Source organism: Oncorhynchus mykiss, chromosome 7, assembly GCF_013265735.2.
Source record: "Oncorhynchus mykiss isolate Arlee chromosome 7, USDA_OmykA_1.1, whole genome shotgun sequence".
Lineage (NCBI taxonomy): Eukaryota > Metazoa > Chordata > Actinopteri > Salmoniformes > Salmonidae > Oncorhynchus > Oncorhynchus mykiss.
Genome location: NC_048571.1, coordinates 44103296 through 44214906, shown reverse-complemented (window position 1 = coordinate 44214906; position 111611 = coordinate 44103296). Strand labels below are relative to the sequence as shown.

General features: G+C 43.2%; 4 protein-coding genes and 1 long non-coding RNA gene across 12 annotated transcripts; 4 read left to right on the top strand and 1 right to left on the bottom strand.

The window, feature by feature from the left end:
• Positions 1–30702: 30702 nt before the first annotated feature.
• On the top strand, positions 30703–36476 carry LOC110527840 (migration and invasion inhibitory protein). 2 transcript variants are annotated; one of them, XM_036983312.1, is made up of 9 exons: positions 30703–31571; positions 31809–31915; positions 32613–32715; positions 32828–32939; positions 33100–33179; positions 33302–33428; positions 33584–33680; positions 33888–34025; positions 34165–36476. In XM_036983312.1, the coding sequence occupies exons 1-9, from the start codon at positions 31253–31255 to the stop codon at positions 34297–34299; spliced, it is 1218 nt and encodes a 405-aa protein (XP_036839207.1). In that variant the 5' UTR covers positions 30703–31252; the 3' UTR covers positions 34300–36476. The 2 variants fall into 2 exon arrangements, with proteins under 2 accessions (XP_036839207.1, XP_021465061.1); XM_021609386.2 differs by having other exon boundaries at positions 30713–31571; positions 31695–31915.
• A 365-nt stretch (positions 36477–36841) lies between these two features.
• Positions 36842–50651, bottom strand: LOC110527839. Its single transcript, XR_002474166.2, has 4 exons — positions 50342–50651; positions 46466–46599; positions 37440–37511; positions 36842–37237 (listed from the first exon to the last, which is right to left on the bottom strand). It is a non-coding gene; the product is annotated as an uncharacterized LOC110527839 (long non-coding RNA).
• Positions 38816–51536, top strand: si:dkeyp-61b2.1 (tumor necrosis factor receptor superfamily member 21). Of its 3 annotated transcripts, XM_021609383.2 has the most exons (10): positions 38816–41523; positions 42910–42955; positions 44909–45013; positions 45205–45385; positions 45626–45846; positions 46000–46239; positions 46460–46615; positions 46813–46832; positions 47040–47223; positions 48337–51536. In XM_021609383.2, exons 1-10 carry the CDS (start codon positions 41464–41466, stop codon positions 48564–48566), a joined length of 1443 nt encoding a protein of 480 aa, XP_021465058.1. In that variant the 5' UTR covers positions 38816–41463; the 3' UTR covers positions 48567–51536. The 3 variants fall into 3 exon arrangements, with proteins under 3 accessions (XP_021465058.1, XP_021465057.1, XP_021465056.1); XM_021609382.2 differs by having other exon boundaries at positions 45626–46239; positions 47058–47223; XM_021609381.2 differs by having other exon boundaries at positions 45626–46239.
• Positions 50474–57849, top strand: tnfrsf1b (tumor necrosis factor receptor superfamily, member 1B). Its single transcript, XM_021609384.2, has 9 exons — positions 50474–50638; positions 54847–54952; positions 55126–55251; positions 55338–55493; positions 55647–55740; positions 55874–56163; positions 56287–56352; positions 56461–56522; positions 56627–57849. Exons 1-9 carry the CDS (start codon positions 50561–50563, stop codon positions 57038–57040), a joined length of 1392 nt encoding a protein of 463 aa, XP_021465059.2. The 5' UTR covers positions 50474–50560; the 3' UTR covers positions 57041–57849.
• Positions 57850–68939: 11090 nt separating this feature from the next.
• Positions 68940–111073, top strand: LOC110527835 (E3 ubiquitin-protein ligase TRIM62). Of its 5 annotated transcripts, none has more exons than XM_036983310.1 (7): positions 68940–69150; positions 70162–70703; positions 101909–102004; positions 106669–106994; positions 108216–108331; positions 110365–110732; positions 110813–111073. In XM_036983310.1, exons 2-7 carry the CDS (start codon positions 70296–70298, stop codon positions 110999–111001), a joined length of 1503 nt encoding a protein of 500 aa, XP_036839205.1. In that variant the 5' UTR covers positions 68940–69150; positions 70162–70295; the 3' UTR covers positions 111002–111073. The 5 variants fall into 5 exon arrangements, with proteins under 5 accessions (XP_036839205.1, XP_036839204.1, XP_021465054.1 ...); XM_036983309.1 differs by having other exon boundaries at positions 68941–69279; XM_036983311.1 differs by having other exon boundaries at positions 68952–69279; positions 106669–106925.
• Positions 111074–111611: the final 538 nt, after the last annotated feature.

Sequence of the window (111611 nt, the reverse complement as noted above, 5' to 3'; positions counted from 1 at the left end):
GTGCGGCTGGCTTCCGGGTTGGATGCGCGCTGTGTTAAGAAGCAGTGCGGCTTGGTTGGGTTGTGTATCGGAGGACGCATGACTTTCAACCTTCGTCTCTCCCGAGCCTGTACGTGAGTTGTAGCGTTGAGACAAGATAGTAGCTACTACAACAATTTGGATACCACGAAATTGGGGAGAAAAAGGGGTAAAAAAAAAGAAAATAAGAATGCACATTCAAAAGCACATGAATCTTTTGTCTTGCCCATTCACAATCCCTGTCTCAAATTATTTCAAGGCTAAAAAATCCTTCTTTAACCTGTCTCCTCCCCTTCATCTACACAGATTGAAGTGGATTTAACAAGTGACATCAATAAGGGATCATAGCTTTCACCTGGATTCACCTGGTCAGTCTATGCCATGGAAAGAGCGGGTTTTCTTAATTTTTTTGTACACTCAGTGTATGTCGCCATTTGAGTGTAATCCATTAAAACCTTCTATAGTCTAAGCCGGGGGAGGGAGGTTTCTACTAAGCTAATATATGGAATTATTTTAAGAATAACAGATTCATAGATGGAAAAATACATAGTAAAAAAATTCAATCAAAATGAAGTTTGTTTTGAATTCTGTCCGATATCTGAGAGATATAAGAAAGATCAGGACATGTATACATATTTCTTACACATATTTAACCCCTTTGTTTAGGCACAGAACTACATCCATATGTACTTCCCTTGTTTTGTAGGTTAAACTGTTTTTGGACGCTACAGATGTTTTCGTGAGAAGACCGATTTTCAGGGTTGTCTTATGGTCGGACAAACACCGCTGTAGCTTGGTCACCTTCCACCGCAGATACAGAAGGCCGCCATTGGGGGATGCTGTGGATTGAGACGCAGCCCATGCAAAAATAATACGTAGAGGAAATGGACTCAAGATGATTTAACCCCCCACCCCCTTTCAGGAAATGTCCCGCAAAATCGTTCCATTGTCCCACATTTGGGCTTTTTAGATGTGGTCATCCTAATTCCACTGGTGGAAACAGTGCTACTGCAACATATTAACAACATCTTTTCACATGTGAGGAGAATAACATTATTTCAACCCCACATGTGAATCTGCAATTCAGTTTTTTTACATGTGAAACTGCAAATTTGTTTTTCACATGTTATTGTTTTTCACATGTTATTGTTTTTCACATGTTATTGTTTTTCACATGTTATTGTTTTTCACATGTTATTGTTTTTCACATGTTATTGTTTTTCACATGTTATTGTTTTTCACATGTGAACTTGCAATTCCACATGTAAAAGTTAGATTTTATTTTTTATTTTACATGTGAAACGACAACTGGATTATAATTAATGGACATTTTTTATAGGGGCTGATAAAATGTTCAATAGGGGAAAACAAATCTGAAATGTTTTAATGGTAATGACGAGGTATAGAAGATTTTTTAAACCTTGAATGCAATGTCGAATACAAGTTTGCGTGCAGGAAAATTTCTGCAACAATAGGATGATCAAATTAAGATACGGCATCTGTATTCTCCACAAATGTAAAAAGGAGGTGTTATAATGTGAACTCTAAATTGATACATGTGAAAATATGGTTTCAGGTGTGAAATTTAAGCTCAACGTGTGAAACAGCTATTTCACATGTGAAAAAGTGATTTTCATATGTAAAACTGCAACTTTGACGTCCCGTACAAAATAAATACGTCAAAGTTGCAGTTTTACATATGAAAATCACTTTTTCACATGTGAAATAGCTGTTTCACATGTTGAGCTTAAATTTCACACCTGAAACCATATAAGAGAGAGTTGAAGGGAGAGGAGGGGTAGAGGTAGAGATGGTAGAAGGCTGCCAGTGAGATAGTGACAGTGATAATAAGAAATCATGAGGAGAAGAAGACTTTTGTTATGGAGGGAGAGAGAGTGGCGAGAGAGAGGCAGAGGAGGGTATAGGAGGATCGCAGTAGGCATCAGTTTCCTCAGTGTTTCATTTTCTTACAAAAGTTTCTATTGAAGGATCCCGCCCAGCTGCTGAGTGAATCAGTGAAAAGGACAAAGGGACTCTGAGAGAGGGGAAGCTGGCTGGAAGAGCAACTGGAGAAAAGCATGGGCTTACAGGAATCTGTGGAGGGAGTGTATGGAATGTAATATTGACTCTTTAGTGTCCCAGGCCGTATGAGCAGTTTAAAACAATGCTCTCCAGCCCAAGGGAGGGCACTGCTGCTTGGGGGAAGTTAGTTAGCTGCTGCCTGGTCCCGCTGTTCGCTGAGACATGACCCTGCCCTGGTGTCAGATTGAAATGGCATGGCGCCCAGGCTCATTATCAGGCTGATTAAACCACAATAATGAATTGATATTAGATAGAGAGTGGGAACCACTTTGGCCAGCTAACATCCGTTTCTCTGTCCATCTGTCCATGACGGTTTGGTGTTGCTGATAAAACAAGTTATGAAAACAGATCATGTTGAGAACAGTGTATAAATTTAGCAGTGGACAATCTTTATCACGCAAACTAGAACTAGAGGTTAATTACCAGATGAAAGGCCAAAATAGATTTTTCATACGTACTGTGGCAATCAAGGAAATACAGACTGGATATGGCTGGGGGAATATGCGACACGTTATTATGCTTAATTCCATGTAAAAATATGTTTATTTTTTTGCATATCTTAAGCATACCTCTTGAGCTGTCTGTATCCTTGTGACTGATGGTAATTTTTCAAGAAACTAAATATGCTTCTCTGCATCTGCTGAAATCTGGGTAAAAGATTGAAAGGAATGTTAGTCTTATTCATTTCATTTAGTAATTGCTTGCTTTTCTAAAGGCTACCAACCTTGTCAGCATGCCAGCTAAGATAGTTAGACAAGCTAGCTTCTCTAACTTGATTGATATCCTCAAATGGCTTATTGGTCACTAGTTATGAGGTTGGGAGATTGGGAACCTATCTGGGCTAGCTAAAACCAACTTCATAAAATTGCTAGGTGGCTAGTAGTGTTACAAAGAAACAACAACAAAATAGGACAGGACAAATCTGAGAGGGCACGTGCCCCTCTTCTCCCTATGGGCATGACACCTCTGATGCAACAGACAGACCAGAGGAACAAAATATATGGGATATCACTAATATTTCCATTCCATTCCATTAGAAAGGGGTCCTTGTGCCAAATATTCCATCGTTAGGCCCCGAGCCTGGGAAATCAAGACTTGCAAATGAGCTCACAATTCTGGAATCATTTAGTTGGAGGGAATGTGTTCCTATAACTCAGAAATCATTCAACATAACCATCGATAGCTACATGAATAAATAAACTCAAACTCTCAGATGAATGATAATATGCTCTGTGTGCATTCGAGAATGTATTGGAAGATGTTGGTTTCTTTTTGCTGAGATTTTGTCAACGCTCTTGGTTTCAGGTTAAGGGGGAAAGAAGGGGCCAGGAGTTGCAGGAGCCCCGTGTAAGCATCCCCATTTCCTGACTTCATAAGTACATACAGTAACTCAGTTAAACAATACAGTGTACATTTGTGTCACTGCTATTTTAATAGGGAGGACCATTGACAGCTGGTGATGGACAGTAGTTCCAGGTATAATGTCTGGCTGTTTGGCACGCCCACAACACATTTGAATAGTTCATTGAATTGAAGTGTTCATGGAGTCGTGGCCTTTGTTTTTCAGTAGCCAACTTGCAGCTTCTTGATATGTACTATATTATATATTGGTAGTTGTTTTAGGGTTTACCAGACATGGCTTGTCATGCTCATTATTCCTTATATGGCTGATTGTCTGATGTTCTCTGTCCTCCACCTGTATATGGAGCAGAGACTGCTCCCAGTGCTTGGCAAAAGCGTGTCTCATTGCAGGAGTTCAAATTCAATCATTATAGATTTATTTGCTCTGTAAAGTGTATAAGGCAGTGTATGTTTGTGCTCGCTCAGGCCATAAGTTAATACTTCCCTGTCTCGATTATTAGAAGCTTTGAAAAACTAGCTTTGAAAGCTTTTTAATTAGGCTATTGGGAATGAACTCAACTCGTGCTTTTGCATGAGTTTGTTAAATTCTCAATTCTCAAATGCGGACAGTTCTCTGTGGGGAAAAAGGAAATATAGGGTCACCTGGGTGATAGTATTAATTGCAGTTGTTGTTTTTACCAAGAACATACTGGACATTTATGAGCCTCTTTATTATAACAAATGAAAATGATTCATTTTTTTTTCAAATGTCCTCCATTCTGCACATGTATTATAACTGTTATTTTCATCAAGGTCTCTTCCTATTATAATAACATGGTAACAAAAATGCTTGTATTTTTTTATTGAATATTCCATTTCATTTCCTGGAATTGTTTTGTTTCTTGCTGGAACACATATTTCCTAAGCCTATTGTGGCAGACCAGGGTGTTTGGTCAAGACGTTTACACAGATCGGACACGGACAGAATTGTATTAGCTCGGTTTCAAGGGTGTTTATTTAAATAATAAACTAAAAGGAAATAATAGGCCTCCTTCAGGAGGTCTCCTCCGGGATACTGTCTTCTGGGCTCCGGGATCTTGCTGTATCCTGTTGGGAACAAAACCGAGCTCCCTCCGTTATCTCTGGTACTGAGCACGACTATACAGGAGTGAACTCTCTTCTCCAGTCCCCACTCCCGTGTGCTGCCCTTCTGGCAGCTTTATGAGACTCGTCCAGCTGGTGAGCAATCAGCCCCTTGATTACTCACAAACCACAATAAGCCCCAATTAGTCCTGGCCGGAGAGCCCGTCGAGACCTGGCACGTCCGTCTGTCACCAGGCCTTGACGAGTCTCCCCCTGGTGGCTAACCTGAGGGGGCTGTCGTCAGTGTGACGTATGTCTCCCTTCTCGATAGGGCATCCGTGTTCCCATGCTTCGCCCCTGACCTGTGCACAACAGAAAAATAGAAGCGTTGAAGAACCACCTGGTGACCTGACTGTTTGTGTCCCTGGTCTGGATGGCCAGGGGAGCATGGTCTGTGACCAGGGTGAAGTGGGTGCCCAACAGGTAATACTTGAAAGTGTCTAGCGCCCACTTCACCGCTAGACACTCTTTCTCGACAATCAAGTTTTGTTTTTCTCTGGGTATCAGCATTCGGCTTATGTACATGCTGGTTTGCTCCTCCCCATCATGTACCTGGGACAGGACGTCCCTAGTACCGTGTCCCATGCGTTCGTCTGGACCAACATTGGTACCTGGTAATCGGGCGTTACGAGAATCAGATGGGAGCATGGTGCTTCCTTCAGGCGCCTGAATGCCGCTTCGGTCTCACCCGTCCATTTCACTGTTTTCGGGAGGCGAACCCTGGATAGATCGGTAAAGGGGGAGGCTATTGCCGAAAAGTTGGGGATAAACCGGCTGTAGTTCCTGCCAGTTCCAGGAAGACTTGACCTGTGTCTTGGTGCATGGAACGGGCCAGTCACATACCGTGTGGGCTTTCCTCTCTTTCCGTTCCCCCATCCGATCAAATACCCCAGGTACTCCACCTCCTCGAACACTAACTTGCATTTCTTGGGGTTCGCTGTCAACCCGGCTTGCCTGAGCGTGTCAGATGCTCTTCCCAACATTGGCTGTGGATGATGATATAATCCACATAGGCCGCTGTGTACTGTTGATGGGGTCTTAAGACTCAGTCCGTCAGATGTGGGAACGTGGGCGGGCTCCGTGGAGACCGAATGGGAGCACCCGGTACTTATAATAGCCGTCTGGGATCTTCTCCCGGGAGGAGGCTGCCAACGATACCTGCCAATATCCTTTGGTCAGGTTGAGCGTGCTGATGTACCGGGCCTTTCCCAATTGGTCGATGAGCTTGTCCATCCTCGGCATGGTGTAGGTGTCGAACAAAGAGATGTCGTTCACACCATAGAAGTCATAACAGAAGCACAGGCTACCGTCCTGGTTTGGGCACCAACATGATGGGGCTGCACCAGGCGCTGTGGGACTCTTCGATGACGCCCATCCTCAGCATAGCCTCCACTTCCTGTTTCACAGCCTTCCATGGGGCCTTGGGATCCAATATGGCCTCTTTTGTACATGGTGTTCAATGAGGGTCATGTGGCCTGGCTTCTCAGAGAACACTGCAGTGTTTCGATTGACGAGCTACCAGAGCGTTTGCTTCTGGGCCATGTCAAGGTCCTCATTGCTCAGTACCACCACTGGTACCATTGGCATCCTAGGTCCCGACCATAACACGGCCAAGGCTGTCCTCTCGTGCCACCTCTTCAATAGGTTCACATGGTAAATCTGTGGTAAATCTGTGGTTTCTGTCATTGATGGGCGCGACACAAAAAAACGCAGAAATAAAAATATAATTCATGCCTTACCTTTGACGAGCTTCTTTTGTTGGCACTCCAATACGTCCCATAAACATCACAAATGGTCCTTTTGATCGATTAATTCTGTTGATATATATCCAAAATGTCCATTTATTTGGCGCGTTGGATCCAGAAAAACACTGGTTCCAACTTGCGCAACGTGACTACAGAATATCTCAAAAGTTACCTGTAAACTTTGCCAAAACATTTCAAACTACTTTTGTAATACAACTTTAGGTATTTTTTTACGTAAATAATCGATCAAATTGATCTGTGTTCAATACAGGAGGAAAACAAAATGTAGCTAGCTTTCTGGTCATGCGCCTCTATCTAACAGTACACTTGAAGTTACCCTCGTTCAAGATGGCCGTACTTCTTCATTACACAAAGGAAAAACCTCACCAATTTCTAAAGAATGGTGACATCCAGTGTGGTAGGAACTGCAAGAAGGTCCCTTAGAAATCTGGATTCCCAATAAAAACCCATTGAAAAGAGAGTGACCTAAAAAAATGAGAATCTGAATGGTTTGTCCTCGGGGTTTCGCATGCTAAATAAGTTCTGTTATACTCACAGACATGATTCAAAAAGTTTTAGAAACTTCAGAGTGTTTTCTAACCAAATCTACTAATAACATGCATATCTTATCTTCTGGGGATGAGTAGCAGGCAGTTGAATTTGGGCATGCATTTCATCCGGACGTGAAAATACTGCCCCCTGTCACCAAGAAGTTAAGACCAGCACCTTGTCTCCCACCTGGATTTCTCAGAGCTGGGTTCCCCGATTGTAGACCTGGGCCTTCTCCATATGTTCATTCGCTCCCTCATCATCTCCACATGTTCTACCACACTGCGTAAGGGGGTTGGTTGTGCTTCCCACACCTCCGTAGCGAGGTCCAGTAGTACGTGTGGCCTCCTCCTGTAGAGCAGTTCGAAAGGGGAAAACCCGGTGGATGACTGGGCACTTCTCGGACCGAGAACATAAGGTGGGGTAGTAGCTGGTCCCAGTTCTTCCCGTCCTGCTCGTGGACTTTCCGCAGCATTTGTTTGAGCGTTTTGTTGAACCACTCGATGAGCCCATCGGTCTGCGGGTGAAAGACGGAGGTCCGGATCTGCTTAATCTGTAGGAGAGCACACAAATCTTTCATTAGTCGGGACATAAACTCGGTACCTTGGTCGGTCAAGATCTTGTTCGGGATGCCCACCAGGAAAAAGACGTGGAACAGCTCCTGGGTGATTCCCTTGGAGAAAGCCGCCCGTAGGGGAATGGCCTCAGGATACCGGGCGGCATAATCTACTATTACCAGGATGTACCGTTGTCCTCGTTCCATTTTTACCAGGGGTCCTACTATGTCCATGGCGATGCAATTCAAAGGGCACCCCGATGATCGGTAGGGGGACCAGTGGGTTTCGGAAGTGTGCTTTAGGGGCAGTGATTTGACACTCTGGGCAGCTGCCACGGCCCTCCTCATCCCGGGCAAGTGGAACTGGTTAGCGAGCCATTCCCGGATCTTCTACATTGCAAGGTGCACCCCCAACAGATGGGTGTGGGCCAGCTGAAGAACGGTTTCCACATACCGTCGGGGCAGCGACAGTACCTCTCGAAGTTCCCCCTGTTGGCGTCACACCTGATACAAAATGTTATTCTTGATTTGGATATGGGGGTCTCGCAGTCAACCCCAGAAGTAGCTGGCTATCCACCACTATCACTTGGGCTGCAGCGGCTTTCAAGTTTGGATCCTTCCACTGGGAAGTCCTGAACTGTCCCCTCAGTTGGCCCATAGTGGGCATCTTGGCTGGTCCCTCAAAATCAATGAGGGGGAGGTTGGGCTCCTCCTCCAGTTGTTCACCAAGGGGGTCTGGTTCCGGCGCCCCCTCAGACTCTGACTCTGGACCCGTAGATATGGGTTAGTCAACCGCTTGCTTCCGGGCCGCGCAGGCGACAGGTTGTCCTCGCTCTCGTCTACCGCCAGCTCTCTGTCCGGTTTCCTCAGCTCATGCCTCCACAGTGCCATGAACAGTGGACAATCTGGTCCCATGAGGAGGGGTATCGGCAACTCCGGTATGGCACCCACCATCATCTGGCAGCTCCCTTGTGGCGTCACAATGTTGGCCTGTACGGTCGGATACTGCTCGGTGTCACTGTGGACACAGGAAACGGACATCTCCCCACCGCATTTGGTCCCCTGGGTCAGCAGGCTCATGACGATGAGCGTAACCACATTCTCTGAGTCCAATAAAGCTTCAGTGCCATGTTTGTCGACTTTCATCGGGACCATGGGTGCCGGTGTTTTGTGGTGCACCCAACAAGAGGTGATGTAGTTCACAGTGTGACCCATCTCGCCTCCGGGGCTCGCTGATGGCATCGACTCCTCTCGAGCCGGGCAATTCCATGCAAGGTGCAACACTCAAAGCATCTCCTTTGGTCTCCATCTACCAGGGGTCATTGGCTACGGGTCGGCTCTCCCCCAGCCGTCTCTCTGCGGCCCTTTGGCCCCGCTGACAGTTGGTTCGGGGTATACGGCGGTGGGGGTGTCCTTCTGTTCCCTCAGACGGGTCCACGAATCGGCTCGGCTCCCCTTCAACAGGGCCTCTATGTTGTGATGTGTCTCCACTGCTCCCAGAAGGTCCTCCAAGGTCTGGGACGCAAGTAGACTCGCTGTCATCGTCATGTTGTGGGGTAACTCCCGTAAGAAGCTATGATGGAGAGGTTGGATATGTCGGTTAGGAGCCATACCCTGGTGATGTGCAGTAGGTCGCTTATCTGGTCACTTATCTGGGCTCCCTCCAGCAGAGGGAGCCATCGCCGCGTGATGTAGACTTCGAGTCTCCCCCTGGTGGCTAACCTGAGGTACTCCACACTGTGAAAATGGTTGTAGTTAGCAGTTGCTGATTTCCCATTGTCTGCGATTTATTAATACATCCCTGCAGAATTAATACATCCCTGCAGAAAGGATTATTGCTCTCTGAATGTCCCCAGCTAACACACCATATATGAGTTTATCATTGCATAACTTTAGAATAAGCATTGTTTTAGATGTGAATCTCATTTAGTCATGCTGTCACTAAGATACCATCCCACATCAAAGAAAATTCATTCAATCCAATGGCTTTTCAAACACTGTCTCTGTAGGTCGGGTCTGGGTTTGTTAGCTTTCCCTACAGACTGGCTGTTAGGGTCGTAGTAGGCTGTAGATTAATGAGCTGATGTTCCCTCCTGATGTTCTGGCTCTGCTGTGACTAACCACAATGTTCTCCCTGTACATGTTTACTGCCTGGTTGTCTAACGCTTCCTATTTTTATTTATCCATTTTTTATTGAACCTTTATTTCACAAGGCAAGTCAGATAAGAACAAATTCTTATTTACAATAACGGCCTACCAAAAGGCAAAAGGCATCCTGCGAGGACAGGGGCTGGGATTAAAAATAGATTCATTAATTATAAATGTAGGACAAAACACACATCACGACAAGAGAGACAACACAACACTACATAAAGAGCGACCTAAGACAACAACATAGCAAGACAGCAACACATGACAACACTGCATGGTAGCAACATGACATGATAACAACATGGTAGCAGCACAACATGGTAGCAGCACAAAACATGGTACAAATATTATTTGACACAGACAACAACACAAAGGGCAAGAAGGTACAGACAACAATACATCACGCAAAGCAGCCACAACTGTCAGTAAGAGTGTCCATGGTTGAGTCTTTGAATGAAGAGATTGAGATAAAACTGTCCAGCATGAGTGTTTGTTGCAGCTCGTTCCAGTCGTAAGCTGCAGGGAACTGAAAAGACGAGCGACCCAGGGATGTGTGTGCTTTCGGGACCTTTAACAGAATGTGACTGGCAGAACGGGTGTTGTATGTGGAGGATGAGGGCTGCAGTAGATATCTCAGATAGGGGGAGTGAGGCCTAAGAGGGTTTTATAAATAAGCATCAACCAGTGGGTCTTGCGACAGTTATACAGAGATTACTAGTTTACAGAGGAGTATAGAGTGCAGTGATGTGTCCTATAAGGAGCATTGAAAAAAGCGATGAAACAAGATAGTAACTAACTAATTGGATACCACGAAATTGTGGAGAAAAGGGGGTCAAATTAAAATTTAAATAAATAAAAAAAATGGCAGCACAACATTGTGCATTGTTCCTTGTTGTTCCTTGTGTAGAATCAAGGAAACCAATGGTGACATCATTGAGGACCTTTAAGGTTGCAGTGAGATACCCATAACCGGTGCGGAAACCAGATTGCATACCAGAGAGAATACTATAGACATCAAGAAAGCCAGTCAGTTGATTATTGACAAGTTTTTTTGATAAACAGGGCAAAATAGAAATAGGCCTATAACAATTAGGATCAGCTTGATATAGAACAAACCGTGGCTGCCTTCCAAGCAATGGGAACCTCCCCAGAAACGAAAGACCGGGGGCAGCAATCTTAAAGAAGAAAGGGTCTGAACCATCTGACCCAGATGTTTTTTTGGGGTCAAGTTTCAGGAGCTGTCACGGATCCCTCTGGAACTTTCATGCGCACACCTGGCCCCTATTCCCACGGATTGTACTTGTATATATGTGCCCTTTGTTCACCATGGTGGGGTTGGTTATTGTTACAATGTCCGTTGGTGTGTGTGTGAGTACCCGTGCTGTGTGTTTTGGGAGTTCGTGCCCTTGTGGATTGCACAGATGATTACAGGTCTCGTCCCATGTGTTAATCATTGTGCGAGTGTGTTATTTATTCGAGGTACTCCTCGCTCTTTTGTTTGGGTTTCAATCCTGTGCTTTTGTTTTGTGTTTGTTTGGTCTTCGTCCCCGTGCCTTTACACGGCACGCCGTAATTTGGGCTAAATTAAAAAAACTATTACGCATACCTGCGCCTGTCTCCTGATCCTTCTTGCCAAAGTGACAGGAGCTCCTTTAGCACCTCGGACTCAATGATTGCCTGCAGGGAGAAACTTTGTTACGGGGCAGGTGAAAAAAGGGAGAAGCATCGGGGATAGTCGAATTAGAAGGGGTGGGAGATGAGGAAACGTTGGACGGACAAGGAGGCATGGCTGAGTCAAATAGGAATCCTGACTTAATGAATTGGTGATTAAAGAACTCAGCCATGTGCTTCTTGTCAGTAACAACCACATCCTCAACTTTAAGGGACATGGGCAGCTGTGAGAAGGAGGGTTTATTTTCCAGGTCTTTAACCATTTTCCAGAACTTCTTAGGGTTAGACCCCAAGACACAGGGCTCTGCAGGTTTGTCAACTCACATTACATTAACATTTGCATTTTAGTTATTTAGCAGAAGCTCTTATCCAGGTAGCTGTCACTTACAGTTAGTACATTCATCTTAAGATAGCTAGGTGAGAACTGCATATCACATCATAGTAAGTACCTTTTTCCTCAATAAAGTAGTTATCAGCAAAGTTTTAGGCAAGATAGACTCTTGTAACAGGTCCTGGTCAAGACATCTCTCCAGGCCCACTATGAACTGATATGATTTCTCCTCCTCATCTTGGTCTCTCCAGGCTTTCTCAACAGTTCTCTCCTGGTTATGATTTACTTAATTATTGAGTATCTGTATGGGTTGTTGTACATTAGTATACATTGCCTGTTGCCTGTTAGGTTGTCTTTCCTTTTATACAAGCTATCTGAGCACTGAGCAGTCTTTAATGCCTCTCTCACTGAGGAGAAACCCATAACTACTTTATCACCAGCAATTTGTGAATACCAAGAATTGTCCTCATGAGGGGCATTGAGTAGCAAGGATAATGTTTGGCTAAGTGTGACTGTGCTTGTATGTGTGCTTGCGTGTGCATGTGTGTGTTTGTATGTGTGTGTGTGTGTGTGTGTGTGTGTGTGTGTGTGTGTGTGTGTGTGTGTGTGTGTGTGTGTGTGTGTGTGTGTGTGTGTGTGTGTGTGTGTGTGTGTGTGTGTGTGTGTGCGTGTATAACGTTTTTGTATTTGCCTGTGCTCTGCAAGCATTTCTGTTTCTGTGTGTCTTTTGTATTCGAGTGGAGAAAACTGCTATAACTATGCCTTTAAACAGAATCCAGGGGGTCAGCTGATGAATAAAAAGAAGAGTGCTTGAGTGTTCTTTTGCAATATCAATGAGGTAATTGCTTTTTTATTAATCTGTGTATGATGTGTCAGAGAAATTATAAGATTAAGTTCGGTTTTGTGTACCATTATGCCGTCATTCGTCCTCAGGGGGACATTGAGAGATGACGAGAGTCCCTGTCCCAAGGTCAACCTCAAGTCAAATTTTAATTTGTCACATGCACTGAAAACTCTTTACTGTGAAATGCTTACTTATGAGCCCTTTCCCAACAATGCAAAGTTAATAAGTAAGAAAAAAAAAAGAAAAGGATATGTACAGGGACTACCAGTACCGAGTCAATGTGCTGGGGTACGAGGTAGTTGAGGTGATTGAGGTAATACAGTGGGGCAAAAAAAGTATTTAGTGAGCCACCAATTGTGCAAGTTCTCCCACTTAAAAAGATGAGAGAGGCCTTTAATTTTCATCATAGGCACACTTCAACTATGACAGACAAAATGAGAAAACAAATTCCAGAAAATCACATTGTAGGTTTTTTAATGAATTTATTTGCAAATTATGGTGGAAAATAAGTATTTGGTCAATAACAAAAGTTTATCTCAATACTTTGTTATATACCCTTTGTTGGCAATGACAGAGGTCAAATGTTTTCTGTAAGTCTTCACAAGGTTTTCACACACTGTTGCTGGTATTTTGGCCCATTCCTCCATGCAGATCTCCTCTAGAGCAGTGATGTTTTGGGGCTGTTGCTGGGCAACACGGACTTTCAACTCCCTCCAAAGATTTTCTATGGGGTTGAGATCTGGAGACTGGCTAGGCCACTCCAGGACCTTGAAATGCTTCTTACGAAGCCACTCCTTCGTTGCCCGGGCGGTGTGTTTGGGATCATTGTCATGCTGAAAGACCCAGCCACGTTTCATCTTCAATGCCCTTGCTGATGGAAGGAGGTTTTCACTTAAAATCTCACGATACATGGCCCCATTCATTCTTTCCTTTACACGGATCAGTCGTTCTGGTCCCTTTGCAGAAAAACAGCCCCAAAGCATGGTGTTTCCACCCCCATGCTTCACAGTAGGTATGGTGTTCTTTGGATGCAACTCAGCATTCTTTGTCCTCCAAACACGACGAGTTGAGTTTTTGCCAAAAAGTTATATTTTCATCTGACCATACGACATTCTTCCAATCTTCTTCTGGATCATCCAAATGCTCTCTAGCAAACTTCAGACGGACCTGGACATGTACTGGCTCAAGCAGGGCACACGTCTGGCACTGCAGGATTTGAGTCCCTGGCGGCGTAGTGTGTTACTGATGGTAGGCTTTGTTACTTTGGTCACAGATCTCTGTAGGTCATTCACTAGGTCCCCCCGTGTGGTTCTGGGATTTTTGTTCTTGTGATCATTTTGAACCCACGGGGTGAGATCTTGCGTGGAGCCCCAGATTGAGGGAGATTATTAGTGGCCTTGTATGTTTTCCATTTCCTAATAATTGCTCCCACAGTTGATTTCTTCAAACCAAGATGCTTACCTATTGCAGATTCAGTCTTCCCAGCCTGGTGCAGGTCTACAATTTTGTTTCTGGTGTCCTTTGACAGCTAATTTGGTCTTGGCCATAGTGGAGTTTGGAGTGTGACTGTTTGAGGTTGTGGACAGGTGTCTTTTATACTGATAACAAGTTCAAACAGGTGCCATTAATACAGGTAACGAGTGGAGGACAGAGGAGCCTCTTAAAGAAGAAGTTACAGTTCTGTGAGAGCCAGAAATCTTGCTTGTTTGTAGGTGACCAAATATGTATTTTCCACCATAATTTGCAAATAAATTCATAAAAAATCCTACAATGTGATTTTCTGTTTTTTTTTTCCTCATTTTGTCTGTCATAGTTGACGTGTACCTATGATGAAAATTACAGGCCTCTCTCTTCTTTTTAAGTGGGAGAACTTGCACAATTGGTGGCTGACTAAATACTTTTTTGCCCCACTGTATGTACATGTAGGTAGGGATAAAAGTGACTAGTCAATCAGGACAGATAATGAACAGTGGCAGCAGTATATGTGAAGAGTGTGTGTGTGTGTGTGTGTGTGTGTGTGTGTGTGTGTGTGTGTGTGTGTGTGTGTGTGTGTGTGTGTGTTGGAGTGTGCATAGAGCTAGTGAAAATAAAACAGGGGGTCAATCCATGTAGTCAGGGTAGCCATTTGATTAACTGTTCAGCAGTCTAATGGCTTGGGGGTAAGAGCTGTTCAGGATCCTTTTGGTTCCAGACTTGGTGCTGTAGCAGAGGTAACAGTCTATGACTTGGGTAGCTGGAGTCTTTGACAACACCATACATAGTTCCCACAAAGCTCATCACTCAGCTAATGATCCTGGGATTAAACACCTCTGCAACTGGATCCTGGACCTCCTGAAGGCCTTCCCCAGGTGTTGAGAGTAGGCAACAACACATCCGCCACGCTGACCCTCAACACGGGGCCTTCCTCTGACACTGCCTGGTATAGAGGTCCTGGATGGCAGGGAGTCCGGCCCCAGTGATGTATTGGGCCGTACGCCCTATCCTTTGGAACAACTTGCGGTTGGATGCCAAGCATTTTCCATACCATGCAGCCAGTCAAAATGCTGTCAATGATGCAGCTGTATAACTTTTTGAAAATTTGAGGGCCCATGCCAAATCTTTACAGCCTCCTGAGGAGGAAGAGACATTGTCGGGCCCTCTTCGTGACTGTATTGGTGTGTTTGGACCATGATAGATCCTTATGATGTGGACACAGGAACTTGAAGCTCTCGACCCACTCCACTACAGCCCTGTCGATGTGAATGGGGGCGTGCTTGACCCTCTGTCTCTTGTTGTCCACGATCAAATTCTTCATCTTGCTGACGTTGAGGGAGAGGCTGTTGTACTGGCACCACACTGCCAGGTCTCTGACCTCACCCCTATAGGCTGTCTCATCGTCATGGCGTTGGAGTTGTGCACGGCCACGAAGTCGTGGGTGAACAGGGAATATAGGAGGGGACTAAGCACTCACCCCTGAGGGGACCCCGTGTTGAGGGTCAGCGTGGCGGATGTGTTGTTGCCTACCCTCAACACCTGGGGACGGCCTGTCAGGCGGTCCAGGATCCAGTTGCAGAGGGAGGTGTTTAATCCCAGGATCATTAGCTGAGTGATGAGCTTTGTGGGCACTATGGTGTTGAACGCTGAGCTATAGTCAATAAACAGCATTCTCACGTAGGTGTTCCTTTTGACCAGGTGGGAAAGGACAGTGTGGAGTGCAATAGAGATTGCGTCATCTGTGGATCTGTTGGGGCGGTATGCAAATTGGAGTGGGTCAAGGCTGTCGTGTTGATGTGAGCCAAAAGCATTTCATGGTTACCTTCTTGGGCACAATACACTTGCCAGCTGGTCAGTGCATGCTCTGAGTACACGTCCTGGTAATCCGTCTGAATGTCAACCTGTTTAAAGGTCTTACTCACATCGGCTTCGGAGAGCGTGATCACACAGTCGTCCGGTATAGCTGGTGCGCTCATGCATGGTTCAGTATTGCTCGCCTCGAAGCGAGCATAAAAGGAATTTAGCTTGTCTGGTAGGCTCACGTCACTAGGCAGCTCACGGCTGGGTTTCCCTTTGTAATCCATTATAGTATGTAAACCCTACCACAACCGACAAGCGTCAGAGCAAGTGTAGTAGGAATCGATCTTAGTCCTGTATTCACTCTTTGCCTGTTTAAAACCTGTCTAGGACACATGTTCCGCTGATGGAACCCCCCCACATTCTGCTGAAAAGGTTGCGCAGAACATATTTACTTTTTTATTTTTTATATTTCACTTTCACAAGTCCAATACAGCAAATGAAAGATAAACATCTTGTTAATCTACCCATCGTGTCCGATTTTTAAAATGTTTTACAGCGAAAACACAACATATATTTATGTTAGATCAAATCCACCAAATCCAAAAAAACACAGCCATTTTTCCCAGCCAAAGATAGAGTCAGAAAACGCAGAATTAGAGATAAAATGAATCACTAACCTTTGATAATCTTAATCAGATGACACTCATTTGGCATCATGTTACACAATACATTTATGTTTTGTTCGATAATATGCATATTTATATCCACAAATATCGGTTTACATTGACGCCATGTTCAAAAATGCCTCCAAAATATCCGGAGTAATTACAGAGAGTCAGATAACAGAAATACTCATCATAAACTTTGATGAAAGATACATGTTTTACATATAATTAAAGATACACTGGTTGTTAATGCAACCGCTGTGTCAGGTTTTTTTTAAACGTTACGAAAAAAGCATACCATGCAATAATCTGAGACGGCGCTCAGAAGTAAATATATTTCTCCGCCATGTTGGAGTCAACAGAAATATGAAATTACATCATAAATATTCCCTTACCTTTGGTGATCTTTCATCAGAATGCAGTGCAAGGAGTCCTAGTTCCACAATAAATCCTTGTTTTGTTCCATAATGTCCATTACTAGTGTCCAATTAGCTGCATTCGCTAGCACGTTTAGCTCACATGCCCAAAAGCTGGCGCTGGTCCAGGCGAACTCGGACAAAAACTTAAAAAAGATATATTCCAGGTCGAATAAACTGGTCAAACTAAGTAGAGAATTAATCTTCAGTATGTTATTTTCATATATACCCAATAAAGTTTCAACCGGAGCATTCGTTTTTGTCTACAGAGTCATGGATCGCAGGCGATATCAACAAAAAATTGCGCAACCAGGAAATGGCATTCTGCCAGGCCAGTAACTCATTCCCCTCCCATTCGGTCAAACATCACACTAGAGCAGGGGTGTCAAAGTCAAATGGACGGAGGGCCAAATAAAAAAATCAGCTACAAGACGAGGGCCGGACTGTTCGAATGTTCATTGAAAAATTTTTAAATGACGCATATAGTCTAGTGAACCTAATTGAACCTACTGAAAACCTAACAAATATATTACAATATGATCAGATAAATAAAGCAATATTTTCTTATGGCTCTGTCAGTAATCTTTAATTTTCAACAGACACAAAAGACAAATTTCCTTTATATAAATATCCCCATAACATGAACATTAAATGAAAGAAACCGGTATTCAAGGCACCATCAGTAGACTATATTTTCTATTTTAGCAAAAGTGGGCTAAATTTACTTCAAAGAAAAAACAATAATAGCAATTTTCTATCATCCACTCAACTGAAATATTTTTAAAATATAATTGGATTGAAATACAAAAAAATAAAGTGCAAAAATCTATTAATCAAAAACAACACTTTGTTTAAGGAGAAGTAACATGCAGTGAAAACAAATATTAAATTTTAACTTTTAAACTTGAACTGAGTAAAAACTCTAAATATGTGATTGCACAGTAATGTTCACTTGTTTGAGGTTGAGGGTGATACTTGGTGGTGTCCCATCTTTTCCACAAGTTCATCAATGTTCGGGGTAAGGCTCTGAGCTGAAGAAATCCTCAGAATTGAGTGGAGGTGTTCAGCAGTAAGTCGACTTCTGTGTGATGTTTTGTTCAGGTTCATCAAAGAAAACAGTTGTTCACACAGGTATGTGCTGCCAAACATAGACAACGTTTGAGCAGCCTGGATGCGCAGCTGGGGCATTGTGCCGGGGAGGAAACGGGCGAACTCCGCAGCACCCACTGCCGCATATTTTGCCCTCAGTGCATCATTGCATTGGAGGTCAATCAACTCCATTTGGAGGTTTGGTGGTGAGCTTTCCACGTCAACAGCAAATGGGTTACCGAGCAGTTCCAACCTGCTTTTTTGTGCTTCAAAGTCAGCAAATCGGCGTCGAAAGTCAGCGGCAAGCATACCTATTTTATCAGCCAACTGTGTGCTCGGGAACGCACTGGTAGAGAGCTTCTCTTTCATGGTCTGGCAGCTGGGAAAGTGGCTCAAATTTTCTTTCCGCATCTGCGTCTCCCACAGAGTCAGTTTGGTTTTAAATGCCTTCACTGTACTGTACATATCAGAGATGACACGATCCCGACCCTGCAGCTGCAAGTTTATTGCATTCAGATGACTCGTAATGTCACACAGAAAAGCCATTTCACACAGAAACATTTCGTCTCGGAGTTGTGTTGTGTCTTTCCCTTTGCTGTCCAAGAACAGACAAATCTCCTCACGAAGCTCGAAACATCTTTGAAGCACCTTTCCCTGGCTTAGCCATCGCACCTCTGTGTGATAAGGCAAATCACCATGCTCCGTTTCTAACTCCGTCAGAAATGCCTTGAACTGGCGGTGATTCAAACCTTTGGCTCTGATAAAGTTAACTGTGCGCGTGATGATGCTCATTACATGCTCCATTTTCAAGGCTTTACCGCACAACGCTTCCTGGTGTATGATACAATGATAAGCTGTCAGCTCACCTGTCGCGTTTTCCTCTTGCATCTTTTCCCGTATCTTCGCCACCAGTCCGCTCCTGTGTCCACACATCGCAGGTGCTCCGTCGGTTGTCAAACCCACGAGTTTTTCCCAAGGCAGCTCCATCTCATTTACACATCTTGACACCTCTTCATACAAATCATGCCCCGTAGTTGTGCCATGCATAGGACGTAAAGCCAAAAACTCCTCTGTCACGCTTAGGTTGGAGTCCACTCCGCGGATGAAAATTGACAACTGGGCAATGTCAGAAATGTCGGTGCTCTCATCCACAGCCAAGGAATATGCAATAAAATCTTTTCCCTTTTTCACAAGCTGCTCTTTTAGATTGATGGACAACTGGTCTACTCTCTCGGCAATGGTGTTTCTGCTCAGACTCACATTTAAAAAGAGTTGCCTTTTTTCTGGGCAAACTTCGTCACAAACTTTAATCATGCAGTTTTTGATGAAATCCCCCTCCGTAAATGGCCGGGCTGATTTAGCGATCTCTTCTGCCAAAATAAAACTGGCCTTTTGTAGCCTTTGTTCCATGTCCATATTCTTGTTTTTGTCCGCGTGTTTCGTTTCATAATGTCGTCTCAGATTATACTCTTTCAGTACCGCCACACTTTCTCCACACAGAAGACACACAGGTTTTCCAGCTACCTTCGTGAACATATACTCCGACTCCCACCTTGTTTGAAACCCCCGGTTCTCAGTATCCACCTTCCGTTTTGCCATTTTTGATGGGTATCTGAAAGTTAATTTTACTGTGATGCTGACGACTGCTGTGCCAATAAATATTGAAATGAAGCAGCCTACTGCTCGGTGCGTCACCTTTGCATTGTGGGAAATGTAGTATTGGTGCGTGTAAAAGATCTGCGGGCTGCCGGCTTGCTGCGGGCCGGTTCTAATAATAAATCAAGATCATCCCAGGGGCCGTAAAAAACCTTCTTGCGGGCCGGATGTGGCCCGCGGGCCTTGACTCTGACATATGTGCACTAGAGGCTTCATTCCAAGTTCTACTGACTGCTGACATCTAGTGGAAGGCGTAGGAAGTGTGAACAGATCCATATCTTATTAGGGTGTGAAAAGGCGATGACTTCAAATTCGACCAGCATCAGAATTTCCACTTCCTGTTTGGAAGATTGCCTGCCCTATGAGTTCTGTTATACTCACATACATAATTCAAACAGTTTTAGAAACTTCAGAGTGTTTTCTATCCAATAGTGATAATAATATGCATATTTTAGCATCTAGGAGAGAGTAGGATGCAGTTCACCATGGGCACGCAATTCATCCAAAGTGAAAATGCTGCCCCTATCCCTAACAGGTTCGTCGGAGGGCATAGCGGGATTTATTATGAACCTCCGAATTACTGTCCCACTCATTAAAAACCGCAGCTCTAGCGTTAGCTCAGTGCAGATGTTGCCTGTAATCCATGGCTTCTGGTTGGGATATCTACGTACGGTCACTGTAGGGAAAGTGTTGTCAATGCATTTATTAATGAAGCCGGTGACTGATGTGGTGAACTCCTCAATGTCATCGGATGATTCCCGGAACATATTGCAGTCTGTGCTAGCGAAACACGACATCCTAATCAGACACCTGTTTATATATCCTAGATAGGTGCCCCACTAGCGCCATCTCTGGGTTGCTCACTGCGCTGAGGCTAGGAAACACTGTCACCACCGATAAATCTACGTTAATCAAGAATTTCAATAAGCACTTTCCTACGGCCTGGTCGTGCTTTCCGCCTGGCTACCCCTACCCTGGCCAACAGCTCTGCACCCCCCGCAGCAACCTGCCCAAGCCCCCCGCGCTTCACCTAAATCCAGATAGCGGATGTTCTGAAAGAGCTGCAATATCTGGACCCCTACAAATCAGCTGGGCTAGACAATCTGGACCCTCTCTTTCTAAAACTTGTTTTAGAACACACCTAAAATTGTTGTAACACCAAAATTGTTGTAACCCCTATTACTAGCCTGTTCAACCTCTCTTTCGTATCGTCTGAGATCCCTAAAGATTGGAAAGCTGCCACGGTCATCCCCCTCTTCAAAGCGGGAGACACTCTAGACCCAAACTGTTACAGACCTGTATCCATCCTGCCCTGCCTTTCTAAAGTTTTGTAGACATGTGTGCAAATTTTGTTCATATCCTTTGCTAGTTAGTGAGTTATTAGCCCAGTTATAGATCATTTGTAGTCAGCAATAGGGGAGTGATTGCTTACAAGAGCACAAAACGTCTGCATTACTAGCCTTCTTTGAAAAGCAAGTCAAGTAAAGTGCTTTTGTTTGTCTGAAAGGGGCGGTATTGTATTTTGAGAAGACTTGAATATGCTAAGTAGCCAGCAGAGAGAGATTAGCATAATGTGTCTGATTCTCTGTAATAATGGTATGGGAATAATAATGCATTTTATCTTGTAAAGTGGTTTCATGCATCAAACAACACAACAACCATTTCAGTCACCTTCTTGTCGGAAGGACAAATTGATAAACAGGTTAATGTCAAGCCCTGCATGTTGTTTTTTAAAAGTCTTATGGAATGCAGGCCCACATTGAACACCACATTGGCTGAAACTGTAGATTGAATGATAGAACAGCTATTTCCATGTTAAAATGTTATGGATGCATTTTCTCCATTGTTTCTGATGGTAGGCCACTCTGGTAGATCTACATTATGATCAAATAGCCACAGTAGCCTAATTGACCACTGTCAAAACTGTAACTTAAATCGACTGCAGTCTCAGTGTTCACAATAAACACTCGCTGGAAGTTGCACAGACTTTTCACAACATTCAAGTTTGCGCTCAGCAAACCTGAAATTTGCTTAGTGCCTGAACATTGTTCATATATTTACACCTGTTGTGACATATATTGCATTATTTTATGTCTGGTTATGACACCCACATAAGAGTGTCAAAACCCACATTCATTCAAATGTATTTTTTCCCATGTTAAGACGTTTCCTTTCGTTTGAAAGTGTATTTCTTAAGTTATTGTTGTAATTCATTATTTACAGTCATGTTTTTTTTTGTCATATTTAAAAAAACGTTATGACACTGTCATGAAGCACTGTCATGAAGCACTGTTATGAAGCATTATGACCATCATAATCATAGAAGCCAGATTGGCCTATCATGTCCATGCCATTATGTCAGTCATCTGTCAAAAAAAGAGTGTCTTGTCCTGCTCCTGAAATCTGCTCCTGCATTCATCCCAGTGATCAGCAACAGAGCATTGAGGTAGGTGCATGTCTTACCTACATTATGTATGCAATACAATGATACTTTTATATGGTCAATTTCAGAAAATGTTATATAACATTAACATACTGTAGACAAGTATGCTATGGTGTAATATAATGTTTTGTCTTGTGTGGTAGGTTTTTGGGTTTTGTCAACTCTTATGTAGGTGTCATATCCAGCCATAAAATAATGCAATATATGTCACAACAGGTCTAAATGTATGTGTCCTGACAGTGTTATGACCATATTATGACATGGTTATGATAAGTTATGTTATGATAAGTTACGTCAGCTGTGATGACATATTATGACATGGCTAGGACCGTGTCATAAATGGGTGACCGTGTCATGACATGGTTATGTCCGTGTCATAATGTGTTATGGCAATGGGTGTCAAGTAAAGTGTTTCGCATCTCGCTCTATAACAGGTGCACAACATAAAAGATACACAAAATCACCAGGGTGAAATCTCAGAGGTAAATGCTGTGCTGGAAGGATCCACAATACAAGTAGCTAAAGAGGGCTTGCAGATCCTTGTTATTCCAGAAAAGGAAAGCTGTTAGCATGGAAAGGTGATAGCATCTCCTAAGATGCTATCACCTTCCTTTTCTGAGATACCAAGGAGCTAGAATGAATATGCACAAATTAGCACTCCATTCCTGGAAAACTTTTGGTAGCGCCGGCACACCTAAATACCAGCTAAAGAGTGCAACCTTGCCATGGTTCTGTTTTTCTCATTGTGTTCTTACCATTCTTTGACACTCAGGGCTCTATAGGGTGATGGATCAAAGCTAGTACCTGGATGTTTATGTAGGAAGGCAAAACAATATTCCTCCCATCCTGGAAAGGCTGATCATTTATAGTAGATCCCCTCAGTTGATTAGAAGCATTTTTATTGTGTCATGGATAACGAGAACTCAAAGAACATGTGTTCCTGCAACCTAGGAAGGATGCTGTTTTGCCTTGTACTGTATACCGCGACACTGTAAAGGCATACAGCCTAAAGACATACAGCCTTTAGTTTTTTTGATTGTTTAATGCGTCTGTGTGTGTGCATCCTGTGCTGCTGCTGAATAGTAGAGTATCTGCAAACCTCTCTTGGACCATGCGTCTCTGCATACCTTCTCTTGGACCCTGTCTCTTACCCAGTGTGATCTCTCCTGCTGTCCTGTCCATCAGAGCGTGGCAGCTAGGACAACCCCCTCCCTGTGCTAGACCTAATCCTCCTTATCTTAATGGCATCGCCCTGCTAAAAGCAGCTTGGCGGGAACAATCGACCTTCTGTGTCTCTTTATCAGCACAGCCACCTCCCCCTTCAATACCTCACTGCCACCTGCTGTGACAGGTATCCCCTCTCAGCCTGATCCTATCAGCCAACCTGACCCTTCACTGTCCATCGCTATCTCCTGCTGGGACTATGTTGTTCTGTGTGTTTACTGCTTATCAAACATAATTTCAAATAAGGAATATAAGAGATGTCAGCCAGTAGAGGTAGCCCCTGGACACATTTTTTTAATAGACCCATCCAGACACATTAGGTGACTTGATGTAAACTGAGTGTACAAAACAGTGTATATTTACTTTGGCTTTGGTTTGTTTTTCTTTGCATGTACTCTACTTCAACTGGTCTCCGTAGTCCCACTATGACGCCTACAGCTCCGCAGCAGGGGAGCACACCGAGGATTTCAGATCAGAGGAAATTTTAAAAAGTGTGGTAAAGCCATGGTTCGCATCTGGTAAAGAAGGACCCACAGTATTTTTAAACCGTGTAAAACTATGATGAGATCAATACATTCAGTGACTCCAGGTGGGATTTGAATGTAGCTGTAACATGGTTGGAGCACTTAGCTCAGCCTCAGCATGAACACAGTGTCCTGTTTTTTTGTTGCCAGAACACTTCTTGTGAAATATATTTCCCTTTGTTATTGACTTTTACAGTTCCTTCATATCTGAAAGAGTCATTTAAAGTCACATATTGCCCCCTACAGGGTATGAAATGGATAACATTCCAGATGTAAAAATGATATTCTTTGTTTCACCTTTTACTCTTTTAGTTCACCAAAAAAGCTCCCAGAGCTCTGGTCTCATTGAGTATTGACTGAATTGCTTTACATGTATCCTATGATTACCACTGTCAAATGAACCAGGGCTTTTACAGTAATGAAGGTTGCCATTTATTCTAAATTCTAAGAATGATATGTTTGTAAATCTTGTGTAATTCCCTATTTTGTTGTTGTTGTTGTTGTTGTGATGTCCGTGACCAGTGGTTAATGGACGATGAGGCGTTCCGGGCAACAAGCAGTAATTGCCTGGAGCACAACAGTGATTACAGGGACACATTGGAGTATATGACTTCATAACTGGCACCATTTAATGATTATGTGGTGCAACTCACAGTACTGTGGTCAGCTAATCACACTAGACTGGCTGGTACACATCTCAATGCAAACGAGCCGTGACTGGAAAACAGAGTAGCAGCTCGCCCACACAGCTCAGCACCATTCAAAACGAGAGCATTCATATCATTATGACTGTGATCCTCTGCCACCGGCAGTGCCATGATTAGTGTCACCACGGATGGACAGGTTTAATTGAAGATAAACTAATCTCCTCCTGTCAGTAAGCAGTGGATGAATACTCACAAATTTCTCAGCTTTTACAAGCACAGATTGTCCTTTTAGGATGGCACAATGAAAAACATTACAATGACATTGTCTAAAGTTTTCAGAAACTATGAATGAAAATGTTAATTATATTAAACAGTCATTGTACATTTAAGTGATACTACCCTCGAAGCCGGTGTTTGGAGGATATATTGGCATTGGTGTTGTTAGGCAGGTTTTTTTTTTTTTTACCTCTTTTGTATCTCTTGCTTGCTAGCTAGCCAACTACGGCTAACTTGCGCTCACGTCAAACAATGCATCCAGAAAAATAACAGTAGCTGCATTTGTTGAAGCTGTTTTCTATTGACATTTATTTGGACGCATCCATAACAATGAGATAATGAGACGCTATTTTGCCTGGCATAGAAAATATGTTGTTCAGAGGAGCTATCCAACGCCACAGCTAACACAATCACTTCAAACTGAATATGAAAATACTGCAAACTAGCAGCACTTCGTTTCGTTTCACCTTTTTCAATTTGTATATATCCATAAAAATGATGCCAGCTGATTCATGATTTCGACTGGCTGAGAAACGCTGCGTCTCGTCCCGACTCCTGACAAGTTCATTACTATGGTACAGCAGGAGATCGAATTTGAATATTGAAACAATGTTGCAAATGTCGGAGAAACAGACAGCAACGTTTACACAAATCTCCGCTGTTGAAACTAAATGTTAGTCTAAAAGAAATGTGAGATAGAGAGGAAGATCACATTTATATATTGTCTGGCTAGGCTGATGAGACAGTGGACCAAGCAGGCAGATGGAACATAGTAAATATGCAGTTTAACGTCATAGATTTACCCGGTGGTAATTTGTGGCATAGACACCTGCTGGAATACCGTTTTTAACCGATCAGCATTCAGGATTAGACCCACTGATTGTATATAACATGTTACAGACAATCTGTAGGGGGATAATATAATTGACTGGGGCATCATGTGTTATGTCACTCCTTGTCATTTTAATTACATATGGAATCCTAACTTCCTGACAGATCACATAGGTTTAAAAAACTAAATGTGTATTATATTATTTGATTACATTCTCAGACCTAATGCTGCGTTAATTTTCAAGTGGGGAGGTGGTAATTACCAGTGAAGTGAAGTCGTAAATCCCAATTGGATGCATTCGTGTGTTTGAACTCACCGAGAAACGCAGATTGGCTAATGGTCAACACACTGCATCAACCATAAACTAAGTAACTATTACAGCGATCACGCTTGTAAACAAATTATAGCGTTCAAAAACCATATTAATAGATAGCTTTATATAAAATGTTTTGTTGTTGCATGACTGTCGAAAAGGCTGTTATAGAGGTAATTTCCTTAGTAGGTGATGTCAGAGACTACTAGCATGTTGGAAAAATCGGAGCTCAGGGATGATATACGAGTTCAATTAAATTCAATTGACTTTATTGACTTGGCAAGTTCATTATTACTTACATTGTCAAAGTATACATATAGAAAAATAAAATATATACACGATTTAAATATATACGAGTTTATATACGAGTTTCCCACTTGCTACCAGTTGGGGGGCGTTCCCAGTCGTGAGTGATTAATACAACCTTCCCACCTGGGGCCTGTTGCACAAAACTAGGATAAGGGATTAAGCCAGGATATCTTGGTGATCCTGGCTCAATTGATCCGTAATCCGGTTGCACTAAAGATGGATAGGGGGCAGGAGGATATGTTATGGTATAAATTACCATGGAGATTTATTCTGTGGAGCTAGCCTGCTCCAGACCAGGCTAAATTCCAGGATCTATTTAATCTCATCCCTAATGTCAGTCAGCAGTCACCACAAATGGAAACCAATAGTTATTTCACTGCTCACTATACATTGTTATCACATATAACTAGACCCACTGTTATTTAAACGTTTGTGATCATTAATTTCAATGATTTTGGATAAAAAATGATTTTTAGATGATGTTGCTATCATTAGATAATTTACAGTTTCCCATAGACTATAAGGCTATATATAAAATGCTAGAATATTAGGGCCACAGAGGGGAAAAAAACACAAGTCATAATATTGTAACCAGTTGTTTTAAAGGAGGACAGTTGTTAAAATGACAGATGTGGGGCATTTCGTGAAATTGTACTTCAGTATGGTTTCATAAACAAAGACATGCTGATGTGCCAGAATATTAAGTATCACATTGTCATAAGTATCAAAACTGTAAAAACAATATGTAGCTTTTCTGCAGAAAGAACCAGCCTCATAAATTTATGACTTTATCCTTTTTCTTCAGTGTGGCCCTAGTACTCTGTCATATAAACAAATACACATTCCATATGAATATAAAAACACAATGTGTAACATTATGTTCCTTTATTGAATAAGGACAAAACAAAGCAGGTAAACCATCAGCTCCTTTCAAAACTGAAGTCACAGTGACTCTACAAGATGGAAAGCACAGAATCTAAGCATATTATACAAAATGATACATATACAGACCTTTGAATGTGTATAACACACCCTGCATGTCTGCACACTAAAATAAATGCAGGACAAATCCATACACATCAACTGAACAGACAAATGAATGGATGCAGTAGCCTCCCTGCAGCCTTGTATTACACACAGTATACCGCACAAACATCATAAGAGGCCAAATTCGTCAAAAAACGAACCCAAAAAAACCCAAATTCCTCTGCCACCGCAGGACATATTTAACCAAAATTGAAAGCACACATACTAACTAAAATAATTCAACACATATTGGTCCCTCAGCAGCCGACCACTGTCGTCATCAGGGAAGATTGCCGGATTGTCCCAGTCCATGGCTGGTGGCACTCTGGGGGCCCTCTCCTTCCTCAGGCAGGCCACATTGTGGAGGACAGCACAAGCCACAGTAATATCACATGCCCTAACAGGGCTGACCCTTAATTTGTGAAGGCAGTGAAAGCGTGCCTTCAGGAGGCCAAAGGTCATTTCAACTCTGGCCCTGGTCCTGGCATGGGCATGGTTGTAGGCCTGCTGTGCTTCCTGGGGGTCTGTGAAAGGTGTCAGGAGAAAAGGCTGGCAGCCATACCCCCTGTCTCCCAGCAACACAGAGAATTCACCTGTCAACACAAAATCTCATCATTACTACCTCATAAACACAGTGATATTCTTGACACAGCCATGATGGTTATAAATAGGGGTTGTGTGGCTTACCTTGTGATAGGCACTGATAGATTTCAGAGGCCCGAAAGATTCTGGAGTCATGGACTGAGCCAGGCCATTTTGCCACAACATTGCTGATCACACAGTCAGCATTGCAGACCATCTGAAATCATAAGATGAGGAATATTACACCAATCAATGCACATCACTGGCAATGCAGAGTGTTCGTCAATGGACAATATCAAAAAGTTATGTTCACCTGAACATTAATGCTGTGAAAGGATTTCCTATTCACAAAATCAGCCTCATGGGCACCTGAGGGGGCTTTTATCCTTATGTGTGTGCAGTCCACTGCACCAATGACATTGGGGAAACCTGTCACACAAAGTAATGAGTATCCTACTATGTGTTAACAGTTGTCCTGTAATTTGTAGATCCTCTTACCTGCAATCCTATAGAACTCCTCTTTGATGTCACAGAGTCTTCTGTGGCCAGGGAAGGAGATGAAGACATCTGCTAATGCTTTGATAGCCAGACACACACTCCTTATTGTGCGGCAAATTGTGGCCTTGTTCAGCTGTTCTGCATCCCCCACTGAGTACAGGAAGGCTCCACTAGCAAAAAAGCGCAAGGCCACACAAACCATTTGCTCCACACTCAGTGCATGGCTCCGTGCAGTGCGGTGCTTAATCCTGGGACCCAGTAGTCTGCATAGATACCTGATGCCATCTGCAGAAAACCTGTATCTTTCATATAGATGGTCATCAGGGAAGGCCAGTGGGTCCAACCGGTCCCTGAAGACCCTTTCTCACCTGAAGGCTCTCCTCAGCACAAGTGCTTCTTCATCCACCACATCTCGCACGAATGGGCATGCCATTGTCAGAGCAGAAAGGAACACACAATTTTGGGCCTTCATATAGGCTAGTGGCCACACCTGGTGCTGGGGGGGGTGGGCAAAAGAGGGCGATGCCTTATAACGATGACGTGGTTGTACTGATTGCTGGGAAAATAAAAAAAACCTTAGAAAGATGCCACCGTCCTGTGTGCTCACAATAAGAGCTCATATGTCATGGCTCACTTGACTTTACGAGAATATACCTAATTTTTATTTTGAGCTGTGTCATCTTCTTGGAGCTGGGGGAGGAAAGAAAAATAATGATTAATACATTTGTGTTACAGTTAGCATACAGTGTACATTGAAGGCATATCTCACCTCCCTCTCAAGTTTTTTTATTTCAAGGTCCAGTTTCCTAATTGTCCTCTTTTTTTATTTCGAACTCCAGTGCAAGATTTTCCATCTTTTTCTTCTTGTACTGAATGTCTATGTCTGCCAGTTCTATTTGGCACCGGAGGTGGTTGCCATACAACTTTCTGATAGCTTGTGAGCTCTGTGAACACAATACAATTAGCGCAGCTGGAATTTGGCAGGATGTGGTGTCCTTTTATTAATACGCACTATGTTGCCAGGCTGGTTTTCCCACTGTATAGCATCTGGGTCCTGTAAAAGAAATTAGATTTTTTGATTTTGATGAGGACTCCTCACCATTGTAGAGTAAATAGTACTTTCACAGTCTTAACATGATACCTCATGCCTTCTGGAATCCAGAGAGATGGTCTCCTCCTCATCATCGTCTCCATCATGTGCTGTTGCTGCTGCACTGGGGCCTTCACCCTATCACATTTAATCGGATTCATATTGAAGCTAGTAGACAAGACATGCCAGGCCTACAGTATGCCTTTGATGGAGTACTCACTGGATCAGCATCGTCTGGTGCTTGTGCTGGTGGCTCTAACAGGAACACAGTGCTGCCAGACACTGCAAGGCAATAGGTAAACCAAAGTCAGACAGTCCAAATTGATTCAATATGAATGTGGTTGTATCCCATGTAGAGATGGAAGGACATACCTTGAATGAAGTCTCTTTCCCCCCAGGGATCCCCTCTAAGACGGGCCTGCCTTTATTTAGCTCCAAGGCCATGTCCTCTGCTGGGGTAAGGTCAGCCTTTGGTGACCCACCACCCGTGCCTTGTCTGTGGGTATTCTTTTTCACTGCTAAAACAGTACAGACAATGTGTGAGCAGGCACCTTCTGGGTACAATATATGCTTGTGCTTTGTTAAATATTAGTCAGGGACCATACCATTCTGCAGAATGTTCTTGTATTTGATTTTGACCTGCTGCCATGTCCGTTTTGGCCCGTTCATGTTTAATCTACACACACACACACACACACACACACACACACACACACACACTTAATGGAGTCACACTGCAAAAAATTACTTGGTATTTTTGTCTTGTTTTCAGTAAAAATATCAAATTTTATCATAGCTTTATACAGTGTGATGGAGTTACTTTACACAATTTCACTCATATCTGCAGTGCATTTCAATAAAAAAAAATTAACCGTTTCATAATTACAGTACAACTGCATTTTTGGAGATGTGAATTAAATATTTGAATTGTAATTGTGATGTTTCAGCGGAGCGGTGAGTGTGTAATTGTGCACTACTTACGCATTCAGGCGGTCTGCAATACTTTGCCACGCTTTTTCTCTTTGCTTTATCACTGTGGCGGTGTTGCCTTTCTTCTTAATTATATCTTTTACCTCCTCGTATGCCTCCATGAGGATTTGTGCTTCCGACGGGGAAAAGTACGCGGCTCTAGTTGCCATGGTAAATCAGTTAATCTGTGATCTGTGGCGGGGTCTATTTGAGTGAGCCGTGAGCGCGCACCTATCCAGGATTGGTTTCACCTGGCTTAATGAATCCGTGTCTGCTCATCCTGGCTTGGTCTTTGTGCAACCAATTAAGCCTGGACGCACATGTTTTGGCTTCATTGAGCTCAGCTGAGTCATTTATCCCGGATGTCTTAATTCTACTTTTGTGCAACAGGCCCCTGGTCATGAATGCAGAATTAGACCTAATCTTCAAACCACAGAACCAGTTTGCATCACAATAGTGTCTCCTTTCTCCTGAAGTGTACACTCGTTCACTACTTTCCACAGTAGCATGGAGGGAGTTTCCACAATATTTATTGTACCAGTATTTCCTATCAAATCAGTGATGGGAAGTGCTCAAATTGACACTTTGGGAGTAGGTAGAGATAATTGGGACGTAAAACAGTTGTTTTCTTCAGTACTGTGTGTTTGTTTCTTTAAAACGGTTGCGTGTTGCATTATGGGTGAGGTGACTAACATCACATTAGCCAATCAAATGGTTTGTATGCTGATACGTTGTTATGGAGTTAAAGTCAAACTGAAAACATAGAAGACTGATCAAACTTGGATTATGTTTGTTTATAAATTATTGAACATATATGATATATTTTAAAACTTGTATGAAATAGCCAGCGAATTTTCAAAAAATATGTGTCTTCTGAATTGGCCAAGACTGGCTCTTTGCTCTTAACGTAAGATTGCTTTTGGTCTAGCTAGCTACATTAGCTAAGTAGCTAGATATCTAACGTTAGCCAGCCCTCTGTTCAGTAGCGAATGGCCTCGCCCGAACGGTTGAGTGCATTGCGAGAGCGCAACAAATACTTGTTGATGCAATTGAGGCACCAAACCAAAAGTTTGTTGACTATCACCGGCAGCAAAGGAAGCTTGGAGAATGATTCAAAACGGACAGTACAAAACAACACAACGAAAAAGCCAGGTCAGAATAAAGAAAAAAGTCCCCATACAGAGAACATGGTGACCCTGATAGATGGTGACTTAGGCACTGCTAGGTCTGCTCTCAGCAAACCTACTGTACAGTTCAAGGAGAGAGACGACACGGAAACACAGACAACAGCACCACTGAGAACTGAAGGTAGGTAACCTTAACAAGCTAGATATGCCAATGAAATGCAAAGGCTGCTGACAGACTAATATTGGCATATCAGTCACACAATAAGATTTCCATAGAAATAATGCTGAACCCATTTTTCCTCAGGTGAGGCAGTGGAATCTGTGAATGTCACCCTCTGTCAGACCTCTACACCATACCTTGTCACGGGAACCAAGCTTAAACCAGGCCAAGCTACAGAACACTCTACTGTTTACACAGGATTTCTTCAAGACCAAGGCAAAGGCCGTCCTGCAACTCTTGTCAGATCACTGGATATTAGGAGGCCCTATACCAGTCCTATTTACTATAATCAGGAGAATGAACAGGTGAGCAAAGTAAAAAGGGAGAAGGGAAATGTTGTTATTACACAAGTGGTGTAAGGACAGTTCTGTTAAAAAAAAGTTGTTACTGTAGTAATTACCCTATTACTACCATAGATAATATATAAAGAAAGGTTACTATACACGGGTATATCATCTCCAACTAGATGGCACTGTATTATCAAAGCGAGGCAGTTCAACCACAGATAGAACAATGAGCCAGATGTTTACCAGAATTATAGCATCCTGTTGGCATTTCCACTCACCACCAAATATGGTGATGAGAGGAAGCCTAGTGGCCGGCTGTGGGAGAAGATGGATGCCGACAAAATTAAAATGTTACAAACAGTTTTAAAAGTTTTTAAAAATTGCTTCGTTTAGAAGGAATGCAAGTGAAAATGTAGTTATTGCATATTTCACAGAGTAGGCATTCCCTAACAGAAGAATGCAATATATATGCTAGAACGCGCCAATAGGATCAAACTAGCTCGTGCTTGGCTCTGCCCACCTCCTTGTTCAGCCCATTATGATTAATTTCCTCCCATTGGAAACGACAGGCTGTGGCCCATCTTGGGTTAGTTATAAAAAATATTTGTTACAACTGCTTGATCTACCATTGCACTCACTGCTGTGTTTTTATTGAGCAACACATTTCACCTTTAATAGTCTCATTAAAAATGTTGCCCTCTGCTTGTGTCCATAGAGGGAGGTGGGTAAATTCACATTCCAATCCTCTGGACTGGAGCAAACATCAGCCTCCGACAGACAGCGTCTGCAGCCTTTACTGGGCTATGACTGGATAGCAGGTATGCCAAGAAATGAGTTCTATACAGAAATTAAGCTAACCCAACCAGTTTATTGTGGTAGCAGCCAAAATGTTACTCTATATGAAATTGATACTGTTTTCTCCTCCCGTAGGGATTGTGGATGCAGAAAACTCCTTGACAGAGCACTCGGAGCAGTTTTTCAGTGATCTGCGCACTTTCCGACAGGTCAACAGAGATGAGTGTGTCCACAGCCAACAAGCAGGGCAAGTGCATTCACTTAATGTAATATATTTTTTCTTGAGCTGTGAATCGGATTTGGGTATAGAGTATTTTTAACCAAAAGTTCAGACTGTAAGAGGGCTATTACTGAAATAGATAATAATTCTTATTTAATGAATGACTGTTGATTTACCCTCCTCACAGATTATCTGAAGAGGACCTTTCACCCCCACCATTGTCAATAGAGAAGGAAGACCAACAGCACACCATGGACACTCACCAGTGTATGAGAAACCATAGCAAGCTTTTGGATTAGACCTACATAATGTCACTATTGCTTACTGAAGAAGAGACCCTGAATACTATACTGTACTGTCTGATTCGGTTTCTCCTTGTTGTTGTCTAGGTACGTTCTGTTACAGGATCAACAGCCGACTGTTCCCAACCCCGTTGGATTCTCAGGAGTCGTGCCCTGTGTGTAAGAAGCCCAAATACAAAATCCCCCACACTGCGGCTGAGCCAGCCTTTATCAGGTGAGACCACTCATCCGCCTGGTGCCACTTTTCATCTCACTCATCCTCAAATTCTACTGAAGTGAAGTCCATTACAAACCAGGATGGTGTTTTATTACCATCCCGTTATAACACTTGTCCTCGTCATAAAGAATATGCTTTTGTTTCTGTCCCAGGGTCAGCATCCCGCGCTCCACACTGTTGCCAGCATACAAGTACAAAGCCCATCGGAGGTGTAGCTTCGACCCCTCCGACAGCCTGGGTCTACCATCGGTGAGTGTGGCATGTTAATAAGAGAAGACTACATCTCTCCACACAATGTGGTTTTGACATTGAAACACACTCCTCAATCATTTGAATTATACTGTTCTGTTATCATCTTGCTCATTCTCATTGCTTATCCGGCCCATAGTTCGCCCAAAAACTTTAAGGTTTTAGTTGTAGTTGTATCACAAGCCTTTGATTTGATGTTCCCTACAGCACTGTCTGTCAGGCTGGTCTAACACAGTCCCCAGCACTGGGCCCCAGCTCAGCAGCCTGGATCTGAGGAGCTCTGTGGACACGAAGGCGGCAAGCTGTGGCGTCCTCTCTGCACAGCCACAGTCTAAGAAGTTTCTGGTGAGCCATTGCAAGATGAAAGAAAACATATCACAGGTCTTGGTGGCCATTGCAAAGATGTCTGTGTCTTAACATGTGTTTGTTTGGCATACTGGTATGTGTGGATCTGGTTGATTGGTTTTCTGTTTTTTTTCCTCAGGATTTCTCAGTGTCCAGAGTGTCTGGCAGTCAGCGTTCTGACCAGCTGCTTGACGTGTCTCGTTTGGCCCGCTACCGTTTCCAGCGCCTGCCTGCCAACAGCAAACCACACAGCCCGTCCTACCCTGTGTTCTGACAACCTAACAGCACTATAAAACCTGTGTAGTATTATGATTTCATCTTTTTACATGAATGAAATCTTTAATAATGATGACGAATTAACCCTCAGCAGTTTTAACGTAGAATTATCATTGTGCCTATTGAATCATTAATGTATCGTAATTTTCTATCATACAGTTATATAATGTGTTAAGTGCTTGATTTTCTTTTTGATGAGGTACAGATTTTATTAAAGGTGCAATATGCAGAACTCGCTCCGCCATTTCCTGGTTGCTAAAATTCTAATAGTTTATGTGATAAAACAAGCAATTTATAGTGTAGATAATCATTTCACAGCGGTTTAAAGGGTTTGGTTATTTAAAATATATTGTATTTTCAGCTGTTTGAATCTGGTGTACAAACCCGAAAGTAAAAGATACAAGAACGGGAAGCATAGAACACACTGCAACTTTTAAGATTGGTACCGAGATAATACGATGTAATTTGCTTAAATAGTATTACCATCAATTTACTTAATTTCCATTGTTAGGGTCGATAAATGAAATTAGATTTCACCTTGTTCTTTTTTTATGAATGCATGTTGATGTCTTTAGGGATTTGTGGTGGTGATGATTGTGATGATTTCTGGGGCTTCAGAGGGACAAATAGCGAACATTAGTGTATGTGTTGTGCATACCTTAGAAACAATTTGACTTGACTCATAAAATTTATAAATTGACAGACGGGAATAAGACGGGAATAAGATTGAATAATCTTAAAAAGAAAACCTTGCGCCTTTCCTTGAACTGTTCCTAGGCCGTCATTGTAAATAAGAATTTGTTCTTAACTGACTTGCCTAGTTAAATTAAAAATAAATTACAAATCAGACATGATTGCATAGACCGAAGCTATGGAGGTAGGGGTTTGCCTTTTATCACAAAATTGGATAAGGAATTATGTTTTAAAATCAACATTAAGGTATTTTTTGTTGTTAAGATATTCAAGTCTATATCAGAGAAGTGTTTTTGTTGATGCAGCCAGCCTCTAGTGCTGTTATTTCGTCACCACCTACAGGTAACTGTCAATATAAAGGAAACACCAACATAGTGTCTTACATGCTGACCGCTAGGGCCACCACGAGCCGCCAGAACAGCCTCAATGTGTCTTGGCATAGATTCTACAAGTCTTTTTTATTATTTATTCAATTGGAGGGATTTGAAACTATTCTTCCACAATAAATTCTATAATTCGTTTTTTTGTTGATGGAAAACGCTGTCTCAGAGAAGCGTATCGGCCCGGGACTCGTTGGACAGCGCGAATTTGGCGTGGGAGGCTGTGAAAAAGTTAAACGTTTCCCAACTTTATCCACCAGCGGCGACCGCTAGGCGATGACCAATCATATCGAGTGGTTCCCATGGCGAATTAGAGGCTATGCGACCCAAGCTGGATACTTTCTTCAGCAACGTATCCAGCTTGAAGGAATTATAACGCCATAACGAATCACGTAAAAGAAAAATACAGTTGAGAGGAATATGTTAGTTAATATTAGAGACAAACGATTATGTATATTTTTTGGTCATAAAGTCAATTTACGAAAATCGCTATTTATCAAACTAGCTGACTAGCTAACATTAGCCAGCTTTATGGGTGTTGTAACATGAGTTTGAAATTGTAATTCTGTTTGTTTAATGTTTTAGGGACTCATGAAACAACCAGCAAACCACGCTGTCGTCTTGTGAAACAGTGGATGTAAAGAATGTAGCTGGCTAAAACATTTACCTCAAATTGAATGTTTAATTTTGTAAGCTTGCCTTGCTGATGTTTGCCATTCAATGCATCTGAACTAAAGTAGCTAGCTAACTATTTTCTTGCTTATTGTGCAGTGGAGAATAAAAATACCTGTATGCCTGTGGATGTGTAGCTAGCTATGTAGCCGATCTGTGTATGGACTCTAAAACGTTTGGTATACATGTTAGTTCAGAACCTAGCTATGAACCTCAGTTATCATAGACAGTTGTATCAACTTCAGAACAGTCTGAATGACATTAATGAAGCCTATGGATTGAGTAGAATGTAATATAACTTTGTGCCAACGATGAAAGGCGTATATACATGTAGTTTTAACCATGCATGAGATCCCCACATTGTAGCCTGTAAATGTAATCTATTCACTGATCATGTACTCTAGATTGGCAAATAAAGGTGCAGTTCAGGTATGTCTGTGAGATTCTTTTTCAGTCATATACCAGGAGTATCAAATTCCAGTCTTTGAATGATGCTGTGTCTGCATGTATGTATTACAATTATACACTTCAACAGTGTTTACCAATCCTGGTCCTGGGACATCAATGGTTGCACATTGTAACTATGCAATAGACTAGAAACATGATTTAACTAGTTAAAGGCTGATTTGTAATTCATATATATACATAAATATAATTTTAAAAACAGTACACTACACTTCCCATTCATCATGTAAATTCTCTAAAAACTTAAATTTCATTCCTCTGCATTGATCTGATAAACACAGGATAGGTGTAGTATTTCATCAAATGGAAGGAGTTCATTTCAACCAGTAGAGAATGTGAAACGCTTTATTGAAAGAAGTTCATTATCCAAGGGTTATAAATACCTTATGCATTATAAATATTATAATTGTAATATATTGTAAATACAAGTGCAATCTGTACTTCAAAGCACATCTGGTGTGCATTATAAAAACAGGAAGAAAGAGGGGGAGGCGAGAGAGGTGTAAAAGACAGAAAGGGAAAGAGGTAAGAACAGAGGAGCAATGAAGACAGCATATGATTAATGAATCACAGTGCTACCCTAATATTCTCTCAGTTCATCACAATTACATAATAGAGTTTCTAGCGGTGTCTCCTAACCAGCCTTGGGCTCCCAGTGGGCCCGAAGGTTATCTTAAGAGTGGGTTAGGTGGCGACGTTGGCATCCTCTTTCATCTCAAAACATACCTGCAGACAAGAGACAGATGGCGAGAGATAGAACAAAAAAAAACAAGGTTTAAACATGCTAACACTGTCAGTCATCATAATCATCAGCAGGTGAAATGCAAAACTGACCTTGGATCATTAATTCTGGGACTACTACATCTCTATTTCAATATAAAGCATCTCTTTAATAATACTTCCTGTTGACCCAACCAAGTGACCTCACCTCTGATCATGCTGTGCCCTCTATGTAGCCAGTTCAGCTGCGGGAGGGGTTCACCAACACCTCTGATATAATCTAGAGGATTTAGGGAGAAAGGGATGAAGTGAAGGAGAGAGACTGTTATTGTGGAAATAATGTAGTTGAAGAGACAGTGTTCCAACAGGAATCTGTGTGTGTGACCTCACCTGGTGTCCACACTAAGCACAGACAGGAGGACAAACAATATAGGGTAGTTATAAAATCATGTGTCTTACTATTCTCCATTATTGGCCCTCTTGCCTATTTGAAGGTGGAAGGAGCCACAGTTATACACCTGAGCCTGCTTACTGCACAACACAATCCATCAATCAGATTGATACATGAGTGTGTAGGTGTGGGTTACAGGGTGTCTAATTGTTCTACATTTTTGTCAATATGGGTGACTTAAAATAGCCTGTTTTGTTTTTGTACAGACGTCACACCCTTACCTAAACAACAATCTCACCTGAGAAGTAGAAATCAAAGGGAGAGAAACTGGGGATTGAATAACTGCAGTTGACATAGCTAAGTACAGTGGGGCAAAAAAGTATTTAGTCAACCACCAATTGTGCAAGTTCTCCCACTTAAAAAGATGAGAGAGGCCTGTAATTTTCATCATAGGTACACTTCAACTATGACAGACAAAATGAGAAAAGAAAATCCAGAAAATCACATTGTAGGATTTTTTATGCATTTATTTGCAAATTATGGTCGAAAATAAGTATTTGGTCACCTACAAACAAGCAAGATTTCTGGCTCTCACAGACCTGTGACTTCTTCTTTAAGAGGCTCCTCTGTCCTCCACTCGTTACCTGTATTAATGGCACCTGTTTGAACTTGTTATCAGTATAAAAGACACCTGTCCACAACCTCAAACAGTCACACTCCAAACTCCACTATGGGCAAGACCAAAGAGCTGTCAAAGGACACCAGAAACAGAATTGTAGACCTGCACCAGGCTGGGAAGACTGAATATGCAATAGGTAAGCAGCTTGGTTTGAAGAAATCAACTGTGGGAGCAATTATTAGGAAATTGAAGACATACAAGACCACTGATAATCTCCCTCGATCTGGGGCGCAAGATCTCACCCCGTTTTATTTAACAAATATTGACATGTGATGGGGTTGAGACTAGGGTGACAGGAATGAATACTGTAACAGGGTTGAAGAGACATCAGTTTCGATTTAAACAAGTTGAGTTTACTATCATACTACCTCCAAGATTTACCCCAAAACATTGCATTTCATTGTATGCAACCATGTAATAAGGACATTAGATATATTTAGAATACTCTGGGTTTTATTAACCAACTGCAGTGAATATCGAAACAAATAAAAACCCATTAGGCACTAGGATACTTAATAACATTCAACAGGTTTCATCAGAAAAGTTCAACGTGTCAGCAAACTGTAGGAACATTTTCCAAGGGCATTTAGAATGCTAGAACAGCTGTAGCTACAGCGCTAGTGTCAGCATGACTATCCTTCTCAGGAGAACCTTATTCATTCATGGGTTTCTTCCTGAGAGTCTGGCTCACACATCTCTCTCAACCTCCACTTGGTGGGATGTCACACGCCGTGGGGGTGGAATCATCTCAAGGACTTCATCAAACTGATACCAGTGGATGTCATCTCGAGGAGGCCAGAAAAATCGGTTTGGTGCATACATGCACCATGCATACATTTCACTTGTACACTCATTTCATCCGTGCCGAGGATGATGCCTGGATAAAGGTCAGCATCATATTCCACTACACACCACTGTCCAAGAAGACCTGGATTTCCCCACTGGATTTCATCCACGTTGTGGATTTTCCTCATTGGCTGGCTGTTCTGGAGCAGCCAGTACCTTCTGCCTGAAACTGAAGTGCTGTTTGTTAAAACATGTACAGTTTAGGTCCTTTGTTGAACAAAGGCAGCTGACATCACGAGATATCAGCTCACCAGGAGAAAGGGTGATGACATGGTGTATTCTCATGGTGGAAGGCACAGCTTTTATCGGGCTTGGCATCATCTCCATCCCACGTTCAACATCGGTACTCTTCACAAAGAACACTTGCCCTGACCTTGAAGATCCTGGCTGTGGGGACTGCTCTGGAACATGATCTGGACTTTGTGGAGGAGTGGTCAAGTTCCTCAGTGCTCCTTTCCTCTCCTTGCTTCTTTTGTATGCAGCTCTCCACTGTTTCCGCTGCTGACGCTGGTATCTCTCATTGAAATCACTTCCTTCATCCAAAAGCTATACTATGGTTTGACCAGACCGGGTTATGTGTTGTGAAGCTAGCCACATAAAGGAATAGCCACAATAGTGGAATTTGCGGTTCGCCTTTAAAATAAAAGTCCCTCTTTGAAAGTGATGCAGAAGGTTAAAATTGGTGAAATCATGCCATGTTTAGACTTGATATTGTTAAACATGGTTGGAGTGTTGGAATGTGGCGCAATGAAATGGGGTATCAGTCTACTCGGTGACACCAAGAGAACACAACTGTGCGTAGTTTAAGGAAATATTAGCGTCGTAGCTCTTATTGCGGGACTTTGACTGTGGGAAATCACCTCCCCAGTCAGCCTATTGTGCGTATTGAGATTCATATTGCACTATACAGCCTTACCTAACGATTGGGGATCAATGAAATGGGGTATCGGCCTTCTCAGTACCTAAGTGCTTTTTTCCCAAAGTCCTCCTCAAGAGTTATCAGGCTCCAAAACATCCACGTTGAATTGTTTTTCCTCTGGAATAGTGTTCAATACACATGGTAGGTTGACTGGTACAATAACTGTGGCTCAATTCACAGTGGTTTCAGAGTCCTGCAATAAGAGCTATGACGCTAAGGTTTTCTTGGTGTCACTGAGTAGACTGATACCCCATGTCATTGATCTACTAATCCATCGGTTTAGGCTGTATAGTGAAATATGTATGACACCAATGCAATTCTAAAGTCTAATACATCCAGTGTGATTTCAACAGATTTGTCAAATTAACTAATTATTGTCTTTTGTTGAATTTATATAAGAACATTCCAACCTCGTTTGCATAATCTATTCCATCATTGAATGATTCCACTATTTGTATTATTTGCATGACTTTCATTGAGACTTTTATTTTGAAGACAAACCGTAAATTCCACGATTGTGGCTAATCCTTATTGTGGCTAGCTTCACATAGATGGGTCCGACCACCATTAATCAAATAATAACTGTTTTATAAATATTTTAGACGATGACACTTAGCTAGATAGTTAGCTAGCTAACTATAGCTACCGAAACAGATTGTCGTTTTGCTATGTTTTTGAGGACGAACTTTGTTTTCCTCCATCAGCTAGCTAGCTAGCTTTTTTACCACCAGCACTTTACCAGCGTCATTATTATGTGACGTACAGTTTAAATTCGGGTCCTGATTGGTCCCAATAAGGATTAGCCACAATAGTGGAATTTGCGGTTTGTCTTCAAAATAAAATATCTCAAACAGCGTTCTCTAATGAACCTTCTATGCACCTTTAAGACCGCTCTTTCAAAGTCACCGAGATCTCTTCTAGCCATGGTAGCCAAAATAGTGGGCAACTGGGCATTTTTATACAATTTCCCATTACCAGGGTTTTGTTAAGAAGGGATACAGCTTTTGTCGAAATGTACTTTTCATACCAGGTTTAGGAGAATTTATGCAGTAGGTTAGGATAATTGGGTTAAGGTTAGCGAAAATGCAAAAAACAACTTTTGACAACAACTGTATCCATCTAGACATGATGACCAATGACCATTTATGTTACATACGTCTGTCCACAAGAGATTACCAAAGGCGGAAGTGGCCAACAAGCGCGCTATATTTATCTGCTTCTTTATTGGACAACCCACTGATGACGTACCCCGCTAAACTCGAACATCAACAAAACTTCCGCTGCATATTTTAGCACCTTGACCAGAGATTCAACCAGGCATGGTAATTGAACTAACTGTATTCTGCTGGTTTCTTTTGAAAGACTACATTTAACAGATAACTTCTCTATGGTGCGAAATGGATTATCAACGCCATATTACCTCACGTCCTTTGAGAATACTTTGCCTTTTTAATCTGGTAAGTAGGCCTACTGTATGTTTTACAGATGTTATTGGGTTTAGTTTAGGTACTGTGATTTAACTGTGATTTTTTTTTAAAATGAGGATGATGATGACAAGAGACGTAGATAATTAACATAATTATGATGACCTATTTATGATTATTGAAGAGATGATGATGGTGGTTGATTATGATATTATGCGAATGTAATTATGATTGTTGCTATTGCTGTTATTATTTGTGCTAATGATACATATTTTATACTTGTAATTACAGTAGTCTATCATATTTTATGTTATATATTGCAATATAAAATATTTTCTAAACTGATAGGTGTAGCCTACTTTTCAGATATGAAAGATGAAAATTAACAAGTGAACATAAAACAATTACAAGTTAGGGCACTGCTCTTACAGAAACTGAAACCTTTTTTTTTTTATCGTGAGCCTGCCTGCAATTTGTCCTACACTGCCAGTAAATGTAGTCATTCTAGTATTGTGCAGAGTTTTATAGAGCAGTTAATTCACTGAAATCAAGAATGCTCTCAACATTTTTGTTAACATCAGGGGATTAGTTTATTGTATGTTAATTATTAGTTTATAGATTTAGATAGCTTGTGAATCTATAATTAACAGCTGAAATTGTGATTGTTATTTTGGTGCTTACCAACTAGTGAACTAGAGAAGATTTATGACAGAACCATTATTGATATGGCCTATTGCTGTTTTTATTGCCAGTACAGCCAAAATAAACTCAGTTTGTGTCAACATAAACATGAGTGTGTGTGAAGCAGACCTTTTAACCTAGTTTGTACTAGTTTTTCTTTGTGTAGGTGTTTTATCAGGTTGTTCTTGGTACATTCTGTGACAGTCACTTTTTTTCTGAACTGTGTGAGTTTTGCCACCAGGAAGCATTGCTGTGGGAAATAGAGGTGCTAAGGGTGCAGCACCCTCTAAAAAATCTGAATTGAACAAAAAATATTAAATTAAAAATAAATTTAAAAAATCCACAAATGTAGTGCACCGGGACTTCTGTATTAGCAGACCAATATAGCCATCTGTAGGGCAGACAACCCCCCCCCCCCCTCCCCTTCCTGTGGCTATGCCAGGAAGTGTAGGTGTAGTGTAGATAACTAACTCCGTAGGTTATGGCCATGGCATTTCCATGTTGCAAGGTTTATCATCTGTTTACTGGCAGAGTCATCTCGGTTTACCTTGAGCGTAATTTTGTCAGACATTCATAGTCTGTCCATGAGAGATTACTGCCAGAGGGCTGAGGGAAAGTAACTCTTCTACATCATGACTGGACTTCACTCTGGGAACTGGAATATTCTGTTGTTGCAAAAATAAAATAATGATTCCTCTAATGATCATGGTTCTCTCTCTCTCTGTCTATCTCTCCCAGGTATCCTCTGTATTGTTGTCCAGCTGTCCTCAAATCTGTGACCCAGGTAAAGCCATCAGTTTATCCCCCTGAACTAGATAGTAAAAGTGGGGTAAAAGATTACACCTGTCTCAGTGTTACAAGGTGTATTTACTTCTTGCTTTCATCCAGCAATTCCACTCATTTTGCCATGTGGTGGAGAGAAAAAGTAGCAGTTTTGCAATTCTACACATTTTGCCATAGGGTGGATGCAGTTTTTAATATGATAACTGATAATCAATGGGCCCCACCCAGGTCGGTAATTCGACCATGCTTACTACAAGTTTAGATATCTGACCTCTAGATTAATTTAACAATCTATTATTTTTTTGCAGGCATGGGCTAATTGAGTGAATGCTGATGCACAACCAAATGTCAAAACTGTACCTTGTGTATTCTATTACTGAGTCGTCGTCGTCCCCCCCCCCCATCCCTGATCAGCCAGTTGCCCATCCCTGATCTAGTGATTGATCATTAATTCTAAACTGTCAGAAACTGGCACTCTGGAGCCTGTGATGAAACCTCATGGCACAGGAAGTAGCTGAGAACATGCAGTATATCGTTTTCTGTGGAATGTGATATTGGTAGATAAGGAAGCCATCGATGACCTTTGTGATGACTGAACAGTCTGTCTGTCACATCATTTGGAATAGATTTTGGGAGATGCCCTTTATTTGCAAGCCACAAATGCTGCTTGTTCCTGTTTTGACCCACTGACATGCAAATAAATGACAGATACAGTCAGCTCTCTGTGTCCGTGTGAAGGAGATACTGCTGTCACAACAAAATACATTTCCATCCACAGTCGTTATGCAGGTGAAGTCATACATTATTTTTTTTAAAGCATGATAGCTGTGATGGAAACAGGACATTTAGGTATATTTAAAAAAAAAAAATGCTGACAGATAATTTATTCATTCGACATGGTCGGATCTTGTGAGAAATGTATTATGTGAGAAATGGCGGTGGAAACTCCTTTATGGGTAAATATTGATAAAATGCCCATCATCGAAGTAAACTTGGATTCACGCGATGATATGGTGTGTGGTCCTCCCACTACGACTCGGGGAAACATGCAGTTTATTAGGCTACAGATGAAATAAGTTACGATGAACTTCACAGGATGGTGAAAGTGCCCAGTGATCTTGATGCTCCTTTCCAATAAATATCAAGGGTCTTATTCTGGTGATGTGATTGATGCTTGACTGCCGTTTTGACAAATTAAAATACATTTAACCATAATAATATAATCATGAAGACTAGCCTACCTGCAGTGTATCTGCGAGCTGTTGGCTAGAGCGAACGACCCAGAGTAGGCACGTTTACTATTTAACGCAACAGTTTTTGTGTCTATCGGTCCAGTTGAAAATGCGATGGAAACACATTGAACTTTTAGATTTTTTTCAGTAAATGAAAACTTAAGCTAAAAAGTCAATTTTGTGTGCACTATGTCATCAGACACGGATTTTTATCCACAACAAGTCTGTTTGGTGGAAACACACCACTGACGGAAAAATGTGCATATTTTCTTCATGCGGATTCTAGAATATTTGCATGAAAATCTGTCGCCTATTGGATGGAAACCTCATTGGATGGAAACCTAGCTGCTCATTTTAAGTACTTCCACTTCAACTTCATTTTTTGTCATCTCGTCCTACCACAACATTTCTTTGACACCGTCCGTGAAAAGACGTGCCGTGCCACTGGCATCATACATATTATATAGTATGCTATCGTGAGTGACTATCTTTAAAGTTTGGTCAGTCTACTGTAATGGCAGGCAACTCTCCACATTCAGAACAGTCTTTGAGGAATAATTTATCTTCCATTCCACGGCTCCTAACTTCTGTGAACCCATGGTACATACATACTAAAGGGACTGTAAATGCACTGAAAGTGAAAAAGAAAGAGTCAGAGACGGAACAAGTGTGTCATCAGGATGTTGATACCTATGTGAACACCTGTCTTTTGTCCTTTGCAGAATTCATTATTGACAAGTGTGAGTGTGTCCGTTGTCCCGATGGCTACTACTTGTACATGCAGAACGGCCTTCCGAAGTGTGACCGCTGCAGCGACGCCTGCTCAGGTAACTTTTACACTTAGGCATTTACATTGTGGTCTTTCATTCCTCTACACTAAACGTCATACCCATCATTAATTATTTACCTCAAGGAAATACAACATGTACATTGGTAACAATAGTTTAATATAAAATGCCATCATTATTTTTTACATGAGTTCATTTGTGTGTTTGCGTGTCTTTGTTTGCGGGCAAAGTTGACCAGCACTTGACGCAGGTGAAAGAATGCGGCCGGGACTCAAACCGCGAGTGCCACTGTGACAGTGGCTTTTTCTGTGAAATCGCTGCCCAGTATACCTGCAGGAGGTGTAAGCCGTGCTCGCCCGGAACCTTCTCTAACAAACCAAACCTAACCATGTCCTGCAAACCCCACACAGAGTAAGTCCACAGTTATACAGCCCTGGTGCTGAGCTGATTCAGACATTCTCTGCCTACCATAAAGACTTGACCTGTTAAACTGTATCTCCCTCTAGTGGATTAATGAGTCATTTGAAGCAAACAATTGTACACACGGCCTACTTTTACAGTAAATTCAATTATTATACCTACTAGTATCCAACACTGCACTTTCTCATTTAGATAAACCACCTCACAAGTTCTCTCCTGGCTTCTCCCCAGTTGTGGCCATAAGGGAATGACTATGGTGACAGAGGGCACTGCTACTCAGGATCGTTTATGTGCCCAGACCTCCCCTAACTCTCCTACAACCACTGCGCCTCCAACTGTCCACAGCTCAGAGATAGGCTTTCATTCTTCTACCTACAGTGGAGTCAGCACCACCCGAAAACCCCTCATCATAGCATCCCCATCTGGCCTGGTGGGGTCTACATCTCCTGATGGTATGGCTCTTATGAGAGCTTTCTCTCACTTGAGTGAATCCAAGCATTTCCTGCTCTGTCCACTGGAGGGCTTTAATAACATGCTTCACCAGTCCAGCTCTAGAGGTTTCATTGTCCTGCCATTTAATCACACTCATTCTCTGTTTATTCCAGCCTTTCCCATAGCCACAATTGACACATCTGCAGACCCTTCACCAGCCTTACTCACCAGGCCTTCTTTGTCCCAAGCCCATAGCGAGCCCTCTACCTCCCTCCCAACTAGGAAACAAGTCACTGAACACAGCTCCTTTGACCCCAACACAAAGCTCACCACCAGGAGAAACCCCAGCAAGGTGGACAGTAACACCTCACCTGCAGAGTCTGCCTCTGTACCTCTTACCACAGATGACAATGGTATGCTTCTCAGAAGACTAGAGTATCCCATCTCTCCATTTCTACTAGATTATTCATTCTTTCAGAAATACATTTGTAGTTAGTATAGGCTCTTAAAGGGTCTGTTATATTCAGTAAAAGTAACATAACACTGACAGGTTCAGCATTTCAGGCTTCCTGCTCCTGTCTCTCTGCCTCTCCATAACACTGATGAAGCACCTTTTCCCTCTGCTCATCCCAGACTCACCTCATCTCCCAGCAACAGATACTGGACCGAGCCCTTCCACTCTCCCATGGCTGCTGCTGATAGGTGGGCTACTAGGGGTTGTCGTGCTGCTGGTTGTTTACTTTGTCCGTTGTAAGGAGAGGTCACTGAAGTCCCTAGACAAGTGGAAAGGTGAGCGAGTAAAGTGGTTAGATAACACAAACAAGTTATGCAGTGATGCATCAGATTATATGCCATGTTTCCCTTTCTATAAAACACAGTAAATAAATACACTTACAATAATTATAGGGAGACAGTGAAACATTGTGGTGTATACATGCATATACAATATGCATTTTGATTTCTTGATTTCTTTTATATTCCTTTAGGTCCAGTATTTGGTATAAATGTGAGTACAGTACTAATTCTCTATTTGCATAAAGTATGTATCGAACTTCTGTAGTGTTGCTAGAAGAATAAACGCTGACTTCTCAAAAGTCAAATGGGTCACTGTGTGAGAATGTGTCTCTACCTTTAGGATGAGCAGATTTGTAAGGAAGGTTTAAGAGGGAGCTATAATGTGTGGGAGAGCTATCATTGTCCTGCTGCCCTATAGACGGCTTCCTATATACAGGCCCAGCCACCACAGGAGAGTTGCCCATACACGGAGGCCCAGCATCTTCTGGGGTGTGAGACTGGGGGAAATCCTAGACAGGATGGTGCAGGGTGGCTACCTCCAGGGGTCATGAAGCAGGTCACAGTGGACCACTCTGGTGGAGAGAACATTAGCAACACAGTGGGTAGGTGTAGTGCATCGCTCTGCGCTAGTACTGATATTACTACACTGTTTTGATATCATATTGTTACACTGTATCTTATGTTTGCGTGCCGTGTAGCCACATTTGGACAGGCATATTTCCTCTAGCGTGTCTGAAAACTAGGGGGCTAAAGGTCCGGAGAAACTCGGGTCTGGAAACATTTTGTTCTTCGGCAAGGAAGTTTGTTTAATCTCACTTGCGTCCGAGTTCATATTTCCCTTTCCAGTTGTTTTGTTTGGCTGTGAGTTGAGACATACTTCTTCTAGTTTAAACTTCCTGTTCAAATATCACTGCCAAGACACAGTGGTACCAGTGCAGTGCTGCAGTGTATAAAGCATGGTCAGAGGTCACACAGAAATAGAATAATGTATAGACTCTTTTCCAGTACATGACACACTGACGTCACGCACTGACGCGCAACTCTTTAAGAAAGCCATTGCCATCTGCGCCCATTAAACACAGCCTAAATTTACTTTTTTATTACTTCTAAACAAAATACCTTTTTGGGGTTCTCATACCCTTACAATGATGTTTTAATTCTTGCATGAACAGTCGCTTAGATTATATTTGGTTGTGATCTTTGCAAAATAACTATTTTGGATGCAGCAGCTGTTAGCTATAATGCTAACGCTCATTAATATAGGCTGTAGCAAAAGCTAGCCATAGAGCCATTTTATTGGTTGAAGTTTAAGTGTTTTTTTTAAGTATAATGCAGTTGATTTGTGATGATGACACAAACATTATATTAAGCAGGACATTCATACGAGCCTTAAAATCCAATTATAATCCAAAAGTAGTGTGAAATGCACTAATAAGCAATATGTAAATAGAGGCTTTTTTTGCTGGCGTTCTATAAGAACTCCCCCTTGTTATGCCACCAACTTGCGCGCATTGCCCTCAATGTTTGTAAACACAGAAAGGGGTCTATAAGCTGCTGAATGAGGCCAGCTTTTCACTTCTTCTCTGTACATTTATTACAGTACTAAGTTCACCAGGTTTTATATCAGCATTTACTGTGCATAACAGATAGGAATGTATGTGTCACCTGTTTCAATAGTTTAATTGACTAATGTTTGTGCTTGGTGTTTGATTCAGGGTCCATTTACATCTACTCTCCGGGGACGGTTGTCCTGGGATACAACAAGTCGGAGAGGAAGGTGGATCAAGTCAAGAGTGGGGTAGAGGGCTGTCCCCTCACCAGAACACCCCAGCAGGAGTCCTCCTGCCCCCTCCCTGAGGGCCCTGCTCTGGGGCCAGAGAGAATGAGTACACAGGAGGAGACCTGCAAAGAGCTGAGATACCCCATCCCGGCCACCAGCAACTGAGAACTAGAAAAAAATTGAAATTAAGGATTAACTATGGAAAAAGCCTGAGGAGGAGCAACTTCATTCAATATCAACTATCATCTCTAGGGGAAGAATGCAGGCAGATTATTATTTGCTACTGTAAAGAATGTTAGACTGGATGGCTTCCTTCTGTACAAGGATTGCCAAAGCCACTGGGGTCCCTCATGGGTCTTCTATTATGAAAGAGTGACAGTTTGTTCCAACTGTATGTAATAGTCTTAGCACGGTTTCAAATTCACTGTAAGTCACTGTTGTGACAGCAGTGCTGAGACAGTTTGTGAGAGCAATGCATGGTCTGTTTGATATGGGGTGTCAACACTGTGAGTCGGAGTTTCCCATCATAGGGTACATGTACACAATGGCGCCAGATAGTGTGAGAGTTTACGTGTATCAACCACAGAAACAGTGAAGACAAGAAATTCATATGAGGTGGGAAGTAACCTATATAACAAGTAGGGTTTGGCGTGTGAAGAGCTTACAATTTCCATTGTAAAGTAATACAGGGATTGTCTGGACAATTTAAACTCAAACATAGCCATGTTCACTGGTTATAACCTTTGTTCTGTGAATTTATGATCAAGACATTGCTATGTACAGTAGCCTGCAGAACGAAGACAGAAGAAAGATGATTTTATAACAGACAATAGCAATCTGTTCCAGTCTATTCCTTGACATAAATGTACACAAATGAACAAACTATTTCAAGTCATCTCTTTATGGTGAAACCACTTATGTAGTTGACTATGACTATGGGCAGCCAATCACTGTCTGTTAATCATGCGGACTGTACAGAACAATTGTAATATTTAGTCTGTTTGACAAACGCATGTGACGTAGGCTATGCCATAGCATGAGCTGTTTGATTACCCCAATTTTTCTTTTATCCTTCTGAAATTGTAGAACTTTTTCAAGCAAGTATTTACCGACAAAACACACCGTTTACGATGATTTCTGTGTTAGTATGGAGGAATGAAAAATGGTCTCTCTTTTTGTATAGTAGTGGTGCTGAAAATGGTGACTCAACATTTTGTGGTTAACATACCAAATTTCGCACAGATGTAGATGTACGGTGCCTTCGAAAAGTATTCAGGCCCCTTGACTTTTTCCCACTTTTTGTAACGTTACAGCCTCCCTCTAAAACATGATATAAAAAAAATCCTCAGCACTCTACACACAATACCCCATAATGACAAAGTGAAAACAGGTTTTTAGAAATTTCTGCAAATGTAGGGGTTATTCGGCTGTCCGCATAAGATAACCATGTTTGGTTCCATGTAGAACCCTTTACCCCCAACATGGGACCCAAAAGGGTTCTTTCTACCTGGAACCAAAAAGTGTTTTACCTGGATCCAAAAAGGGTTCTTCAAAGGGTTATCCTATGGGGACAGCCGAATAACCTTTTTAGGTTCTAGATGGCACCTTTTTTTCCCGAATAGGGTAGTCCATAGCGTTCTAAAGTTCGAGCTAAAAGTCTGATGGCACCAGTTGCCATATCGCCTATAACTCAATCGCCAATTTCTCAGCCTCTGAGTATCACAGAAACACAAGATTTTGAATGAATAACATAAACATGTTAATGACAAGATCCTATGGCTGAAATGGATCAAAACATGGAAAAGCATGCAAAAATGTATATTTTAAACATAAGATTTGACTATACATGTGTTAACATTCTTAACATTTGTATTGTGTTGTGTTACAAAAGGTTAATGAAAGAAAGTATTACTGCTTGACACTGCCTCTGCAATCATTACCAGTTTGGGTACAGTACATCTGGACTTCTTGAGGAAATTGAAATCGAAGGTTACTGCAGTGCAAAGACGCCCTCAGTTTCCTCAGCTAGTCAGCAGTTCAAGGAAACGCGCACTTTTGTTCCAGGTTGTAATTCGAGTGTTCTTCTGTCGGCTAACTATACGGTTTCAGTATGGACTTTTTCGCAATATCTTAAAGGGTCAATAATAGTTCAATCAATCATGATACTGAGGACTGTAAGTGGCGTTCTTACAGTAAGGATTTTTCTAGCAATCATGGTGCAGCCTGTTGAGAACATGGTAAGTGTCCTTCAGACGTGAATGTTGTGTGACGCGACCATGACAACGATAAACAGGTCGGTGTAACTGGTGCAGCCTGACCAATGTTTAGCTGAATGGGATACTCTACAGTGTTGTATGATCATCAGATGAGATCACCAGTCTGATTTTAAATAGCGAATCATTAATAATTGATTGTTAACTCTTATCTAGGTCTATGAATTGTGTTTGTGCGAGAGAATGTTGTGTTGTCTTGGATTTTTCAACTTAATTTGTCAAGGTATTGTGACATAGAATATATGTTTAAAATACATAGGATTTAAAAAAAAGTTAACATAAACTGTTGTTTTGCGAGTGAAATTGAAGGATTATGTTATCATTGTGACCAATTTTCAACATCGAGAAACCATATAAAATATGTTGAATTTGTACCTTTGAAACCAAGTCAGATCTTCAACATTATATCCACTGTCAGAAAAAACGAAAGTCTAGGCAGCTACTACCGGAGAGTTGTCTAACAGGTATTAATTTGATCTCCCATCCATGGTTTTAACCAAGCCCAGCACTGCTTAGCTTTGTTGCTTGTCGCTGACTACTACGTGTACCAATGTCATATCATGAGAATAAGTATTGAGAGATCTGCTGAAATGGATAACGAAATATATTCACTGTTGCTATCAAAGTCATTCCCGAAAGGTTGGTTTAACCGAGCAAATTAAATGTAACCATACTTTATGTCATATCATCAATTATACTCTTTAGGCCTATATAGCATTTGCAAAGTCATCTACATTGTTCTTGTCTATGAATGTTCTGTATTATGTCATGTCTCATGTTTTGTGTGGACACCAGGAAGATTAGCTGCCTTTGGCAACTGCTAATGTGGATCCTAATAAAATACCCCAAAATACCAAAAAAACAGCAATTGTTTCAATTCAACCCAAGGTTCAACTAAAAATAGACAATACATATCGGCCTAGGATTTCAAGCTTTGGTTGATTTCAAATGTAATCTTCAAGTTAATCATTCATTTGTTGAATTCACATCTCCATCTCAACCTAAAATCTAAGTTAAAGAATAGGAATATATCAAACTGGATTTAAAGTTTGAGTAGATTAGATTTAGTCCTATTGTTTAATTTCAATTTTTGTTTGACATAGAGATCTAACATATCAATTATTAATTTGTAGACAAACTGGATAGTAAATTAGGTTTGGTTGTCAACGTAACCAATTATCAGATGTATCTTCTGCTTGGATAGTTCAATCTGTGCGATTTACTTAATTTGGCTTTAATTCCAGTTTGTCTACAAATTAATAATTCATATGTTGCATTCACGTCTCCATCTCAACCAAAACTCACATTTAAAGAATAGGATTAAATCAGATCAAATCAAACTTTAAATGCACTTTAAATCAAGTTGGATCTTGGTTGAGATGAAGACGTGAATCTCCTTCAAATGTTGATATTTGGTTGTGTTGAGAACCAAACACAATGAGCAATACAGTAAATATCCTATTAACTTGAAACAGATATAGGATCTTAATTTTATCACTATTTTCAAATAAAATTTTATGAGTCACATGCGCTGAATACAACAGTGAAATGCTTACTTACGAGCCCCCAACATCCTTTTAAAAAAAGGATAAGAATAAGAGATAAAAGTAACAAGTAATTAAAGAGCAGCTGTAAAAAATAACAATATATATAGGGGGCTACAGATGTGAGTACTACGGGTCTGTAGTCATTTAGGCTGAGAATTGTCCTGCACGGCAGGAAATGCAAACTGAGGGGGCTGAGCACACACCCCTGAGGGGCCCCTGTGTTGAGAATCAGCGTGGCGGATGTGTTGTTACTTACCCTTACCACCTGGGGGCAGCCCGTCAGGAAGTCCAGAATCCAGTTGCAGAGGGAGGTGTTTAGTCCCAGAGTTCTTAGCTCATTGATGAGCTTTGAGGGCACTATGGTGTTGAACGCTGAGCTGTAGTCAATGAATAGCATTCTCACATGGGTGTTCCTTTTGTGCAGGTGGGAAAGGGCAGTGTGGAGTGCAATAGATATGGTATCATCTGTGGGTCTGTTGGGGCGGTATGCAAATTGGAGTAGGTCTAGTGTTTCTGGGATGATGGTGTTGATGTGAGCCATGATCAGCCTTTCAAATCACTTCATGGCTACAGACGTGAGTACTACGGGTCGGTAGTCATTTAGGCTGAGAATTGTCCTGCACAGCAGGAAAGGCAAATTTCTAATGTATTTGATGTTTAAAAAGGCTGTAATTTAGACTTTAAAAAAATCAGACTTTCCCTCACGAAATGTTTTTTCTCATTAATTATAATCCACATAGTAATTCACATTTCCTCTTGCTGCAGGATCCCGCTGTAGCAAACAAGCTCAAAATAAGATCCTACGCCTGTATGTTGGATTCACATCTCTAACTAAATAGAATAGGTGAATAGAATTAAGCCAGTGGCTCAGATGAAACTATCCAACCATTAGATATCCTTTAAAATGTAGTCAACCAAACACAAATCAAAATTACTTTTGCAATACACGAAATAGCCTAAAGTTAAGGCAATTTTACAAACTAGGTCTAACAGTATTTATTTCAGTTTAGAATGTGTAACACATCCTTTGCCACATTTGGAGGTTAGCCCACTGTATTCTAACTATAAATGTCCTCTTATGTCATCATAGGAAGTGTTTATGTTCAAGATAGCAGGGCAAAGGTAACAGGTCTGCCAAGTTGCTATAATAAATCTGTGCACAATCTCGAACAGCAGTGATCATTTGTACATTTAATGTAGCCTAATCTCAACTGCAATCCAGGTCATTTGGTTGTGCTATTAGATCAAGCACAGTGATAATAACACATTAAATGATTGTACAATTACAAAATATCGGACATGTTATTCCCATTTGAACTTTGTTGTGCTTTTAAATGGTGGCCAGCGGGTTGTTTCTTAGTAGTAGGGCACCAGGACAGGGGGTTGAATGAAGTATGTCAACCTGTTACAAGAGGAATCAGGATGCTTCTGAAAGTATACATAAGACAATGGCATGCTATGTAAAGCATGGCAAAGGGGCTATGCACCAAATTTGGCATAGCACCAGATGTAATGATCTTCTATGGCCTATCAATACCACACATACTAGCCTTATGACTTATAAATGATTTGTATAGTATTTTTTGTAGCACCTTCACTTCCTCCAACATTTGACAGATATCTGTATTGGTTTCGGGATGACATGATTTCAAATTGGATAACCTATGGTCTGGTCTGTATAGTATGTTTGTAGCATTAATATTTCGTTTTTTCAGCAATGGATTAATTGTTTGTTTGGAAAAAATATATTACACAGAGCACCTAGGTGCAAAAGCATTTAATTCATTATTAATTTCACCATCAAAAGAAACTGACGTTTTTGTAAAGCTCAATATTTCATTTTCACTCTTAATTCGAGTGTTCCACAAAACCAAACACATCAAATCAGGAAAACGCCTGATTCAGTTTTCTGATTTGATATGTTTGTTTTGGATGGCTGCCATAAAGGAAAAGGAAATGCCTGTCAGAAGAGGCATTCTGTCCCATTGTACAAAAGGCTACAAGAGAGGACGATGGTGAGAGGCCTTGGCAGCGGCATATCTTTGTTATTCAGACATCATAGCCAGTCCTTGACAACTTATTGGAAATCTCTCCGATCTCCTCACCCACTTCCTGTCAAACACGAGACAGACAGATCGTTTACATTTTTTTACCGTCTGTACATTGTGTCTTGTGTCTACTGGCAAACAATTACTATACCACAAATGTGTCAGTGTATATTCCCCAGTCCCCGACAGATATAATAGAAAATGTCTTCTTTTTTTGCTGACACAATACCCAACCCTCAGGTTCTACACTCTTAGAAAAAAAGGTGCTATCTAGAACCTAAAACGGTTATTCGGCTGCCCCCATAAGAGAACCCTTTGAAGTACCCTTCTTGGTTTCAGGTAGAACCCTTTTGGGTTCCATGTTAAAACCTTTACACAGAGGGATCTACATGGAACCTAAAATAGCTCTATCTGGAACCAAAAAGGGTTCTCCTATGGGGATAGCCCGAAGAACCCTTTTGGAACCCTTTTTTCTAAGAGTGTACTAGAAGTTTAAATAGAAGGCTCTTGGTGGGGCATGTTACTCATCATTCCTCCTCCTGATCAGGTGCACTTCATGGTCCCCTTGTCCCTACAGGTGTACACTCTGCCATACACACCAGACTCGGACGGATCCTGCCGCAACAAAACAGCTGAATACTATAACCCAGATGTAAACCTGTGCTGCAGCAAGTGTACTTCTGGTAAGGTGTGGTCCTGAATACTAATGAAACTGAGAAGAGAGGACATCCTTAGAATCTTAGCACTAGATATGATCACTTCAAACATTACAATACTTTTACAGCACTCGGTAGGTTCTGTAAAATGTACGTGTACTGAGATGATTACTGTAAATTATACATGTATATCATTACAGGGACACGCCGGAAAGTTGTATGCAGCTCTACCTCAGACACGGCGTGTGAACCATGTCCTAGTGACCAGTACAGCGGGACCTTTAATTACTTCCCAAAATGCTTCAGATGTCCCAAGTGTTCAGCAGGTGGGTGGGTTATATTATTCCAGTGACTCAGCTGCATTGATACGTGTGTCGTCTTTAACGAGCATTTGATTCCTTTATGCGTGAAGACAAAGGCCTGAAGTATGTCCAGAAGTGCTCCAGCACCACCAAGACCCAGTGTGCGTGCCAGACTGGGATGTACTGCATACTGGACCAACACCCGGACTGTAAGGAGTGTTCCAGTTATACATACTGCAAGCCTGGTCATGGGGTCTCTGTAGAAGGTACCACAGCTGGACAGGAGGCTTGTAGGACACCATTTCTAACTGATTCCACGTGTTTCTGTCCTCGTCAAATATTATATTGGAAGTTTGAATGCAACTGTTCACTGTAAGAGTATGAGTAAACGTTTTTGTGTGTTGTGGTGTATGTTTCAGGGACAGCAGAGTCGGATGTGGAATGTGCATCATGCCCCAATGGAACCTTCTCTGACCAGCACTCCTACACCCAGATCTGTCAGCACCACACAGAGTGAGTGACTCACGCATTCATGCATAACACGAACGCATGCAAGCACGCACACACACAGACACGCACACACACAGCAATTATTTGGACTGTCAGCATTGGTGTTAACAAGGGGACTGTGACACTGTCTCCTCAGTTGTGTGTCTCAGGGGAGGGACGTACAGACTTACGGTACAGCCACCACCGATGCGGTGTGTGGACCGAAGGTAAATGGACGACTGGTCTCCATCCTCCAAACCACCACACCTCCAAGCCCACCGACCACAATGCCACCCTCTGTTGAAGAGCATACCACATCAAGTCTACAGAGCATGGATATGTCTACAGTACCAACCACCCTGGGCTCAAAGCTGACATCTAGTCCCTCTGATCCACTGGTCATCGCTCCAATGGAAGAAAAATCACCAGGCGTCGACCTTTGGATAGGTAAATACAGGCAGCTATATAGTCCACCTGTCAGAGACCACTCTCGTGGTTTGAACATTTCTCCACCGTCGTCTCTCGTATACTTACACCGCTTTGTTGTACCCCCGCTCTTGTATCTTTCAGTTGTAGGTGCTATCGGAGGTGTTATGTTCCTGCTGCTGATCATAGGCACTATCATTTACAAGAAAGGTAACGCTTTAGAGTTAAACACTTGATTGTAATAGCCCTTTAATTGATTGCAAACATGGCTATGAAAATGACAACATTTTACTGTAAGTTTACTATGTTCTCTTACAGCCTTCACGAAGTTCATACGTGTATCTTCTACAGAAGATATAAATGGAAAGGAGGCCATTAAAGTGAGTTTTTTTTGTTGCCATTTAACCGTAGTAAAGCATGTTGTAGGCAAGAACATTTCAACAGCTTCAATATTTTATCTCTCTCTCTCTCTATATGTATATAGTGTCTGCTGGGGAAAGGAGACTGCAGTAATGTCGGTCAGGCAGAGACCCAGCAGGATGCTGTTAAGACCTGGTCAGGCTCTGGGTGCTCCAACAGCCTGGAGGGCCTGTCAATATGCCCCGTCCAGTCCACCCTTCCACAGCCCAGCATCCTGGCCAGCACCCCCCAGCCCAGCCCCCAATCCACCAGCCCTCTGGCATCTGTCCCCCTAGTTAATGTCAACATCACTGTTACCTACCCTGTGAACATAGGAAATGAGTTATGCTCCAGACCTACCAGCACCCAGATAGACTCACCACAAGCCGACCCCGAGACCCCTTTATCAAGGGAGGAGGAGGTGTATGTGAACATGCCACAGCGAGAGAGTTGCAAAGAGGCACTTACACAAGTACAGGAGTTTGGAAATGATGTATGAGGACTGGAGGCATATGGAGGAGGATCAGGCAATAGATTGTGTTTTAGTGATGTTTTTTTCACTGTGACTGTTGTCTCTGTTGTTATATGGTTGCTACTTGAAGTACTGGTGGTGACTTTGTGTTGGTAGAGAGAGACAGAATGACTGTTCATGTGCCTCAGGTAGGATTTCCCAAACTTTGCACGTTTTGCATAAGTTATACCCAGGGAGGGTACCCGAGTTTGGGAAACCCTGGTATATACCCTGATATAATGTGCTGTCTGTGCTGGAAAGTCTTGAACACCTGATTTAGATTGTCATTAACTGTTTGAAGAATTATTGATAAGTGAATGATGTAGGCAATTACTGTGAATGTTGTTGTAAGTATACTGTAGATGTTACACGGCTCAAGGTATCCCAAAATCTTTTATCATAAGTAGGCAATAACCTTTCCTACACATGCCATACTTTTGGGGGAATTCATTATGGCCTGTGCCATATGAGAATATTTCATTTGTATTCTTATGAGGGAAGAGCATGCCTATACTTTCCAGAGTAAGGGTTCTTTGTCTCTTTTTTTAATCAAACTGAAATGGTAGACTAAATGAAACTGCTTTGTTTCTTTTGTTTTTTGGCCTACACCTGTTGAATCGTGTGCTTTCTCTCTGTAAATAAGCAGCAACTGACTGGTAACAGATCATGAGTAATACATTCTCAACATCAGCTCAATAAGAAGTTAAGAATGATGGATGAGACATTTTTGTATGAAGGGTATTGTTTTTCTGTAATACTATCACCACCTACTGGTGGAACAAATATATATATATATATATATATATATATATATATATATATATATATATATATATATTTTATTTTTTTACAGTTTATGCACATAATATGATTTAGTATTATCCAGCAACTATATTTGGATTATTAGAGTGGCCTACAGTAAAAAAAATAATTAAAAAGTAATAAAAAGGTTGAAAAAGTTGATTGATGCTCCAATAGGTACACACAGCAAAGTGATGTTTTCAACAAAGTACGGAAGCAAACTTTCCCCATTGAAAGCAGTGTAGCCAAGCCTGATTTCAAGCATTAAGGACACACATTTTTTTTTGGGGGGGGGGGGGGGGGGGATTATATATACTGTGCATGTCATAGTCCCCAGTCAACTCCATTACACTCAAAAGTTACTTAAACCAGTGAATGCTAACGATGGCTAGCTATGCTAGCTATTCTACCAGTCTGTCTTAATGAGTGTTAGCATGCTAATAGCACACCATGTACACAGAAATGTATTTTTTAAGGGGTATGCAGTAGGTTGATAACTATGTCACCAAAGTATGTTGTATCATCAGACATGTCAAATAACATTCCCAGCTAATGAGAAAACAGTCATGGCATTTCATTTAAGAGAATGAACAAGATTTAACAAGGTAACCTTGGGGCTAATTTGAATGGGCAACAACAGCAGATTGAGGGATTTTTACATCTGTACCTCAGTACGACCCACGTGACCGCAGTCAACATCCCTCCGTGAGGGACTGTCCCTTAGATCCCCTTCCCTTCCTTATTGTATTATATGCGTTGTTAATAAAAACTTTAAACAGCAGTTTTAATATTTATTTTGAAATCCCGTTCCCCCATTCATGTTCTACCAGCAGTATAAACTTTGATCGTTTCAGGTTAGAAATAGTCAAAATCAAAGCCAAGTACCGCACTGAAATAAGATCACACATCTTTCTATGCGATCACATAGCTAGCAACATAGCCCACACGAGAAACATTTGAAACATTTTTTTGACATATCAATCTAATATCCAGGTAACTGCCCAAATAAAGGAAACACTTGAGTAAATAAGGGATACAAAGTATATTGAAAGCAGGTGCTTCCACACAGGTGTGGTTCCCGACTTAATTAACCAATTAAAACATCCCATCATGTATAAAAATGCCCAGGTGACCATTATTTTGGCTACCATGGCTAGAGGTAAGGATCTCAGTGACTGAAAGAGGGCTCTCAAAGGAGCATAGGGGCTTTAAAGGCTGTGTGTGTGTGTGTGTGTGTGTGTGTGTGTGTGTGTGTGTGTGTGTGTGTGTGTGTGTGTGTGTGCGCGCACACGTGCGCGCGCACGTGCGTGTGTGTCTCTCTCAGTCACCGAATCTCAACCAAATTGAACACTTGAGGGAGATTCTGGAGTTGTTATGTGTCTCCTCCGTAGGGAGACCGGGCAAAGGGAGGAGACGACAGGACTTAGAAAACTGATCCACAACGACCAGGATCGTGATGATGCCCAGGAACGGAGGAAGATCAGTCAGGAAGTCCACCGACAGGTGTGACCAAGGCCGCTATGGAACAGGGAGGGGTTGCAACTTCCCTCTGGGCAGGTGCCTAGGAGCCTTGCACTGAGCGCACACCGAACACGAGGAGACATAAACCCTCACGTCCTTAGCTAAAGTGGACCACCAGTACTTCCCCCTAAGGCTTCGCACCGTCCAATTGATACCCGGATGACCAGAGGAAGGTAACGTGTGAGCCCACCGAATCAACCTGTCTCGAACACCAAGCGGGACGTACTTCCGTCCAGCCGGACACTGAGGTGGAGTGACCGAGATGCCCGCTCGATGTCCGTGTCCACTTCCCACACCACCGGAGCCACCAGACAAGAGGCCGGACGTATGGGAGTGGGATCAATGGACCGCCCCTCTGTATCATACAGATGGGACAGTGAGTCTGCCTTAGCGTTCTGGGAACCTGGTCTATACGATATTGTAAATCTGAATAGGGTGAAAAACATAGCCCACCTTGCCTGGCAAGGGTTCAGTCTCCTCGCCGCCCGGATGTACTCCAGATTACAGCGGTCAGTCCAGATGAGGAAAGGGTGTTGAGCCCCCTCAAGCCAATGTCTCCACACCTTTAGAGCTTTTACAACAGCCAGCAGCACCCGGTCCCCCAAGTCATAGTTTCGCTCCGCCGGGCTGAGCTTCCTCAAAAAGAAAGCCCAGGGGCAGAGCTTCAGTGGCGCACCCGAGCGCTGTGAGAGCACGGCTCCAATCCCAGCCTCGGATGCGTCCACCTCCACCATGAATGCCAAAGAGGGATTCGGAGGGGCCAACAGGGGAGCCTCGGTAAACAGAGTCCTCAAGCGACAAAACGCTCTGTCCGCCTCAGCCGACCACCGCAGACGCACCGGTCCCCCCTTCAGCAGTGAGGTAATGGGAGCAGCCACCTGCCCAAAACCCCGGATAAACCTCTGGTAGTAATTGTCCAAGCCTAAAAACAGCTGCACCTCCTTTACCATGACAGTCGTGAAGCAGGCACAACAAAACCTATTCCCCCTCAGGAGACTGAAAAGATTTGGCATGGGTCCTCAGATCCTCAAAAGGTTCTACAGCTGCAGTGCCTGGTATGGCAACTGCTTGTTCTCTGACCGCAAGGCACTACAGAGGGTAGTGCAAACAGCCCAGTACATCACTGGGGTCAAGTTTCCTGCCATCCAGGACCTCTATACCAGGCGGTGTCAGAGGAAGGCCCTGAAAATTGTGAAAGACTCTAGCCACCCTAGTCATAGACTGTTCTCTCTGCTACCACACGGCAAGCAGTACCTGAGCGCCAAGTCTAGGTCCAAGAGGCTTCTAAACAGCTTCTACCCCCAAACCATAAGACTCCTGAACATCTCGTCAAATGGCTACCCAGACTATTCACATTGCCCCATCTCCCTCTCTCTACACCACTGCCACTCTCTGTTGTCATCTAGGTATAGTCACTTTAATTAACTCTACCTATATGTACATACTACCTCAACTAACTGGTGCCCAGCACCTTGACACTGTACCAGCAGCCCTCTGTATATGTTGTTATTTTTTACTTCTCCTCTTTAATTACTTGTTGCTTTTATCTCTTATTCTTATCCAATTTTTAAAAAACTGCACTGTCGGCTAGATAAGTATTTCAGTGTAAAGTCTACACCTTTTGCATGTGACTAATGACATTTGATTTGATTTGAAGACAATGACAAAAACTATTTTCCTGACTTGCTTTTCAAAGATGTCTAGAAATGTACACGTTTTGTGCTCTTGCAGGAAGCAATCACTCCCCTGTTGCTGACTGTAAATTCTCTATAACTGAGCTAATGACTCACTAACTAGCAACGGATATGAACAAAATGTGCACACGTGGCTACATGCAGCTCTTGCTTTGATCTCAAAACAAGCGCATCTACCCACGACCACAGCTATAAACACAGTCCAAGTTCAAAGTAAATGCATAGATCCATATATGGCAATGGTCTATTTGCATATAGGCCTACTGCACCGCTGATTGGTTATGTGGCAACGGTCTGTGTAGAGTACAGGCTGAGTCTTGTGCAATCGAATCGAGCTCAGATGCGTTCTGCCTACAACAAAATCGCTTGCATAGTTCGTTTTGTTTCGGTATGTGGCATTGAAAGTGGCTAATATTGCGTTGATCAGTGGCAACCCCTCATTCAGGCCAGGTGGGGCAGAGCTTTTCTGAATAAGGCAGCTCCAAAATGCAGGTGTTTCAGCCAAGCTCAGTGCTTTCTGTGGTGGTGGGGTAGCCAGCGGAAAATACGGAGTGTAGTGTTGGTAATGTTCTCTAGTTGCGCCGTGATTGGCTCAGTGTTCTGTCGCTCATCTACAAAATCTACGGGGAGAGCTCGAAAATTCAAGCCCCTTGGGTGCTGCCATTGAGTTACATTAGAAGCGCCCATCCAAGAAGGCTCAAGGTCACACATAATATTACGCCAAATCACGTTATATAGCTTGGACTGATCAAGTCGACATCATACTTTCAAAATCTTACCTATCAAGCTAGACAAGCAGTCATCATCATGAATCACGTCAACAATCTACTGGCTAATCCTTTTCAATCCTTGTCATATGAAGAGAAATTATAGATAAACCGTATCGGTGGTCATCGGCCATAAACATTAAACAACATGTTGGAAATCACAAATTCAACAATGAGTGGTTTGGGAGGAATCAGTGGCTAACTGCAAGCGTTGCAAAGCAAACTAGCTTGCTATTCAGCCTTTTTGTTTTATCTTTATTTAACTACACAAGTCAGTTAAGAACAAATTCTTATTTACAAAGACGGCTTAACCCGGACAACACTAGGCCAAATGTGCTCCGCCCTATGGGACTCCCAATCACAGCCGGTTGTGATTCAACCTGGAATCGAAGCAGGGTCTGTAGTGACGCCTCTAACATAGAGTGGCGCAGCCTTAGACCGCTGCGCCACTCTGGAGCCCATTTAAGTGGGTGTGTGGTCCAAGTCTGGGTTTGGGTCTCTTTTTCAAGCTTAAAAGGATAAATATTCAACACCATGGGCCAGAAAAGTTTGAATACATTGGCCATACTGTCAATCCGCGTTCATAACAACTGGAAACTCGAATCGGGGAAATGTCAGACTTCAGTGAGTTGAAGACAACTGGGAGCCCAGGCCTCTTTCTAGAGCTCAAACCTGAAGAACACTGATGTCATGATTCAACCTTGTTTTTTCCAGAGTTCCCAGTTGTTTTTAAAACACCAAAAATCCAAAGAATGCCAGACTTTGATGAAAAAGTTTCATGACAAAATTTGCCCACAAGAAGGATCGCCACACCATCTTCCTGTTCAAATGTGATTTGATTGGATTGGATTTGAAGTGAGTCCAAAAATGTATTGTATGCTGCTGCATAAATGATGTAATATACCAGGTAGATACAGTGCCTTGCGAAAGTATTTGGCCCCCTTGAACTTTGCAACCTTTTGCCACATTTCAGGCTTCAAACATAAAGATATAAAACTGTATTTTTTTGTGAAGAATCAACAACAAGTGGGACACAATCATGAAGTGGAATGACATTTATTGGATATTTCAAACTTTTTTAACAAATCAAAAACTGAAAAATTGGGCGTGCAAAATTATTCAGCCCCCTTAAGTTAATACTTTGTAGCGCCACCTTTTGCTGCGATTACAGCTGTAAGTCGCTTGGGGTATGTCTCTATCAGTTTTGCACATCGAGAGACTGACATTTTTTCCCATTCCTCCTTGCAAAACAGTTCGAGCTCAGTGAGGTTGGATGGAGAGCATTTGTGAACAGCAGTTTTCAGTTAATTCCACAGATTCTCGATTGGATTCAGGTCTGGACTTTGACTTGGCCATTCTAACACCTGGATATGTTTATTTTTGAACCATTCCATTGTAGATTTTGCTTTATGTTTTGGATCATTGTCTTGTTAGAAGACAAATCTCCGTCCCAGTCTCAGGTCTTTTGCAGACTCCATCAGGTTTTCTTCCAGAATGGTCCTGTATTTGGCTCCATCCATCTTCCCATCAATTTGAACCATCTTCCCTGTCCCTGCTGAAGAAAAGCAGGCCCAAACCATGATGCTGCCACCACCATGTTTGACAGTGGGGATGGTGTGTTCAGGTTGATGAGCTGTGTTGCTTTTACGCCAAACATAACATTTTGCATTGTTGCCAAAAAGTTCAATTTTGGTTTCATCTGACCAGAGCACCTTCTTCCACATGTTTGGTGTGTCTCCCAGGTGGCTTGTGGCAAACTTTAAACAACACTTTTTATGGATATCTTTAAGAAATGGCTTTCTTCTTGCCACTCTTCCATAAAGGCCAGATTTGTGCAATATACGACTGATTGTTGTCCTATGGACAGAGTCTCCCACCTCAGCTGTAGATCTCTGCAGTTCATCCAGAGTGATCATGGGCCTCTTGGTTGCATCTCTGATCAGTCTTCTCCTTGTATGAGCTGAAAGTTTAGAGGGATGGCCAGGTCTTGGTAGATTTGCAGTGGTCTGATACTCCTTCCATTTCAATATTATCGCTTGCACAGTGCTCCTTGGGATGTTTAAAGCTTGGGAAATCTTTTTGTATCCAAATACGGCTTTAAACTTCTTCACAACAGTATCTCGGACCTGCCTGGTGTGTTCCTTGTTCTTCATGATGCTCTCTGCGCTTTTAACGGACCTCTGAGACTATCACAGTGCAGGTGCATTTATACGGAGACTTGATTACACACAGGTGGATTGTATTTATCATCATTAGTCATTTAGGTCAACATTGGATCATTCAGAGATCCTCACTGAAATTCTGGAGAGAGTTTGCTGCACTGAAAGTAAAGGGGCTGAATAATTTTGCACGCCCAATTTTTCAGTTTTTGATTTGTTAAAAAAGTTTTAAATATCCAATAAATGTCGTTCCACTTCATGATTGTGTCCCACTTGTTGTTGATTCTTCACAAAAAAATACAGTTTTATATCTTTATGTTTGAAGCCTGAAATGTGGCAAAAGGTAGCAAAGTTCAAGGGGGCCAAATACTTTCGCAAGGCACTGTATGTATACCGTAGCTAAGAAGGTAATACTAAGTTTATGTTGTGTAGTAAGCTGTTAGTAGCCCATGTGCCTCATCCTAATAATTTGGTCCCTTTCCCCCTCATAACTTAGCCTACTGTTCTGACTTGGTGGTGCACATGTAGCCTATAGCCTGTTTTAGATAAATGTAATCATTGAATATTGTAAGAGCTTTCATTGTCTGCTTATTGTATGGCCCCTTAATTTATCTTACAGTTTTGACTCAGTATACAGGGAGAATACTGTAAGAATGGCCCATGTTCTGCATTCTGTCACTGTACATTTCAAAAGTGCTGAACAAATAGTTATATTGACTACGTCCTTCCTAACTTGCTCATTAATATCTTAATCAAAGTGATTTGCTCGTTGTCCTTTTATGCCAGAGTTTGTACATCTCAATTGTCAATAAAAACCACATTTGTTTAAACAAGTCAGCCATATCAGCTATGCTTTTTAAAAGGCAGTAAATGAGGCTGAATTAACTGTTTTGCTGCCAGACAAGGCTCCGCTGATAGCCAGGTGTGTTGCTGGTAAGGATTCACTCCATGGTGCTGAAAAGAAAGCTCTGCTGTTGGGACAGCTTGATGTAGGTCCTAACAGTTTGTGGGAACCGTTTGTCACAGTTATAGTGCAATTCAAGTATTGTTTAGTGTTGTGTTGTGGCTTTGCTTGCATTTTTTGTTTTTTTTGCCCTACCAGGATTTACATGCTAAAATCGCCACTGCATGCTTCTCTCCCTGGGCTGATAATTCTTCTGTGCTCTGTGCAGCAGGCAGCAGTCCCGGGGAGCTGAGCAGAAGGACTACTGCGCGCCAGTGCACATGCACAGCTTAGAAGGAACATTGCTTAAGTGTCAATGTCAGTTGGATTTTCATAGCCATGCATGTATAGGTCGAAACAGCAGGTCTGCGGGAAAGAAAGAAAGACTCCAAACAATGCAGGCAGAGCAGAACTAGGACTATACCAAAATCCAGAAAAGAGATGTTCAATTCTACAACCACCTAAAATGAAGTGTTGCCCACACACTCCACCACAAAGCCCTCACCTACAGAGAGATGAACCTAGAGAAGAGTCCCCTCAGCCAGCTGGTTCTGCGTCTCCGTTCACAAACACAGAGCCCATAGATCCCCAAATTAGACCCAACCAAATTATGAGAAAGCAAAACTATTTGACACATTGGAAAGAATCAACCAAAAAATTGAGCAAATTGGAATGCCATCTGGCCCTAAACAAAGAGAGTACACAGTGGCAGAATACCTGAGCACTGTGACTAACCCCAAATTAAGAAAATCCTTGACTATGTACAGACTCGGTGAGCATAGGCTTGCTACTGAGAGAGGCCGCCATAGGCTGAAGTTTGAAAGAGAAAATAAATAAACATAAATAAATATAGGTTGTATTTCCAATGTTGTTTGTGCTCCACTGGTTAATTTTTTCTCATGGCAACGGGCCACAAATCTTGCTGCTGTGATGGCACACTGTGGTATTTCACCTAATAGATATGGGAATTATATCAATGTTTGATTTGTTTTCAAATTCTTTGGGGGTCTGTATGATCTGCGGGAAATATAGGTCTCTAATGTGGTCATATATTTGGCAGGAGGTTATGAGGAGGCTGGTGGGAGGAGCTATAGGAGAACGGGCTCATTGTAATGGATGGAATGGAATCAATGGAATGGTATCGAACACACGTTTGACTCTGTTCCATTATTGATATTACAGGCATTACAACGAGCCCATCCTACAATAGCTCCTCCCACCAGCCGCCTTTGATACATTTATATTCTAGACTCTGACATCGCTCGTTGTGATCTTTGTTCATTTCTTTTTTTTAACTTTTTGGATAATGTGTGTATTGTTTTGTATTACTGGACTGTTGGAGCTAGAAACACAAGCATTTTGCTGCACTTGCGTTAACATCTGCAATCTATGTACATAATCACTTATGATTTATAACACACAATTAACAACAATAAATAACGTGTATGTGAATAAGCAACCACAGATTGAACAAAAACTTTTGATGTGGCAGTGTGACACCCATAGTTCGCACAGGTGGAGGAGTTGATTTCTTTTTCTGGACAGGGGAACCCAAAGAGGGTCGGTTTGTTAAATTAATGTTTTTATTTCTTTACCCCTTTTTCTCCCCAATTTCATGACATCCAATTGGTAGTTACAGTCTTGTCTCATTGCTGCAACTATTGTACAGACTCGGGAGAGGCAAAGGTCAAGAGCCATGCAACCTCCTAAACACAACCCAACCAAGCTGCACTGCTTCTTGACACAATGCCCACTTAACCCGGAAGCCAGCTGCACCAATGTGTCGGAGGAAACACTGTGCACCTGGCGACAGTGTCAGCATGCACAGGAGTTGCTAGTGCTCGATGGGACAAGGACATCCCTGCCAGCCAAACCCTCCCCTAACCTGGTCGATGCTGGGCCAATTGTGTACAGCCCCATGGGTCTCCCGGTCGCAGCCGGCTGTGACAGAGCCTGGACTCAAACCCAGAATCTCTAGTGGAACAGCTAACACTGCAATGCAGTGCCTTAGACCACTGCGCCACTTGGGAGGCCCGTTAAGTTAATGTTGAAGTGAACCTAGTGAGAAGCCGATGTTTTGCAGCAGCCATATGGCTCTGAAGAGGAATCATGGAACAAGAACAGGAATATTGGGACAGGGACACAGAAACATGGATTCCTGTGGAGGAATGGAGGTGGAAATAGAGGAAGAGGAGGTTGGATTTGAATCTGAGGAAGATAGTGATAAAAATGTAGATGGGGTGTCGAAGAAGACTGGTGTCAAGCGCCAACAGAGTGAGCCATGATCCAGACTGAGTTCTGGAGGAGAAATGGAAGTGAATGAGTGCGAATTAATAAGTGAGGTGTAAGGTGTGGTGAAGAGATTGGAACCAACGCTTTGCATCGTTGGACATGATAAAAAATTGTCTTGGAGAAACTGGACCTTTGCCTTTTGGTGGATCCATTTGTGGTTTCAGGGTAGGTGGAAAAGGAGTTAAGTACTGTTGAATCAGTGAAGGTAATCTGTAGTGGACTGGTGATATTTGTTTGTTTTTTCTTCTGACCAGAGGGAGCAGGTGCTCCATGTCATGCAATTTGGGTCAAGATCTGTTTCGTGCTTTGCACTTAGGAACAAGGCACCATTGAAAGGAGTGATGGGGTAGCGTTTAGTGAGGTGGGGCAATTGAAGTTGGAGATTCCTGGTGTTTGCGATGCCTGCCATTTGGTGCTGTCACTGTCAGTCCTTTTGAGATTTGAGTCAGAGTCTCTACCCGACAAAGTCATTTTAGGATATATCTGTTATCCTGTTAGAGTTTTTGTGCCAAATCCACTGCGCTGTTTCAGGTGCAACGTTTATGGTCATGTCGCAGCAGTGTGTAGGAGGGAGATTCCAAGATGTGGGAAGAGTGCAGGAGTTTATGGGACAGAGGACTGTGTCATTTCGGTGGATAAAGTTGTGTGTGTCAACTGTAGGGGTGCCCTTGCTGCTGGGGATCAGAAGTGTTTGGTGCGAGAGACGCAGGTTGAAGTGACCAGAGTCAGAGTAGTGCAGAAGGTATCGTATGCTGAGGCAGTGAAGAAAGTAGAGGAGGATAGGTCAAGAGTGAGGAATCCTGAGAGGATCCCAGTGAGTAGGAGATTTGTGTCAGCACAGAGGGATAGGCCATAGAGTGTTTTGAACTTCAGTAAGGTCATAGCAATATCAACTACACCGAAGAAAGGGAAACATAAATCACAGAAAATAGATGTTGTGGTGGCACCAGGAGAAAAGTATTCGGGTATACAAGATTTGACTTCAGAAGAGTTACAGGGTGTGTTTAGTGGGGGTGTTCCATCATCCCAGGCCGTTGGCATGGTGAAGGAGCAAATAGGGTCAAAGTGGTGGAATGGGGTAGTGGGCTTTTTAAATGAGTGTAAGTGGCAGCTGCAGAGAAGTAACTGGGTAGTAGTAGTTGAGCTAAATAAAAAAACATAGTGTTATATAGGTTTAGGTTTGGTTGGTGGTGGAATTGTTATTTATTTATTTAAAATAAAAACACAATTGTAACTTGATTGAACATGCACTATCGCACAGTAGGTGGCGGCATGCACAAAGAAAATATGCGAAGGCCATGATAACAAAGAAGAAGAAGAACAGTTGGTTTGTGCGATTGCTGTCAAAGATGTTTTATAATTAACCCAAGATAGACCACAGCCTGTCGTTTCCAATGGGAGCAAATTAATCATAGTGGGCAGAACAAGCAAGGAATTGGGCAGCGCTAAACACGAGTTAGTGAGATCCTATTGGCGTGTTCTAGCATTTATTATCATATTTCCGTTAGGGAACGCCTACTCTGTAAAGTGCGCAAGTGCATTAACTCAATTCGCCCTTCTAAACAACGCACTTTTTAAAAACGTAGGCAAAGGTTCTACAAAACGCAGTCCACTCTGTTTGTTATAGATTCTAGGTTTGGAAACAGAAAACTGTATGGAGTTCAAATGTTTCTTCGATGAGAAAATTTGCAGAATGTAAGCCAAACTCCATCTAGTTCTATTTTCTCCCACTGCCGGGCAATGGGCTTCCTCTCATCACCATATTTGGTGTGATGGGAAACACCAACCAGATGATTCACATTTATACATCCGGTGAAATATCTGGCTCATTGTTTTATCTGTGTTGCTGTATTCCATTCCTTCCTGAAAGGGACCTGAGCAGAAATTCAGGAGTTGTGCTTGTCACTGTGACAACAGTGCGGTGAGTGAGGTTGTCTGAAATGATTTATATGATGTGGAGCAGTCTTCTTCGATTGTTTTGGTAAAGGTCACAGGGTCGCGTTGAAAGCACCCTGATTTGAAGTAACGTTACCCTAGGAGACTTGCTAAGGTAAGTTTGTCAAATGATCTTCCCTATTGAGGAGGCAGATGTTAGCAATGTTTACAAATCCAACTGGCCAGCAAGGCAACTAAACGTTAGCTATAACTAGCTCGCGAGGTAGCCAATTAACGTTAGATAGCAAACGCTAGCGAGCTGATGTTAGTTTGACAGTTTAACAACTGAAAAATATGAACGGTGAGTTAGCTGACAAGCGAAGTAAAGTACAGACATACCCAGGTAACAAACGTTAACTAAATAAGTTTGTATGGCAAATGGAGGTGCTGTCTCACTTTTTTCTAAACATGTCGATTCGTTAGCCGTAGCTGGCTAGCTTCGAAACATAGCTAGCTTGTTAGCTGATATGACCAGTGTCGAAGGGAGGACAGGTAACGTTAAAATCAATGTTAAAAATACTGCAGTTACTGTGAGCGACACTCCATCTTAGTAGCTAGAAGACAAGGAAAATGTAACCTGCTGTGAAAAAAAATCTCTATCATTTTGATTGAACACAGATGCCATAGCATTGACAGTGGTTCACATTTCCTAACAATTGGTCAAACCACAGCTAACTTCCAGCAACCAGCCTATTCTTGCTGGCTACTGTTTACCAATATATGAAGGCAAAGATAGCTGGTTTACTGCACCTAGTGCTAGTCAGCAATGCCAGTGCCCTCGATCCCTTTATCAGATGTAGTTTTCATTTACATTTTTAAATGTTTTATTTAAACTTTATTTAACCAGGTAGGCAAGTTGAAAACAAGTTCTCATTTACAACTGCGACCCAGTTTTATGTAATATTTTTTTTGTATACCCATAAATGTGAATTGCTGCTTGTTGGATAGCGCTCTGATGGATATGGCGTCCACCCCCCCACCCCCCCACAAAATACAGGAAAATCAAGAGTGGCCAAGATTCTGAAGTGGGTGTCAAAGAACTGCCAAGAGTTGATCTCACAAGCCAGAACATTGTCTTAAAAAAGTATAGCCAGTGTGCAGTTAAATGCAGCTCAACCTCTGTGTTTGCAAATGGCTTGCTGTCTGAAGGATGAGCTCCTGTGTTCCATCTGCCTGAGTATCTACCAGGACCCTGTCAGTTTTGGCTGTGAGCACTATTTCTGCCGAAAGTGCATCACTGAGCACTGGAGCAGACAGGAGCCCCACGGTGTACGAGACTGTCCTGAGTGCAGGAGGACCTTCGCAGACCCTCTTCTCTCCCCAAGCCTCAAGCTGTCCAACATCGTGGAGCGCTACTCAGCCTTCCCGCTGGACGCCATCCTCAACGCGCAGAGGAGCTCCTATCCCTGCAAGGACCACGAGAAGGTCAAGCTTTTCTGCCTCAGCGACAAGAGCCTGGTGTGTTTCTTCTGTGACGAGCCAGCCTTACACGAGCAGCATCAGGTCACCACTATTGACGAGGCCTACGAGGAGATACAGGTCAGTTCCTCCAGTACATACCCTGAGGTGTCCAGAATTATTAGTGGTAACAGTGTTGGTCATAGTCGGGGCCCAGGGGATGAATTAGGGGGAAATGGAGTGGAACAGACAGAAATTGTAAATAGTTTGTTGATATACAAAAGTTTTCTGCCAAACGATGGAGGACAAACCATTGATTTGCAAAATAACACACCGTCTTTGCCCTCAGGCAGCGTAACAAAGAACGGTAAAATAAGGCCATATGAGATTTTCATTACAAATATAGTCTGAAATTCCAAATAGCATCTCTGTATAGACTAATGATGGGGTATAGAGCAACAATTCAATCTATTTCCCTTTGATGTTGCAGATATTACGACATACTTGGTGTCAATTTAATACGGTTAGCCTTTTCTTCAACACTTGGATTAGTCCCACAGAGACCCAATCCCATAACACTGGCATAGCAGTCAGCCTAATCCTGTTCTCTTCTCTTTCTTTGCACTCCATTGAAGTACAGTATGCTTAACAGTACTTGTACTGTTAAACAAGTCCAATCCCATTTGTTTTGTGTATTAAACCCTTAAATCCGTCAACACTCAAGGCAGCTACAGAGACCCACTCTTTGTCCCGAGCCACTGTCTGACTAGAGCTTAGTTGTGATACTGCTGAACGGAAACACTTGATTCACACTGTGGTTGGTCAACACCACTCTGATAAGGACCAGACCTGAGGGCTTATGCTTACCAACACTCAGGCACTCGTCTGAAAGGTTTACACAATCTCCTTACTGCAGTAATTCACACTGACACACGAAGTCTTTAGGGATTGAATGTGGTAGTACAGTATCTTCTTACTGACAAGAACTACAGTATCACGGTCTTGCATAGCCACACCAATTATGCTGCTCAGTGTAGTGGGTATTTTAGGAAGGGGGTACTATGTAATTGCATACACTTTTATGGTGTTGGGTTTGATGTGAAGGTCAGTTAGTCTAGTAGCTAACAGATACTATTTAGGGTATTTTCATTACTTTCAAAGGCATTTGGAAGTAAGTATTTTGCTATTTATTTTAAATGACAAGTAGTTTTAATATTGTTATGTATTTGGAAATACACTTGGAAAGTATTTGAAAATACACTGACTCAAACACACTCTTGTGCATTTAACCCAGGTATCTGAAAATAGTATTTGAAAATGCTTTCAACTAGCAGGCTATTTATAGGAAATGATTTGAACATACTTCCAAATACTTTGAATAGAATTAATTGATTCAGGCCACATTATTTGAAAATATTAAAATACACAGAATTTAAAAAAATGTTTAAATGACAAGGACATATATGTACTTAACTGGCAAATTTGGCTAAATTAGACTCTGGTAAGATGTCAAGAAATATGACGGAAATGTGTAATATACCCTAATCTTTGTATCAGGTGGGAGTCTGGAAGGGGAAGTAGAAGAAAAATGTGCTACATTCATGTGGCTGTAAAATGCAAGCATTAAGCCTATCTGTGGGACGGCAGCAGGCTCTGACTGTTCTTTATGTTATCCCCGTATTGCTTATGTCTGACTCGGGAGGAGAGAGAACCTATTTTTAATATATTCATGTTGAGTACGTGAGAGTCGAAGGTAGTACCCTATTTCACAACGTCTTCCCCCGAGTTCAATTGAAATAGTCTACTTGCTGCTGACTGCTTGCAGCCATTATGAACTGGGAACTGAACTCGACAAGCCTCAAAAACCGTCTGTCTAGGTTTATCCAGGCTGCCTTGGAGCATGAAAAAAGGTCAGAGCAGTGTAATCTCAATGCAGAATTAATTGGTACAACATTCTTGGACAGTTTCTCAACTTGGAGCCTTTTCCAACAGCAACTGTTGTGACGTTTAGTATTACGACAGGAGGTTAAGAAGCTGCCCAGATCTACAGGACTCTGAGAGAAGAGAGGTACCAATAAGTCTCCATTGGAAACAAGTGACTTTTGGCCCCTATGAGTTTGGCACACTTCTGTTTCAAGTGTTTGTGTTCGGATTGTCATTTCTTGTTAAAGTGAAACGAAAGGAACAGGAATGTTGTTCGACTTATTGGCAAACATGTTCTGTCTTTTCAGTTTTGTTTCTTTCCCTGATTTTAGCTAACGAACACCAGTTGGACGGTTGAAACACATTGTTCAATGGTTTTGCCTGTGGGTACAAAGTTCACATTGAACACAAACCCTGATCATTCTGAGTAAGAAGTGTCAAGGTGTGATGAACGAAGGTGCCTAAAAGCAATGTTCAACTCAGAAGGCACTTGAAGTGCCAGGTGGGAAGTCTCTGTCGAGTGGTAGTGATCTAGGGTTTTGCCAGCTGAGACCTAAGGGGATATGTTGCTGGGTGGGATGCCTTTCTTCCTTTTGTTCTCTCTCTGGCTGTAATGACACTGCAAGCGCCATGAGGTTCTCAGTCAGAGAGCATTCCTCTGTACAACAGGCCACCAGTAGGAAATTATTATTATTGTAATATATACTTATAATAATATAACATAGCAGACGTTTATATCCAAAGCAGCTTTGTAATGCATGCATACATTTTTCCGTATGGGTTTCCCCGTGAATCGAACCCACAACCTTGGCAGGGTAAGCACCATGCTCTACCAACTGAGCCGTACAGACCACCGAAAAATAGCTTCAGGCTGACTGACTGACTGACTCACTCACCCGCTCTACTGCCCTGCGTTAAAAGATTGATGTATTTTGAGAGGTGAATTGAAAAGCAGAGTTTGGAGCAGTAATTTGCCCAGCGTTGCTTGCTTTTAGGTTACTTTAGGTTTAGGTTACTTTACTGTCGCTGTATTGCCCATTCCCCGACTGGAAGACTGTGAGGATAGAGCAAAATGTCTCTGGTTACCTTGTTGTTTACGCTGCAATTTACCATGGGGAGTGGTGCAAACATTTTGGTGTTGCACTGAATGCTTTAAAAATAGCCTATATGTTGAGCCAGATAAGTGATGTCTGTTTGCCTGGCCCTGGCCACAGATGAGCCCAGCCAGGGCTTTGGTTGGCTTGTGGCGGGAGCTACTCTCTGGGCTCTGGGCTGGGAGAAAGAGGGTGTAATCTCCTTAGCTTGGCACTCCACTGCTCTGACCTCAGGCAGGCAGGCCAACAGTCTTGTTGGTTGTTGTTGCTGATGTCAGGGGGCTTTGCTCCTGCAGATTGTCATCCCTGTCCCCTGTGGATCCATGCTGCAGTCAAATCTATAATGTGGTAGATGGCATGTCCTCCAACACACACACACACACACACTTTCTGCATGTGCTTTTCAATGTAAAGGATATTAAGGTGGGGATAGAGAAGGATTTGTTGTCAGTTCTGCCATTTGCTTGAGGGAGCAGAGATTCAGAGGGAACTAATGCACTCTGCGTAGGAGCTTTGTGTCTCTGTTCACACAGGAGGGCATGGCTAGCATGATCGCATCTCCCCAACTATTCAGAGCAGATCAACCCCTTTTACAAATACACAATTGGAAATAATGTTTAGTTTAGTTGGTCATTGGCTTAGCCTTATTAGTCTGAAGTCTGGCCATTGAGGCTTCTTGTCTTTTGGATTGCATCTCTGACTGAAGTGTTTGTGGGTGGACAGCTTTGTTTGATGCAATATGGTGCAATCTTTTTCCATGTTAATGCCATCTGAAACAGACTGGGAGATTGCTTATGCTATGTTTGTGGCTGGACATTGCATTGGGAAAGTATTCAGACCCCATGACTTTCCCCCACATTGTGTTACGTTACAGGCTTATTATAAAATGGATGAAATTGTTCCCCCCCCCCCCCCCCCCCCCCCCCATCAAGCTACACACAATACCCCATAATGATAAAGCAAAAATAAAAACTGAAATATCAAGTATTCAGACCCTTGACTCAGTACTTTGTTGAAGCACCTTTGGCAGCGATTACAGCGTTGTCTTCTTGGGTATGACGCTACAAGCTTGACACGCCTGTATTTTGAGAGTTTCTCCCATTCCTCTCTGCAGATCCTCTCAAGCTCTGTTAGGTTGGATGGGCAGCATCGCTGCATAGCTATTTTCGGGTCTCTCCAGAGATGTTAGATCGGGTTCATCAAGGATCTCTTTGTACCTTGCTACTTTCATCCTAACCTTAATCCTTACTCGTCTCACAGTCCCTGCTGCTGAGAAACATCCCCACAGCATTTAAAAAATATATTTAAAAAAATAATGTAACCTTTTATTTACCAAGGCAAGTCAGCATGATGCTGCTACCACCATGCTTCACTGTAGGGATGGTGCCGGGTTTCCTCCAGATGTGACCCTTGGTTTCATCAAACTAGATAATCTTGTTTGTCATGGTCTGAGAGTCCTTTAGGTGCCTTTTGGCAAACTCCAAGTGGGCTGTCATGTGCATTTTACTGAGGAGTAGCTTCCGTCTGGCCACTCTACTATAAAGGCCTGGTTGGTGGAGTGCTGTCGAGATGGTTGTCCTTCTGCAAGGTTCTCCCATCTCCACAGAGGAACTCTGGAGCTTTGTCAGAGTGACCATCAGGTTCTTGGTCACCTCCCTGACCAAGGTCCTTCTCCCCCAATTGCTCAGTTTGGCCTGGTGGCCAGCTCTATGAAGAGTCTTGGTGGTTCTAAACTTCTTCCATTTAAGAATGATGGAGGCCATTGTATCCTTGGGGACCTTCAATGCTGCAGAACTGTTGTGCCTCGACACAATCCTGTCTCGGAGCTCTACGTACAATTTCTTCAACCTCATTGCTTGGTTTTTGCTCTGACATCCACTGTCAACTATTAGACATTTATATAGACAGGTGTGTGCCCTTCCATATCATGTCCAATCAATTGAATTTACCACAGGTGGACTCCAAGTTGTAGAAACATCTCAATGATGATCAATGGAAACAGGATGCACCTGAGCTCAATTTCGAGTCTCATAGCAAAGGGTCTGAATACTTATGTAAATAAATTATTTTTGTTATTTATTTTTAATAAATTAGCAATAGATTCTAAACCTGCTTTCACTTTGTCATTATGGGGTATTGATGAGGGGGGAAAATAATTTAATCAGTTTTAGAATAAGGCTGTATGTACTGTAATAAAATGTGGAAAAGGGGAAGAGGTCTGAATACTTTATTTTAGGCCCATTTTTCTCTGCTCCATATCGACAAACTGGAATCACTAAGGCCAGTCCCTTAATTGTGATGTGGTCTGTCAGGTTGCAGATCAAATCAATGTATTTCTAAAGCCCTTTTTACATCAGCAGATGTCACAAAGTGCTTATACAGAAACCCAGCCTAAAACCCCAAACAGCAAGCAATGCAGATGTAGAAGCACGGTGGCTAGGAAAACCGGTCAGGGTTCCATAGCCGCAGGCAGAACAGCAGCACACAGGACACCAGATAAGACAGGAGAATTTCACCAGATAGGACAGACTGACCCTAGCCCCCCAGAACAGACTATTGTAGCATAGAGACTGGGTTGGGGACCCTGTGGCCCTGTCCGACAGGGCAAACCAGACCGGGTATAACCCCATCCCCAAAGCGCAGCCCTCACACCACTGGAGGGATATCAACATACCACCCTGAGACAAGGCTGAGTATAGCCCACGAAGAGCTCCACCGCGCGAGCAAAACTGGACAGGAAGATCACGTCAGTGACTCAACCCACTCGAGTGAAGCACCCCTCCTAGGGACGCCACAGCACGGCATGGAAGAGCACTAGGACCTACTGAAGAGATGAGTCTTCAGTAAAGACTTAAAGGTCGAGACCGAGTCTGTGTCTTTCACATGGATAGACAGACCATTCCATAACAATGTTGCTCAATAGGAGACAAACCTGCCTCCTGCTGTTTGCTTAGAAATTCTAGGGACAATAAGTAAGCCTGCGTCTTGTGACCGTAGAGTATGTGTAGGTATGTAATGCAGGACCAAATCGGAGAGATGGGTAGGAACAAGTCCATGCAATGGGTTGTAGGTTAGTGGTAAAACCTTGAAATCAGCCCTAGCCTTAACAAGAAGCCAGTGTAGAGAGGCTAGCACTGGAGTAATATGATCAACTTTTTTGTTGTTCTAATCAAGATTCTAGCAGCCGTGTTTAGCACTGACTGAAGTGTATTTAGTGCTTTATCCGGGTAGCCGGAGAGTAGAGCATTGCAGTAGTTTAATCTAGAAGTGACAAAAGCATGGATTATCTTTTCTGCATCATTTTTGGACAAACGGTTATTGATTTTGTAATGTTACGAGGGGGGGCTGCCCTTCAAATATTCTTGATATGTAAGTCAAAAGAGAGATCAGGGTCCAGAGTAGCGCCACGGTCCTTCAGTTTTGAGATGACTGTACAACCATGAAGATTCCATTTTTATTTTACCTTTATTTAACTAGGCAAGCCAGTTAAGAACAAATTCTTATTTTCTGTGGAACAGTGGGTTAACTGCCTTGTTCAGGGGCAGAACGGACGATTTTTACCTTGTCAGCTCGGGGATTCAATCTTGCAACCTTTCGGTTACTAGTCCAACACTCTAACCCCTAGGCTACCTGCCACACCAGATCAAACAGCAAATATCTTTGTTTCTTGGGACCTATAACAAGCATCTCTGTTTTGTCCGAGTTTAGAAGTGAAATTTTGCCACCATCCACTTCCTTATATCTGAAACACAGGCTTCCAATAGAATATAGTGATTGATGGTGTCGAAGGCGACACTTAGGTCTAGGAGCACAAGGACAGCTGCAGATCCTTGGTCTTACGTCATTAAAAGGTAATTTACCACCTTCACAGGTGCAGTCTCAGTACTATGATGGGGTCTAAAACCAGACTGGAGCGTTTCGGATACATAATTTGTCTTCAAGAAGGCAGTGAGTAGCTACGCAACAGCTTTTTCAAACATTTTTGAGAGGAATGGGAGATTTGATATATACAGTGCCTTGCGAAAGTATTCGGCCCCCTTGAACTTTGCGACCTTTTGCCACATTTCAGGCTTCAAACATAAAGATATAAAACTGTATTTTTTTGTGAAGAATCAACAACAAGTGGGACACAATCATGAAGTGGAACGACATTTATTGGATATTTAAAACTTTTTTAACAAATCAAAAACTGAAAAATTGGGTGTGCAAAATTATTCAGCCCCTTTACTTTCAGTGCAGTAAACTCTCTCCAGAAGTTCAGTGAGGATCTCTGAATGATCCAATGTTGACCTAAATGACTAATGATGATAAATACAATCCACCTGTGTGTAATCAAGTCTCCGTATAAATGCACCTGCACTGTGATAGTCTCAGAGGTCCGTTAAAAGCGCAGAGAGCATCATGAAGAACAAGGAACACACCAGGCAGGTCCGAGATACTGTTGTGAAGAAGTTTAAAGCCGGATTTGGATACAAAAAGATTTCCCAAGCTTTAAACATCCCAAGGACCACTGTGCAAGCGATAATATTGAAATGGAAGGAGTATCAGACCACTGCAAATCTACCAAGACCTGGCCGTCCCTCTAAACTTTCAGCTCATACAAGGAGAAGACTGATCAGAGATGCAGCCAAGAGGCCCATGATCACTCTTGGCTGCATCAAAATCAAAATCAAAAACTGAAAAATTGGGCGTGCAAAATTATTCAGCCCCCTTAAGTTAATACTTTGTAGCGCCACCTTTTGCTGCGATTACAGCTGCAAGTCGCTTGGTCTTTTTTTTCCTTTTTTTTTTAAATGACTGGGATGGAGGTCTTTATTCCAGTGAGATTGCTAAAGTGAACACCGCCATGTTTAGATTTTCCTGACCTAGATTGAGGCACAGACACTGTCTCAATGGGGAAAACTAAGCTGACTATACTGATTGTGCTAGCGGCAGACTCCACTAAGCTGGCAAGCTGGCTAACAGCCTGCTGCCTGGCCTGCAACCTGGCCTGCAACCTGGCCTGCAACCCATCTCATTGTGGAGCTAGAGGAGTTCCAGCCCTGTCTATGTTGATAAGATGAGAGCACCCCTCCAGCTAGGACTGAGAGGGGGGCTAGAGACATTTACTTGATGCCGACACGTCTTACTAGCTAATTTACACGCTGAAGTTATGTTGCGCTTGGTGACCTCTGACTGTTTCACCCTAACATAGTTGGTGCCGACGTAGATAACAATATCCCTGTACTCTCTACACTCACCAGTTTTAGCCTCATCCAGCACCATCTTCAGATTAGCATTTACGTCAGTAGCCCTGCCCCTTGGTAAACAGTGCATGATTGCTGGATAATTCTTTAAGTCTAATTTTGAGGGTAATGGAGTCGCCAATGACTAGGGTTTTCAATTTGTCAGAGCTAATGGTGGGTGGCTTCTGCGGCTCACACCCCGTAACGGGTGGAGGAGAGACCTGAGAAGGCTCGGCCTCTGACTCCGACTCGTTGCTTAATGGGGAGAACCGGTTGAAAGTTTCTGTCGGCTGAATGAAGCCTTGAGAATAGTGTCCGGCTGCGAGGACTTTGTGGGCAGATTTATACTACTATCTGTACTTACTGGTGACACACTGTTTCATCTTTCCCACACTTAAATTGCCCTTTCCTAACGATTGCGTCTGAAGCTGGGCTTGCAACTCTGCTATCCTCACCATGAGGTGATAGTTGTTGTGCATATTGTGAGTACAGTGACTGCAATTAGACGGCATAGAGTTAATGTTGCTACTTAGCTTTTTCGGCTGGTGGAGGTCCTGCAGAAGCATGTCCAGATAAAGCGTCCGGGGTAAAAAAGTTGAATGAAAAAAACTAAGACGTTGGTAAATTTGGTTAAATGCAGAGTTTAAATGGTTATTAAAAGTAAATAATGAAAAGTTTGGCAAGTAGCCAATTAGCAACAAACAGCACAGCAGCCTAGGACTGGGATAGGAGAGTTTGAGGTTAGAGAGAGAGCCTCTGCCTGCTTTCCAGTGGCCCCAGGACATGAACCTCTTTCTGCTCCACTTGTCATTAGACAGACAGCGGTGATAGGAAACCCAGACTAGAGGAAAAGTGTTCTGTAGCCCCTGGTTACTTATGCATACAGGGACGTGTTTGTAGACTAACTGAGCTCCAGAGACGTTATTTTTAGGAATGCGCAGGATGCTGTGGGAGAGGGTACAGCACATCTATTTGCTTTAGCAAAGTCTCCAATGGCTCTGTGATGTTCTATCCTGGGAGTGTCTGTGGGTGTACCATAGAGCTCAACCTCCAGCAAGATCTGTCAGTTAAAGGGAACTCCTGTATTCCACTCTCCATTAGACCTGCCATATCCCCAGTTATCATTTCATCCTTATCTGGTCCAGAACACGGAGGTTAAGCATGACAATGTGTTACCATTTTTCCTCTTATCTGCTCCACTGTGTGGTATTTGAAGCAGTGGAAAGAGAGGAGCATGTGGGCCTTTGAAGTGTCCCTCCAGGGGTTAACCAGGGCTCTCTCTGTCCCTCTTACTCTGTAAGCTCTCTCTGAGCTCCCTTTCCACACACAGTCCCATTGCTGCAGTAATGAGTCAGGCAATTTCAAGGGCACCCATGGCTACCAATTCTCCTGTGTCCTGCCCCAGTCCGCTCCAGCATTCTCTCTCTCTCTCTCTCTCTCTCTCTCTCTCTCTCATTTACTTTCTCGCTCCCTTTATCCCGTCCTTATTTTTCCTCCTAATTCCCGCCATATGCTCTTTATTACATAGCTCGTTTTATATCATTCTTCTGAGAAAGGTGGTTCCCAGAGCCAGACAGGTTTTTCTTCTTCTAGCTCACTAGCAAATGAGTTTGAGTGAATTGGCGGTCAGTCAGGGTGGCATCGCAGAGAGGGAGCGCGGTTGCGTTCATGCGGAAACAGGGCCATGCGAAAGGCAGAACGGTCATATCCTATTAGACCCAAATGAGAAATTCTGTGTTTTCCTGGGACCCAAGCTTATGAAAACATGTAACTACATGTAAATATGGGTACATTTCATTGCCCCTTCTGTCTAAAACAAATGCAATATAGACAAAAACAAATAACAATGAAACGAAATACTCATATAAATAGATTAATGTTTTATTGTTCCCCATTAAAAACACTCTTACATATCTGTCTTGGTTGGAACTATTGCTGTTAAATACAATACGTTTTCATTCTAAATGGGAATAAACTGATTGATCACACCGATGTCTAACAGGAAACAAACACACAGGCCCAGTTTTTGATAGTGCAACCCTAAGTAACAATACAGATGAAAATGATCAGGCCTACTGTACATCTTGCTGTAGAAATGATTGTTGAAAAAAAGTCTAGGTTGGAACTGTTGCTGTTAAAATACAATACATAATTTTTCATTATGAACTTGAATAATCTGATCACATCACACAGATGTGGATCAGAAAAGACATGAGAGGTGTGTGGCTGGTTGAAGTTTTCAACAAGCAGATATATTCTGTACTTTTTGACAGTGTTACCTTATATGGTCATGCTCAGCATTGAGTTTGTTTCTGTACTTTTTATTTTTTTCTACACACTTTTTGTGATTTACAATCTTGTTTTATCGCTGCAACTCCCCAACAGGTGAGGTGAAGGTCGAGTCATGCGTCCTCCGAAATATGACCCACCAAACCATGCTTGTTAACACCCGCTCACTTAATCTGTACTGTTACTTAGGGTTGCACTCCGTAACTAGCTTGCTTGCTTTGGTGAACGTTAACGTTTGCTAGCTATTAGCTGTTGTACAAGGGGATTGTTTGAACGGGGGAACTCGCATCAACTACGATGAGAGCGAGTACTCCCTTACTTCTGCTTACAATATCATCATCACCTGTTCTAAAATGACAACAATGCCTTGCTAGCTGACTTACTCTTCCATTGTTGAAGTTTCCTGTTTCCTGAAGCATTCTGCCCTGTTCTGAAAGAACACCCCGGGTTTACCGTCATGCTGGGGATGTTTGGTCAGCACGTGTTGTTTTAATTTGTTAGTTTTGAGAAACTCATTACTAAGCTCTTCCCCGCACAAAACACATTGTCGGCGCTCCTCGTTATTTCTCCAAGTTTGTATGAAACCAATAGAGAGAAACTCACCGCTTTATTTGCATTTCATGACGATTGAGCTCACTCAGAACTTGTGGCTAGCTTGAGTCAATTCGATGACAGCGGTGAGTGATGCTGAGTGGGGTGGGAATGACAAGTCAGTGGCTGAGAGCGGATCATCTGCTTCTGAACGACAGCGCTGCAGTGTGTGGGTCGCGGAGCGATCTTCCGGAAAACTGCTGAAAAAAGATCTGGTAAACCACGAGGCACACGCACATCTCCCTCCCACTCGTGCAGCTGCCAAACAGAACAGAGGCACTGCTGCTAAGAAGAGAGCGTACTGAACAGAGAGTGCAGTTGCACTTGACCAAATCAATTCGAGTAATTAATTAAATAATGATACATTTCCCCTTGACACGTTGCAGCCCACCATTAACAGTTGAGCATTTTTAAGAGAGGATGCATACAAACCTAACATCCTCATCCAGGGATGGATGTATTAGCTTCTAGCCTATTTCTCTTGTTACTGCTGCTACCACTGAAGCTGCTTGCTTAGTGAAGCTCTGCTGAGGGCTCCCAAAGTGAGATGGGGAGTTTCTACAAGAGGTTTGTGTAAACCCACCTAGAAAGTGCAAGTGTTATTAACCTTTTGCTATGTCAGATGACCATGCCAGCAGACTAATCATACAAAGTCATTTAACTTTGGGATAGGGGGCAGCATTTTCACTTTTGGATGAAAAGCGTGCCCAGAGCAAACTGCCTCATACTCAGTCCCAGATGCTAATATATGCATATTATTATTGTTATCATTAGTATTGGATAGAAAACACTCTGAATTTTCTAAAACTGTTTGAATGATGTCTGTGAGTATAACAGAACTCATATGGCAGGCAAAAACCTGAGAAAAAATCCAAACAGGAAGTGGGAAATCTGAGATTTGTAGTTTTTGAACTCAGCCCCTATCGAATTCACAGTGGGTTATTTTGCACTTCCTAAGGCTTCCACTAGATGTCAACCATCTTTAGGCTTCCACTGTTAAGGGGGGCTGAATGAGAGGGGAGTGAGTCAGCGGTCTGGCAGCAGCCTCGATCTCAGTCACGCCCTTTCATATGAGAGGTAACTCACGTTCCATTGCTTTTCTACAGACAATTGAATTCTCCGGTTGGAACATTATTGAACATTTATGATAACATCCTAAAGATTGATTCTATACATAGTTTCTATGACCTGTAATATAACTTTTTGGAATTTTCGTCCGACCTTTGCACGCGCGTTTCGATTGCACGCGCGTTTCGATTTGTTTACCAAACGCCCTAACAAAAGGTGGTGTATGGACATAAATTATGAACTTTATCAAACAAATCAAACATTTATTGTGGAACTGGGATCCCTGGGAGTGCATTCTGATGAAGATCATCAAAGGTAAGTGAATATTTATAATGCTATTTCTGACTAATGTTAACTGCGCAACATGGTGGATATTTATTTTGGCTGGTTTGGGCTTTGAGCGCCGTACTCAGATTATGCTTTTTCCGTAAAGTAAAAAAAAAAAAATCTGACACAGCGGTTGCATTAAGGAGAAGTGTATCTAAAGTTCCATGCATAACACTTGAATTTTCATCAACATTTATAATGAGTATTTTTGTGAATTGATGTGGCTCTCTGCAAAATCACTGCATGTTTTGGAACTACTGAACATAACACGCCAATGTAAAATTAGATTTTGGGATATAAATATGCACTTTATTGAACAAAACATACATGTATTGTGTGTAACATGAAGTCCTATGAGTGTCATCTGATGAAGATCTTCAAAGGTTAGTGATTTAATTTTATCTCTATTTGTGCTTTTTGTGACTCCTCTCTTTGGCTGGAAAAATGGCAGGGTTTTTCTGTGAGTTGGTGGTGACCTAACAATCGTTTGTGGAGCTTTCGCTGTAAATCATTTTTTAAATCAGACACTGTGGCTGGATTAATGAGAATTTTATCTTTAAAATGGTGCATAATACTTGTATGTTTGAGAAATTTGATTTATGAGATTTCTGTCGTTTTGTATTTGGCGCAATTTCATTGACTTTCAATTCATTCCGCTAGCGGAACCCCAGTGGACGAGTTGGATGTTGCTTCATCTGTTGTGCATTAAACTAGACTACCCACCTCCTCCCACTCTTCATTTCACTACACATTTGTATTTTTATAACAGTGGTACTGAATTGAGGAGGTGTTGAGATTATACTGTAGCGGTATTTATTAGAGGGGTAAAGACAGATTTTGTTCGGGCGCCAGGCAGGTATTAACCATGCCGAAAGGAAAAGAGTAGAATAGAGAGAGTACCACTACCAGACCCACACACATCAGCAGAAGAGACTGCATAGAGTGTAGCCTGTTTACCAGATAGCCAGTGGAGAGAAAAGAGAATACACACCATATAAAACCCACATCACAGCACAGGGGTAACCCCAACAAGAATACCTCATACAATAATACTAATAATGGCAGAGCAATTCAACAGCAACTTCATACAAGAACGAACCCAGTCATCAACAGAGGATTTGCAATAATCTGTATTATTTTCTAGTGGATGAGTGCAGAAGGTATGAATGTGGGGGGTGTTCATCAACACAACAAAGGCCTTAAAAATGTCCACAGTCTTCTCGGCCACATGTCATTAGTACACCTCACCTCAATACAGTTCACATAACAATACACAACTTGCAAGCAACCTCCCTTTTAACTAAAATGTCAATCAAAATACTTCTGGCAGGGCAATAATAGTCCAGCTCTAATGAACTTCAATGGGAAGTACATTTGAAAAATAGAGAGTCTGTTGCAGGGTAAACCACTGGAATGAGAGGGAAGAGAAAGAGAGAGAGAAAAAGAGATCTTAGCTGTGGTCTTCAGGCCTGCCGGTGTACTGTCTAATGACTGTCCGATGGTTTGTATGTTAAAGCTTCGCAACAATGTTGCTACTAATCCATGCAATCCATAACGGGCGCGGTCCCAAACAAAAACAACCACGATCTAAAGCGATCACACCGATGATTGTAGTTTATAAAGTATTTAACTCAAACGCTGAAAACAAACAAAACTTCTGCAGCACACACAATCAAACTGTCGCGCCACCCAAGATTATTTTTTTCTCTCCACTGGCTATCTGGTAAACAGGCTACCCTCTAGGCAGTCTCTTCTGCTGATGTGTGTGGGTCTGGTAGTGGTACTCTCTCTATTCTACTCTTTTCCTTTCGGCATGGTTGATACCTGCCTGGCGCCCGAACAAAATCTTTCTTTACCCCTCTCTAATACCGCTACAGAATTGGCGCCCGAACAGGGACTTGAAGAGAAACACCCATGACACCATCCACACAAGGTTGAATCATGTCTTTTGTTGGAACCCCATACTGTGTCAATGTGGACACCCCTGATGGTAATCATGTTTGGGATTCTTTCATTGTGGAAGGACTCGATGAACTAATGGAGTTGGATAGCACTGACCCTAATCCCCAGGTTTCTGGCTCACCTATAACATCTCCACCATTACCCTCCCCTCAAACCCTTCCGGTTACCCTGTCCAGAGAGACTGGGAGAGGTGTCTCTGTGATCACTGGACAACTGGAACATCAATGGACACACACCAATCATAGTTAGACAATGCAGGAGAATGCCATTCGCAAACTCAGTGAATGTGTGGAGGCTCATCAGACAGATGTGCAGAGGAGATTGGATTTCCTTCCCTGTCAAATGGAGGAAAACCAACAACAAATTGTTCAGAGACAGAAATATTTACAAGATTCTCTGAAGCAGGATATTCAAGGAAAACTGCACCGGTTCAAAACACAAATGGAAACTAACCATCATCAAGTCATAATCTATCTTGAGGAGGAACAAAACAAAAACAGAGAGCAGAGGAGTCAGCCTCTGTTGTGAAGGGAGTGTGTTCTTATCTGAAGGAAGTTATGGAGGACATGAAGAACTCTCTCACAGGGGAACTACGATTTTTGATTGAACAGACTCAAAAGGACACCGTTAATGAGATGGAAAAAGCACAGAAGGCCACAGACCTTCAACTGGAAGGGCTGCACCAGGAGGTAATGCAGTGCTTTTCCCTTCTGGACAAATCTTCTGCACCTCCCTCAGGTTTTACCTCTGCCACTGGCTTGGCCAGTAATGGAATAGGAACAGGTAGTACTACAAAAACCCCTCTGAAGATACTGTTAAACAACAGAACTCCCTCTGCCACTGTCATGCCTCCTCTAGAGCGCTCCCTCCCTATCAAACTACTTTTCCCCACTTTTGGCAGCCCAGAAGATGATGTTGATCCACTGTTTTTCTTATCTAAGTGTAATGATTTTCTTTCTATCCGGCCCCTTACTGACTTGGAGGTTCTAGCCACCCTCCGCAGTGTTCTCCATGGTACAGCAAGAGACTGGTGGGAGATAGCCCGTGAACATGTGTCAACCTGGGAGGAGTTTCAAAAAATATTCCTCTTAGCCTTCCTCTCAAAGGACTATGGGGATGAACTGGCGGAACGTGTTCGTAACAGAGTCCAGGGTGAAGCAGAGCCAATACGGGACTTTGCCTTCTCCTATCGAGTTCTATGTAGGAGATGGAAGGCTGACATTACTGAGCAGGAGATGGTCACACTCCTTCTTAAGAACATGGTTCCCCGCCTTGCTAGTCAACTTCGAGAACGTGTGCAAAATGTGGATGATCTGGTGCGTCTTGGGACTCAGTTTGAGAAGGACTGGAAGCACCACCTCCAAACTAAAAACCCGGTTCCCTCATCCCAGTATACCAATAACTCTCCTGGGGCTAAACCGTCTCAGATATTTGTACCCAAGATCCAGGACAAAAGTCCAGTTATGTGTTGGTGTAAAGTCCAACATCCTCCAGATTCTTGCCCACTCTATGTCCAGCGTCAGGATTCAGGAAAAGGTCAGAAAGGACCGAAGACTGAAAGTCTGCACAGGCGTGGTGGCTTGCATACAATTGGGTCAGCCTTAATGCCCACCATGAAGCCTTTAGACAGCACAGCTAGCGGTCTTATTCCTATTCCGCAACAACTATTGGTTCCTCTGACTGTTAGGAACTGGAGAGGGAAGGCCATAATCGACACAGGGGCATCTTACACCCTGATGCAAGAGGCCCTGTGGCAGAACATGGCATTACCTCATGAGGAGCTACGAACATGGGAGGAGGGACCATTGTACTTGGCCAATGGAGAACCTACCACTCCCTTGGGCTGGATTAGTATAATAATAAAACTGCATGGTGAGACTATTAACCTTCCTGTGGCAATTATTGCAGATTCAAGCCTTGCATTTGCTGTAGTCCTTGGCCTAGACTTCCTGTTCTTCCCTCATGGGACCTTTTCCTCCCAGCCGGGGGACACGGAATTAATTTTTATTGGTGGTAGTGGACTACTACACACACTGGGTGGAGTTGTTTCCCCTCCGCAAAGCCACTGCATCAGCCATTGCTCTAATTCTGAGAAGGGAGGTCTTTACCAGATTCAGGATTCCAGACCAAATCCTCTCTGACCGTGGTCCGCAGTTCATATCAGGAATCTACAAAGAGCTCTGTACCTACTGGGGAGTAATTGCCAAGTTGACCACAGCCTATCATCCTCAGACCAACCTGACCGAGAGGGTAAACCGAACCCTGAAGGGGATGATTGCTTCATTCGTGGGGGATCAGCACACAAGGTGGGATCAGCATCTCCCTGAATTTCGCTTTGCACTGAACTCTGCCGTGCAGGAGACTTCTGGGGTCACTCCCGCCGAACTCCACCTGGGAAGACCACTAAAAGGTCAGATGGACCGAGTCTTGCAAAGTTCGAATGTTTCACCTGACTGCCCAGCGTTTGATGCCGTACAACACCACCACACCTTGCTAGCCAGGGTGGAGGCCAGCAAAACCAAAGCCAAACAACGACAGCTGAGAAACTATGACAAACATAGACGAGACGTGTGTTTTCCACCCCAGTCTCGTGTCTGGGTACGTTCACATCATCTGTCAAAGGCATCTAAGAAGTTCACTGCCAAGCTAGCTTCGAGATGGAAAGGTCCATACCGTGTAGTGCAGCAGTTGGGACCAGTGAACTACTTGGTCTGTTTGGAGGACACTGGGGAAGATGTCAGGACAGTGCATGTTGTTGACCTAAAGCCCTGCTACCCTACGGCAGAAGAGCTGGATCGCAGGCAAAAGCAACACCTGCAGGACCTCTTCGTGGAGGACTCTGATGAGGACTTCCCTGGTTTTGTGTAGCAGGAACATGAACCTGTCAAAGCCTGCATCCTCTGTTTCTACAGGCATTGTTTTTTCATGGGGGGAGGAGTGTGGCGAAATCTGCACGGAGCCTTCACCGTGCACTGCCACTTTAAGAGCGCATGAGCAGTAAGGAAGGAAGGAATGAAGAGAGCTCATTCAGCTCTTTGGGGAGGGGCTCTTTGGTGGCGCGACAGTTTTGATTGTGTGTGCTGTGCTACAGAAGTTTTGTTTGTTTTCAGCGTGTGTAGTTTATAGAGTATTTAACTCAATCATCGGTGTAATCGCTCTAGGTCGTGGTTGTTTTCGTTTGGGACCACGCCCGTTATGGATCGCATGGATTAGTAGCAACATTGTTGCGAAGCTTTAACATACAAACCAACAAACCATCGGACAGTCAAACAGTACACCTGCACGCCTGAAGACCACAGCTAAGATCTCTCTTGTTCTCTTTCTCTTTTTCTCTTCCCTCTATCGTTCCAGTGCTTTACTCTGCAACAGACTCTCTATTTTTCCAATGCACTTCCCATTGAAGTTCATTAGAGCTGGACTATTATTGCCCTGCCAGAATTATTTGGACATTTTAGTTAAAAGGGAGGTTGCTTGCAAGTTGTGTATTGTTATGTGAACTGTATTGAGGTGTACTAATGACATGTGGCCGAGAAGACTGTGGACATTTTTAAGGCCTTTGTTGTGTCGATGAACACCCCCCACATTCATACCCTCTACACTCATCCACTAGAAAATAATACAGATTATTGCAAACCCCTATGTTGATTACTGGGTTCGTTCTTGTATGAAGTTGCTGTTGAATTGCTCTGCCATTATTAGTATTAGTATTATTGTATGAGGTATTCTTGTTGGGGTTACCCCTGTGCTGTGATGTGGGTTTTATATGGTGTGTATTCTTTTTTCTCTCCACTGGCTATCTGGTAAACAGGCTACCCTCTAGGCAGTCTCTTCTGCTGATGTGTGTGGGTCTGGTAGTGGTACTCTCTCTATTCTAATCTTTTCCTTTCGGCATGGTTGATACCTGCCTGGCGCCCGAACAAAATCTTTCTTTACCCCTCTCTAATAAATACCGCTACACCAGTTAAACATAATCAAAACCTTTTTCTTTCACTTACTTACTGTGCTGTTTCATTGTTAATTTGTTCAGTCGTTTCATTCTCAACCAGGATTTCATCATACATGTCAAACAGTTCTGTCCGTGGCCTCTCTTCCTCGGTGGGCACTGTGTCTGTTTCCATCTTGTCCTGCTGTGTCTCTAACAACATTTCACGTAAACCCTGTTTCTTGTCTGCATCAAAGTAGCGGTCCTTGTACCTAGCATTGAGCATGGTGGCGACACATTAGAGGCACAGAGAGAATGCCACCGAATCGCTTGTTCACAGTCTCTAGTAGAGTACTTTTGCTAGTTTTAACCCCACTGTCTGTTTTGGAAGTTTTGTTGAGCAGGCGTTTCACTGCCATGACAGAGGGTCTCACGTCTGCTGCAGACGCAGTTGATGAGCTTATTTCTCCAGTCAGTTGTTCGAATGGAGCTCGGAGTGTGTTCATGTTTCAAACATCTCAAATGCCATTGAAATGGCAGCAGCGGAATGGAAACCTGCACATTCTTGAGCATGCAATACATCTTTCCTCAGTACGAAATCCTCGTCGACCCACCGTGCTGTCAGACTCCGCATGCCCATGGGGCTGACGTCGCTGGTCCAAATGTCAGTCGTGAAGCTAATAGCTGTGACCCCTATAGCAGGTAGCTCATGGATGTGCGTTTCATCAATACTGTGTAACTCCGGTAGGGCAACATCTGAAAAATAGCGCCTACTTGGTAATGTGTACCGGGGCTCGACCAGTCGGCGAAAGCCAACATCATCCACGACAGAGAACGGTTGCTTGTCAAGGGTAATGAATTCCATTACCTGGAATTCATTCATGGATTTGGCCTTTGAGTTGTCTCGCTGAAATGTTCTTACTCTTTCAAATGACTGCTGGACTTGAACTCGTTTAGTTGTTGGCAGTGTTAGTTTTTTCCCTGCTTTTGTTCTAAGTAGTTGCTGAACATCTGGGGGTGATACACTTTCAAAGGAGTAATTAGGTTTGTTGTTTTGAAAGATTTCACTTTCTCCTCTCAGGAAATAATAGCAGCACAAACGTTGCATATGGCCTTTTATCTTCCTTTGAAACGTCAAAATAGATCCACACAGCAGACATTGTGGGCCAAGTTAGGAATGCTGTGTTGCACATGTAGCGCTGTATTCTTTGTGCGTCATTATGTCATAAAGCTACGTTATATAGGTATGCACGTCAACTTTGCGTCAACGCTGTGCTTTTGTTGTTGTTGCTGATATCGTGCATCCCTAATTTATTTAGTTGGAGATTTGCATTGGGTCCCTCCAGTGTTCCCGATTTGGAGTCTTGAGCCCTCACCAGTGTTGGCTGTTTGTTGACTGGTTGGCTGTTTGTTTCTTCTTCCCTCGTGTGCTTTCTTAGGTCCCCGCATCTGTTTTTATTACAGCCCAACTCACTCCCTCTTTTACAATAAGCTGTAAAATGTCTAAGAACACAGGAAGAAATAGGCCAATGAAATTAGGTTCATATAAGCTCATTTCTGCCAATTAACCTAGTTGATGCAGTGGAATACCTTAGTTTCAGTTATGTGTAATGATGTTGATTATAGCCTTGTAGTCAGACCATGCTGCTCCCACCCTGTCCCCGTAGGCCCTTGTTTTTATTTTATTTTTACATTTAACCTTTTATTTAGCTAGCTGCCAGACTGCCTGGGGAGTGGTATGTGTGCAGTAGAGGAACAGGAGGAGGATTTGCAGGTCATGTCTGCCTCGCTATGAAAGGGGAAGTGATGTCTCCTAACTTTGACAGCTTAGGGTCTTATCCTCAGCCCTGCATGTACACCAGTCGGCGTAATTCTGCAGGGAAATCAGCTCTTCCTAACACAATGTTGCTGTCCACATCCGCAAGGAAATCTGTTTTACATGGAGATGATTTGATCATTTGCGACAACCCCATAATCTTGAGTACAGAGTTGATATTAAATGCTAGTCTCGTGGGCTACTAGGAAGGCCGTGGTTGCCTATACATAGCCCTCTAGTTATCTTTAGTGCAGCCTGAGTGGTAAGCATTTCCACAATGTAATTCGTATTGAGCTGCTGTGTGTGTGTGTGTGTGTGTGTAGTCGGACAGCCGCAGAACCCCTGCCCAGCCCTGAGGCTCTGAGCTGTGCGTTCCTGATTAGTCTGGGATTTAGCAGCCCAGATTACAGGCCATTGTTCAGGGCTAGTCTGGGCCATTATCTCCTGTAATTCCCTGTGTCCGTGATTAGCTCCAGATGATTTAATTAGACGTGCTCTTGATAGGAGTCCTCGTTACTGCTCTACAGCCTCGCACCCCAACCCCTCCACTCTAATGGTGCTCCAGGAGTGTGGGGTGGGGAGGAGCTTGCATGGTGACGTTAGTATTGTGCTGTTGCCTGCCGTGGAGTAGCCTAGCTGTTTACATGGTCTATTATGGAACACTACCGCTGTGTACTCAGTGACTCTGGTGTCTTTTACCCCTCAGTCCAGATGCAGTGAAATGAGCGAGGGATCGGCATGCTTGCAGGTGCACCTGGGAAATCCTCCGTATCCTCTTATCTCTGCCTCTTACCAACCCTGGACTTGTAATGAGAATATGGTGTCTAGTGAACACACAGGGAGCCCTACAGTTCCTTCAATTCCTCGCTGGATTATTAACGAGGTGTGAGGCCAAGATGAATATTAAAGCAGCTCTGGAAGGAGAGGCGATGGAGGAAGCGGAGTGTGTATGCCAGACTGGTTGTTCTTAAACTAGACCCAAGTTTCTCCCATAGAAGACTGTGTGTTCTTGTTATTGGTTCTGGTTTGGTCTGGGCACTGTATGGGACTAATCACTGCAGTGACACTGTCCTCTCTCATCTCTCCCCATTGTCTTCATTGCGTTCAACTCCACTCTGCACCCCCAGGCCAGATTGCTCTCAGATGGAGTGGTCCCTGTCCATGCACCTGAGGGGCCACTACACTACTGCAGAGTCTCTGCCCAGCCAGTGGCGACTTTTACCTGTTTTTCTATCAGTGTACATTTCAAGCTAAAGTCAGGGCTTCCCTTCGGCCAAACATTCAGCATTGTGGTTTGGCCTGTTTTACCCCTGTATTTATTGACTAGATGGAAAGTGAATCGATGGACTGGGAGCTACAGAGTAAATCTGGACTGGCCTGGATACTCTGAGACTGTGTGAGGACAAATTTAATGTTTGTTTTGTGTGTGCATAAGTCGAACACACACTTTTTTAATGGGTTTACATGAAGTAGAAACGCTGGCAAGCAGTAAAATAGTAAAGCCAGCCAGCAGTAAAATAGTAAAGCCAGCCAGCTACAGAGAGACGACGGTACGCAGCTGCGTCCAGGGCCAAGATGTAGGAGCTAAACCAGTGTTTGTGAACTCTGTAGTCTGTCTGCATGTTGCGTGTGATGACAGAATGTTCTCCGTGGAGATTTGTGGCTCTTACACATAATGGATACTTGGTTTTAAATGAACAACATGCTGACTATCGAAGCGTTTGCCTAATCCTAAGAAGCTTCTTTTTAGTTTTTATGAAGACATGGTTATATTTGGTTTTGGTCATAACCCCCCCCCTTTCTTGAAAACCTAAGCTTGTCCTCTTCATCCATGCGTTTTGTTTGGTAAAATTGTTTTTGTGTGGGTGGGTGGAATACAACACAAATATAGAGCTGAGTCGCTACTACTAATGAGCCTGTCTCTGGAAATAATTGGAACGCTGATTTATGAGCACCACTAATGCATTTCAGTTATTATGTAATGTACAAAATACAAAGCAATTTTTTTAATTTAACCTTTATTTATCCAGGAAAAGCCCATTGAGACAGAGTATTTTTCAAGGGAGACCTGGCCAAGATTCAGCAACAATCAATACATTTACAGAATTAGGACTTTTTGTCTAGGACAAAAAGGCTTCTCAACAGTTTTTACCCCTAAGCCACGACTCCTGAAAAGGTTATCAAATGGCTACCCAAACTATTTGCGTTGTGTGCCACCCCCCTCCCAACCCCTCTTTTTACGCTGCTGCTACTCTCTGTTTATCATATATGCATAGTCACTTTAGCTATACATTCATGTACATACTACCTCAATCGGGCCGACCAACCAGTGTTTCCGCACATTGGCTAACCGGGCTATCTGCATTCTGTCCCACTCACCACCCGCCAACCCCTCTTTTACGCTACTGCTACTCTCTGTTCATCATATATGCATAGTCACTTTAACCATATCTACAGTCGTGGCCAAAAGTTTTGAATGAAACAAATATTAATTTTCACAAAGTTTGCTGCTTCAGTGTCTTTAGACTATGGAATAATGAAGCATAATTACAAGCATTTCATAAGTGTCAAAGGCTTTTATTGACAATTACATGAAGTTGATGCAAAGAGTCTATTTGCAGTGTTGACCCTTCTTTTTCAAGACCTCTGCAATCCGCCCTGGCATGCTGTCAATTAACTTCTGGGCCACATCCTGACTGTTGACCCATTCCTGCATAATCAATGCTTGGAGTTTGTCAGAATTTGTGGGTTTTTGTTTGTCCACCCGCCTCTTGAGAATTGACCACAAGTTCTCAATGGGATTAAGGTCTGGGGAGTTTCCTGGCCATGGACCCAAAATATCGATGTTTTGTTCCCCGAGCCACTTAGTTATCACTTCTGCCTTATGGCAAGGTGCTCCATCATGCTGGAAAATGCATTGTTCGTCACCAAACTGTTCCTGGATGGTTGGGAGAAGTTACTCTCGGGGATGTGTTGGTACCATTCTTTAGAGGTCGACCGATTAATTAGGGCCGATTTTTCCAGTTTATATAACAATCGGAAATCGGTATTTTTGGGCGACGATTTCCGATTATTTAAATATATATTTTATTGTATTGTATTTATTTATTTATTTAAATACCTTTTTATTTAACTAGGCAAGTCAGTTAAGAACACATTCTTATTTTCAATGACTGCCTAGGACCTGTGGGTTAACTGCCTTGTTCAGGGGCAGAACGACAGATTTTCACCTTGTCAGCTCAGGGGTTTCAATCTTGCAACCGCACAGTTAACTAGTCCAACGCTCTAACCATTGCACTCCACGAGTAGCCTGCCTGTTACGCGAATGCAGTAGAAGCCAAGGTAAATTGCTAGCTAGCATTAAACTTAACTTATAAAAAACAATCAATCATAATCACTAGTTATAACTACTAATCCAGCCTAATGGCTGGTGTAACCGATGTGAAATGGCTAGCTAGTTAGCTGGGTGTGCACAATATTAACCAGGTGAAATTGTGTAATTTCTCTTGCGTTCATTGCATGCAGAGTCAGGGTATATGCAACAGTTTGGGCTGCCTGGCTCATTGCGAACTAATTTGCCAGAATTTTACGTAATTATGACATACATTGAAGGTAGTGCAATGCAACAAGAATATTTAGACTTAGGGATGCCACCCGTTAGATAAAATAACGAACGGTTCCGTATTTCACTGAAATAATAAATGTCTTGTTTTCTAAATGATAGTTTCAGGATTCGATCATATTAATGACCAAAGGCTTGTATTTCTGTGTGTTATTATGTTATAATTAAGTCTGATTTGATAGAGCAGTCTGACTGAGCAGCAGCAGGCCCGTAATCATTCATTCAAACAGCACTTTTGTGCGTTTTGCAAGCAGCTCTTCGCAAGCACAGCGCTGTTTATGACTTCAAGCCTATCAGCCTAATGGTTGGTGTAACCAATGTGAAATGGCAAGCTAGTTAGCTGGGTGTGCGCTAATACTGTTTCCAATGTCACTCGCTTTTAGATTTGGAGTAGTTATTAACCTTGCGCAGCAAGGGCCACAGCTTTTGTCTTGTCTCATTGCTGCAGCTGCCGTACGGACTCGTGAGAGGCGAAGGTCGAGAGCCGTGCTTCCTCCAAAACCCAACCCAACCAAGCCGCACTGCTTCACGACACAATGCCCACTTAACCCGGAAGCCAGCCGCACCAATGTGCCAGAGGAAACACCGCACACCTGGCGACTGTGTCAGCGTGCACTGCGCCCGGCCCGCCACAAGAGTCGCTAGTGCGTGGAGGGACAAGGACATCCCTGCCGGCCAAACCCTCCCCTAACCCAGACGACACTGGGCCAATTGTGCGCCACCCCATGGGTCTCCTCGGCGCAGCCGGCTGCGACAGACCCTGGACTCAAACCCAGAATCTCTCGTGGCGCTAGTGGTGTGCAGTGGGACAGACTAGAACTAGCACTGAGGAAGTGGAGCAGGCATGGTACTCTCTCGCTGTAAGGGTACATTGGCTGCGCTGATAGACGGACATGAGCCTCTCTCAATTAGTAGACGACGTGAGACACATTTTACATAAGTACCGAAAGTAACACACATTTTACTACCGAACCGGTTATCAGGTCCTAGTATCGAAAAAGTTCCTAAAGTTTTGGTATACCGTGCTTCCGGGTAAGTGAAGACTCTACACACCAGGCCCATTCTAGTCAGCTGATTTGGCCCAGACAACATGGGACCAATGACGCAAGAGCCACCCGACAAGCTAGCTAGCAGGCTGGGGTTGCCATGCCTTCACAGAGCATGACCTTTCCTCTGCTCCCAATAGAATGATAGAGAAAAGACGCACCCTCAAGTCCCTGACAGAGTAGCTGACTGAAGATGTGCGGAGGAGACCATTACAGACTATCAGTTTCACAATCAGTCAAACCCATAAATATGTTCTGGCAGAGAGCTATTTCCATGACGTATAAGGGAGGGAAATACTTTCTGGATTTCTTCATTCCTAACTCATTATTCTTAGAAATGATTAAGGCGGGCTAGCTACAGTGCAAGAGAATGGGCCAAATCATAAAAATATACGAAGAGGGTTTTTATTCATGATTTGTAAGTAGCTATTAAAAATGGTAAATCTGAGGTCAGTCAACAGTTGTGCCTCCATAAAAGAGTATGGAACTGCCTGCCCCCACGCCAAACATTGCCAACAGTCTGGTTGCCAATTGTCTGGTTGCTGCCAATACACTCACTCTGCCTCTGGGGTAAGCAGTCAGTGAAAATCTAATCAAAAACACTCACCAACATACTGTGTCAGGCCACAGTGTTTTTTTTGGGAACATCCAAATGTGCTCAAGCTGCGCCTAAAATCCCAGCCCCTCATTTTCCACTCACAGCCTCTCCAGGGAAGTCCCTGCAGTCTAAACAGCACAGCAGCAGCATCCAGGCTACAGCAGCCAGCTGACTGGGCAAACTGGGGCTGCAGGCAACATCCACCCCATGTAACCTACTGGCTTTGATAGACAGACAGCCCTGTCTGTCATTGTGTATGACTGTGACTAGGCCAGGCTGAGATGCACAGACAGCGATGGCGACAGTATCACACACAGAGACAGACATGGCCCTTCCTCCTCCTCCGTATCTGACTCTCCCCTCAGAGGAGATGGAGGACCCAGTGGTCTGATCATTTCTAGCAGTCAGGTGGGAGATTGGCGAGAGAACCGGTCTGGCTGACCTGTCTGAGGAGTCATTTAGTGGCTGCTGTGACCGGCTCACTGCCCAGCTCTCGCTACTGAATGATATGCCCCTAACGACAATGGAGCCCAACACAATTTAGCTTGCTGAACAACATCGCGTGCGTACACACACACACAAACACCTTGTCCAATTAGACCAAAGTGGGTCTAGCTCCTTGAAAAATGTAGAAAATTGTGTGGCTACGGAGAGTTCGAAGGAAAAGAAAGAAGGTGGCGATGCTGGCATTCTCCAGTGGTTAGAATGTAGGGCAAGTCATGTAAATGATGAATGCTCCCAGCCTGCTCCACATCTAGCCCATCTCCAACTACAAGAAACACTACCAAGAGGTCCCTCCCTCAGAAACCGACTCCTGTTAATGAAGGGACGCACTACGTTATGGGAACATAACATGGTGGCAGGGCAGCAGGGTTTTATAGATATTAGTGAGTGAGGCTTCCAGGAATGGTGTTACGGGGTTCCATTCTCATTGACGAGAATTAAAGTCGCCTTTGTCCTAGAGCGATTTACACGGTTATCAGAACGTCAAACCTCAGGGTAAGCCTACACGCAACGCAGCCCATATTTTAAGTGTTTCTAAAAAATCTCCTATGGCGGGAAAAACGATTGGAACCATTAACCTGTTTGACCGCTAGGTTTTATTGGCATCATGACTCCTACTGTAGTACTCTATAGCTTACTGGCTAGTTAGTGGCAATTGAAAAGTTAATGAACAGTACATATTATAAATTGACATCTCATGGCGCTGCCTCTCCTTAAATTTTAATTCATGCAAATAGCCTTGTAGAGCTGTATGTTAATGATCACAGAGCGGGACCCTGGCAGGAATATGGAAGGGCAAGGCGGGGGGGGGGGGGGGGACCTGTCTTGTTGGCAGAGGGCTGAAGAATAGATCTGGGTGATAGAACAGGATGACATGTTGTTTCAGCAGAGAGTTGCCAGACGGTGCAGACAGCCGTGTCAATGATAAACAGCCTCTTTTCCCAACAACTAACTCAAACTACCTGCGTCTTACGACCTAAACTGATCAAAACGACAGTTGAAACAATCAATCTTGACCCTCTGCACATGGCGTCAAGTCAGGGTTGTTATCCTAAAACCAGTGTACAAAAATGTACATTGCTATGTCACTTGAGGTTGTGGCAACATGTCCAAAGGTGTGTGAGACACCAGATTCACTCTGTTCCATTTTCTATATAGGTTATTGATTCCTGAATCCCCTCCCTGGGTGTAGAAATCAATACTTTTCAGTCTGACACACTTGCTGTTGGGGCTGGGAATTGCCAGGGACCTCACGATACAATATTATCACGATACTCAGGTGCCCGATACTATATGTATTGTGATTTCTATATATTGCCATTCAGTCTTCCATACATATTGCTCACCATGTATGCTGCAGAGGGACAAGAGCCATGAGAAAACAAGTTTTGAAAAGTGCTTGGAACAAATGGTCTCAACATTTTAAAAAGGAGATAGAGAACAAGCTATAAAGGAAAAATACTAGTGTTTTGGTGCAGGGACAAGGACTAGTGCAAAAAATATTGCGATATATCGTCAAAAATAATATCCTGATACACTACATGACCAAATGGACATCTCATTCCAAAATCATGAGCGTTAATATGGAGTTGGTCCCTCCTTTGCTGCAATAACAGCCTCCACTCTTCTGGGAAGGCTTTCCACTAGACCTTGGATTATTGCTGCAGGGGCTTGCTTCCATTCAGCCATGAGCTTTAGTGAGGTCGGGCACTGATGTTGGGATATTAGGCCTGGCTCGCAGTCAGCGTTCCAATTCATCCCAAAGGTGTTCGATGGGGTTGAGGTCAGGACTCTGTGCAGGCCAGTCAAGTTCTTACACACCGATCTCGACAAACCATTTCTGTATGTACCTCGCTTTGTGCACAGGGACATTGTCATGCTGAAACAGGAAAGGGTCTTTCCCAAACTGATGTCACAAAGTTGGAAGCACAGAATCATCTAGAATGCTATGTATGCTATAGCATTAAGATTTCCCTTCACTAGAACCAAGGGGCCTAGCCTGAACTATGAAAAACAGCCCCAGACCATTATTCCTCATCCACCAAACTTTACAGTTGGCACTATGCATTGGGGCAGGTAGCATTCTCCTGGCATCCGCAAAATCCAGATTTGACCGTCAGATGCTGAAGTGTGATTCATCACTCCAGAGTTCAATGGCGGTGAGCTTTACACCACTCCAGCCGACACTTGGCTTTGCGCATGGTGATCTTAGGCTTGTGTGCGGCTGCTTGGTCATGGAAACCCATTTCATGAAGCTGAAGTTGCTTCCAGAGGCCGTTTGGAACTCGGTAGTGAGTGTTGCAACCAAGGACAGATGGTTTTTACACGATTCAGCACTTGGCGGACCCATTTTGTGAGCTTGTGAGGCCTAGCACTTTGCGGCTGAGCCACTGTTGCTCCTAGACATTTCTACATCACAATAACAGCACTTACAGTTGACCGGAGCAGCTCTAGCAGGGCAGAAATTTGACAAACTGACTTCATTTGGAAAGGTGCCATCCTATGACGGTGCCACGTTGAAAGTCATTGAGCTCTTCAGTAAGGCCATTCTACTTCCAGTGTTTGTCTATGGAGATCGCATGGCTGTGTGCTTGATTTTATACACTTGTCAGCAACGGGTGTGGCTGAACTAGCTGAATCCACTAATTTGAACGGGTGTCCACATACAGTTACACTATATATACACACAAAAGTATGTATCAGTTGAGTTCCCCATCACTACTTGCTCTCCTCCTGTGTGTAAACCCTCCATCATGGCGAAAGCAGCCAAGAAGTTCTCTCTCTCCTTCCCAGAAGAGCTGCACTGATGGCCCATGACTCATAGTTTCTCCTCGCCCCTGTGACTCACCTATTCTAGGGCTGTAAATATAGGTGTGTGTCTGTGAGCAGAGATGGCAGGTTTGTGTTCCTGTTCACACTGATTTACACAACCGGGCCCTTCAAGTAGACAGACGCCTGTACTGGTCGCAGTGTGCGTTCTGCTCAGCTCAGAGCAGTGTGTTGCCACGTCTGCTGCCTGAAAGAGCTGGGTTGTGGATATGTAACGATTAGCAGGTCAAAGAGACGTGGATATAATTCTGTACAGAACAACCTGTTGCAGTTAAATCTATACATGTCTTAATTTATGCTCACTAGACCTAAATCACAATGCTGTTTACCTCTGTGGTTCTTCCACAACTTTAGTGGAAGTTTCTTGGCTTTACTTTCGTGAATCCAATGAAATCCCAAGTAAGGTGTGTGTGTGTGTGTGTCCAGAGGACATTGTGAGCAGCTCATTATTCATGCTAGGACTGGGGCATTTTTTTCCCTGGTCTTTGTCAGTACAGGGAGCCCGTTGGAAGCCAATAACCCTATTTAGCTCCTGAGCAAAGCTCTGCTGTATTTAATAAGGCCTGCAGTTAGGAATGTTTGGGAAATGTATAAAGCCCCAGTGTGTGTTTAGGAAATGTGTTTAATAATTGGCCTGCCAGCCAGCCGCGACCCTGTTCCCTGCCATTCGGCATCCGGGGGGAAATGTCACGTTTGGTCCTCCTGCTGAGATGGACGGGGGGGGGTCTAGGGTTATTGCCATAGAGGAGACCGACAGACTGGATTACAAACGGCATCAGACAGTGTTGCCTCTCTCTCTGTTAGTATCTTGGATCAAGATGATTCTGAGTTTTTCAATGCTATAGGCCTATACACTGATCGACTTACAACCTCACAGAACAAGTTCAATGCCAATTACACTGGATTAAAGCCAACTTGTCAGACAACAGAACGAGGGCCCTGGAAGTGGAGAGACCTGAATAAACGGCACTCCTTCTCTCTCAGGATTGGTCCTCAGCCTGGGTGAGGAGTGCGCCCTCTGACCTGCTGGAGCTGGCCCTGAGAGAAATGGAACCTGCTGGAGCTGGCCTTGAGAGAAATGGAACCTGCTGGAGCTGGCCCTGAGAGAAATGGAACCTGCTGATCCAACTGCAGGCTGGAGCTGGCCCTGAGAGAAATGGAACCTGCTGATCCTACTGCAGGCTGGAGCTGGCCCTGAGAGAAATGGAACCTGCTGGAGCTGGCCCTGAGAGAAATGGAACCTGCTGATCTTGCTGGAGCTGGCCCTGAGAGAAATGGAACCTGCTGATCCTGCTGCAGTTCTCTTAACATTAAAATGTAAAGCCACATCCTGTCTAGGAGGCTCTGTTGACAGCATTGGGAGATCGTTTTCCTTAGTTCAGGTCCTTGATTAGGCTCTGTTCAAAACTGTATAGAAACTACACTGTTTTCACATTTATTTTGTAGCTTATTAAGGACATGGGCTTGTTATGTCAACACATCGTAAACCAAATTACATGCAGCGGCTGCCTGGCCTGTTTCTGTGCCAAAGAGCAGAGAACTGAATTTGAAGAGTGTTGTTGGCTTGGCTATTTGACTCGATATAGTCAACAGGAAGCAATTTTCCAGCACTGCATTGATATTCCTCAGAGTATTTTCCGCAGAAGCAAATAAATAACAGCTGTTGTAATGAACCAGTCTGTCCTTTTACTGTCAATCCCGTTTTAGACTTCTGTTATCCCTCTGGACTATTGGCACTGCAGGGGAGATTAACTATGACCTTCACAGGCAGCATGACATTGAACACATTCTCAAGTCCTGCACCTGAAGTCCTGCTCCTCTCCTGGCCCTAAGCACCATCAGTCCGATGAGGATCTGCCTCTGTCTGATAAATGGACTCTGTTCACTGTGTGTCTGCGGTGGGCTGGGCTCAGGGGACCTGTTGGTGACAGCAGTTCCAGCTCCACTGCCTGGTGTCCTCCTTCTGCCTGAGGAAACTTGGAGGTGGATTAGAGGGAGAAAGAGAGACGGCCTGGTTCTGCCATGGAGGGAGTGCCCTGGAGGAGACGACCCACTTTCTGTCTGACAGAACCCTGTCTGGAGACGACCTCCTTTCCTCAGACTCAGCCCCCCCCCCCAGGACCGCAGAAGGTTATCATAATACAGCCTTCCTTAATCAATAAGTCATAAAAGGCTTTTAGGCCGTTAGGAGGAGGAGGTGTCTGCGATACCTGAACCTCCCACTGAGGCTGAAACAGATGTAGATGTCTTACGAGAACCTTGAGTTGAACTTAAGAGTTTGACGTTTTTCCCAATAGCAAGTGGTAGCAAAGGAAGGGTGCCCTATGCTGCTGCAGGACAATTGGTCAACATCAAATCAACGGACTTAATCTAATGTTATGCACCAATTTGATCCAACAGAGGAACTTGATGAAATTTGTGCTCCAGTAAATCTGTAATTCACCTCATTAGTAACTAGGAACAATGCTGTATGTGTGTTTCTCTAGTCAGTGGTTGCTAATTTGTTGTTGTTGTTGTTGTTGTGTTGCAGAGGGAGATGAAGGAGCAGCTGGCCACTCTGCAGGACAGTGAGAAGGGACACACCGAGGCCCTGCAGCTACTGCAGAGACAACTCACTGAGACCAAGGTAACAGACACACTTCTCTACTCCGTGAGACCGAGGTAACACACACCAAGCACACAAATTCACTTAGACCAAAGTCACTTACAGTATAGAGAGCCTTTTGACCTATATGAGACCAAGGTAAAGCACCAGTGTGTCCTGTCTCTCTCTCTACCTCAGTCTCTCCCACAGCTGAGAGCGAGACTCCAAACAGCAAATTGGTTCATTAAGCATCTCTTTAATCTCAACAACTTGTTTTAACCAGCGGAGCCAGCGCATCTAGTCGATACAACAGCTTCTCCTCTTCTTTTCATTCTGGCTCAGCTCTCCCCCTTTAGCGTCTTTGAGCTGTATCGGTCAGAGAGGGAGGGCTCTCTGACAGATGGGGTTTGTGCCGTCAGCGGTATTTGTCATTTGGGATCCATCGTTCTTCCTGCTGTTTACATGCTGGCTGTCCACTGGCATGCCAGCCAAGCCAACTCCCTCCTGTCTTCCTGTTCTGTCCTGTCTGCTTGAGTTCTGCAGTGCAAGACTTTACTTTACCCTGGCTCTGTTCCAGAGAGACAAACCTGCCTGCTTCCACTGCCATCAACTCCAACTGAGTGCCAGCTGCAGGTCTCCATTATAAATCAGCCCATCTCATTAGGTTTGCATCCATTTGTCCGAGGTGACGTGCGTTGCCTGGAAGAGGGCCATAAATTGATCTCTTTGCCTCACAGATGCATTTAGGTTTATGACAATGAATTGCTCTGTTGTTCTCTTGGTTTTCGTGCTTGACCTCACACCGACACCAAAAGGAAAATTGATTAGTAGGATCAAAGCCTCAAACACCCATAATCCTCTCTGCCCCTCTCTCACCGGCAACATGGTGCTGAAACGGAAAATTTGAGCAGGTTGTTTTGGGTGTGACACTTAAACGTCCACTAATACTGCTGTTTGTCACTTAATTGGTTTATATTGGTTCTGGTGCTCTAGGTTAGTTCCAGCCCTGGGCCCATGTGTTTAGGGACGTCCCCTCCCCCGTCTGAAGAGCAGATGTTGTCTGATTCCCAGGCCCCGTGGGGGTTCGCCTGATAAGCACATGCTGCTGCTCTGAGACCCAGCCTCCTCTCCCTGTAGGCTTAATATGGGCTTTAAATATTCCCCCTGCCACAGCCATAACACCCTGCTGGGACCTGGCACAGGCCTCATCAGTACTGTCCTCTCTCTGTCACCAGGTGGAGGAGAGCAGCCCACCTTAACACATCCCATCTGTACTGGAGATAAATGATCTTAATAGGCTGAGAGCTCCCAGCAGCGCAGAGATAATATCTGCCTGCTTCCAGGTTCCTGCTGGAACAGGAGGAACAGGCATGCTGCTGGAAGGAGATTGACTGACTGATTGATTGATCGCAGGCAGTAGTAATAAAACCCAGATTATAATGCTACTGCCCCTATTCTTCTGTACTCCCCTGTGATGTAGAGGGGTCATTCCACCAATTGAGTACCTTTTGGGTAGTGTAGTTTTAGTTTGCTTCATTTGAACATTCTGTCATAAAGAGCACGTTCAACATAAATTAACATGTTTTCCCATCCCTAGGTTGCATTAAAAAATGACTGGTAAGTGCCTACTACGTGCCAAATAAAGTACCAGGGTTGACTGTACCAGGGTTGACTGTAACAAGGTTGACTGTAAACAGGGTTGACTGTAACAGGGTTGACGATTTCATCTTAAATCAGCCATAAATCCTTTTGTGACAGGGGGAATGGAAGCTTGTTGTGTGCAACAGAGCGGGGCAATTTAATACAAACTTTAAGAAAATATATATTTATAATGAACTTGTTAAAACATTTCTAGCCTGTCTACCTGTTGGTAACAGGTTTGACGCGTTATGCTCGACCCACTCTGTTTTCCACCACAAAACACCAGAAAATGGCCAAAAAGAGTAGAATCCACTCACCTGCTTTTACACTATGTTGACTATTCAATGTTTCTTTTCAGTAAAAAAAATTGTTTACCATATTGAAACAAGAGTTCAGCTCACGTAACAAGATTGAACTTAAAATGAGGGACAGACATTTCATGTGATAAGATGAATCACTAGTCACTTTAAATATATAATGTTCTTCAGAGGTGACTTTGTCAAAGCAATAAAATAACTAGGGCTTTACATTTACCACATTTCCAGACACTGTTTTTATGTGAGTATAGTCATGCCAGATATATTAAATCACTACAGCTGTGATGGAAGCAGTACGTTTCGGTACAATTTTATAGATGTCGACAGAATTTGATCGTTCGACATCGGGGATCTTTTTGTGTCTGTAAAATGTATTATGTGAGATGGTGATGGAAATACCTTTTTTTATGAGCAAATATTGATATATAAACCATCATATCGACGTCAACTTGGAAGTCGCGATGATATGGTGTGTGGTCCTCCCACTACGACTCAGGGAAACATGCAGTTTATTAGGCTACAGATGAAATAAGTTACGATGAACTTCACAGGATAGTGAAAGTGCCCAGTGATCTTGATGCTCCTATAGATATCAAGGGTCTTATTCTGGTGATGTGATTGATGCTTGACTGCCGTTTTGACAAATTCAAATACATTTAACCATAATAATGTAATCATGTAGACTAGCCTACCTGCAGTGTATCTGCGAGCTGTTGGCTAGAGCGAACGACCCAGAGTAGGCACGTTTACTATTTAACGCAACAGTTCTTGTGTCTATCGGTCCAGTTGAAAATGTGACGTAAACACATTGAACTTTTAGATTTTAATTTGGTACATGAAAGCTTAAGCGGAAAAGTACATTTTTTGTGTGCACTGAATTGTATCCGCAACAAGTCCGTTTGGTGGAAACACCACTTGTGGGAATTTTCATATTTTGTTAAATGCGGCTTTTCGTCAATTGGATGTCTCCGATGACAACCGAACTGACGACATATTCCTTAAGTACCACCGCATATGTTCAATTGATCGGATTGCCAGAATATAGTTTGTCTATATTAAAAGGCACTTCATTTAATATAACAGGTTATATTCCACATTGGTTTACAATTTCTACTTAAAATATCAAAGGGACACAAAAAGGCACTCTTTTTGTGGAACAACCCAGAGACTTCTAGAACTGGTTTATCAGTAAACTACCAGAACTTTGGTGTCTCAAGGATTTCATGTAATTTATCACAAGACATCTAGTGGCCTTTTTTGGTACTTCAGATTATCACAGGTCGGGACAGTATCTCTTTATCTCTTGCCCTCTGTGTGGCTGTATCACACGTAAAATGTATGAAATAATTCAATAAGATTTTATAGTACATTTTTAATAACAACTGCAAGACATTATCCACCTATAAACCATCAACTTAGTGAATACCAATGGTGTTTGATACTTGGTGTTTATTCGGATCCCCATCAGCCGCTGCAAAAGCGCCAGCTTCTCTTCCTGGGGTCCACATGACATAATACATAGCACAGAACATTATTAGTAACGGACTGAAATATGAGTGTTTCAGCATGAAATATGTATTTTTATTCCATTTTTTTTTTTTACACACGTAGTAAAATAAATATGTCAAACTGGTGACAGTTGTGAAAAAGTCAATAGTTGGATGCGTTGCAGAGGTAATTTTTAAAAAATGCCATTGTTGATTTAAATGTTTCTTTCATTAATTAGACCAGATGGTTCAAGAGAAAATAGCCTATCTAATAGAAACTCATGGACAATATGGACACAGATATAACAAAATGAATACTATATTGGCTAATATTTGTAATGTGATCCTGCGTTGTGTGTTGTATAATGTGAAGGGGAAGAAGAAGAAAAACGGTAGATTTTCATTTAATTCCCAAAATGACTGAAGATGCCGGTAACTTTGGTAAATTACCGGGAGCTTTGTAACCCTAACGACAACAGAGCTTAGAATGTTCGACAAAGATAATGTTTCCTCTGTAGAGACGGACAGAAGCCCTGAGTGAGAAGCTGCTCCCTCTCCAGTTGTTACTGGACTGAGCGTATAGATCCTCTTTGTTTTGTCTAGTCCGCTACTGCTGTTAGCATTGGAGGTGATTCATTTCCGCTACACTATAAATAAATTAATCAAACTCTCTCCTCAGCTTCTGCTCCTTTCCACCTTATCAACAGCCCTGCTCTTTCTCTAATAGCATCCGTTTATCTGACTATTCGCAGGCCTTGTAAATGTTGCCTTGAACACACAGCTAGTCTGTCCCCAGTCGACCCCACAGCATCAGCCTCTTAAAAAAATGCTCTCCATCTCACAAGCAGTGTCACCATTAAAACGGCACACTTCCACTGTCCCGACCTTACACTGAGCTTTGCCCTATTTAACTCCTAATGCGATCTGCATAGGCTGTTCTTATGATAGTACATTTTGTATTGAGTTAATCAGTGTTGGATGATCTATAACAGCAGAGGGGGATTTTATGTCCTTAGAAGCCCTGCCTTTGACTGGTAGCCAGCTTTTTTTTCAATTAATGAGTTCACATTTACATAATCGTTAGGCTAGGTGATAAAAGGTTTTTAAGCCCTGGGGTGGCTGACTTTCATCCAACTAAGAGTGACAGAGGCAGAATACATTTTGTTATTGGTGTGTTTAATGCTTGGAGCACAACCTGCACATTAATCCTAAATAACCAACCTCTCATCTCTCTCTTATCCCTCTCTCGCTCTCATTCCAGTCGTCGGCCAAGGGCCTGCGTGCGACCATCGGCGAGGCATTTGAACGCCTGCAGCGGTTCCTGCGAGAGCGCCAGAAGGCCATGCTGGAGGAGCTGGAGACGGACACGGCGCGCACGCTCTCCGACATCGAGCACAAGATCCAGCGCTTCAGCCAGCAGCTGCGTGACGTCAAGGAGGGCATCGGCATCCTGCAGGAGCGCCTCAACGAGACGGGACGCCACGACTTCCTGGAGGGCGTGGCCCTCACCTCCGAGAGGTGCTCTGCTTACTGTCTGACTGACCTTGGATCAGCTCTTCTTCCAAAAAGCCACAGTCCTAAACTTTTGTAAGATGGCACGCTGTCTGAGGTTATGTTATACTCCCCTCCCGACATAAGACCATCCCCTGAATGTAATGAATGTAACCCATTCTGCTCATCGTCAGGATACCGATAGTGATACTAATAGTGATAGCTTGGAGAGAAAGTGCAGAGTTAAGCAACTCATTGATATACCAGACTCATTATTTTAAATCGGGGGAAAGAGGGTGCTCAGGGATTGAGTTAGAGTATTTAAGATCTTAGAAGGGTGGACTGAGGAAGGTTGTTGCGTCAGAATGCTTTCTAATTGTAGCCGACCACGACCGGGAGACCCATGAGGCGGCGCACAATTGACCCAGCGTCGTCCGGGTTAGGGGAGGGTTTGGCCGGATGGGATGTCCTTGTCGCATCGCGCTCTAGCGACTCCTTGTGGCGGGCCCGGGCACATCTGACACATTGGTGCGGCTGGCTTCTGGGTTAAAGCGAGCGTTGTGTCAAGAAGCAGTGCGGCTTTGCAGGGTCATGTTTCGGAGGACGCGTGGCTCTTCGCCTCTCCCGAGTCCGTACGGAAGTTGCAGCGATGGGATAAGACTGTAACTACCAATTAGATATCACAAAAATTGGGGAGAAAAAAGGGTCAAAAGTACAAAAAAGAAATGCAAAAAAAAGACTACTTTCTAACAAACGGTCCAGAGGGCATTGACAGGAATGAGTGAAGAATGAACTGATATACAGGTTTGCCTCCTCATGAAGTCACAACGATTCCAGGAAGTGTAGTACTGGCAGAAACCCTTGGAAAATGTGAGAAAAGAGAAAAGACTTGACAAGGTTGTGTTTTCTCCTCAGGGTAACTCTCACAGCAGGTGAATTGTTAGCTTTGCATCACTTTTTGTTTCAATGTTTCTCAGACTTGTCGGTGTACAGCTGTGCAGCCCAATGGTTCCCAGGCAGGGTTGAGAGGGGGGGGGGTTCAAGGATGCATGTGGGAGGAATGAGAATGACTAATGTGGGGGTGGATACTGTAATAGCGTTTCAGCCCCCCCCCCCCCCCCCCCCTCCCCCCTCCCCTCCATCACCCATCAATCTACACTGCTGTAGAATATTACGTGGGCATCCAGAATCTGACAGATACTTTTATCAACAACGAACAGCGAAAATAGAGCAATGACTAGAGACGTCTCTCAGAGAGAGCAAAGAGATGTGAAAGTAGATTGATAGTTGACATTGATCGTTCTTCTCCACCTACAGGATAAAAGGAAAGATACATGAGACCAATCTAACATATGAAGATTTCCCGACCTCCAAGTACATGGGGCCCCTGCAGTACACAATATGGAAGTCTCTCTTTCAGGATATTTCACCAGGTATGCACCATCTACGTTAACCCTCACATAATTCAACTGTGTAACAGCATTCGCTTCACCAGGAGTGTCTTGTGAATTGTTCGATGCACCCAAGTACCTCAGCACATCATTCAGTTATGTTACCAATCATTGTCTCCACCCTGGATTTTTTACTCCAAAGGGTGCTCTTAAGCGAGGTATCTAACCCTAATTGCTCCTGTAAGTCGCTCTGGATAAGAGCGTCTGCTAAATGACACGTATGTAAAAATGTAGCATAGATTTGGGTTTAAATTGGGCTCTGATTGATGCCTTGGAAACCTTGGAAAAGACTCCCACAGTGTGCGCTAATCCCGCGTTCAAATATCTGGGATGTTTGTGAGTTCTGTGAGAAAATGGTGGCTGGAGGGCTGAGATGCCCTTCGCTGTCAGGAAAGCTGATGAAGATCTTTCTCCTTTCTTCTCCCTCTTCCTGTTCTCCCTGAGCCCACAGCCATCGCTCACTCTCACAGAAGGTTATTTAAAACGGTGCACTCAATTCTCTGTCAATTCTCTCATTTTGGCCTTCTGAAGCTGGAGAGAAGGCCGAGTGGTTTCTTGGCCTCCCTTGACTGCTTGCCAAATGGAACAATTGGTTCAGATCCATCAACACTGGCTGCCACGGTGACAACAACAAACCCCTTTCTCCCATCATCCCTCTCGCTCTCTCTGCAGATGATAGTTTAGGGGAATAAGTCTACCTCTCCTCTTCTCTCAAACCCAGTGTTACCAACTAGAAAATGTTACCAACTAGAAAATGGCATACGTGTGCGTGACTTGAGTGTATGAACGCTTGTGTTTGTTGTGTGTGTGTGTGTGTGTGCAAGAGAGATTATGGCATTTTCATGAATTGATTGAAACACACACACTGCCTGGCGACGCTGTTGCGTGGGGGAAAACATTGTCCTGCCTGCTGGCTAGTGGCAAGGCCACCTGTTTTTGTACTGTGTGATATAAACACTGAAGATCAAGGGGGGAGATTTGGCAAATTCCTTTCTCTGTTCTGTTTTAAACCAGCTCTATGTATGGGAGTGAGTGAGGAGAACAAGCTGCTATTGTTCTCCCAGCTCATTTTTCCATAGAACCAGAAAAAAAAGAGACTGAACCCAGTGCGACAACCACACTCCCTCCCTAACCCACAGAACGACATGTTCAGCTGCCTCCAGCCCTGCCAAGCCAACACAGAGCTGTGGAGACATGCGTCTCCCAGCTCCATTCCCATAGCTTTGCATGACGTTGTACAGTATCGATGTGTAGTGGAGGCCGAGGTCATTTTGAATGCTTACTCCATAAGCGGTTTCCCTTTTGTACCATAAAGTCGAAGGTTATGAACCAACAGTCCCAAACATGGCCCATGTAAATACTCTTCATGAGGTCTTCATTTCCTTAAATATGATTACAGTAGATGTTGGGCAATAGGGTGTATTACAAGAGTGGATTATTAGGCTACCCATCAGTCATCCCAAATTCCAACACCATGACAGTCCCTTACTCTCCTCCTGATAGAGTCCTTCAGCAGCACCGGCTCATTTGATTGGTAGAGCAGAAACACCAGGCACAGACACTGACTGACCACTGCAGACAGACACTGTGCCAGTGACTCAGCTCCTCCCTCCAAACAGAATGTCCTTGGTCCTCTCCCAGGCGCCTGATGAATCACTTTTAAAGATAACATTTAGAAAATCAATTTGTATGCACTTTCCTTCAGATCCCCTCTCCAGTTCAGTGACTGGCTGAAACGGGATGCCAGGACGTTTTCACTGCCTCAGCATAAAACTCAGACAGTACAGCGGCGATGGTGACAAATGGAGTGCAACGAATGACACCGCCGTTCTGGAGCTAGTGTCTATCTGAGGGAGGGAGCGTCCTCATAGCATATTTATGTTTCTCATATTGGTAAACAGTAGGGAAGAATATGCCCTTATCTGTATCCTGTCTAACTGGCTTTATCTGGGCTTGCCCTGTCAGGTCGTCTCTGGTGTGTTTTTGAACGGTCTTCATTCTCTCTCTCTCCGTAGTGCCAGCAGCTTTGACCTTAGACCCCATCACAGCCCACCAGAGACTCATCCTATCAGATGACTGCACCATCGTAGCCTATGGTAACCTGCACCCCCAGCCCCTGCAGGACTCCCCGCGGCGCTTCGACGTGGAGGTGTCTGTGCTGGGGGCCGAGGGCTTCGGCTCCGGGGTGCACTACTGGGAGGTGATGGTGTCAGAGAAGACCCAGTGGATGATCGGCGTGGCCAACGAGACGGTCAGCCGCAAGGGCAGCATCCAGATCCAGCCCAGCCGCGGCTTCTACTGCGTCGTCATGCACGACGGCAACCAGTACAGCGCTTGCACCGAGCCCTGGACCCGCCTCAACGTCAAGAGCAAGCTGGAGAAGGTGGGCGTGTACCTGGACTACCCCAAGGGCCTGCTGGTGTTCTACAATGCTGACGACATGTCCTGGCTGTACACCTACAGGGAGAAGACTTTCCCGGCCAAGCTCTGCCCCTACTTCAGCCCTGGGCAGAGCCACGCCAATGGCAAGAACGTCCAGCCGCTGAGAATCAACACCGTGCGTCTATAAGAGCCACACACAGGGTCACTCTACAGATCGGCTTGCTCACCTCAACCCTCCCTGAGGTTAGGATACCAACGATGATGACGTAACTAAGATCCTAAAGACGGCTTGTTTTTTTAAATGATGAGAGGGGGGGGGGGGGGGGGACAGGGTGTTTGACTATGAAATGTAAATGTATTTTGTTCTGGTGTTCTTTTCCGGGTCTCTGTTTTTGTCTTGCCTGTCAGTGTGGCTCCTCACTGATCTCACCAGGGAGGGACTATGTGGACATTGCTGCATCATGGTTTCAACTGGAGCCCCGGTTAGCTTCTTCAGGGGTGGAAGGAGAGAGAGAGACCCCCGCTCCCCCAAGCCCCTCTGGGCTTTACTCTGTCTGCATAGATGACGTCATCGCACCGTGGTTTCGTAGTGGGATCTCTGTGCTGTGACTGATGCCCACCTTGAACAGGCCCACGGGCTCTGCTCTCCTTCCAAGGCTCCAGACTGACTGACAGACGGCTGCTCGGTCTGTCTCTCTCAGCAGCCAGACATTTTGAAACCGGGGGCCACCTTTCTTTTAGGCTTGTTTGCGGAATATTTCTGACGACGCTCTGCTCCTTTTTTCTTTGGCACAGTTAGCAGTTGTGAGTGAAAGCCTATCGGTGTGGCAGTGAGTGCTGTTCCATGTCCTCCCCGGTGAACCTGTACACTTTACTGATG

Coding starts and splice junctions, on each gene's coding strand:
- LOC110527835 (XM_036983310.1), top strand. CDS start 70,296: ATGGCTTGCTGTCTGAAGGATGAGCTCCTGTGTTCCATCTGCCTGAGT. Junction 70,704..101,908: donor AGGCCTACGAGGAGATACAG/GTCAGTTCCTCC, acceptor GTTGTGTTGCAG/AGGGAGATGAAGGAGCAGCT. Junction 106,995..108,215: donor AGCCACAGTCCTAAACTTTT/GTAAGATGGCAC, acceptor CTCCACCTACAG/GATAAAAGGAAAGATACATG.
- si:dkeyp-61b2.1 (XM_021609381.2), top strand. CDS start 41,464: ATGGATTATCAACGCCATATTACCTCACGTCCTTTGAGAATACTTTGC. Junction 42,956..44,908: donor TCCTCAAATCTGTGACCCAG/GTAAAGCCATCA, acceptor TGTCCTTTGCAG/AATTCATTATTGACAAGTGT. Junction 47,224..48,336: donor GAACATTAGCAACACAGTGG/GTAGGTGTAGTG, acceptor TGTTTGATTCAG/GGTCCATTTACATCTACTCT.
- tnfrsf1b (XM_021609384.2), top strand. CDS start 50,561: ATGATACTGAGGACTGTAAGTGGCGTTCTTACAGTAAGGATTTTTCTA. Junction 54,953..55,125: donor CTGCAGCAAGTGTACTTCTG/GTAAGGTGTGGT, acceptor ATATCATTACAG/GGACACGCCGGAAAGTTGTA. Junction 55,252..55,337: donor ATGTCCCAAGTGTTCAGCAG/GTGGGTGGGTTA, acceptor TTATGCGTGAAG/ACAAAGGCCTGAAGTATGTC.
- LOC110527840 (XM_021609386.2), top strand. CDS start 31,253: ATGGCCTCGCCCGAACGGTTGAGTGCATTGCGAGAGCGCAACAAATAC. Junction 32,940..33,099: donor GTCCACAGCCAACAAGCAGG/GCAAGTGCATTC, acceptor CCCTCCTCACAG/ATTATCTGAAGAGGACCTTT. Junction 33,180..33,301: donor CACCATGGACACTCACCAGT/GTATGAGAAACC, acceptor GTTGTTGTCTAG/GTACGTTCTGTTACAGGATC.